Raw genomic sequence first — 144,179 nt, 5'->3', positions numbered from 1 at the left:
TGGGAATTAGTGGAAATGATTGTTATTGAATGTTACTGAGGTTAATAATAGCGTAGGAGTGAAAATAAACCCAAAAACTTGTTTTTAACACTTTTTTTTTTTTTTTTTTCAAAAAAAATCCGAATACAAAACCTTAAATCCGAACCAAAACCTTTCGTCAAGTGTTTTGCGAAAACAAATCCGAACCCAAAACCTCAAGCAAATCCGAATCCAAAACACAAAACACGAGACACCAAAAGTGGCCAGTGCACATCCCTACTATAAATGACTTGAAATTAGTGCTACTGGGGTTAATAATAAATGTAGGGGAATAAAAGCAACATTATGTTATTTTCGCAAAAAAATAGGGAGTTTAGAAAAAAATAGGGATCCAAAACACGCAAGGGTATTTTTGCCAAAACCAAAGCCAAAACCAAAACACGAAGTTAATCAAGATCCAAAACCAAAACCAGAACACAGGGGTTAGTAAACATCTCTAGAACATACACTATGGGGTATATTTACTAAACTGCGGGGTTGAAAAAGTGGAAATGTTGCCTGTAGCAACCAATTAGATTCTAGCTGTCATTTTGTAGAGTGCACTAAATAAATGACAGTTAGAATCTGATTGGCTGCTATAGGAAACCTCTCCACCTTTTCAAACCCGCAGTTTAGTAAATCTAGCCCCATGTCTCCTTCATTAAAACACTTTGTCTCCCCCAAAGCACACTCTTTTCCCTTTTCTGCACTCTGTCCCCAAAGAACACACTCTGTCCCCCTTCAAAACACACATGCTCTACACCATGCTTGCCAACTCTCCCGGAATGTCCGGGAGACTCCCGCATTTTGCGAGAGTCTCCCGGACTCCCGGGCGAGTGTGGCAATCTCCCGAATTCTGCTCACTTCACGCTCTCCTCCACTGGCTGGCTCCCGAAAGGGAGCTGAAGAAAGTAGGTAAGTATGCTCTACACCCCTTCAACATACTCAGTCCCCCTCAAAACACACTTAGTCCCCGTTTCTGTATGCTGTCCTCCACAGAACACTCTCTGTCCACCTTTCTGCACACTCTGTCCCCCTCGAAACATACTGTCTCCCCCTTTCTGCACACACTCTGTCCCCCTATCTACATGCTGTCCCCCAGAACACACTCTGTCCCCCTTAGAATACACACTATGTCCCTCTTCAAAACACACACTCTGTCCCCCTTCAAAACAGGCACTCTTTTCCCCTTTCTGCATGCTGTCCACTCAGGACATGCTCTCTGCATGCTGTCTGTCCAGAACACACTCAGTCCCCCTCAAAGCACACACTTTGTCATCCTTTAACACACATACTCTATGCCCCTTTCAAAACACACTCTCATTCACCCTTCAAAACACAATCTGTCCCCTTTCTGCATGCTGTCCCCTCAGAACAATCTCTGTCCCCCTTTCAAAACACACACTCTGTTCCCCTCAAAACATATGCTTCCCCCCTTTCTGCGCACACTCTGTCCCCCTTTCTGCATGCTGTCCACCAGAACATACTCTATCCCACTTAGAACACACACTATGGGCTAGATTTACTAAGCTGCGGGTTTGAAAAAGTGGGGATGTTGCCTATAGCAACCAATCAGATTCTAGCTTTCATTTATTTAGTACCTTCTACAAAATGATAGCTAGAATCTGATTGGTTGCTATAGGCAACATCCCCACTTTTTCAAACCCGCAGCTTAGTAAATCTAGCCCTATGTCCCTCTTCAAAACACACACTCTGTCCCCCTTCAAAACAGGCACTCTGTCCCCCTTTCTGCATGCTGTCCCCTCAGGACATGCTCTGTCCCCATCAGAAAACACTATGGGCCTGAGTCATTAAGGAGAGCAAAGCATTTTAAATGGCTAAATTTGCATCTGGGAAAAACCATGTTGCATTGGAGGGGGAAGTAAATTTAAAATGTGGGAATAGATTAATAGTTGGGGTAGTGCATGTCCTAGATCAACTTTAAATTTCAGTGTAAAAATAAAGCTATCAAGTATTTGTGTGCTAGATGAGAAAGCAGACAGTATTTGTCTTATTTGCAAAATAATAAACTAATTTGCACCCCTTCCATTGTAACATGGTTTGTCCTGGAGAACATTTACTCCTTTTTTTGGCTTACTTTCCTTAATGACTCAGACCCTATGTCTCCCCAGAACACACTCTGTCCCTCTTTCTGCATGCTGTCCGTCCAGAACACACTCTGTCCCAATTTCAGCACGCTGTCCGTCCAGAACACATTTTGTCCCCCTTTCTGCATGCTAGCCCACAGAACACACTCTGTCCCCTTTTCTGTAAGCTGTCCCCCTCAGAACACACTCTGTCCACCTTTCTGCCCACACTCTGTCCCTCTCCAAAACACACAATCTGTCCCCCTCAAAGCAAACACTTTGTCCTCCTCAAAACACACACTCTGTCCCCCTTTCTGCACACTGTCCCCCAGAACACACTCTGTCCCCCTTTTTCAATGCTGTCCCCCAGAACACACTATGTCCCCCTTTCTGCATGCTGCTTCCTTCAGAACACTCTCTGTCCAACTTTCTGCACACTCAGTTCCCCTTTCAAAACTATTTGCACTCCTTGCATTGTAACATGGTTTGTCCTGGAGAACATTTACTCCTTTTTTTGCCTTACTTTCCTTAATGACTCGGGCCCTATGTCACCCCAGAACACACTCTGTCCCCCTTTCTGCACGTTGTCCGTCCAGAACACACTCTGTCCCCTTTTCTGCATGCTAACCCCCAGAACACATTCTTTTCCCCCTTTTCAATGCTGTTCCACCAGAACACACTGTGTCCCCCTTTCTGCATGCTGTCCCCCAGAGCACACACTTTCCCCCTTTCTGCATGCTGTACCCCCCAGGATACGCTCTGTCCCCCTTTCTGAACACTCTGTATCCTCTTTCTGCATGCTGTCCCCTCAGAACACACTCTGTTCCCCTTTCTGCATGCTCTCCCCCAGAACACACCCTTTCCCCCCTCATAACACAGTCTGTCCCACTCAGAACACACTTTGTCCCTCTCAGAACACACACTCTGTGTCCCTTGAAAGCACACACCCTGTCCTCCTTTCTGCACACTGCCCGCGAGTACAATCTCTGTCCTCCTCTTGCACACTGTCCCTCCAGAACAAACTCTGCCCTCCTCTTGCACGTTGTTCTCAGAACACACTCTGTCCCTCTTTCTGCACGCTGTCCCCTAGAGCACACTCAGTCCCCATTTTTCCACGCTGTCCCCCAGAACGCAATCTGTCCCCCTTTCTGCACGCTGTCCCCTCAGAACACACTCTAAGCCTCTCAGAACACACAATCTGTCCCTCTTCAAAACACAATCTTTATCCCCCTTTCAAAACACAATCTCTGTCCCCCTTCAAAACATACGCTGTCCCCCTTTCTGCACACACTCTGTCCCTCTTTCTGCACGCTGTCCACCCAGAACACACTCTGTCTCCCTTCAAAAAACACACTCTGTCCCCCTTTAAAACACATACCCTGTCACCCTTCAAGACACACTCTGTCCCCCTCAAAAACACACTCTTTCCCCCTTTCTGCACACACTCTGTCCCCCAGAACACACTCTCACTCCCTTTTGCATGCTGGTCCTCTAGAACAAACTCTGTCCCCCTCTTGCACGCTGTCCTCAGAACAAACTCTGTCCCCTTTTCTGCACGAAGTCCACGAGAACACACTCTGTCCCCATTTCTGCACGCTGTCCCCTCAGAACACACGCTATCCCCCTCAGAACACACACACTGTTCCCTGTTATGTATGTCTAGTCGCTATTCAATGAAGATAGGCCACTTCAATTTGTGTGGTTCCAACTCACAATGCGATTTAATAACAAAAGCAGCAGAGTAACAATTTAATAAAATAAGTACAGCTGATTACATACGCAGGCACCCTGGATCCAGAATACAGTCATTCAGTCCTGAAGTCTGTGGTTGAGAAGAGTGTCTGCTGACCTCAGAGCTCCTGCTTATATACATTTTAGTGATACAGTGAAAACAATAGAGATGATTTGGCATGTTTCCATAGGTTCAGGCTTCAGGACAGTCCAGTGAAATGCAGGTCATTGGCCAGTTCAAACAATGCCCTCTAAGGGTGGAAGGGTGGGGGTCAGCTCTCAAACAGCTGCATACTAATCTTCCCCTCGAAAGCTGGTTCAAATTGGTCTATTTGTGGTCTATTTGCATTACACTCACAATACCATTCTGATCATTTATTCACTATAATCCATATCTTGCATATGCAAGGTGTGATCTCTTAGGTGATTGAACCAGACGTCTGAGGATAAATAGGGGATTAGAATGATACTAGACATGATATGTTTCCTGTATCCTGAACCTTAGATCTCACGTGTATTTAAAATTATAATATGTAACTATAAACTCTGCTACATTTCATTATAAATAACTATGTGTTGGAACTATTTTTAAGGTGAACTAATTACAAGTTTATGTGTTTCTGTAAATGTGTGTGTCAGTGTTCGCACGTGTTGTGGTTAATTACGCTCCTTCGCTTCATAGAGTGCTATTCGCATAATTTCAGACAAAGACAATCAGATTGAAAGATATTAATTTCAAATGACCATATCCAATCTCCTTCAAAACACACTCTCTGTCCCCCTTCAAAACACAAAATGTCCCCCTCAAAACATATTTTGTCCCTATTTCTACACACACTCTGTCCATCATTTCTGCACACTGTGCACCCAGAACACACTTTGGGGTAAATGTATCAATCTCCAGTTTCTTCAGCTTGCGGGAGTTCGGCGAGATGACAGCTAAAATTTAAAGCGGCTCTGGCTTGTAAAGGCAGCACTTGCTGGAGATTGATACATTTACCCCTTTGTCTTCCTTTCTGCACACTCTATGTCCACCTTTCTGCACGCTGTCTGCCCAGAACACTCTGTCTCCCTTTTTGCATGCAGTCCCCCAGATCACACTCTGTTCCCCTTTCTGCACGCTGTCCACCCAGAACACACTCTTTCCCCCTCAGAACACATTCTGTCCCTAATTATGCACGCTGTACCCCCAGAACACACACTGTCTCCCTTTCTGCACACACTCTGTCCCCTCAGAACACACTATGTCTCCCTCAGAACACACTCTGTCCCACTTTCTGCACACTGTCCCCCCACAACACCTTATTTTTTCCCCTCAGAACATATTCTGTCCCCCTTTCTGCATGCTGTCCCCCCAGAACACACTGTGTCCCCCTTTTTGCATGCTATCCCGCCAGAACACACACTGTCCGCCTTTCTGCACACACTCTGGCCCACCATAACACACTTTGTCCACCTCAGAACACAATCTGTCCCCCTTTCTGAACACAATCTAGCCCTCCAGAACACACTTTGTCCCCCTCAGAACACTCACTCTACCCCCCTTCAAATCACACTCCCTGTCCCCCTTTTCTGCACGCTGTCCCCCAAGAACACACTCTGTCTCCCTTTCTGCACACACTCTGTCCCCCTTCAAAACACACACTGTATCTCCCTTTCAAAACACACACTCTGTCCCGCCTTCAAAACACACTCTGTCCCCCTTCAAAACACACACTGTATCTCCCTTTCAAAACACACACTCTGTCCCCCATCAAAATAAGAGATGTTCACTTACCCCTGTGTTCTGGTTTTGGTTTTGGATTAACTTCCTGTTTTGGATTTAGTTTTGGTTTTGCTTTTGGCAAAACCACTCTTACATGTTTTGGTTTTAGTTTAGGATCCCTATTTTTTTTTCTAAAATCCCTATTTTTTTGCTAAAATCACACCATTTTTTTCCCCCTACTTTATTATTAACCTCAATAACACTAGTTTCAAGTTATTTGCAGTCAATTTTGACCATCTCACAGGTCACAATATTATTTTCATACACTTTCAAACAAAGACTGCAGAGACCTGGCTGGATGCTAAGCGACAGAGCAATGACTCAAACACACGGCAGCTCATAGCACATCTAGGAAATATTGCCACACAGCAGTGGCAGAAAAGAAAAGTGGTGGAAGATGGAATTTACCTTGGATCATGAAATCAGTTATGGTTCATTTGAGCGCTCCACCTATTCCTTGGATAGCTGTGGTAATTCTACAGCTAATACATGGAGACAAGCGCTGCCCCCCCCCCATCCCGGGATGCGTGTTTTTATTAGGCCCAGACCAATCCACATAGCATTTGTGGTTAGACTCTCCTCAGGGATTTCTGTCATTTTTGAGTCTGAACATACATTTTCATCTAATGCCTTACTGTTTTCCTCCAGCTCGGCTTTTACACGTAAAAGTATTTGGACACCACTTTTGGAGTCCGAATGACAAGGTCTTGTTGGTCATGACTGACCTTACAAGAACATGCCTCAGTAACATTTGCAGAACTAGCACTCATAGAGAAAGGCGAAGACCTCATTCATTCCTTGCTACTGTGTACGTAAAATGACATCTTGGCAATTTTATTTTTTTCTGCAGGTAACTTTGCCTGGATTACAGTTATTTTTTTTTCTTGACCAAGATAAAAGGTGTTTTTTACATTTTTGTTTCCCGGACTTAAAAACACTATGCACTTTAGCATAGGTTTTAGCAGATGACGTAGAGGAATAACTATCATCATGACTGGTGCCAGCAGCTGTGAAGAGAGGAGGTGTTCGTTTCAGCTCTGACTTCCAGAAGTCTGCAGGGTAGAGTTTTTTGCCTAACCCAGCCTTGATAGAGCCTTCTGGGGTAGCTTTCCAGGAGAGTCCCCTGCATTCTCCTGGAAAGCATGAATCTGGGCCTGGCCTGGGCCTAGGCCCAGATTCATCCAGGATCCATGATAATCAGCTTCCCAGGATAAGTGGTGCTACTGCTGGTGAAAATGCAGTAAAGGCCCCGGCTTCAACATCTCCGGGTGACAAAACAGACCGTGATCAGAATAAAGCTGAAGTTAAAGCTCCTGGCTCGGTGCAGCCTGTGGAAGAAAAGAAACCTGCAGCAAAGGTAACCCCCTGTTTTTAACTTACCAAATTAGAGGGAGAAAGTGATTCAGGGGGTGGGCTGGATCCTGGGGTGGAAGCGCCTGTTTCATCCAGTCAGGGTGGTCATGAGGCTGAAGCCTTGGGGGATGCCCGGTCAGTGCCTGACTCCAGAGAGTATCTATCCTGGGGAGACAGAGTGGAAATAGAGGATCTGCAGGAAGAAGTGCAAAGGGCAGAGACCTCAGTTGCTAGATTGCAACAGAGAATTGCTTAAAAGAAGCTAAAGAAAAATAAGTTGTTTATCCGTGACAAAGTGGAAATGCAGAGGGCTATTGATGAATTGGCGGATAACCTGAAGTATAAAGAATCTCACCTGGAGGAGTTGCATAAGATATTGGCATATTACCAGCAACATACTAGCAATCCGAGGGAGAGTAGTCAGCTATTAACATCTGCTGATGCGTTTACTACTGATCCGTCCCAAGGTATGATACAGCTGACTGTGGATCCTGCATGTGAAGCTGTAAAATGTGTGGATCCTGTCTCTGTAAATACAACTTTACAATCTGCATCAGTCCCTCTACCTGCTAATAATCCTGTGGGAGAGAGTACAAGAGAGTCCCCTTTTAGACGAACGAAATTAAATAGTGACAGTGTTGCATTCGTGTTTGCACTTACCTGAAAGAGTTAACGTGGGGTGTGGGTCTGGCCAGTGATGCTGTGTGGAGGTCCTTGTGGCTTTGTAGGTGATGCAATTTCCTGGGTGAGTCACTCGGCTGGCAAAATCCCGCCCACCCACGCCATTTTTAAAGAAGTGTTTGTGTATTATGGTGGTTTAGTATATGCTGGTTAGTAGTTTACAGTTTGGTGGGGAGGAAGGCACTGCGATCAGCGGCTGATATAGATGGCTCTATCATGATTGGTTACAGGTATCTGTCCCCTTACAAGGCAATCGGTTACTCTTGTCCCTTCCATGGGGAGGGGCCTCTCCCGGCTCAGTGAGGGAGGGGGAGTGAGTACTGAGGTGTGGTGCAGTTTACTCTGACGCCAGGTTAAGGCCAGCCAAGCAGTGGGGTTATGAGAGAAGTGGGTGGACTTAAGGCTACATTGCCATGTCCACGCTTGGTTAGGTATCGCTGGAGCTGATCTTCAGTGCCCTTTTTCCGCCACCAGGTTTAATTAGGTTATAATACAAATATTTTTAGTGCCACTTACTCAAGCCTCCGTGTCTTTATTTTATATAAGCTGTTTATACTATTTAGGGTATTGTGTGGAACGAGGAGCATACACAGTGAACTATTTATGGAAAATATGGAAGGAGAAAATGCCCTTTATTCATCCATAAGGGCATTGGAAGAAATTGTGACATCGCAGAGTGTGGTCGTGAGTGCAGTAGGGTCTGTAGTGGGCCTTACAGTGTCTAAAGTAAAAGAATCACCTGAAGTCCAAGATGGTGGTTTGTCAGCGGCGGCTAACAGCACTGAAGGGTCTGTAGTTGGCCCTGTTGTACCTCAGTCAGGGGTCACTCCTCTCACTGGTGGTCCAGTGGTAAAATTCAAAACCCAAGATGGCGGCTTTGGGTCGAGTGCTGCGACCGGAAGTATGGCGCAGTCTGCAATGGACTCTGTTGATCTGTGTCAGCAGCTAACTGTGTTGTGCAGCAGGAGGAGGCTCAGATTGATCTTGCAATGAGTGAGTCTCTTGGAGAACTAATGTCTGCAGCATCCAGCGTTACCACAGGTGTAAATAAACTGAGTTCAGAGACTGAGGCACCAAGTGCTTTGGATACTGAGATAAGGGGTGAGAAACTTGCATTTGCTAGTTAAACTAGTGCTGGTACTGTGTCTGTGCAATCAGTCTTTGGGCCTGTTAGTATTGGAGAATCACCCAGTGGGGCTCAGTGTGTAAAAGATATTGCAATTAGAGTGGCTGAATCTGTTTTGGCTCCTGCTATGTCTGTGCCTGCTGCTATGCCTAGGGGTGGGGGTGGGGAGATCCCTGATCCTCCAGTTACTTCTTTAGAGCCTCAACCTGGGACTTCAGGTGCTGTGGGTAGGCCACCCTTGTGTCATATGCTGGGGTATTAACAGGGAAGCGGGTGATGAGTCCACACCCTGTCTTAGGAGGAGTGCCACCAAAACGGCAAAATGTTGTTCAATTAAATTGGATAAGTAAAGTGACCCCCCCCTTCCTCTTGGCCTGATTTTCTTAATACATGTTTTACACTGGGCTTTGTATCTAGTGATGTTTGCTTGCATACACCCTGTAGGCTCCCCTGAGTATGACATTAGTTTTTCCGCCTATGGGTGTCTTCAGGCATTCTGGAATATATGAAGTTCTGTTAAAGGGCAGAGTCCCTAGCTAAGATATAGGGCCTATGCAGTTACTAGACAAGAGCAGGTTAGGATTACAATACTAGCCCGTAACGAGTCTTTGTCAGTGGCAGATCTATCCTTTTGGGTTAAACGTTATGCAGACCTACTTTCACCCTTAAGTAAGGTGCCGGATCCAGAACACCATGTCTGGGGTGGGGCCTGGTCCACGACTGTACGGCTGCGACAGAGTGAGGGGCGTACTCTGCATCTTCCATCTGCAGCCTACATAGGTCGAGATAGGATCCAGTGTTTCTACCCTGGGCAGCTTCGTTTATGCCACCGGTGTGGGTCTTTTTGGCACCTTGGCAATAATTGTACTGAATTGAAGTGTTCTCTGTGTCAGGGGCTAAGGCACGCCACAAGGGATTGTACTGCAAGTAAGTGCAACCTTTGTGGTGAAGATGGTCACCTATATAGTAGATGCCAACTGGCAGAGCATAATAAAGTTTCTTCAGTTGTAGTTCCCACTGTTACCCCGTCAGTAGTGAGCCCTGTGGTGGAAGAGGGAATAGTCTTGCAACAAAGCATGGAGAGTACTACATGCTTTTGTGCAAGGCAGATCTCAGTATTAGGCACATGCCGCTCCCGATCACGTCTCAGAGTCCGAAATAGAGATGGAGAAAAAATAATGGACCCTAGTGGGCAAAAACAAAAAGGAGGAAGCAGGTGTCCAGCAAATCAGGGGACATTGTGGTTGTAAATCGGTTTCTGGTTATTTCCAGTGAAGAGAAGGAAGGGGGAAAAGTGTGTGGGGACATAGAAGGTGATTTGAAACTTAGGCCTAAGCATCAGAGGAAGAAGGTGAAGAAGTTACCTAGGAACCCCCCTCAGTTACAGTTGGAGGAACTCCCTGTTGGTGTAGGGGTTGGGTTAGTGGTAGGAGGAGGCAAGGGGAAAGGTAGGGGGAAGAGGCAGCCAGATTACTCAGTGGTCCCTTCGACATCTAGAATGGATCCTGTTCTTAGAGTTGTTCCAGTTCCCTTGACCCTTAACACTATAATGCCAGGGGAAGAATCCACCCATGTAGAGACTCCAGAGGTCAGTACTCATTCAGGCATTTCCTTGGGTACAATTGCTGTTCCTAAGCCCCTTAAGGGCTCTGCTGAAAAGGTAGTCATAGCTAAATCCATCCCCCATGATAAGGAAAAGTGTGATGGTGGGCCAGGTGTGGTTGACACTTCAAAAAAGAGTGTTGGAGGGAGGACTCAGGTTTCAATGTCTCCTTCAAAGGAGTTGAGGAAAAAGCTGGTCTCCTCTGTGGGACACAGCCAAAATAAGTGAAGTGGAACTAAGTGGGCCTACTTTTATAACCTAGAATGATGGCTCCCCAACCTATTCGATTTGCCACCATTAATGTGGCATCTTTAATGTCCGAATGAGCTCGCTACATGGGCTATAGTTTTTTTGACATGCTTTGACAAGTTATTTTTGCAAGAGACTAGGGTAGGTCGGCTGTCGGACCTTCATAAAGCCAAGCGTGCGTGGAGGCGGGGTCCCTCCTATTGGTCTCATGCGGCCGAGCCGTTCGGTGGGGTGGAGGTACTTTTTACCGGCATGGTAACCATTCAGTGGGTTATAGAACTTGAAGTATGTAGATGTATGATTCTGGATGTCACTCTGAAGGGGTGCAACCTCAGGTTAATTAACATCTATGCCAGTCCACAATCTAAGTGGGACAGGATGTGCCTTTTCAGAGATATAAAGCCTTACCTTTTTAGAGCCCTGCGGGTAGTTTTTGGAGGTGATTTCAACACCCTTATTAGGCCCAAAGACAGGGGAGAATCCAATTCTACGCTGGGTTACGATTCCCTTTTTCTATTTAGCATGGTTAGACAGGCAAGTCTGGAGGATGTGCACGTTTGCCATTCCCCAGACCTCAAGGGTTTCTCCTTTTTTAGAGGTAGGAGTAGGTCTAAGATAGACAGTTTTTTTGTTAAGGAAGGCTCTGCGACTTCTGCACCTGTGCTGAGGCCTGTGGAGTTCACTGATGACGTTTGTCCGTGTGTCAGCTTGAACGCCTCAAAAACTCCTCAAAAAGGCATGGGCCTGTGGCGCCTGAGCCCTGAGCTCCTAAAGGAGGATGAGATTAGACAGTCCATTAGGGACTTCTTTGAAACCCAGGAATCAGTTTTGGAGGCAGGTTGGCTTAGGTCAGAGTGGTGGGAGGTTTGCAAGAAGCGAACTCGGAGCTTCTTCAGCTGCCTTGTAAGTCACAGAAACTTGGTAAAAATTAATACCTACTCATCTTTGAGGCAGAAACTTGCTTTCCTGATCTCTGAAGAGGGAGACGGTGTGGAGATCTCCAAGGTGAAGGCTCGGTTGAAGGAGTGTCAGTATGATCGGTATGCTTCCTTAGTTCTAGAGAGGGATTATGGTCAATACCACTCGCCAGACCCCTACCAGAGCTGTAGGAACTCGATCAATGCTAAGGAGCTAAGAGGGCTGTGTGATGAGCGGAGTGTCTTTCAAAAGTCTCGGGAGGGCATTCTTGGCATCATTGGCTCTTTCTACTCTGGCCTCTTCTCTGAGAAATCACTTAACAGAGGGAAGATGGAGCAATTTCTGATGGAAACTCCTGGTGTGAATAACCTGCATGCTGCGCTTGACATCCGAGATGGTGATATAATGGTAGATGAGGTCAAGGCTGCCATAGACAGTCTGTCTATGAAGAAGGCCCCAGGACCGGATGGCCTGACATCCGAGTTTTATAAGACCTTTGTCGACATCTTGGCCCCTCGCCTTATGGAAGTGTTTAATGAGTGCCTAGGTGAGGGTTTACTCCCTCCTTCCATGAGGATATCAGCCCTTATAGTATTGTCCAAGAGATCGGACCAATCCAAGATTGAGAACTGGCGCCCCATCGCCCTTCTTAATGTTGATCGCAAGATTCTGGCAAAAGTGCTGTTTAACAGGTTGATTCAGATTACAGACCTGGTACTTTCTCCTTCTCAGCATTGCACCGTGAAGGGTCGTAGCACCTTTAGTGCTGTCCTTGGTGTCCGGGAGGCCATTGAGAGGTGTTGTGGTGGGAAGTGGGTAAATTATTTGTGACACTAGTCCAGTCGAAGGCTTTTGATTGGGTCAATCATGAGTACCTCTGGTGTCTACTTGGCAGGTATGGGCTCCTAAAGCGGGTGGTCAATTGGATTAGAGTGATCTACAGGCAAGCCGAGAGCTTCCCGCTTGTGAATGGTTGGGAAGGTCCTACTTTCTTGGTGAGTTCTGGAGTCAGACAGGTTATGTCCCCTGAGCCCCCTCTTGTACGTGTTTGCAATCGATCCCTTCATCAGGAGGATGGAAGGCAACACAGTGAGAGGGGTGCAACTGAGCCCGGGGAAGCCGTTGAAAGTGACGGTTCACGCAGATGATGTCACGATTGTAATTTCTGATGTGAATGAAGCGAAAGACGTAACAGTTGATATCTGTACATATTCTGAGGCCTCAGGGTCCAGAATCAATCAGGATAAGTGTGAAGCTTTCTGGATGGGGGAGGAGGGTGGGCATTTCGACCTTCCGGACAACCTTCCCCAGGCGAGCGAGGAGATTAAAATTCTTGGTATCCGATTTGGCCCTGGTGATAATGCCAAGTGAAATTGGGAGATTAGGCTGGGTGCAGCTTCCGCTAAAGTGGTACACTGGAAAGGATGGCATTTGTCTCTTACAGAAAGGGTGGACTTGATCAAGACTTACCTGATTCCAGTCTTTTTGTATGTCAGCTATGCAGTGTTCTTCCAGATGCTTTGGGGTAACAAGCGTTGCGTGACCTACAGATCGAGTGGGGAGGGGGCCTGGGTATGGTAAACCCAGTGCTCTTCTTTATGCTCACCTTTCTTAAATTACATCTGCACAGTCTCATCTTGGAGACTCCCCCTCGATGGGTAGAGGGCTTTCATGCCTGGGTGCATACATTCCTCAATTCCTGGGTAGAGGGATTAGCGGTAAAGAACATTTGAGTTCCACATGGTTACATCCCGGCCTACATGAAACTGGGTTTGAAGGTGACAAGGAAATGGCAACTGGAGGTGGGAGAGGTTAATAGCTCCAAAAGAAGGGAGTTGGAGAGGAGAGTCTTGCGGTCTCACTTCTGGGAGCCTCTTTCACTGAGGGACTGCCCGGGCTGTGTCTGCTCAGATGGTATAGCTCTGATCACTGATCAGAAGATACCACTGAAACTCAGGGACATTGCCTAGCACTCCTTCCACGGGAGACTCTGTGTTGGAGGAAACCTCAAGGTTTGCAGATGATCATGGCTGCCCATGGGAGGAGTGTCCAGGAGAGGAGGAGACAATGGATAATTTTTTGTTGAGTTGTCCTTTTAACATAGAGGTTTATGATGGGGTCTCATGTGTCTTGGGCACCCCTAGGCTTAGTTACCCTGAGTGGGTTTACAGGGCGCTCAAAAGGTTTAGGGCTTTTGATTTGGTCACTCTGTTTTTAGTTACATTAGTGGTTAGGTATTACACGTGGAATGCACGGTGTTTAGTGACAATCAGCAAGAAAGTCCTCCCTTGCAAAGAGATGGTGGGAGATATTCTTCACGAGGTTTGGAAGATAAGGGATATGGAGAGGCAACGGATGGATGCTGCGAGCTGGGCCAGGCTTTGGCGTGGCTTGAAACCCCCTTAGTGGGTGGCGGAAATCTGGGGCCTCTCCATCTGTTGGATTTCTATTTCTTCACCTCCCAGTAGATTTTGAATGGTTCCTTTTTTTAGTAAGTGCTTGCATATGTTTAGTCATCCTATTTAGTTCCACTATGTTTTAAGTTTTGGTACAGTTAAAGTTTGCTTTAACATTAAAGTTGTGATTTATTATGGTGCTATTATTTATGCACTTTTCTATTTCTATGGACTTTATTTATTATGAGCATGGACTTTTTTATTGGGATATGGGAGGGGTTTCGTTATTGTAAGATTGTTGAGATATGTATTTTGTTGCAAGTTTTTCTAAGTAAAAATCAGCAGCTGCTTGGTGCTCCTGCTCTTCTGTGTACTGCTGTGAATCCATTTTGATAACACAGTACAACGTGACTGCAGATTAGGAACAGCACTGCCAGCCCTACTATTTCTATTTCAGTAATGACAATTAGCAATGGAGCAATGACGCTTTCCTGATTATCACTGGAGACTTTGAAGAACACTGCTACCCCTCCTCTGGCTTTTCCTTCTATGCCGCTGCCCAACTGCACTGGAGACTGCCAAGAACTGTGCTACCCCTTCTGTGTCCCTCTGTGAAATGGCACTGGATCGTCGTGGAGGGCGACACTTATAGAATCCAAAACTTGCAAGATCCGGTGACGTAACATAGACGTTTTGCCTCGTTTTCAATTCCAAGGGCATGACAGTACTGAGCAATCTGCTAGTGTTCAGGTGTGTTCGGTTCTCAGGGAACCGAGCCTGAGCATCTCTAATCAAAACACACACTCTGTCCTTCTCAAAACACACTCTGTCTCCCTTTCTGCACGCTGTCCCCTCAGAACACACTCGGCCCCTTTCAGAACATAATCTGTCTCCCCAGAACACACTCTGTCCCACTTTCTGCACATTGTAACTCAGAACACACTCTGTCCCTCTTTTGCACGCTTTCCCAGAAAACACTCTGTCCCCCTTTCTGCACATTGTCCCACAGAAAACACTCTGTCCCCCTTTCTGCATGCTGTCCCTCTTAGAAAAACACTATGTCTATACCTTCAAAACGCACCTTCTGTTCCCTTCAAAACACACACTCTGTCCACCTTTCTGCATGCTGTTTTCCCAGAACACACTCTGTCCCCCGTTCTGCATGCTGTCCCGCATGAATACAATTTGTCAGCCTTTCTGCACGCTGTCCCACCAGAACACACTCTGTCCCAGGGCCATATTTACAACATTATTGGCCCCCGGGCAAAGCAATGCCTGGGGGCCCCTACCAACTCAACCACTCACAGAAATAAAAATGTAAATTATTGATAAAATTAAGTTTATATTTACTGTTATGTGCTTGAAAGTTCAGTTTTTAAACATTAAATAAAACATGCCATACTACAGAGATTAATTCACATAAAGGTTTTTTTCTGTTTGCCTCAAGGTTGCCATCCAGGTTCTGGTCTCCCCCTGTATCAGACACTGTGCCCTCCATTGTGCTCCTGTTTGTCCCTCTTCATCCTGGTTCTGGTCTATCCCTGTATCAGACACTGTGCCCTCCCTTATGCTCCTGTGTGTCCCCCTTCATCATTCTTCTGGTCTCCCCCTGTATCAGACACTGTGCCCTCCATTATGCTCCTGTTTCTCCTCCTTCATCCTGGTTCTGGTCTATCCCTGTATCAGACACTGTGCCCTCCCCTATGCTCCTGTTTGTCCCCCTTCATCATTTTTCTGGTCTCCCCTTGTATCACACACTGTGCCCTCCATTATGCTCCTGTTTCTCCTCCTTCATTCTGGTTATGGTCTATCCCTGTATCAGACACTGTGCACTCCATTGTGCTCCTGTTTGTTCCCCTTCATCCTGGTTCTGGTCTATCCCTGTATCAGACACTGTGCCCTCCCTTATGCTCCTGTTTGTCCCCCTTCATCATTCTTCTGGTCTCCCCCTGTATCAGACACTGTGCCCTCCATTATGCTCCTGTTTCTCCTCCTTCATTCTGGTTATGGTCTATTCCTGTATCAGACACTGTGCACTCCATTGTGCTCCTGTTTGTTCCCCTTCATCCTGGTTCTGGTCTATCCCTGTATCAGACACTGTGCCCTCCCTTATGCTCCTGTTTGCCCCCATTCATCATTCTTCTGGTCCCCCCTCTGTATCAGACACTGTGACCTCCATTATGCTCATGTTTGTCCCCCTTTCACTTACTTTTCTATTGCCTGCTTTCCTTCTTTTTGTTTTTTTTTGTTCCTCGTTTGCTTGTCTTTCGCATTGTGGTTCCTCTCAGTGCGCTCCTAACTGAAAATGTCCAGCATGATGACGCCATGGCCAACTTCAGTGCAAGAGCAGCAGGGAAGAGGGGAAGAGAGGGGAGCCAGATCACCGTTGTGTGACACCAAAAAGGTTTTTTTCCTTAATTACTTCAGAGCCCCGGCTATGGGGCCCCTATGCATGTGGGGTGCGCGGGCAGTTGACCAGCATGCCTAAAGAGAAAGATGGTCTTGCTCTGTCCCCCTCAAAGCACACACTCTATCCCCCTTTCAAAACACACACTCTTTCCCCCTCAAAACACACTCTGCCCCCTTTCTGCACAAACTCTGTCCCCCTTTCTAAACGTTGTCCCCTCAGAACACAATCTGTCCCCCTCAGAACACACACTATGTCCCCCTTGAAAACACACACTCTAACCCATTTCAAAACACACACTCTGCCCCCCTTTCTGCACACGCTATGTCCCCCTTCAAAACAGACAATCTGCCCCCTTTTCTGCACGCTGCCTCCCTAGTATTCTGTCTCCCTTCAAAACACACATTCTGTCGCCATTCAAAACACACACTCTTTCCCCCTTCAAAACACACACTCTGTCCACTTTTTTGTACACACTCTGTCCCCCTTTCTGCATGCTGTCCCCCAGAACACACTCTGTCCCCCTTTCTGCACGCTCTCCCCAGAACATACTCTGTCCCCCTTTTTGCATGCTGTTCCCCAGAACATACACTCTGTCACTCATTCTGCACACTGTCCCCCAAAACACACTATTTCCCCATCAGAACACACTCTGTCCCTCATGCTGAGGGAGCGACAGTGCGGAGGAGGGAGAAGGGGTGGCTCTGTGAGTACGAAAATCAATAGGTAAAAAAAAATCTTAAATGCAGCTGGCGCTGCACACCCCCAGGTCCCTGAACCCCAGGGTGCAGCCTGATCAGGCTATTGGTTGATCAGGCCCTGTGCTTGGGATAGTGCTACGCTGTTGCCAAGTAAGTATCAGAGCACCAGTAGCTATGACATTAGTTGCCCATAGACAGCCACTAATTTGCCTGAAAGTTCTCTAACAGCCCAAGTCATATTGTTTAGTCCAGTTTTCATTTGGATTAAGGTGGCATCTGTTCTTTCCAATGAGGTACACATCCTGTGCTGTGTGTCCTCTATAGTGCGCAAATATCTAAAACCTTTTGTAAACTGGTGCTGTATACCTGTCACGTTTCAATTCAGAAAATCACAGCTAAGGAGTCCATAATATGGTGAAATACACAATATTTATTGCAGATATGATTCAAGAAAATGCAGTATGGTACAAACCGGATGGTGTAGATAAAGAACAGGGATTGCAGGGAGATGCAGAAAGCAAATAACAGGAACACGGCTGATGCTGGTGAACAGATAGTTTGTAAACATTAAAGGGAACAGGTGAACCATGAGCACAACAAAGAACAACACAGCAACATATAACAACAATGACCAGCAAAGCAGAGGGAGAGAGGCAGGTATACATAGGGAACACCCAGGTGCAGGAGATAATTGGTGAAACAGGTTGACCCCTAGTGAAGAAAAGGAAGACACAATAGCAGCACCTCTGGTGAATAGAGGTACTGCAGATGATACAATAAACTACAAGTTCAAGGTCCTGAAGGCAGGAGCTGCCAATAAGCAACATGCAATGCAGAGGGCTTCAGGCAGATCCAGACAGTACTACCCTCCCTTTTAGGGTGGTTTCCAGATGCCAGTATTACCAAAAGTGGTTAAATTTAGCAGAAAAATAGTCCACAATGTGGGGTACTAAGGAGAAGTCCTTGTCCACGGACGGAGACTTTAAAGAAATCATACCAGATTAAAGTTGAGGCACCGCAGATCCTACTTTCTTCTTACGCCCTTTCCTTTTATGGGATTTCCTCAGAATAGCAACCTGTACCAATTGAATGGTAGTTCTTGGTCTGGGGTGATAGATGACACTGCTAGAGGCACAAAAGACTTGTAATTTGGCACTGCAGGAGATGGTGTAAACTTCCTGATAACTGCCTCAAGAAAAATTTGCAATTCAGATAGGATGGGATGGTTAGTCACAAACAAGGAATTTGCCCATTCCAAGGCCTCTCCTTTGAAATTTGCTAACAAGAACAGAACCTGCCAATTTGGGTCGCTTACAAGGCTAGGCACTGAAGGGAAATATGAAGCACAAAACCTCAGTAGAGCACTAAGTTGAGAAAGGTAAGTGACTGCTTGTACTGGACACCCTCAGCAGGAATCGGCGCAAACGGGAGACCCTCGGCAAGAAGCGGCTTGGAGAGGAGACCCTCGCCAAGTGGCGGCTTGGACAGAACGCCCTCAGCAACAGGCAGCTCAGACTGGACACCAAGGTCAAAAGACTGCCCAGACTAGGCACACTTGGAGGAGGACCCAGACTGGGCACACTTGGAGGAGGACCCAGACTGGGCACACTTGGAGGAGGACCCAGATTGGGCACACTTGGAAGTGGACTTGGACTGGACACACTCGGAAGATGACCCACACTGGGCACATTTCAACAGCACTGAGAGGTCTCGAACTGGACAGAACTGGGAGAAGCTTCGAAACAGACAGCACTGGAAGAAGCCTTGGACTGGAGAGCATTGGGAGAAGCCTCGGACAGCAATGGAAATCTATGGGAATTCCCCATAGACTATAAATAGACCTCATGGCTGGATTCTATTCATTAGTGTCTGTCTGCTTGCACACTGTGCAAGCAGTAGTTTGCGTCGTCTGCAAACTGGGTTAATTTTTTTTTTCAAACATGTTCCGGATTTGGATTACAAATATGGGGGCCCTTGTTGCCTGAAGAACAGAACAATGCAAGCAACAAGGGAGCCCTCCTGACCAAGAAGAACAGAAGATATTTACAACAGGGACATTTGGAATTACAAATTATTTATGGACATTTCAAGCATGGACATTTGGAATTACAAATTTATTTTGGACATTTCAAACAGGGACTATTGGAATTACAAATTGGGGCATGGTTTACAAGCATTTTTGGATTAAAAGCTGCTGACGAAAAAAGAATAAATCTGATTGGTAAGTGTATTGGAATTTTCCTATTTTTAATAAAAGCATGTGGTATGAATGAGGGTGTTTACTGTATTTATTAGGGTTTTATTATTTTTAATAAATGTATTTGGCTTTAGTGAGGGTGTAGTGGTTTTGTAAACATTTTGTTTTGTGGAACTACAGGTCTCAGCCAGCCGTGGGTGTCAGGGCATGATGGTACTTGTGGTTCTTCAAGTGCCAGCATGCCCTGGCTGCTATGGTTATGCTGATGCTTGTAGTTATACAAGCATCAGCATGCCCAGACTGTTTAGGGCAAAGGCAGGCTGGGACGGGGGAAGGGGGGCATCGGTCCCCGGGGCCACTCGGTCTAACCACTGTTAGGGCCGTCCGCCCAGCCCCTCTCTCCCCCGCTGATGCAATATTTTGGCGTAATAACCGGCGGCGGCAGCGCACAGGCGGCCGCATCACGTGACACGCAATGCAGCCGCATCATCAACAACGCGGCCTCATCGCGTGTCGTGATGCGGTCGTATGTGGGCCCCCCGGGCTGAAACCAGCCAGCCCGCGCCTGCTGGGACTTGTAGTCCCACAAAACAAAATGACATTTGTTTGTTTTTTAACATCATTTTTGCCATTATTACCCTAATACCCACAGCCCACGGCGGTAGGAAGAGCCCTAGTGCTTTCAGCACTGGGCTGGGTGCCCCTAGAGGGGCAGCCAGTTTGCTTTTTCGGCTCATCCCACTCCCTATGATCCAGCCCAGCACTGAACAGCCTGTGGTTGGTATGTCATTATGGCAGGAGGACCCCTGCCGCGTGTCCCCATGCTATAGTGCCACCCACCCCAGCTGATTTGCCTAGTGCTGGTTGACTGAAAATCTGGGGGACCCCACGCACATGTTTCCATGATTTTCACGTAACATTAACCCTGGTGCTGCCAGCCTGCTGGCAGCACTAGGGTTAATGGTGCTCGGACAGGGGGACCCCACACTTTTTTTTTTTTAACATTTCCCTATTTTTAGCCCTCCGGCTCTATAGGCAGACAGTGTAACAGTGATGTGTTTAGTAATGACGCAGCTAGGACACACAGTGAGAGTTAGCTAAACATGGGAGTGATTGACATCGCAGCAAATCGCTAGAGATGACCAGTGATTTTTAAGATCAGAGTAAAAATCGCAGTTTAAAACATCTGGCAACTTGGGGACTAAAATCACGGGTTATCACCTGTGATTTTCAGCAATTTTAAATCACTGAAAATATTGGACCTTGATACGTTTACCCCCTGGTGCCTCTGTCTGTGTTGTTTCCCCATTGACCTGCCTTGCATTTTGTTATGTTCCTTAGTAGATAAAAAAACAATTAATTAATAACCATTATCAGGACAAAAGCAGTAACAGGTGTTTTTGCTTACATACAAATGGCAAGTGTTTTTACCCCCTACTATAACATAGGTGGATTTAGCTTCTAAGGAGTGTCATCATCCTCCGGGCTACCTACTGCTGGAATGCATTTGAGATGACCCTGTGTGTTGAAAATTTGGATATTAAACTTTGGTGGCAGATTTCTATGAACTGTTTGATGGGGCCCACTGCATTTACCGCATCAGAAACTTGATACCATAGCTGCTTTTTGTGTGCAAAAGCTGTTTTTGCAGCTAGACTGCCCAAAATGGGCTCTTATACGGGCTTTAAACTGTATCAGTGCACAATTTTCTTAAAAAATAAAGCACACATTGCTCCTAGACATCGGCTCCTCCTCACCTCTTTGTTTCAATCTCTCATCTTTCCACTCTCCCTAGACTTCACAACTCTCCTTAATCTCCCTATCCTGAATCACAAACAAAGCACAGGGAAAATATGCAGAAAACAACAAACAAATTAGAACTGAGGGATGGCCTATGCTCAAGAGAGATTAAAAGCTGAGCTATGTGTTCATAACTATTTAGCTCACTAAAGTTTTACAAACCAAGAAAGGTGTCACGGTCGCTAGAGTTCTTAACCAAGCGTTCTGCCAGTTGTTATCACTACTCTCTAGGCGCGGAGTCTAACGTAGCAACTGGTTGTAGTAATAGTTGTAGCAGCAACTGTACAGCCAGGAGGAGAGAGGAGACAGATGCTGTGGGATAAACAAACAGAGGTAATGTTATTCCATATGAGGCTAACGGTGTCAGTCCAACAAGAGAGATATAGCACGGGCTGTAGTGGGCAGCAAGAGGTAGATTTACTACTGACAGAATGAGAGATGGCCAGCGAATAAGTAGGGAAACAATAATATAATAAAAGTCAATGAGTGATAAGTTTGCCACGGATGCAGCTGCAAGTATCTGGCTAGCAGGTGAGAAGTAGCGGTCACTACAGCATACAGCGGGAGGCAGGTTTACCACGGAGGTGGCTTAGAAATATCCGGCCAACAGGTGAGAAGTAGCGGTCACTACAGCATACAGCGGGAGGCAGGTTTACCACGGAGGTGGCTGAGAAGTATCCGGCCAACAGGTGAGAAGAAGCGGTCACTACAGCATACAGCGGAAGGCAAGTTTACCACGGAGGTGGCTGAGAAGTATCCAGCCAACAGGTGAGAAGCAGCGGTCACTACTGCATGCAACAGGAGGCAGGTTTACCACGGAGGGTAAGATAGATAGAACAGTCGAAAGACCAGTGCAATGAGGCAGAAATGCTGAGAGTAACTGCAGCCACAGGAACAGAGTACACAGCTGACACGAGGAGGTGAGAATCAAGATCAGACAATTAAGGAGAGGTCAGAGGTGCTTTAAATAGGAAAAAGGCTAATGGATAGCCAATACCAATAAGGGGAAAGTTATAAAGGCCCCTTTAGGTTTGCACATGGGCAAGATGATGGACAGCCGCGGCGCAGCACAGGCGCCGGCAGAGGGGCAATTGGCCTAACTTTAGGTCTAGAAGTCAGGTAAGTGACAGAAGGTGTGGTCATGCCTATGTAACTGTAATAAAGGGGCAGGAGCAAGGGAACAGGTTATAAAAGAACAGGGACGAGAAGTCATCCAGCTATTTTGTTCCTTAGTAAATAAAAAATAGAAATGCGTCTTTGCGGTTTCAAAATAGAAATTTAAAAGAAAAAAAAATCTATTGACAAACATAACTTTTAAACAACTAAGCATGCTTCTGATTAAATGACTTCCCCACTGGGGCAAATAATGTAGGTGTTCCTGATACATTTGGTGGGATCTAAGAGACTTCCTCTCAGGTCTTGATTTACTACAGTCCCTGACTTACCCTACAGCTTTGTCGTGAACACTTCACTGACTGCACGCAAGGCTCACAGTTTGAGAACACGGCTTTTCTCTAACATGGAAAGGTCACTCTGTTGCTTTTAAACACAACCTAATACTGCAAGGCAATGGGCATAATTTGCATCTACATCTGCTAATTTAGCGCATATTTGTGTTTGAGATGCAAATCATTCTTGGGCTCATGTGTCAATGATTGGCAACCAACTTCCCTTATAAAAAGAAGAAGAAAATGGGGGAATATAGATCCGTTACAGAAGTTCTATAGTAAAGCTAGTACAATGTATGAAAACTGCTGCAAAGAGGAAGTTTAAACAAAAGCAAATACAATAAATTCACAATCAGAGAAACTGAATAAGCTTATAGTCCAAAAATCGAAATAATGGTGATACTGTGAGATTCAAAACACTTATGGGGTTGTGCAAAGTTTTTGTTATAATTTAAAATATCAGTCATATCACTCATTCTGAATTGCTTTAAAATTGTACTCCCTGTGTGCAATGCGAATGCAATTCAACAAGAATAGTGATTGCATGTCATCGCTAATGCAGTTGCGCATTATTGGTTCATAGTGGTGAGATGTAACCGTGTTGCTTGTTGCATTAATATCACTGTTCCATCATATTCCCACAGATACTCATTTTTGGAATAGGATATGCATAGGCATTTCTAATGACAAGGATGCCAGTTATCAATGAGGTCTTAGGACAATGAGAATTGCTGTCCTGTTGAATTTGTAATTACTCAAAAACAATCAATACTAAGGCTATGCTAACTTAGACATTAGATATACTTCAGCTGTACAATTATTAATTTACTGAGTCTTTGTCCAGATTCAAAATTACCTTGGGATGTTAAACATACTCTATTGCCTCTCACTATTCTACATTTAACATTGCATTTGGTTGGTTCACAATTCTCATTATCCATGTCTGTGTTAAATTCACTAGTTCTTATCCTAAAATAAACATTGTAACAATTACCTTGTATAACCCGTGTACCTGAATTTGATTTTGGCAATAACATAATTTATGACCCTATCCCAGTGAACATATTATATTACTCTGACCATAAGCAGGCAGAGTATCTCAGTGAAACTCTTGTGCCGTGCAGGCTAGTCTTGGTGTTATATATTTTTGTTCTGTTAATTCTTCCCTTTTTCCTGCATCTGATTTTTATTGTAAAATCTATTTGTGCTTTGGAACTACAACAACAACAAAAAAAATAAAAATAGAAATGCATCCCTCCCTCCCAGTCCACTCTCCTGGATCCTGTTTTTTTTTCCTCCAAAAACATACTGGTAGGTTAATTGGTTGCTATCAAAATTGGCCCTTGTCTGCCTGTCTGTCTGTCTGTCTGTGTGTATGTTAGGAAATTTAGACTGTAAGCTCCAATGGGGCAGGACTGATGTGAATGAGTTCTCTGTACAGCACTGCAGAATCAGTGGCACTATATAAATAAATGATGATGATGATTGCTGTGTACAACTTTTCTGCCGATGTGCCCTTTGGTAGGAGTAATACTTATCGAGCCTTTGGATGGGCCACTTGGTGCGCGGGCCCGGTTCTCTACATACAGGTACTGGCCCCGAGGTACGATGGTCCACTTGGTGCGCAGACTTGATGTAGAGTATGGGTGTGCTAGTTCAGCCCTGGAGTTATGATGTTCCACTTGGTGCGTGGGCTCAATGCTGTACTTGGGTCCTGAGGCTGGTGCAGATTTTAATGTGGCAGGAGAACACTGTACAGGCATAAGCAAATATGGTGAAGCACACATTGATGGTAGTGAGGGGTTTGGAACCTGTTCCCTTTAAAGGGTAGGCATAGATTCGGTGCAAGTACAGCCCCTTTCAGCTGTTTTGTGGTGCGTTACGATTAGCCCTAAATGGTTCAGGTTCTGGAACACCTGGGGATTGTTGTCCCAGTTTATGGATAAACTACAAGGGGTGTGCTTAGGTAATACACAAGGCTGAGTACAATGTTCTCCCGTGTGATGTAAAGGGTTAACAGGATTATGCAAGCCTCTCCGATCTTTAAAGATAACATTCATACAATGATCCCTGTTAGTACAAGGACATTTCTATATGTCCAGGACTGGTTTTATCTAGTCTCTGGGGAAGAAGGGGGTTGGATTCAGAAGTTTAAGAGGCAGCTGATGGTCACATAGTGGTAGCTTCAATTGGAACATCGTCTGGAAAGCTGTGTCCAACTAATTATCCTGATTTTACTGAGTGCTATCAAAGCAAAGGGGCTCCTCAGATCAAAACATTATTCAGTAGTCAAATTGAGTTCCACAGCTAAATATCTTTTGCTTTCAAATGTATCTTTTATATTAAACATTTGCATTATTTTTTTTTACAACTGTTGCCTGTCAATCATTGTAATCTCACACCAGAACATAAGAGTTAATGTCCATCCTGTGACATCCCGCCACCATATTAGTCACCAGTTATTTCAATAAAAGAAAAGTTATTTGATAATAAGTCGGTGTTGTATCTTTTATTACACAGATAAGTGATAAGGTTAAGTCTAATGGTCTTTAGTTATGTTATCAACCATTAACCATTTTATACACTCGCAAACAAAACACAGGGGAAAATACAGAAAACATAAACAAAAAAACCATTCACCAGAAAAAAAAATTATAACACACAGACTATGAGACAAATAAGGGCAGATAAACCAGATAAGAACCCCCCCACACACACACACAATTATCACTTTCAACACTACTTTACAAATAATCACCATACTCCTGCTCTTTCCACTACTATTCATTACCCCCTGAAACAACTGAAATAGTGAAGTAGCTTTACGTTGTTGGTAAGGTGAAAATCATGTAAGTCATGCATGTAAAACTGCCAACCAATCAGAAATAAGTATTGTTTTGAAAATGCCATTTTTAAACTAAACAAGGGCAATTTAAGAGTTTGTTGATCTTGAGCAATTTGTAGCGATTTGAAATCATTGATAAAATCACAGCTTGATACATTTATCCCCTGGGTGTCTGTCTTTCAGGGAATCAATTGAAGTGAGAATCTGACCTCTGCTGTCATCCCCCTGGCATACAGATTATACTACATAAAAGTTCTATGTTCTGTCATTTCTATTATATCCAAAAACCTTGTACTATTTTATATTAAATCTAAAATGGACTAAGTTTGTGCTTGTTACCTTAATGAATCCATAAAACTATTAATAAGAGATATATTGCTTGGCTGTGTTAACCCTTCGATTCATCGGTTGTCTTAACCCTTTGATTGCTAGAATAGGGTTATAGGGTCCTATTGCCATAATTCAGTATGTGGAGGTAGTAATTAATTTGTGTATGGATGTGAAACAAAAATCCATACACAAATCCAATATGTTGTTTTATAATAATGAAACATGCTATAAAATATAAATTAGTTTTTTAAATTTTACTTATTACAATACTAGCTAAAGACTTTCAACTGTACAGTGTTACAAGATATTTCTCTATCTCTGTGCAGCATATTTAGTGCTTGGCAACACTCCCGGATCAACTCAAAAGCTCTTAATTCATTAGGGAGGTTCCTTAAACATCATTATATTGGTGAATTCATCATTTTAAAGATAAATTCATGTCTTTCTTTTACATGATGATATTCCTAATCAATTATACAACGCAACTGATAAGCAACACAATGAGGTTAGTTACATTAACTAATGTGTAGGCAATCAGCACTCCTTCATTTTGTTTTTTGCTTTTTTGAAAGAGCAAAAATATTTATTGTAGAATGCAACATACTGTAGAACTTGCCCATCTAGCTTTGCAGTTGTGATTTACTCTTTCTACTACCTCCTATGCTACTTCTAAACACGGTTTTCCATATATCTATACATATAGTTTAATTTTGGTATTTCAGCAGCAGCACTTGTACCCTGAGTTGCCTGTTGGTTTTGACTCCTGACCCCTGCTAAAAAGCTGCGATACATAAGGAACTAAGAGGGGTTGAAGATACCAATACAATGGGGTTGTTTATAATGAATAATTTAGTGGAACAATTTCATAGCCCTGGAGTGTGGTCACATTGGAGCTTATAATCCACAACTCGAGTTAAAAGAGCATTATGTAGTCCTTCATTGGAAGCAATGGAGTTGATTTCATATGTGTGCGCTCAATATCACTAAGCAGTATCTATCAATATGTAGATAATATGCACAAAACAGAGTATAATGATACTGTGTGTGTCCAGTGTCCATATGTTCTGTGCGATTTGCTTGCCCTGTGAGGCTCTCTTGTGTATGTCCAAGTTGGTTATGCTGTGCTGTATAAGCCTAACATGGGTATGCTGTGAGTGTGCTGTGTTTTTTTAAATGCTAAATTTGCCACTCATGTAGGTTAATTCTCAGCAACAGGTACTCATAATATAATTGGAAACCTGTCTGTTCATTATTGCAACTAGGTGGCACTTGCTCCACGGGAAAAAAATTATTTAAATAGAAAAAACTCTGCCCTAACCAATCACAGTCCTTTTCTATCCCACTACTTTCAATGCTGTTATTTATATCAAATTTGATATGCTTTTATTAGTGTTTGCTCAAGTGATCACCTCTTTATGCCCTCTACATTGCTCTTTTTTAATCACATAAGGAGGGGACCAGTGTGATGATGGAGGGGAACAATGTGAAGAAAGAGGGGAACAGTGTGGTAAAGGAGGGTAACAGTGGGATGAAGGAGGGGATCGTGCAGGCTAGTAGAGGTCCAGTTAGGCATTGTTAAGACCCATACAGAGCTGTTTACCCCAAAATGCTATAATATTTTCTTCTTTAACTTGGAGTTCTTTAATGTGTCTGGATTAACTAGGTCAAATTAAGCTGTTTGGGGTTTATACATCAATAAGGGTAGTAGCTTGGTCCACTTAAAACTGTACTCTTTCTGCATTCCTCTCAAATACTGACAAGCAGTGTTCAACGTCATCCGTACCTATCATTGTTTGCAAATATTTTCGCGCTACATAATGTACAGTGGGGCCTGGTATTTGAGTTTTTTGTATGTTCCTTGCCATTAATCATAAGGATTCCTGAAAATGTCACTTAATTTGTGCCTGACTGGCATTGGCCTGCATCAGCTGCTTAAACAGTTCCTCCATATGATCAGATTTTGCAGGCAGCATTGTAGCCCCTTTACCAAAGACATGTAAAAGCGCAATACCGTCCTGTTTCTAAAGTCCTGTGCAGACTTTCACTTTTCACAATTATTTTTTTTCTGCTAGACAAAGTATCCACTTGATATTGTTAAATTTACATATTTTCATTGTGGTTAAACCTTGCATCACTTTGAACTCCTCACACATGTAGCAAACATTAAGGAGATTTGTCACTCCAAATTCCTGGGTTTGTTTGGAAGTACAGGTCCATTGACAGGTGCATTCTTGATTTCTGCAATACTGCTGTGCCAAAAAAAAAATCCAAGTTTCAGTTGCTGAAATTCTCATAACATGCACAGATCTTATCTTGCTCTTTTCTTCACCAATTATTTGGTTTAACTCCTTTCCAGGTAGGCTGAGCAGATTTTAGTGGCATTAACATGCAAATAATCCACTTATACGGTTTTTAAATACAGAATGGTCGGCTTTTATTGGCATCAATACAAAAGTTGCCATGCCTCTTGTCTGTACATAGTCAAACAGTAACACAGGTCATTTCACAATTCTCTTTCACCACAGTGCTAGAGACACACCCTCCTTATAAAACATCAGACCCCTGGTGATCTCTAAGTCATACTTGCCAACTTTGAACATCTCCCCTCCGGAGATCTCCAAAGCTGCCGTGTCCTGGGGGCGTGCCAATGTGAATCACGTCATTTTGGCCCTGCCCCTTTGCCCAATTTCTGGGGTCAGAATAGTGCAATTAGCCCTACCTCCTCCCACTTCACTAAAGAAGTGTGCAGAATGTGGGAGGTATCCCTGCTCTCACAAAAATTCGGGAGTCTGCCGGGCATTTCGGGAGCATAGGCACCTATGCTCTAACTTAACTTAGAAGAGAGAGCGTGGGATGGAGGGTAGTTCCAGGGTTGTACTATGAAAATTGCATTTAGACTAGAGACTACAATGTTAGAAAGGGTGAAAAAGTGAATTTACATAGAAAGCAATACAATAGCTGTGATTATTTTAATGCAGTTTATTTATGTAGTTATAAGTCAGATACAATTGTTTGCAGATTCAATGCCATTTTGACTTGCACCAATTAACATTGTGTCTCTCATAATCTTTTAAATGTCTACTAATACCACTGTCCGCAGTTGAGATCTTGTGTCCACTCTCATCTTAATGAAGGATTTTGCCTGACATCATTGTATTTGCTTTCACCAATTTAATTAAAAAATAATTAACTAGTCTTAACGGTTCTCTAACTCCATCATATAGCGAAAATCATCAGCCGTCATATCTCCATCTATAGATTTATTCTTTGATAGTGCAAAATGTTGTCCTCTTAAATTCTCAGCATATGAACTTTCAATTGCATTGTCTTGTTCAGACAGATGTTTTTGGCAAACTAAATCTACATCAATTTCGGTCATACACTCTTACTTGTGTGGGAATTCCAACTATTGGCCTATCTGAACTGTCTACTTTAGATATTTCTGACACTTCACTAATACATACATACATTCCATATTTTTATTAGAGATGTGTGCTGACCCTCGTGTTTCGATTTTGGAAGCAGTTTCAGGTCAAAATTGCGTTTGTTTTTCAGTTTTGCTACCGCTTCTGCACAACATTTACAAAAAAGTTTTGGTCTTGCTTTTGGAGCTGGGATTAATTAAAAATTGTGAAAAATAGTTAAAATAATGTAATTTTGATCTGTTTTTGCTCCAATATTACTATTTATAACATTAACAGTATATTTTGCATAGTAACATAGTTAATGAGGTTGAAAAAAGACACCAGTCCATAAAGTTCAACCTAAAGTGATCCCTATCTTATATTTGAATTGATCCAGATGAAGCAATCACCAATCTGTTTCAATTAGGAAAAATCCATCCTGACCCAATATTGCAGTCCTATTTGTCCCTGAATCCACTACTATTCTTTATTTTAATTAATGGTCATAACCCTGGATATCCTTCTCTGCTAAATATTTGTCTAACTCTTTCTTGAGCTTATCAATTGAATCTGTCATCGTAACCTTCTCTATCAGTGAATTCCATATCTTGATTGCCCTTACTTTAAAGAACTCCTTCATTTGCTGGTTGTGAAACTTATTCTCCTCTAACCTTAGGGGGTGATCACTTGTCATGTGTACAGTCATTGGGGCAAACAGTTCCCGTGAAAGTTCTCTGTTTTGACCTTTATTGTACTTGTACATAGTAATCACATCCCCCCCTTTCTAAAGTAAACATGCCTAAACTGACTAACCTTTTCTCATAGCTTAATGACTCCATACCCTTTATCAATTTTGTCTCCCTTGTCTAAACCCTTTTCTAGTTCAAAAATGTCTTTTATATAGAGTGGTGGCCAGAACTGTACTCCGTATTCAATATGAGGTCTTACCAACAGTTAAATAGAAGCAAAATGACGTCTTCTTCCCTTGCATCTATTGCCCTTTTTATGCATGCCAATACTTTATTGGCCCTTGCAACTGCTGCTCGACATTGAGCACTATTGCTAAGTCCTCTGTCTACGAGCACTCCCAAATAATTTTCCATTATAGATTCACCCCTGTGTTTTGTTTTTGTTTTTGGTTTCGTTTGGTTTTGTTCATAAAATAACCAAATTTAGTGCTCCACCTGTTTCTTGGATAAGTAATGTAATTGTAAGGCTAATAAATTAGCAAAAAAACAGTTTAATTCCTGGTAGGTAGGTCTTCATTAATTCTACACACAAACCAGATTGTCTTCCTCTCCATCTATGCATACTGGCAATGCAGCCATCGTCTGTGGGTGTATATTACACCCTACACTTATAGTTAAATATGTAAAGAAATGGACAAAGGCAGTTTGGTTTCTGTCTCTATAGGCCCCCCTCCACTTGTAGAAAATAAAAAAAAAATCAGCCGTTATAGACTGTACAATATTATTTGAAATGGACAAAGGCAGTTTGGGGTCAGTCTGTGTATGACACCCTACCCATAATGAGAAACTGCCAAAACAGCAACCTTTCAAGATGGTACGTGATATGGAAATGCCCCAAGTCCCTTTCCTCTTTGGGGGTAGATTGCACCCTGGACTTAAATAGAAAGTTTTAAAAAGATGTTATCGTCATCATCTGGAGCTTCATCCTCACCCTCATCAGTGTGTACGTTATCATCACAGACTATCAACTCATCGCCGCTTGAATCCACCATTAGAGAACAGTCAGTGATTGGATGTCTTTGATTTTGAAGGCCTCCCTCGTGGAAGATGTAGTTCATTTTTATAAACATCATTTTCTCCACATTTTTTGGAAGTAACATTCTACGGCGATCACTGACTAAGTTCCCTGGCTGTACTGAATACTCGTTCAGAGTACACACTGGAGGGTGGGCAGCTTAGGTATTGCAAAGCAAGTTTGTACATGGGTTTCCAAATGGCCTGCTTTTCCTCCCAGTAAGGAAAGGGACTGTCTGACATTTCCATATCAATTACCTCTTGAAAATAATCCTCCACCATCCTTTCCATGTTAATACTCATATTGGATGGAGTTATGGGCAAGGTCACACATTTTTTTGAAAAATCCTTCAAAGCAGCCCAGATGTTAAACTTTTTTGGTCTGCCCTCTGCGTCTTCCCTGATTCTTTTTTGAAGATTTAATTTTTTACGAGCAGCAGCTGCTTGAGAAACTGAAGGAGGACACATCATCAAGCCAAGGCCCAGTTAAGTGGACAACTTGCTGAGCAATAGCTCCTTGCAAAAGATCACATCCTGTTCATTTTGAAGCAAAGACTCAATGTAGGTCTTAAACCTTGGATCAAGCACAGTGGCCAAAATGTACTGATCCAAATTCAAGATCTTTATAACTCGAGGATCATTGTGAAGCAAATTAAGCACTTGATCTACAAGGCCAACATACTTTTGCAGAATTGCTTGCTTTCATCTCCTCCTTCAGTTTCTCAAGCTGCTTTTCTAATAGTCTAATTAAATAATGACTTGGCTCAAACTAGCAGAATCTGCACTCACTTCACACGTCACAATTTCAAATGGTTTCAGCACCTTGCACAGCACAGAAAGGATTCCCCACTTTGCAAGAGTGAAATACATACCCCCTCCTTTCCCAATGTCATGGCTTGTGCAATACGCTTGATTGGCTTTGCGCTGTTCCTCCATCCTCTGCAGCATGTACAGGGTGGAATTCCACCTAGTTACCACCTCTTGCTTAAGTTGGTGGCAGGGCAAGTTAAACTGTTCTTGGAGCTGCTGCAATCTCCTACATGCTGTGGCAGAATGCCTGAAATGGCCTGCAATTTTACGGGCCACCGAAAGCATCTCCTGCACCTCACGAATATTTCGTAGGAAGCTCTGCCCCACCAAGTTGATGGTGTGAGCAAAACAGGGAATGTGATGGAATTCACCCAGCTGTAATACTCTCTCACTATATTGTTGGCGTTATCAGAAATTACATATCATGGGGAGAGTCCAAGTGGTATAAGCCATGTATCAATCACATCTCTTAGTTTCCGCAACAAATTGTCAGCTGTATGCCTGTTAGCGAAGCTGGTGATACAAAAAGTGGCCTGCCTGTGGCAAATGTTATGTAGTGGTGTACATGCTGCTGCTGTTCCTGCTGGTGAAGGTGAATGACCAGCCCAGTGGGCTGTCACAGTCATATAGTCTTTGGTTTGACCACTTCCACTTGTCCACATATCTGTGGTTAAGTGGACAGTGGGCAGAATGGCATTTTTCAGCGCAATCTCTACATTTGTATACACTTTTTGGTATAGTTCTGGAATAGCTTTATGGGAAAAATGATGTCGCGATGGAATTCTGTAACGCGGACACAAAACCTCAATTAACTGTGAAAAACCAGCTGCGTTTATTGTGGATATTGGACGCAGATCTAACACTAACATGGCAGCCATGGAGTCTGTGATTCGCTTGGCGACTGGGTGACTGTTGTCATATTTGCTTCCTCTAGCAAATGATTGTTTCACAGTTAATTGTTGAAATGTAGCACTGCTCTTTTTCTTGGCCTTCCTCTGGGCTGACGATTCACCCCCAACAGCAGCAACAGCAGCAGCAGTGCTTTCTTCAGAGGAATCAATTATAGTGCAGGAGTCATCCAGCCTTAATAAGTGGGATGGTGGGTGTATTTTGTAGCCGTCGGGATGACGGTGACCGGACAGTCCGAGCTGATGATGGAGAGCTTGCAATTTTTTGGGAAGAACTTTCAGCTTTTCCCAACACTTTGCCATGAACTCTCGTTAAATGGCGTAACATAGACGAGGCTCCAAGATGGTTAAGGTCCCTCCCTCGACTGACTGTGGTTTGATATACACTACATATGGCTATACAATTGTTTTGGGTAGAAATAATTCCACACATAAGAAGTGGATTTTTTTGTTTTATGGCCAGGCATGACAATGGCCTTTTTCTTGTCACGTGCCAGAACTGCTGCCACTGGTGCAGGACTTACACAAACAACCTCATCCTCATCAACATCCTCATTAGTGCCCTCGTCGCCTACATAAATCTCACCCTCACTCTCTTCTAACTCCAAAGTGGCATCCACAATTTGTGTATCACCGGCTACACTCGGGCTGTTCAGGCACACATCAGCAGAACTGCTGAAAGGGCCCTTCTTTATGGGTACATTATCAGAATGCTCACGATTAGACATACCACTGGTGGATAGACTCTCCATAGGGATTGTTGTCATTTCTGATTCAGAGCATACATTATCCTCTAATGCTTTACTGTTTTCTTGCAGCTCGGCTTTGACGCGTAACAGTAGTTGTGCACCCCTTTTAGACTCCAAATTACTTGGTCTTGCTTGGTCATGAGTGGCTGTACAAGAAGAAGGCTCGGTAACACTTTTTGATCTGCCACTAATAGAGAAAGGCGAAGGCCTCATTCTTTCTTTGCCACTGTGTGTGTAGAATGACATGCTGGCAATTTTTTTTTTATCGGCAGTTAACTTTTCCTCAGTTACGCTTCTTTTTCGCTTCAACGCGGTAAAAAATTTTTTAGTGTGTATTTTTTTCCCTGATTTAAAAAGTCTATGTACTTTCAAAAAAATGTCTTTATTTCCTTTGATACTCTTTCTAAAACTACATCTAAAAACTTTATTTCTTATTTCTGTATATTGTATGGAAATTTAAAGGTTCTATTCATTGTTACCAATAAAATCCAAAAATTTCTATAATTCTTGTAAACCTTTTCAAACCATGAGTATGTTATCAATGTACCTGCAGTACATTTTTACTAATCCAAAGAAATTCAAATTCATATCTATATATTTTGATTCCCAACCAGCCATTAATTAATTTGCAAAACAAGGTGCAACTGCTGTACTCATCACAATTCTACATGTTTGTAGATAGCGCACATCCAGAAATTTGAAAAAATTGTGTTTGATTATAAGCAATATTAATTCACAAATAAAAGCTTTATGGTAATTTGATAATCCAGTATTCATAACTATATATATATATATATATATATATATATATATATATATATATATATATATATATAACTGCTGAAGCACACGCGAACAACTTCTTCTTTTATGCAGCTTTATTTTCGGGATGAAAAAATGTATTTGACACCATGTGAATTTCACAGCAGTTCTGGAGACCTTACACACTATCTAGATATAGACCAGCTCTCTAAGGACCAGCTAGCTTACCCAGCGTTGGTCTAACTGAACAATGAAAACAAGCAGGGTTTTATACCTGACACTCCTCCCACCGGCCTAGTTTGATGGGCATGTGACACACCCACTTTCCTTTTAAGAGGAAACTCCCATCAGTGGTTCTGTTTGCACTAACAGACACACCCTGTCTGTTTGCTGAGAGGAAGGAGATTTCAAACCATGTGAGTTAACCAAACTTAAACTATTGTTTGTCACACATAAGTCTTTACCTGGTTTATCATCAATCTAGGTGCATAACTGCACCAATGTTTTACGCTGCTTGTATGCTTTTTCTGCATCTTGTCAGATAAATGCCTCCCTTTGTTACATATCCCTCCCCTTAGCGTCTCCAAGTAGGGGGACGCGGACTTTGCGAAGAGCGCATATTTGCGTGACAATGCATTTGCATTCTTGTGCAGAATCCCAGGTCTATGTTCTACTGAGAACTTGAAAGGTTGCAGTGCCAAGAACCAGCAGGTTACCTTGGCATTTACCTCCCGGTTGTTCTGCATGCATCACAGTGGTGCATGATCTGTTATTAAGGTGAACTCTCTGCCTAGGAGATAATAGCACAGAGCTTCTGTAGCCCATTTTATGGCGAGACATTCTTTCTCCCCAGTGGCATATTTTTGTTCCCTTGGAAGTAACTTACGACTTAGGTACAGGACAGGATTTTATACTCCATTCTTCTCCTGTGACAAGAATGTACCTAGGCCAACACCAGAAGCATCAGTTTGAAGGAAGAACCTCCTGGTAAAGTCCGGTGCTTGTATAACTGAAGAGGAACAAAGTGCTAACCAAAGATCAGACTAGGCGGCTTCTGCAGAGTCAGACCAGGTTAATCTATCCGGACAACTTTTTTTAACATGTCCTTTAGTGGAACAGCTCTAGTGGCGAAGTAGCTTACAAACCGCCTGTAGTAACCTACTAAGCCTAGAAAGGTTCTTAAGTGCAATTTTTTTCTGGCCTTGCCCAATTTTTGACTGCATCCCCTTTATCTAGCTGCCAACAATGTACCCCAAATATTTGGCTTCTCTCATGACTATGGCACATTTCTCTGTGTTAGCTGTTAGTCCTGCTGACCTTAATGAAGCTAAGACCGCCTCGACTTTGGTTAAATGTGATCCCCAGTCTGGGGTATAAATCACTATATCGTCCAAATAAGCGGCTGCATAAGCCTTGTGAGGTCGTACCAATTTATTCATGGCCCTTTGAAAGGTGGCAGGGGCCTTATGCAACCCAAAGGGTAGGACTTTATATTGATAGAGACCATCAGGGGTGGAAAATACAGTCTTTGGTTTGGCCGTGGAAGTCAGGGGAACTTGCCAATAACCCTTTGATAGAGCAAGAGTTGTCAAATAGTTACTACCAGCAAGATTTTCTACTAGTTCATCCACATGTGGCATCGGATAGGCATCAAACTGCGATATACTGTTTAGGCGCCTAAAGTCATTGCAGAACCTAATTGTCCCATTGGGTTTTGGGACAAGCACAATGGGACTTTTCCACTCACTAGTGGACTCTTCAATTGCATCTAACTGGAACATTTTCTCGATCTCCTTTCTCACATCCACCCGACTGGCCTCTGGAAAGCGAAAGACTTCTGTTTTACAGTGACTCCTGGCGGAATGACAATGTCTTGTTCGATTAAGGTAGTTCGCCCAGGAATGGATGAGAAGACATCCCTGTTCCAGCGAATCATTTCTTCAGTCTGTTGTCTCTGCTTGATAGACAAAGCTGGCTCTATGGGCACTTCAGACTTTCCAATGGCAGTACTCACTACCTGAGGAGAGGTTTCCTAATCATGCCAAGGTTTAAGGAGGTTAACATGGTATATTTACTCCTCCCTTCTCCTACCTAACTGGCGGACCCTGTAATTGACAGCACCAACAGCCTCTAGAACTTCATATGGACCCTGCCAATGAGTGAAAATTTGCTTTCCTGGGTAGGAACCAGGACTAGGACCTTGTCCCCAGGCTTGAAAGATCGAACAACAGCACTTTTGTCATAACTTTTCTTCTGTCGTTCCTGAGCCTCTTTTACATGTTGCTGCACAATGGGCCCTATCTTTCCTAGCCTCTTATACATTTGGGACACAAATTGTACCAGATGTGGCTCCCTGGGACCTTGCTGCTCCCACCCTTTCTTTAACATATCCAAGATATCCCTGGGCTGTCTCCCAAACAATAACTCAAAGGGACTAAACCCTGTTGAACCTTGAGGTACCTCACAGATGGCAAACATCAAATAGGGAATAAGAGTTTCCCAATATTTTTTCTCTTGAGCAATGGCTTTCCTGAGCATGTATTTTAATGAGTAGTTAAAGCGTTCCACCAAGCCCTCTGTTTGTGGATGGTACACGGAGGTGTGAAGTGCCATCACCCCTAACTGCACATGTCCTTCATTAGTTAGAATATGAATGGGATGCCCTGGTCTGTGAGTATTTCCTTGGGTATACCCAAGCGTGTAAACATCAATACAAGTTCTCTAGCTATGGTGCTGGAATTTATGTTTCGTAGGGAAATTGCCTCTGGATACCTGGTTACATAGTCAAGCACCACTAGTATATAATGGTGCCCACGTGTTGATTGTTCCAGTGGCCCCACAAGGTCCATGTCTATCCAATCAAAGGGAACTTGTACTATTGGTATTGGAATGAGAGGTGCCCTGTACATGGGTTTGGGACAGGTTCTCTGACAAATGGAACAGGACCGGCAATGCTTTTTCACTGATATGTGTACACCGGGCCAGTAAAATCTAAGCAGAACTTGTTCCCGTGTTTTATCCTCCCCTAGGTGTCCCCCAGAGACATGTGTGTGTGCTGCTTTTAACACTAAGGGTATATGGACCTGAGGAACAATTAATTGTTCCACTTTTTCACCCTGTACAATAGCAACTCTATACAGAAAATTATTTTTGACAATAAAATATGGTATACCTTCTGCAGGCTAGGCGGCTTTCGCTACCCCATTACCTCAGTCACACTTTTAAAAGCATGTTCCAAAGTGGCATCATTAAGTTGGTCCCGAGCAAAGTTCTGACTGTTGCATCAGTTGCCGGCATGTCTGGCCGGATCCGCTCACCGAGGATCTAATTAAACAGAGGAAAGTCTCGCCCCAAAATAAGTGGATATGGGAGTTTAGGTGCTATGGCAGCTACCACCATAACAGTTTTGTCTTTGAGTGTGACTGGTAGTATTGTTCTTTCATACTCCTCTGTCGTCCCATGTACGCAAAGAACCTTTACCTTGGGTAACAGAGGAGTTATAGTTTTGGGTAAGGCAGAGCTGGAAACCAATGAAAGTTCACTCCCCAAGTCAACCAAGGCCAGGACATTGTTTTGGTTGATGAGCACCATCACCCGGAACAAACAAGGACTTCCTGATGTGGGACTCATGGTAAAACAGCATGGGAAAGAAGGTCCAACATGTGTCACGGAGCAGTCCATGGGTTCCAGTAATTTAGGACACACTGCTTTAAAGTGACCTGGCTCACCACATTCGAAGCACTTCAGAATAGACAACTTTGTAACTGGCCCTCTGTTCATAGCAGTTTTGCCCTTGGGCTCTGTAGCAATGATTGTCAAACCTGGCTTTTGCCGTGGCAACGGCTTTGGCACGAATGCAGGTTCTTTAGTCATTTGCTGTAGTGCACAAAATCTCTCTACCACTGTGGCAAGCTCTTCATAAGTTTGTGGGTCTGATTGGAGCATCTACCTTTGCAAATCGCGGTTCAGCCCCCGGATGCAGTGATCTATCTCCAGAACTTCAATAATCCGATAAGGCAAATTCTCCTCAGGCTGCAGTCATTTCTTTAAAACTTTAGAAAGCTCAGCCAATTGTGCTCTTACCGGCTTATCTTTATCATAGCACCATTGGTGATAGTGCTGGGCTCGGCCTGGCCCGGAAACCCCAATGCGAGCCAATATCTCAGACTTTAGACACAAATAATCAGAGGCCCGGTCCTCATCTAGAGCCATATATGTGCGCTGAGCTTCACCAGTCAGATATGGCGCCAGCCTCTCAGCCCAGTCTTTAAGAGGCCATTTTGCCCTTTTTGCAAGTCTCACAAAGGACACCAGATATGCTTCTACGTCATCACCTGGCGACATTTTCTGCAGAGCCGGACCAGGTGGTTCATTTCTGTCATGCCTAACCTGGCTTAACGCTTCCCTTAAGAGCCCGGTGTTTTCCACCTGTGTTTCGGCACTTCATAGTATCTAAGCTTGCGGTCTTGCTGCGCAGAGGCCATATTCACGAGGGTTCTCAATACTTCCTCCATGTTGACGTCTGCGCAGATTGGGTAGCGGAAACTCGCTTCCCGGAGCATCCCACTCCTGTCACCAGTTGTGGCAAGAGCCCGTAACTGCTGAAGCACACGCGAACAACTTCTTCTTTATGCAGCTTTGTTGTCAAAATTAAAAAAATGTATTTGACACCATATGAATTTCATAGCAATTCTGGAGACCCTACACGCTAGCTAGTCATAGACCAGACAGCTTCCCCAGCGTTAGTCTCACTGTACAATCATCATCATCATCATCATTTATTTATATGGCGCCACTAATTCCACAGTGCTGTACAGAGAACTCATTCACATCAGTCCCTGCCCCATTGAAGTTTACAGTCTAAATTCTCTAATATAGACACACACTTACACTAACAGACAGACAGAGAGGGAGAGAATAGGGTCAATTTTGATAGCAGCCACTTAGCCTACCAGTATGTTTTTGGAGTGTGGGAGGAAACCGGAGCACCCGTTGGAAACCCATGCAAACATAGATAGAACATACAAACTCCACATAGATAAGGCCATGGTTGGGAATCAAACTCTTGACCCCAGTGCTGTGAGGCAGAAGTGCTAACCACTAGGCCACTGTGCTGCCCATACAATGAAAACAAGCATGATTTTATACCTGACACTCCTCCCACAGGCCTAGCTTGATGGGCAGGTGACACACCCACCTTCCCTTTAAGAGGAATCTCCCATCAGTGGTTCTGTTTGCACTAACAGACACACCGTGTCTGTTTGCTGAGAGGAAGGAGCTTTCAAACCATGTGAGTTAACCAAACTTAAACTTATGTTTGTCACACATAAGTCTTTACCTGGTTTATCATCAATCTAGGTGCATAACTGCACCAATGTTTTACTCTGCTTGTATGCTTTTTCTGCATCTTGTCAGATAAATGCCTCCCTTTGTTACAATAAATATAGCCAGATATAGTCTATACATTACTTCTTGCCTATGATGTTGCATTGAGGTGTACAACAATTGTACATATTTTGTCACCAAATAAAAACCTTCCATTCACTTAAAATCTTTTAGAACTTCCACTTCTGAAGTTGTATATTTTAAATATGAAGGTAAAGTTGTCACACATTGTTTCATGAAACTTTAGTGAGTTGATATGTGGGTGTTCTAGAGGGTTGGGTAAAGATTTATAGACATTCTGCAGGTAATAAAAGATAGGTTTGGTAGGATGTGTGTAAAATATATAGGAGTATTCATTTTGGTTAATAACTTTTTGCTTTAAATCCTTGTTTAAAACTTTAGAACTCCATTAAACTCCACTGTTTGATTTTTATCCTCCAATAAATGCAAGGCTTATTTAACGTAGTCCTCTTTGTTTAAGAGAACTATTTTCCAGCTATTATTATTAGCTGGTTTTAATTTTAATGTTTTGTTATTCATAGGATTTTTCAAAGCTACTCTTTCTTCTTTATTGAGATTATTTTTTATTTTAATCTCCACCTGTTCAGTTTTACATAAATTCCTCAATATAGCTAATTTTTCATTGTAGAGGCTAAAATTTTAAAGGGGGTCTAAGCCTAATTTAATCTAATATAATATGCTGTATTAGTTTGGTTCACTTACCCCGCATGATTTCCTCTTTATCTAAAATTGGTGTTTTAAAGGAACGACTACCATTACATTTTCTTGTAGTCAGTCTTTTTTTCTTGTTCTTTGATCTGGGGATAAAAAATCATTGTCCTCTGAGATTTAATTTAATTTAATGGAGCAAATGTATTCCTTAATGGGATATTATCCCATGATCTATTTATAAATAAAAATGAAAAACAAATTTAAAATGAGAAGTGAAAACATAAATCTAAAGTATTAATGAATAAAAAAAATTTATGAAAACATACAATTTTTTTTAATATTTATCAAAAAATACGCACCAGCACCAACGCTCACATGTTTAGCAATAATCAATAGTGTAACAAAAATAAGAAAATTCTGCTCTCATGAAAAGAATGAGGGTGCATATCCCCAGAAAAAATGAAGAAAATCATCGAAATAGTGAAAGTGCAATATAAATTTCTATATAAACAATTAAAAAAAATTATACATGGAAACTATTATTCCCAAAAAGATTACTGATAAAATAACCTTATTTATTAAATGTATGTATATAGGAATATTGCAACAAGGTATAAAACGTTAAAAAATATCAGTATAAGTTGCATGCAATTGCACAATAGAAAAACATTATATTAGTATATCATCAGAAACAGAAGGGTTTTGTATAATATCCTCAATTATGGGCTGCTCAGCCCATACACTGTCTGTCTATGAATTAACAATGTACACACACATACCATTTTTCAACTATGATCGGAACCCAGAGATTATTCTTGACTACATTGCTCACACAAGATTCCCTTCACACTTTCTAGACACAATACTTCCAGCCAAAAGGAAACCCCATGTGAATCCATATAATCATTCTATCCAGTGCTCCATAGCAAGAACAAGGTAAGCAATTCAAAAGCTTGTCATATCATATCATTATTGAAGTATCATAGAGTGGAGGGGATTTATATTGTTTTGATTGATTTTGATTTAATTTATGAAGTTAGTGTGTGTGATTAATTGATTTCTTTAAATTCATTGCTTTTCCCACTTTTCCAATAGTGGCTAAAAGTTCTTTCATTTTGGTTTTCCACTTGCATGGCACATTTCAAGGGACATCTACCATTCAATATTCAGACACCCTAACAACACACATAATATTAAAATGTATGTGCTGCCTTTCTGATCATTGTGTGATATATATGATCCATTGCACAAATACAAATAATAGGTTATATAAATAATTCAGAGTGAGTCCCTTCTAACCACATTAGCATATACTGAACCTATGTCGGTCATTTTTAAGCAGAAAGTTGCAATTGGAATCCTCTGAAAGAAAGATTTTTTTTCCCCTTAGAATTAGTCTTAGGTTCCAAGGCAGCCAAATATAGTTGTGTGTTCTCATAACTTTTTGCATAACCTTTAGTTAATTTGGATTGCAAAATGCTTCAATCAATTAAAGAAAACTGGCAAAAAAGTCTAAGCTGAAGCACATTTTTTATAATTCTTTATTTTTAACGGTCAGGCAATACAAGGCATACAAGATACAAAAACTGGAGGTTACAGTGTGTACATAAGAAAACATTTACATTGTAATGAAATCCAGGAGGAACATCCACAGGGAACTTGAGATGTAAACTGACCAGTTTTTTATGTTATTTCTTGCTTTACCTTACATAAAACAGACAATATAAAAATAGTTTTGGGGGGGTGTAAAAGGGGGGGATAAGAAGGGGGAGGGAAGAAGGAAGATCACAGAAGCTAGTCAAGAGTGCGGTCAGAAAGAAGACAATGAAAATGTGTTAGAAGGTCAAGGGCTGGTAGAGCAGGAGCAGGGTTCCACTCGCCACACATGGCGCTCCACGAGGAAATTAAGTGTCAGAGGGAAACGCGCTCTCCGCCATTTGCCATGGAGCCTAAACTTGGTTGAAAGCATAACCTCTGTCATGTAAGTGGTAAGTAATCTCTTCCATTGCTGCCACATGCCAAATTTGTTTTTTAAGGGCTGAAAAAGATGGAGAAGAACTGCGCTTCCAGTTGAGGGCAATAAGAGATTTGGCGGCTGTGAGGATGTGTGCTGTCAATTTTTTAGAGAATTTATCAAGATCCAGGGGAGGGTAACAAAGGAGGAAGATCCAAGGGTCCTTCGCAATGGGAGTCTCAAATAAGGTATTGATAAAGCCATGATTCGCATCCCAGAAGGGAGCGATAATTGGACAAGTCCACCAGATATGTATCATAGATTCCCTGTGGCCACAACCCCGCCAGCAGTCAGGCGACGAGGAGGGGAACATTGCATGAAGTCGGGTGGGGGTATAGTACCAGCGATAATAAATTTTGAAGGATGTTTCTTTTATTCTGGTCGATATAGAGCTTTTGGCTATCCCCAGTCTCATGTCCTCCCAGGCCTCCTCATCCGGCGGAGGGCCGAGTTCTCTCTCCCATTCAACCTCATGGGGGAGCTGAGGGTGAAGAGTGGAATCAAGAAAGATACTATAAAGCTGTGAAATCATGCCTTTAGACATGGGGTGGAGTTTGCATAGGTTCTCAAATTGAGTGAGGGGACGTAGTATAAATTTGGGTGGAAGGGATCGAAAAAATTTTTACTGCAATGATCTTACCCAGCCACGAGATAATAAGGCGGTTCAGAAAAGCCAAATTGGATTGAGTCTTGGAGAAGAGAGGTGGGAAGTTCTCTTGGTAAAGGAGATCGTATCAGGATGTGCGATAGACTCCCAGATATTTTCCTAGTCTGCCATTTGAATTTGAAAGAGGACCGTAAGACTTCGGCCTCTTGGGGGGATACATGGAGCAATAGGGCCTCTGATTTTGTATAATTTATTTTATAGCTAGATAAGTCACCATAGGCCTGGAGAACATTATACAGGTTAGGGAGGGAGATCGCTGGTTGGGAAAGTGAAAGCAGGACATCATCCGCAAAAAAAAAAGAGAAATTTTAGAGTCGATGTTCCCCACCTGCACACCACTAATATTAGGGTTATGACGGATTTGAGAGGCCAATGGCTCAATCACCAGAGCAAAAATAAGGGGAGAGAGGGGACATCCCTGCCTCGTGCCGTTTTGGATGGCTAGTGGGTTTGAGGGTACCCCGTTGATCAAGACTTTAGCTGAAGGTGAAGAATATAATGCCAGGACGCCAGTGAGAAAGTCGCCGGCGAAGCCAAAGGCCTCAAGAGCCACTTTTATAAAACCCTAAGAGATCCTATCAAACGCTTTTTCGGCGTCCAGAGAGAGGATTATAGTGGGAGATCTCCTGGTGTTTGCAATGTGTATAATATCAATGGCTCTTCTGGTGTTGTCCCTCGCCTGGCACCCCGGAATAAATCCCACCTGGTCGTAATGGATCAACGAGGGGAGGAATATGTTTAGACGATTTGCCAGGATCTTAGCGAAAATCTTTAGATCCAGGTTGAGGAGAGAGATGGGTCTGTAGCTGACACAATGGAGTGGATCCTTTCCGTCTTTTGGGATCACTACAATTCTAGCTTCGAGCATTTCGGGTGGGAAGGGGGTTCCTTGAAGGACACCATTGTACAGTGAGAGCAGGTGGGGGCAAGCACACTCAAATTTTTTTTATAATAAGCTGCCGTAAAGCCATCTGGGCCTGGAGATTTTCCATTTTTTTGTAATTTAATAGTGAGCTGAATTTCATCTAGTGTAATTTCCTCGTTGAGGAATTGGAGGGCCTGTGGGGACAATTTAGGAAGTTTAGATCTAGCAAGGAAATCTGATATCAACGAAGCGTTAGACTGCTGCAAGATAGAAACAGGGGGAGATAGAAGAAGATTATAAAGGGCGGAGTAATATTGTTGGAAAGCCTCTCTGAGGGCAGCAGGGTCATAGAGGAGCTGGTTATTAGAATCATGAATTGATACAATCTTTTTGTGGGTCCTTTCTGAACGAAGCCGCGCAGCGAAAATTTTATCCGCCTTATCCCCCTTTTCATAGAAGGATTGCCGGAGCCATTTAAGGCGTTTGGCTACCTGCTTGGAGAGAAGAAGATCTAATTGGGCCTTAGTCTCGCGGAGGGCTAGCAGAATGGAAGGCTCAAGAGTAGCTTTGTGTTGGGCTTCTAGTGATTGGAGTTTAAGTGATAACTTGTTGGTCAAGGTAAGAATTTTTTTTTTCCTCCTGGAAGCGATGCTAAGCAGGTGTCCCCTCAGGGCAGCCTTGTGCGCTGTCCATAAAGTGGCCCTAGAAATATCTGGGTGGTCGTTGAGCTCAAAATACTCTTTGAGGCGAGCTGGGAAATTATATCTGCATTATGGAGCAGAGAGTCATTGAGACGCCCGGTCAAGGGGCGGGGGCGGTCTGAGAGGCCACAGAGGTCTATGGATATAGGGGAGTGATCAGACCAAATCATTGGGTGATTTGGGCCGCCTGGAGGTTTAATGCAAAGTCGTGGCTGAGCAGGATCATATCAATGCGTGAATATGAATGGTGTGGTGGGGAATAGTATGTATAGTCCAGAGAGGTCGGTTCTTTCACTCGCCAGGAATCGTAAAGAAGCTGGGATTTCATAAGACTGAGGAGCGATTTAGAGAATAAAGGGTCAGAAGTAGTAGGGGGCGTGGCCACAGGGGGGGAACGATCTAAGGATTGATTCAAGACAGTATTGAAATCTCCTGCTACGATAAGGTCCCCCTTGACGGCTACGGGACAATAAAACATCTATTTTGGAAAAAAAACGATTCTGACGCTGGTTGGGAGCATAAGCATTAACTAACGTGCAGAGTTTATTATTAAGTCTACCTACCAAGATGAGGTAACGGCCCTCTTTGTCTGCAAGGGAGTCAATGAGTTCGTAGGTCAAATGGCGGGCAAATAAAATCGCTACCCCTCGATTTTTGGTTGAGTGATCGCAAGCATGGAATGAGATGGGGTATGCTTTGGAGCGGAGCTCTGGGTGGGAGTTATGTTGAAAATGTGTCTCTTGTAGAAAAATTAAATCGCCCTTATGAAGTTTTAGGGTAGCGAAAAGCTTACCTCTTTTCTGGGGGCTATTTAGCCCTTTAACATTAAAAGAAAGTACTCTAAGACCCATGTGCAGTGAGGAGAAGAGAGATCAGGAGAAGACCTAACACAGGGTGGTCAATTAAGAAAGGGGGAGGATTTAGGGGGGAGGTAAGGGGGGGAGGGGGGGGTGTATGGTCACTCGGCGAAATAGGTCGGGACCTGTGGTGCCGACAATGGGAAAGAAAACTATGCGCTGGGAAAGCACATAGGTCAGCAAAAGAGCCAAAGGCTCTAGGGAGGTGTGGCGAAGTCGCGAGAGGGTACATCACCGGAGGGCAAAGAGCTAGGCTCCAAGTGTGCACCCCTCTGGGTCACCTGAGACATTGTAAGTATAGCAAGAGTAGCAGAGATTCACGAGTGGAAAAACCCGGGTGGGTGAGCATGGGGTGGGGGCGGGGGGGAGTGAGGTAGTCCAAAAGGAAAGTAGAGGGTAGAAAATACGTTTTTGGAAATGAAGGGGGAGGGCAGCTGAGAGGGGTATATGAGATAAGAAAAAGTATGATGAATATTTAGTAAAATCAAAGATTTTTTTAAAAAAAACCACAAAAAAAAAAAAAAAAAAAGCTTAACATTGTATAACATACCCTAACATGGAATATCTTGGGGATCCCAGATGCCAGAGGATGCGCCCCCTAATAGGGGAGGCAGCCAAAAGGAGCCGGGATCCAACAACACAGTTAAATAGAGACCAAAAACATTGTGAACCGACCAACAGGTAAATAATACACATATGATAAACTGCAAAACATTGTAACTAGAGTCAGTAAGACTTTCGGATGACATAGCCACGTAGCGTTAGCATATGGGGGCTTGGAGTCAAAAACCAATAGGATATGACAGGAGTTTCACTGGGGCTATGGTCGAGGACCAACCCCCAGCGAAAGAACAATATGGGGAGAAAAGTAAAAATGGAAAAGAATCACAAAATCTAAACTTGGTGTAGCAAGTCAAGTCCGAGAAGGTTCAGAGGGTCGTGGAGAGGATGATGAGGTTGATGGGATCGTATTCCACTCGGTCCTGGGATCTTGATGCAATGACTGTTGTTTAGATGGCCTCTGAGGGAGGGGAGAGGGTTCAGGGAGAACGGGGAGTCCTGTAGTATTGCCAAGTTTGGGAAGTAGAGCTTGCGCCTCGGAAAGGGTGCTGGCCATGAGCATAGAACCTTGGTGCCAGATTAGGGAGATGGAAAGGGAAACCCCAGCGATACTTAATTTCCTTTTGACAAAGAAGTGTATTTATCGGCTTGAAGTCACTTAGTTTGGCCAGAGTGAGTGGGGAGAGGTCTTGGAAGATCTGCAGGGTGGTGTTATCATAGGTAATCGAAGGAAGTCGGCGTGCCTCCTGCATGACGGCCTCCTTTGCAGTGAAATAATGCATTCTAAGGATAACATCCCTGGGTTGAGACGGGTCCTGATTGCGAGGTCTAAGTGCGCGATGGGCACAATCCAGTAAAAGTTGATCCTCCGGGATTTGGGGGGGAACGCCGGGTGAAAAGCTTTTTAAGGTAGAGTTCCAAGTGGGCAGACTTGACATTTTCAGGTTTTTCCCGAATTCTCATATTGTTGCGTCTGGCTCTATTGTCTTGGTCTTCCTGGCCCTCCTGCAGCTGGAGGATATCTTGGCGAATTTGGTCCAGATCTGTACCATGTGTTTGCTGGTACGTCACCACCTCTTCGACACGTTGCTCGAGATGGTCTGTTCTGTTCCCAATATTCGCGATATCTGTCTTTAACGAGTGGAGGGCCTGCACCGAGGCTTTGACGTCTTTCACCTCTTTAAGGAGGGACAGGAAGTCTCGGCGGGTGATGGGAGAGCGGTCCTCTTCATCGGACCCAGAATCAGAATGTTCAGCAGATCTAGGTTGATTTTTTTGTTTAGATAGGTAAGGGAGGAGGTCCCCCCCTGTGGATTTTTTCCCTTTAGGCATTTTAGAGCAGGAGGCAAAAAGGAGAGGTAGGTGGGTAAAAGAGCTGGAGGAAACCCGGTTGTTCCACAAGGCGCAGCTCAGGGACCAGAGGGACATAGAGGCACCATTAGAACCCAGTCATGTCAGATATGAGCCCAGGGAGATAGATTCTCTGCAACAGGGACAATGGGCACACAGAACTCCTTAAAACTGCCTGCAGTCACACAATATTGTGGTAGAGTGTCAGGTCACGTCCTCCTGACAAGTGTGTGATTTGTACTGTCCCGTCGATCTCTTACCCAGCCACAGATAACTGATGAATGGACAGCCAATCTCCGCTGTCCTCCGAGCTCCAGCACCACTCCCAGCAGGCACTGCTAAAGAGAGACCACCGGAAGTGAAGGTGGTTATGGCGCCGGTGACTTCCGGTCCAGGGCACCTGGGTCTACGCTAGACAGGGGTTGCAGGGAGATTCCCTGCGAAGTGGGGTTCTACAAGCCTCCCAGAACAGTGTCTCTGCAGCCGAGACTGCCTCACTTGTGCCAGCGCCGTGCAGCAGCTGCAGCCCAAACTGCAAGGCAGAAGTGACCGGGCGGCTCCATCCCTGTAAGTCGCAGGGGGAGTCCCTGGTGCCGCGGGAGTGTGCAGCTGGTCAGCAGGGTCCAGAGAAGCTGGCGGGGAACACCATAAGCGGGATGGAGATGCCGGCGGGAGCGACACACAGGTGGGACAGAAGCAGCGCCGGTGCACAGTAAGCCCAGCCGTCCCCTCAGCCTGAATCACACTGCTGCTCTGGGATTCAAAAAGGGGGGGCCCCGGTGGGTATAATTTTGGGGTAATGGGGTTTATCTCAGGAGCTGCCCCGAGACGTGTCCTATCACTCACGTGTCCAAGCCACGCCCTTTTTATATTATGAAAATGATGCTTCAGCACTGGCTTGTTTCTATGTTTATTGCTCATATGTGAGTCTCAGAACAGTACTCAGAATAATACTCAGAAAATTGCTGCTCTTCAGGCTTCTTACCATATGTCTTGGCGCATATAGCATTCTCAGCTATAAAAGTCAACTTTGGGTTTTCATAAAGGATTAAAAAAAAAAATTGGTTAAAATTTATATTAAAATTAAAATTAAAATTTTGTTAAAATTTGGCGTATATGGCTCACCAGCACTCATTAATTAGAGTGATCAATATCACAGTGGCCTATGAGACATTCTGCTTCTTGGGCCACATTCTCAATAATGGTACAGTACTGTAGTTCTGTTTTTATTGAATATTTTCACAATTTTTTTTATTTAATTATGTTTTATAATTAAAAGTTAATTTAAATGTTGTTTTGATGGTAAAAAGAAAAGATATTTATATTGTAAACAACAATTCAAATATTTTTTTGCTTGAAAAGTACAAAATTTAGATATTTATGCTTCAAAAAATCTTAATACTGAACTGTCTTCTGTTTGTCCAGGAATGTTATGTTTCCCATATAATTATCATGAAACAGTTTTCCTTGTTAATGCATGAGACACAACCACTTTCAAGACATTTAATCCATTAAAACACAGTTGTGAACAAAAAATGAATAGGGTCATAAACTGATAGAGTAAAATCAGTGGTCTGTCTACTGTAAATGTATATTTATAACATTGAGTACTTGCCCAAAAAAGAACACAATTATTTTAAGTCTCCATGTAAGAAATGTACATGTGTCACACAATGAAGAAGTAAATATATGAAATCTGGAAAACTCTCAAACACCTTAACAGATCTCAAAAGCCATCTATTTTTATTAACCTAGGGGTGTCACGGTTCAAATACAAAGTGCAGCTCAGGAGCCAGGAATGAAGTGAAAACACGTAAAGTTTATTGCTGAATACTGAATATACAGGAACATGCAGGAATAAATACCGGGTTAGATGGCTGATGAAGGTAAGTGGTAATATGGAGAGATCCAGGCAGCATGAAACCATAAGCACAGCAGAGGAAAGGAACAACAGGATGGGACAACAATAACCAGCAACGACTGCTGGGAGAGACAGGTATAAATGGAACACACCCAGGTGCATGAGATAATGAGTGAAGCAGTGTTAACTCTTAAGGAACTAGGAGCACAACAGGCCCAATAGCAGCATCTCTGGTGATCAGAGGTACTGCTGCTAACACGTAAAATGAACACAATGATAAAGTCTGATAGTCCAGGAGGCAGGAGCTGCCAGGCAAAGCAGTATGCTGCAGGCAGATCTTGACAGTACCCCCCCCCCCTTAGGGCGGATTCCAGACGTCCGATTACCAAAAATTTCTAAATTCATCGGAATCATAGTCCACAATAGGGGGCCCGGCAGAAAAGTCCTCGTCCATGGGCGGAAAGGCAAAAGAGGCCATGCCAGTTGTCAGTGCAAGCACTGCAGAAGCACCTCTCTTCTTACGTCCTCCTCTCTTACGGGACTTCCTCTGAGTTGGGACCTGAGCCAACAGGGTGGCGCACAAAGGTAGTTCTTGGACTGTAGTGCTGGATAGTGTTGCCGAAAGCACAGGTGACCCACAAGATGGCACTGCAGGGGTTGGAGAAAACTTTTTGATTACTGCCTCAACAAACAGTTGTAAGTCCGATAGGATGGAATGATCCATTTCAATAAATGGGTTTGCCCATTCCAAAGCTTCCCCTCTAAAATATGAAATTAGGAACAGTACCTGTTTCTTAGGGTTGTTAACAAGCTCAGGTATGGAGGGAATATAAAAGGCAGCAAATCTCAAAAGAGCACCAAATTGGGAAATGTGCCCCTCAAAGAAAGGCAACGACTCAAACTTTTCACTCTCAGCAAAGGATGACTTGGACTTGGCAGCAGACCCGGACTGGGCGGCAGACTTGGCAGCAGGCTTGACAGGAGACCCGGACTGGGTGGCAGACTTGGCAGCAGGCTTGACAGGAGACCCGAACTGGGCGGCAGACTTGGCAGCAGGCTTGACAGGAGACCCGGACTGGGCGGCAGGCTTGGCAGCAGGCTTGACAGGAGACTCGGACTGGGCGGCAGGCTTGACAGCAGGCCCGGACTGGGCGGCCGACTTGGCAGCAGGTTTGACAGGAGGCCCGGGCTGGGCGGCAGGCTTGGCAGCAGGCCCGGACTGGGCGGCAGGCTTGGCAGCAGGCCCGGACTGGGTGGCAGGCTTGGCAGCAGGCCCGGACTTGGTGGCAGGCTTGGCAGGGACAGCACTGAGAGAAGCCTCTGGGCAGACAGCACTGTGAGAGGCCTCGGGGCAGACAGCACTGTGAGAAGCCTCGGGGTAGGCAGCACTGTGAGAAGCCTCAAAGCAGACAGCACCAAGTGGTAACTCGGGCTGAACTGCATAGAGTGGCAACTCGGGCTAAACCGCATGGACAGGCAACTCGGGCTGAACCGCATGGACAGGCATCTCGGGCTGAACCGCATAGACAGGCAACTCGGGCTGAACCGCATAGACAGGCAACTCGGGCTGAACCGCATAGACAGGCAACTCTTCTGGAGCAGACTGGAGAGACAGCACCCCCTCTGGAGCAGGCTTTATGGGCAGCGCCCCCTCTGGAGCAGGCTTTAAGGGCAGCACCCCCTCTGGAGCAGACTCAGGACAGGACACAGTGGCAGCAGACTCCAAGCTGGAGGCAGATGATGAACCTCAGAGCTGGAGGCAAAGGCTGGGACCTCAGGGCTGGAGGCAGATGCTGGGACCTCAGGGCTGGAGGCAAAGGCTGGTACATCAGGGCTGGAGGCAGAGGCTGGAACCTCAGAACAGGAGACAGAGGCTGTTGGCGCCTCAGGACAGGCGGCTGGAGCTGGCGCCTCAGGGCAGGCGGCTGGAGCTGGCGCCTCAGGGCAGGTGGCTGGAGCTGGCGCCTCAGGACAGGCGGCTGGAGCTGGCGCCTCAGGGCAGGCGCTGGAGCTGGCACCTCAGGACAGGCGGCTGGAGCTGGCAGATTGGATCTCTTCCCAGAGAACAGAAATGGTGGAGCATAAACTAATTTAGAATGCAGAGAGGAACCAACAGGGGATAGTTCAGTAAGCTGACGTGGTCTACGGATAGGACAGTCCGCAAGAAATGTGCATTGCTGGCACAGTAGAGACACAACTTGTTTGTTATTCTGCATTGTCGCTCCTCTTCGGTCAGATGGGAGCGTGGACCACCTGTGAACTGGGAATTAGTTACCCCATAGTTCTTGCTAAACAGCAAATTTGTAGAAGCACCATTAAGAGGTGCTGTTTGCACAGATTCAGCAGCATTAAAGGTGGATTGAGACAGACCAGCAGCTTCTGTATTAGGAGAGACATAATCAGACAGTCTCCTGAGAGTGTCCACAAGTAAAGCGGAAAATCTAGCAAGCTGAGAACGTAGCAAGATGATGTCCATCTGTAAAGTTTGTAGCAGTGGCAATTCCAAGATTGGTGAAACAGACATGTTGCAAAAAACAAATGAAAAAAGAATTGCAGAAAAAGGTCCCAGAAATAAAAAACTTTCACCTGACTCCTAAGCTGTTTTGGGCTGGTTATACTGTCACGGTTCAAATACAAAGTGCAGCTCAGGAGCCAGGAATGAAGTGAAAACACGCAAAGTTTATTGCTGAATACTGAATATACAGGAACATGCAGGAATAAATACCGGGTAGATGGCTGATGAAGGTAAGTGGTAATATGGAGAGATCCAGCCAGCATGAAACCATAAGCACAGCAGAGGAAAGGAACAACAGGATGGGACAACAATAACCAGCAATGACTGCTGGGAGAGACAGGTATAAATGGAACACACCCAGGTGCATGAGATAATGAGTGAAGCAGTGTTAACTCCTAAGGAACTAGGAGCACAACAGGCCCAATAGCAGCACCTCTGGTTATCATAGGTACTGCTGCTAACACATAAAATGAACACAATGATAAAGTCTGATAGTCCAGGAGGCAGGAGCTGCCAGGCAAAGCAGTATGCTGCAAGCAGATCGTGACAAGGGGTTGGTCAACAATATGGACCCGATTTTCACATGGGAGAACTATGTTCTTCAGGAAATTTGTCTCTGATCATCATCATTTATCATCATTTATTTCATATAGCGCCACTGATTCCGCAGCGCTGTACAGAGAATTCATTCACATCAGTCCCTGCCCCACTGGAGCTTACAGTCTAAATTTCCTAATGTACACACACAAACAGACAGAGAGAGACAGACTAGGGTCAATTTATTTTTTTGATTGCAGCCAATTAATCTCTTAGTATGTTTTTGGAGAGTGGGAGGAAACCGGAGCACCCGGAGGAAACCCACGCAGACACAGGGAGAACATAATTGATGGTAATTGAACTTATGACCCCAGCGCTGTGAGGCAGGAGTGCTAACCACTAAGCCACCGTGCTGCCCATAAATCCTGCTCCAGAGGGGGCGCTGCCCTTAAAGCCTGCTCCAGAGGGGGCGCTGCCCCTAAAGCCAGCTCCAGAGGGGGCGCTGCCCTTAAAGCCTGCTCCAGAGGGGGTCCTGTCTCTCCAGTCTGCTCCAGAAGAGTTGCCTGTCTCTGATGTTATAGTTATTTGTAATTAAGTCACCATAACTATCCCAAAACTCCTGATAGTCCCAAAATAAGCTCTCCCATTCTAGCAACATAAACATATCTTGGAAACTGCCCGATCTGCTTCAGTAGGAGTCTGAAAACTCCTATTTATCCATTAATGAGATCTTTTATAATAAAATGCTATCCGTTAAGTGATTGAATGTATCAGATATTAAATAAATTAATATGCAGTTTAATTTTGTCCTTGAATTCTACCCCTAGGATGAATATTTTTGGGCATCCCCCTCTCCCAGCCCATCTGGCATGTCTGTGGTTGATGAATAAGCTTTCTTTGCTTTTCATGTACTATCCTATGTCTACCTACTTACATTTTTCATATTATCTATCCTTATTTGTGTTTCTTGCCCAAGATAAACAGTTGTATTTATGATTGCAAACTGTTAACTTGACTATTTTATAAAATGTACATACTGCTTACAATTTGTTTGGGATTTGTCATTTGATAAATAAAGTTTTTAAAACTTCATGTAGGAAGCAAAATTTCTTACACGTGAAAATTCTAAAAAAAATATTATTTTTTTAATCAAACAAATTTTATTTAATTTTTAAGAAACAGTAACAATAATCACACAATTATTTCCCATGTATGGGTATTATATGTGTGTTACTAAGTTTAGTATTGTACATAAAAAAAATAGTACAGTTGTTTTTCACAGAGCAAAGATTATACAAAAGCAATAATATACAAGATTTATCTACATATATTGTTTTGAATAACTGGTGCCTCCCCAGACAGCACATTCTATCAGGAATAGTCCAACTCTCTTAGTTTTTAAATAACAAATGGTGATTTCCGCCAATTATACCAGATTTCATCATATTTATCTAATTTGTTACAACTTACATGTATCTTTCATAACCATCTATTTCATTGATCAGATCAATCCAATCTTCAAGGAACGGGCGTTCAGGTGCCATCTATTTTCTGACAATAATAACTCTAGCCAACATTAAGAGAGTGGATAATGATTGTTGAATTAGTTTATGTATCTTTTCAGTAAAGCCTAAACCAAATATACACATTTTGGAGTAATAAATGGAAATTCCAAATTAAGTTTCATTATACAGTCCATGACTTCTCCCCAGAACGTAGCTACATGAGAGCAATCCTACAGCATATGAAAATTCTAAATTAATATTTGTTAACCTAAATCAGTACTACCATGTCTCATTTTGCTCACTGAGAGCCCCATAGATGATGGTTTTCTATTAAAGTTACCAGTACTGTGTTGTATAAGCTGAGATGAAGAGGAAATAAACTTTTATGAGAACAAATGGCTTTTACTGAAACAAATTATACAGTAAAAGTCAGCTGTTTCATATATTACTGTTTAAAATGTATTTCTAGATTTAAGTCAGTTACTATGACTATGGGACATTATTGCAATATGCAGTGAACAGCTTTGGAAATACATTTTGAGCAAACACAATTGTTTTGAAATACACCTTAAAGGTTTATGTTTACTTTAAGAAGATTGATAAGCCAATTTCCAGTTACTGATAACAGTAATATATTTTTGTTTACACAAAATCTTTGTTTACACGAAATCTATGCTTCCAGTAGGTGGAATGTATAGTCTATTAAAATATGTATATGTATTTTTTAATTAGTAACTTCTTGTATGTAACTGCAAACATTGCAAACATTACCTAGATTATATCAGCAAAATGTACAGCTAAAGTAGAAAAGCCAGTTTGTATTTCTAGAAACTAGGGTTGACAATTTAGCTTTGACATTATTAAGTCATCAGATCTTGAATATATTATGGAAATGTGGCTAAAAAAAATGCAGACCCTTTTTTGGAAGATGGAGTCCCGATCAATTACTCCGTGTTTTTCTGATCGCAGAGTAGGTGCAGCGGCAATCTGCTTTAAATACATCTGGGAATAACTCACTTATTAGAGTGTATTGATGTCTGGAGTGCAACAGGTTTGGGTTTCAGAGACCATCTACTGCCCCACCCCAGAAAATGGGAACATATTTCCACAATCCTATAGGATTTCCGTCTGTGGGTCAATGATAAACTCTCGCACCTTGATGAAGACCTACTCCACAAAATTATTGTGCTGGACCTTTCAAGTTGTTCCTTCTGCTATGCATAATAGTAGTGACACACCTAATCTTGTTTTCCAGATTGGTCTAGAACTCTTAGGCATCATCCAATGAGGAGCATTACTTCCCAGGATCTGATAGCAAATCAGTATCTCTCTGATGTAATGGATGCCTGTGAAGATCCTTGTTCTCTTCTCCATTACAATAAAAAGGATGCAACATCTGGAAGTGCAACGGAGCTGGGTACCAGAGGAGATGGTGGTGTTGTTAACAACGATAGAGAGGTTGTGGTGGGAGGGGAGTTTGGGGGGAGGAAAGACAATGAATTCAGTTTTGGAGATGTTAATTTTGAGAAAGCGGGAGGACATCCAGGAGGAGATGGCAGAGAGGCAGTCAGATACGCGAGAGATAAGGAAGAAAGAGAGATCAGGAGAAGAGATGTAGAGTTGAATGTCGTCAGCATACAGGTGATACTGAAGACCAAAGGAGGAGATGAGCGCACCAAGGGAGGAAGTGTATAGCGAAAAGTGTAAAGGGGCGAGGAGAGAGCCCTGGGGGACGCCTACTGGGAGTGGGGAGGGGGTGGAGGAAGAGCCAGACATGGAGAAAGAGAAAGTGCGGTTAGCGAGGGAGGAGCAGAACCAGGCATGGACGGAACCGGAGAGGTCGAGAGAGATAAGAGTTTGCAGAAGGAGGGGATGGTCCACAGTGTCAAAGGCAGCGGAGAGGTCAAGGAGGATGAGTAAGGAGAAGTGACCCTTAGATTTGGCTGAAAGGAGGTCGTTGGTAACTTTGGCCAGGGCAGTTTCAGTGGAGTGGAGGGAACGGTATCCAGATTGGAGAAGGTCAAGGAGGGAATTGTCTGAGAGATATCTGGTGAGGCGACAGCAGACTATCCGCTCAAGAAGTTTGGAGGCGTAAGGGAGAAGTGAGATGGGGCGGTAGTTGGCGACAGAGGTGGGGTCAAGATTGGGTTTTTTGAGGATCGGAGAGATAAGAGCGTGTTTAAATGAGGAGGGTGGGGTTCAGGCAGAGTAAACCTAGGTCAGAGGTCACAAGCACAGGTTCGGAATCCAGGGACAAGCGAAAGGTCAGGGGCACTGGCGGAGGAGCAGAATCCGGTTTTCAGGCAAATCGTCAGAGTCAGAAGCGTAGGTTCAAGGTCCAGAAACAAGCGAGGGTCATACACGGGAAGTCAGTCACAGGTTTTAACACCTAGCAGAGAGAGAAAAAGCAGGCAGCAGAACTGTGAACAGGACGCTATAACCGGCAGTGAGGTTCAGTCCGCACTGCCTTAAATAGTAAAAGGAGCCAATCAGAATAGAGCCCTACCAGCACTCACAGGAATAGCCTAATGATAGTTGCTAATGGCCAATGAGGCTACAGGGTATCCAGCAAGGAGTAATAAGCCAGGTGGCTGCATGATAAATTACTGGCATACAGCCAGTAGAAGCAGAGCAGAGCCTCCTCAATCAGCCACTATTGGCTGAGTATTATGCCCCCTGTGCGCATGCACCCGGCTGTCTGACAGCTGGCCGGGCGCTGCGTGATGTATCCTCCGGCGTCCCGGTTGTTGCCTAGGCAACCGGGACGTCGGGACCGGAAGTGACGTCTTGGTCGCCATAGCGACGGCCGGGACAGCAGCTGGGAGACAAGGAGAGTCGCGACTACTAACATTTACTCATACAGCTGCAGGAGGTTTGTTCTGTTAAGCCTAAACATTGGAACAACCTCCTGCTCTGAGAGGAAATCCAAGGTCAAATGTGCTCTAACATCACGTGGTCTGAACAATCTAATAGGACTCTGGTGCTGGTGCTGTTGATCTTCCTCTCCTTCTCTAATCCTTAATATTAACCATCTCATTTTTAGCCAAGCAATATCGAAAAAAATTACCAATCAACTCCATTTTCATACACCCTCTGTATAATTAAGTTTTGGGGCCCTTTTCATAGGCATCATTAGCCTGCAGACACCAATGGCTGATGGTGCTTATTTCACCTATCAAAAGTTGCGTCTTTATTCCCTCCACTGGAATGACTTCACTTGTTCCCTCTGACTATCCCCCCAAATGGCATTCATCCATTCCTGGATATCAATTAGACAGTCATTGGGGATTGACATTGGGTTCTTATTACCCAGAAGAAAGGACAGATACATCCGAGTATCATGAATATAGCAGTGGTAATTCAGGCCTTGATGTCTGATTTTTTCATCCAGTGGTATTATGTATACTGCAAATAGCATTGGAAATAGGCTAGAAACACTGCATGACAGGGACATGGGTGCAGATGAGTGTGCTGCTAAAGACACTCTCAGTGAGAAATGATTTTAATCAACTGAGATCCATCCAGTCCACATCATTTCTTCAGCCACTCTTACTACCAGAAGATCATTAATTACAAGCACCAGGGCTGTTTCAGTACTGTGTCATTTCCTGAATCCTGACCTAAATGTATCAGATATATATTGGTTCGACAGACAGGTTTCCAGTTGGGTTGCAACCAATTTCTCGATAATCTTCTCTAGATATAGGTTTCATACCTGTATCTAGTTAGTAATGCAATCTGGGTCCAAAGAATATTTTTTTTAAAGATCTTTAGAAGAGGCTTCCTTTAATGTTTCAGGGAAAAAAAATGCCTATCTGGTTGTACATTTTTGGCAAATACTCTTCCATTCAGGGATGGCCACCTTCTGCGTGCTCTGCTGTGCCTAGTTGTCTAGCAAGCAGATTTTCTTCTTCCAGCCATATCTGTCCCATGTTTAGGGATTGTTAGGCAACAGGATGCTATAGAAATCACACCGTGATACATTTTGCCCCATGTGTGCAATCTTCGCTTTGTCCTTGATTGTACCTTGACATTAAACATCAGGTATCAGCCATGTTCAAATCTTCATTCTTTCATCTGAGAAACATTGCCAGAATCAAGCATTTGATTCCCACAAAAGATCTGCCTACACTCATGCATGCATTTGTGTCCTATTATTATTATTATTATTAATATTTATTTATAAGGCGCCACAAGGCATCCGCAGCGCCATACAGAGACAAACAAAATCACAATACAATGGGAGACAGCACAGTACAGTAAACACAGCAACTCCTACTGCAAAGCACACTACCTGGGTGTCCCAGAAAAATAATTAGACTACCACTTGTAGCTGGTACAAAATGAAGCAGCCAGGTTGTTTACTAGAGATGCTCACTGACCCCCGTGTTTTGACTTTGGTTTTGGTTTTGGATCTGGATTACCTTTTGTGTTTTGGTTTTGGTTTAGGTTTTGCAAAACCGCCCTTGCGTGTTTTGGTTTTGGTTTTGTTTGGTTTTGTTTTGCAATTTTGTTTAAAAATCAATGTTTTTGGGCATACAATAACCGAATTTAGTGCTCCACCTGTTTCTTGGATAAGTAAGGTAATTCTAAAGCTAATAAATTAGGAAGAAAACAGTTTAATCCCTGGTAGGCAGTCCTTAATTCTCCACACAAACCTGGTTGTCTTCCTCTTCATCTTTGCCTATTGGCAATGCAGCCATCGTCTTTGGGTGTATATTACACCCTCCACTTGTAGTTGAATAGAAAAAAGCAGCCTGCATAGACTGTGGAATTAGAAAGTAAAAATAAATGGACCACGGTAATTTGGTGGCTATCTATGCCCCCCCCCCCCCCCGGCCTCCACTTGTAGTTGAATAGAAAAAAAGCAGCCTGCATAGACTGTGGAATTAGAAAGTAAAAATAAATGGACCAAGGTAGTTTGGTATCTGTCTGCATCAGACCCCCTCTCCACCAGGAGTAAAATAGTAAACCATTCAGCCGTTATAGAGTCTAGAATATAAATAGAAATTGAGAAAGGCAATTTGGTATCTGTCTGCATCATAATCATCAACATCCTCATTAGCGCCCTCGTCATCTCCACAAATCTCCCCCTCATCCTCTTCTAATTCAAAAGTGGTATCCTCAATTGGTGTATCACCGACTACACTCGGGCTGTTAAGGCACACATCAGCAGAACAGCTGAAAGGAACCTTCTTTATGGGTACACTGTCACTAACAGAATGCTCATGATTAGACATACCACTGGTGGATGGACTCTCCACAGGGATTGGTGTCATTTCTGATTCAGAGCATACATTATCCTCTAATGCCTTACTCTTTTCTTGCAGCTCGGCTTTCACGCGTAACAGTACTTGTGCACCGTTTTAAGACTCTAAATTACTTGGTTTTGCTTTGTCACGAGTGTCCGTACAAGAAAAAGGCTCAGTAACATTTTTTGATCTGCCACTAAGGCGAAGGCCTCATTCTTTCTTTGCCACTGCGTGTGTAGAATGGCATGTTGGCATTTTTTTATCGGCAGTTAACTTTTCCTCAGTTACACTTCTTTTGCGCTTCAACACGGTAAAAAAAAAATTGGGGTGTGTTTTTTAGACTGATTTCAAAAGACTGTGTAGTTTGACATCGCCCTTCCCAGATGACGTACTGGGAACACTACCATCAGGACTGGTGATAGAACCTGGTTGCTGATTCTGCTCATATCTGGACTGCTTAGAATCCATTATGAACCCAACGCACTTGTAGTGCTACAAATTGTTTTAGATACTGCTGACAAATATGACTTTTAACAGCCACAAAAATGAATACAAAAGAATGGGGGACTACCCAAAAGCACTTGGAGTGCTAAATATTATATTTTAAATCTGCTGACAGGACTTTTGACAGCCAGAAATATTAATGCAAAAGAATGGGGGACACCCCAAAAGCATTTGGGAGTGCTAAATATTATTTTTTTAGACTGCTGAAAAATAGTACTTTTGACAGCCAGAAATATTAATGCAAAAGAATGGGGGACACCCCAAAAGCACTTGGGAGTGCTAAATATTATATTTTAAGTCTGCTGACAGATAGGACTTTTGACAGCCAGAAATAATAATGCAAAAGAATGGGGGACACCCAAAAAGCACTTGGGAGTGCTAAAAATTATTTTTCAGATTGCTGACAAACAGGACTGTTGACAGCCAGAAATATTAATGCAAAAGAATGGGGGACACCCCGAAGCACTTGTAGTGCCAAATATTGAAAAAAAAGACTCCTTTATCCTCCTCTCTTCTCTATCAATTGTTATCAGAATTAGAATCAGAATTGTATTCTCTGTCTCTGCTTTAATCAGCCTGTGACTACTCTCTCCCTCTATCAAATGGCGATGGATTGCTGTGGAGGCAGGTATTTATAATTTTCAAGTATCGTGAGAACCGAGCCCCGAGATCCGACGACGTCAAGATGACGTTCGGCCAATTTTATTTAGTACAAAATATTCTGACATTCCGTACAGCATAAATATAAAGACATGACATACACATTACATGCCCGTGGTGAAAGAAACAATACTGAAACAGTAATATTAAGGGCCCTGATTCCAAGAGTATTTGCATGCAACCTATAAAGAATGAGAACATCTACATACACATGTCAAGATTAAGGTTTATTGTATGTGAAGGCAAAATGTGTGAGCGGAATAATTTTACACTAATTGGTTTAATCGTAGGCTTCAATGAAGAAAGAGTCGACTTCAGGTTGGATTATTGGCCAGAGAGAGGTGGGGGTAAATTAAACAGAGAAGTGAATACTTTTATGACAAATATGAAACTTTAAGTATGTCTGCAAGTAAAATTTCAACTATGTACATAATTTTCCTAATTTTATTTAAGCTTGTTCCCTTCCTCTATTGTACTAAAATACAAGGGCATCAAAACATTGTTCTGCTCATTGATTTTTTGTTATTGCATTAAAAAAAAATATCTGACGTGCCAAACAATAACTGAGCAGAGTCATGAGTCACTGCGCTTCTGCAGCAGTATATACTTCCGTTCTGCTGCTGCCCCCCCTAAACTAACTAAAAGCTACTTCACTGGCAGCATAACGCTGCTGGTGAACGGAGGATCTGACCTGATTGGCTGCTGCGCATATGCGGCTAAGATCCAAAATGCGCATTGCGCTGGCAAAGCCCTGGCACTGAACGCAGTGAGGCTTTTCAAGCAGCAACTGAATTCATGGGACTCAATTAAAAAGTTGCACTAACCCTCAAGGTTGATAGTGAAAATATTTGTTTAATTGGGTCACATCACATTTCCTGTATAAATCTATGGAGACTGCAGTAACCAACGTTAAACAGATTAACGCAGAAATAATCTATGATTTATATTGCTTCAACCTCTTGCACCTATTGTTTCTCACAATACTGAAATAGTAAATGCATAATTTGTTTGCTATACTACACTTTGACAAGAGTTAAATCACAATTTCCTAGTAAATCACACTGTTATTGTTTCTATAAACTGCTCTCAGATGGGTACCAAGATATCAACATTATTATAACACAAACACATGCTGTTTTACTAGATTCATTCTGAATAAGAACTTTTCTTTAAGTTACTTAAATGATAATTATTCAGTACGTTTTGCTTCTTCTGCTAATTTGCACCTTAACAAAACTGTGAATTAAGACAAATCTCATGTTACTTATTTTTGTAAAGTGTGATAACACTAAGTCACAAGAACCATATTTTTAAGGCTATTTTGCAAACATTACATTGCTTGCCATTTATCATTAATTGCATATGAAAATGTTTTTCAGATTAATAACAATATATATCATTGTACATTCTGGGACTGATTAATTAAAGAAAGTAAAGCAAAGAAAGGAGTAACTTTATGCCTTGGCCAAACCATGTTGCATTGGAGGAGAGGTAAATTTAAAATGTGGGGGCAGATTTATAGTTGTGATAGGGCATGTCCTATATCAGCTTTAAATTGCAGTGTAATATTAAAGCTATCAAATTTTTGTGAGCTACATGGAAAATAGCTAGTAACTAACGTATGTGCAAAATAATAAACTAATTTGCACCCCTTGCATTGTAACATGGTTCGTTCCAGAGAAAATGTACTCCTTTGTTCGCCTTACTTTCCTTAATGAATCAGGACCACTATGTATAATGTAAAATATTAATGAATATTTTTTTGTAGTTTGTTAATGTCTTTATAGTCCCCAACCCACACACACAGTCACACATACTCTTCTCCCTTTTTCAGGCCTATAGTTCCTCTTTGGTGTCTGTAATCTAATTAGATAGCATATGTATGCTTCATATTAGAAACACAAGTTATGTAAAATAACATAAAAATGATGGGGCTCTACAAAATGTATAACTAAATTTTACTTGTCAAGCAGGCAACAGATGATTAATAATTCATAACAATTCATACGATATACATAATTTTCCAAACTAACATTATATACGTTGGTAACTGATCCTTAACTGATCCTTTAGGTTGGAAACAAGGGGCCTGATTCATTAAGGATCTTATATGTTGAGGTATCTTATTTCAGTCTCCTGGACAAAACAAAGTTACAATGCAAGGGGTGCAAAGTAGCTTTCTGTTTTCAACATAATTAAATACTGACTGTTTTTTCATGTAGCACACAACTACTTGATAGCTTATTTGTACACTGAAATTTAAAGTTGATATTTGTATGGAGTCATCTGAATCCCTACTGGGTCTGTTGGAAAAGCTTACATTTCTCCTAGCAGCAGTAGCCTGAGAGACTGAAGGAGTGACGCCATCGTGTCACGTACCACTTCAGCTGTCAACATCTGTAACCAGGAGCTCATTGCATCTATTGTGATCTGGGGCAGCTTGAAAGGAAGACAAGACGTAGCTCTTAAACCTAGGATCAAGCATAGTCCTCTAAATGTAGTTATGCGATTTTAATATGTTAATAACTCTTCGATCCGTGTAGCAAATAAAGTACTTGATCTACTAGTCTGAAATATTTAGCGTAATTGCATTGTTTAATCTCCTCCTTCAATTTCTCAGGCTGCTTTTCCAAAAGTCTTATTAAGGGAATCAATTTGCTCAAGCTAGCAGTGTCTGAACTCACTTCACAGGTGACTACTTTGAATCGTTTCAGCACCTTGCACCACACAGAAAAACAAGATATATAAAGCGTGGAATTCCACCTTGTTACCCCCTCTTACTTGGTGGAAGGGCAAATAAATTGTTCTTGCAGCTGCTACAATTTCCTGCATGCTATTGCAGAATGACGAAAAAGTTCCAGATTTTTTCGGGACATAGACAGTATCTCTTGCACGTCTCTGTCATTTTTCAAAGAGCTCTATACCACCAAGTTGATTGTGTGAACAAAACAGGGAATGGGATGGAATTCAGTATGTGAGCACCTGTTTTATGCCTCCACCTGCATGGCCTAAAGAAGTCCCAAATTAAGAGTTGGCATAAAACAGTCAGGTAATGTTCTTGTGGCATCTGCCAAACCCAGACCCGCCCATCTGACTGCCAAACAGAGAATATCATAGATAAAAAGAAAAGAGAAGGAATTGTGTATCATGAGGCACTCACTGGATAACTATATCTTAAATTACAATGTTAATCTTTATTAATGTACATTAGAAATATTAAGTTGATTCTTAAACTGATAGCGAAATATTAAAAGATGGTGATAAACTGAATTGGAATTTTTATTACAGTTAAAATGGCAGAAAACAACTGCCAGCCACATCTCTGCTTCAAAATATTGGTGTACCTCACTTAATTAGTGAACCAATAATTTGTCTGCTTATTTGTACTGATGTTTTAGCTCCCAATTATTATACAAAAATGCAAAAAATTATTGTATATATCTTAGATTGGTTTAATGATTTAGTATGAACAGTGGTTATATATTTAACCAACAGATTTTTTTTCTCCACTTCTTTCTCAATGGTTGTTACTATGTTAATCAGACATGTCCTTCCTATATTTATTGGTGATTCTATGCACCACTAGACATTGTTCCTACAGGGTTAATTATTGCATTATCAAAATTGATTTTCCATACATTCATATTCCCTGCCAGGAATATATTGACTATGCGATATATATTCTCCTCTGCTACTAAGTAGATGACTTAATTGTTAGCATAAACAAGCTGAAATTAGTATTAATATACAGAGTGGCAGCATGTATTTTGAGTATGCCGAACAGAGAAGCATGATTAGTCACTCCACAGAACACGTTTCCACTTCTCCACAGTCCAGTGTCAGTGTGCTTTACAACACTCCATCTGACACTTGGCATTGGTCTTGGTGATGAGAGGCATGCATGCAGCTGCTCGGCCACGGAAACCCATTCCATTAAGCTCCCACTGCATAGTTTTTGTGCTTACATTAATGCCAGTGGAAGTTCGGAACTTTTCAGCTATGGAATCAGCAGAGCGTTGGCAACTTTTATGCACCATGCGCCTTAGCAGTCGTTGGCCCCACTCTGTGATGTTACGTGGTCTTCCGCTTCCTGGCTGAGTTGCTGTTGTTCCTAAATGCTTTCTAATGATATCACTTACAGTTGACTGTGAAATATCCAGCAGGCATAAAATTTCACAAACTGTCTTATTGTGAAGGTTGCATCCTATCACAGTACCACGCTTGAAGTCACTGAGCTCTTCAGAATGACCCATTTTGTATCACAAATGTTTGCAAATGGAGATTGCATGGCTAGGTGCTTGATTTCATACACCTATGGCAACTGGTCTGATTGAAACACCTCAATTCAATAATTAACAGGTGTGGCCAAATACTTTTGTCCATAAAGTAAATATAAGTGAAAACCAAAAGTGATCCTCCAGCCCCTTAATTGCCCTACACTTTCTAAATCATCTGCCCCAGCAAACCCCACATTGCTCACATTTCTCTTAATATCACATAATTTTCTATTCACCTCATACTTCCAATTTCTCCAATCCTATCCATATTTCTCCATTATCCTCCCTCCCAGTTTCCTGGGCACTCTGCAATGTTACAAACCTGCATCTATCCATGATTGATTTCAAAATAATCATCTACTTTGGTGCTACAGAAACCTGGCTTACCTTCTCTTACGCTATGTCCACTGCCACTCTCTTCTATATGGGACTCTTCCTCAGTCATACTCCCAGACCCATGAAAGAGTAGACATCCTGATTTATCCATACTGCACCTTCAACCAACCACTCCTACAAACATCTTTCTCTCCCTTTGATGTCCACACCATCTGTCTATTGTCTCTGCTTTATCTTCTTGATGATGTCATTTATCGCCTCCAGATCTAGTTTCCAAATTCCTTGAACCAAATTTCTAGAACAATTCATTGTATGGATAACATATTTCCTACACTTTAATCTTCCTATTCTAATGTTATGTTATTTCAGCATTCCCATTGACTTACATCAGCAATTCTTTTGCTTACTTCCTCCTCTTGTGGAGTTTATCTCCCATCTATTGAGATGGACACTCCTTTGACCTTATTCTCTTTTATTTCTGCTCTATATTTAGTTTCTCTAACTTGGACTTCCTGCTCTCCAACCACACTTTCTATGCTTCTGCACTCAAACCCATACACATAGAGACATCTAAATGCTCTCAACCCATTTCATTTCTCATCTTCACTAAAACAAAGCCTCTTCTATAACTATCATCTCCTTCTCTGATCTGGCTATCTTTTTCTATAACAGCACAAGTAATCAAATCAGGACCAGCAATCTAAATCTCAACTTTGGCAAACAACACAGACCCACTATCTGCAACAGTGTATGCATTCTGCTGAGCACCACTGGTGAAAACCTTGCTCAAATACTGACATTATTCACTATCAATTCATTCTTTAATCTAATAGCACTGTCCTTTCACTTGAAGCACAAACTCACTTCACTTCTCTAATATTCACACCGTCTTCTAAGCTTACAACTTCAACTCACTTTTCTGCCAACCGTCACCACCACACATTTTATCCCTCACAGCCCATAACTTTGCCACCTAATTTAAAGTCAAAATCAGCATTATTCGAGAGTATATCTCCTCATGCCAAGCATCACAAACTCACCTTCTCCTGAACTCTCTAAAGTTCATTCTCCTGAATAAGTAAGGACAATGTATCTGCACTTATCTCATCATCTTACCCTACTACCTGCCCCATTGACTCTAATCTTCTATTCTTTATTTACTAATTCCTCTCATTTGACAACCAATATGAAATCTATGCTGACACTCCCAAAATCTATTTCTCCTCCCCTGACTTCTCTTGAACTTTTCCCTTCTATACTACCTCCTGGAACAAATATATTTGCTATGTCCCTATGTATATTAAAGCACTGCCTAAAGCTCAACATGTCCAAAACAAATTACAGGTGATCCAAAGGTTATCTCAAACCTTCAAAAAGGAATTATAACCTAAAATTTTGTCCACTGTCTGCTGACTCTATATCCTCTACTCCTAACCACAGGATGTGTGTTTTGCAAATATTGCCAAGAGGAAAAACCTAAAATGTATATTTCTGCTCTAGAAATTAATCAGACCTGCAATAGATTGTGCCCAACTTACACATAGTTAATATCTCTGTACACTTGTCAAACAGCATTAATTATTATTATTTATTCTAATATGGTACCTAACGAAATCTCTGTTTGTCCAAAAACACAATATAAAAATTTGTTTGCATAGACTAAAAAGTAAAAACGTTATTAGTTTCAAAACATAAAAATGTATCTGATCATGAGTGGCAAAAAACACCCAGTCATTAAGTAATAAAGGAAACAGATTTCTTATTTATAATGCTGATGTTACATTTCATAGTTGTTTTACTATATTCATTGCAACAAGAGAAAATCTATACACCCCCTAATTCTGAACATATTTTCATATATTATCATTACAGTGCTACCAAGTGGACAAAATATAGACAGAAACAGAATGCATATTGTTTATAAAATATAATATGTTACTGCTTAGTATCCCTTTAAAAAACTGAATAATAATTATAATTCATTGTATATTGTGGGGGAAATGAACATGAATATCTTATTTAAATAGTGTCTTAACAACAGGAAATAAACTTGTTTTATTGTTAGAGTGACAGGAAAAAAATGATTATTTTATAAATGTAGACAATAAAATAATGTCAACAATTTTTTTAAAAAAATGTGCTTATATAAATTGTTGATGCAACATATTAAACAATGGGTTTGAAAAATATTAGTAGCAACTGAAACAAAATGTGTCTCATTCTGCTTTTATATCTGCAGAAATACACTTAGGGCTTGATTTTGAGTTAGGAAAAAAGCTAAGAAAAGAAGCAAATTTGCACCTTAGCAAAACCAATTTGAGGGGGAGGTAAATTTAAAATGTAGGGACAAATTTATAGTGGAAATACAGCATGTCATTACAGCTATCAAGTTTGTGTGTGCTACATGAAAAAACAGCCAGTATTTTCCCAGTGTGCCAAAAAATAGGTTAATTTGTATTCCTTGCATTGTAACATGGGTTGTTCAAGTGCAAATTTGTTCCTTTTAATTGCTTTGCTCCTAATTCAAAATCAGGCCCTTATTTATCTACTCAAGTCTCTGGGCCTGATTCATTAAGGAAAGTTAAGCAAAAAATGTAGTACTTTCTCAAGTTTTCTGGACAAAACCATGTTGCAATGCAAGGGGTGCATATTAGTTTATTTTTTTTGCACATATGGAAAATACTGTCTGTGTTTTCATGTAAAACACAAATACTTGATAGCTTTATTTGTACACTGCAATTTAAAGTTGATCTAGGACATGCCGTATCCCAACTATATATCTCTCCCCACATTTTAAATTTACAGTACATCCGGAAAGTATTCACAGTGCTTCACTTTTTCCACATTTTGCTATGTTACAGCCTTATTCCAAAATGTAATAAATTCCTTTTATCCCTCAAAATTCTACACACAATACCCCATAAAGGCAACGCAAAAAAAGTTTTTCTTGAGATTTTTGCAAATCTAATAAAAATAAAAAACTAAGAAGTCACATGTAGATAAGTATTCACAGCCTTTGCTCAATACTTTGTTGATGCACCTTTGGCAGCAATAACAGCCTCAAGTCTTTTTGAATAGGATGCCACAAGCTTGGCACACCTATCTTTGGGCAGTTTTAGCCAGTCCTCTTTGCAGCACCTCTCAAGCTCCATCAGGTTGGATGGGAAGCGTTGGTGCACAGCCATTTTCAGATCTCTCCAGAGATGTTCAATCAGATTTAAGTCTGGGCTCTGGCTGGGCCACTCAAGGACATTCACAGAGTTGTCCTGAAGCCATTCCTTTGATATCTTGGCTGTGTGCTTAAGGTCGTTGCCCTGCTGAAAGATGTCGACCAAGTCAGGAGCTCCCTGGAGCAGGTTTTCATCCAGGATGTCTCTGTACATTGTTGCATCTTTCTTTCTATTCTGACTAGTCTCCCAGTTCCTGCCTCTGAAAAACATCCCCACCAGCATGATGTTGCCACCACCATGATTCACTGTAGGGATGGTATTGGCCTGGTGATGAGCGGTGCCTGGTTTCCTCCAAAATGACGCCTGGCATTCACGCCAAAGAGTTCAATCTTTGTCTCATAAGACCAGAGAATTTTGTTTCTTATGATCTGAGAGTCCTTTAGGTGCATTTTGGCAAACTATGGCGGCCTGTCATGTGCTTTTTACTAAGGAGTGGCTTCCGTCTGGCCACTCTACCATACAGGCCTGATTGGTGGATTGCTGCAGAGATGGTTGTCCTTCTGGAAGGATCTCCTCTCTCCACAGAGGAATGCTGTAGCTCTGACAGAGTGACCATCGGGTTCTTGGTCACCTCTCTGACTAGGGCCCTTCTCTCCTGATCGCTCAGTTAAGACGGCCAGCCAGCTCTAGGAAGAGTCCTGGTGGTTCCGAACTTCTTCTATTTAGGGAGGATGGAGGCCATTGGGACCTTCAAAGAAGCAGATATTTTTCTGTACCTTCCCCTGATTTGTGCCCCGAAACAATCCTGTTTCGGAGGTCTACAGATAATTCCTTTGACTTCATGCTTGGTTTGTGCTCTGACATGCACTGTCAAGTGTGGGACCTTATATAGACAGGTGTGTGCCTTTGCAAATCATGTCCAATTAACTGAATTTACAACAGGTGGACTCCAATAAAGCTGTAGGAACATCTCAAGGATGATCAGTGGCAACAGGATGTACCTGAGCTCAATTTTGAGCTTCATGACAATACCTGTGAATACTTATGTACATGTGATTTCTTAGTTTTTTATTTTTAATAAATTTGCAAAAACCTGAAAAAAACTTCTCATTATTGGGTATTGTGTGTAGAATTTTGAGGGGAAAAATGAATTTATTCCATTTTGGAATAAGACTGTAACATAACAAAATGTGGAAAAAGTGAAGCTCTGTGAATACTTTCCGGATGCACTGTAAAATATTGCACCTCTGTCAATGCCATTATTTGAGAGAGAGAAAGTGAGAGAATATTTGATGGATGGTAAATTAGTTGTGAGGACAGCAATGATCTTTATGATTGTCTTTAGCATTTTCAAAATGGTTTTAGTTTCTAAGCAATTCCCTCCAGAGTAGGAAACATTCGAGGGCTGATTTACAGTCAGGTGAAAATATTGCAGAATTCGCAGCTGAGAAAACCATGGGGTACAAGTTGAAATGCTTGCATGAAAAGCTCATAAGTTTAAAACTGGAAATATATAACCATCCCCCTTTCCCCAGCAGCACAAAATGATTTTTCAATGTGCAAATTTTACACCCAGTGGCTGGATTTAGCCCAACCGCTAAGTAAGGACCTTAATGTACCAAGCTATAACATATATTTTAGGATTATAATGTGCTGCATGGAATGTTCTTCTAACAGATTGTCATGGATCTGCCTGCAAATCAGTATGGTTGCTGGTGTTTCTAATGCTCTTCTCCACTTTCGCATTTATATGTCACCATTATGTTCTCTAGGATGTAATCGTCATTGCAAATAGTGGAAAGTAACACCATAATTTTTCTGCTTGCTGACAATATTAGACAACTGTCGACTGAAGTGATTGTTTTCATTGTTACAGGTGTATAGAAATATTGTATAGGAGTGTCAGATAGCCACATGACACAAAAAGTGAGCAAACCATGTCTAGTTCTTCCAATTTCTGATTTAGGCTTATTCTAGTAAGTTGTGGTAACCAATGTAATTATTTTAATTAAAATCAAAATATTTTTGTAAAAATAATTTTTGAATGGAGTGATCTTTTAAATGTGGTTACCAGATTCTTTGTTAAAGAAAATTTTATTTTGAAGACTATATAGTGTGCCACCTATTTAGTATTTCAACTGTGGCTGTTAATTACAGCCTCACTAAATAATTAATTAATTATGACAGAAGTTTTTGTTTTCTTGAAAAACATAGCAATAGCTAAAATACCTATAACAACACAAACAAACTCAGCGTTATAAATTTGTTGTATGTAGACAATGTTGAATATATTACAACATGGTTGTTTTAGGCAATATTGTCTAAGTATGATTACAAATTAACAAATTGTTTTTGCTCATAATCAAAAAAATTTGAAATACCTTGATTCTGTCAAACACTGTGTTTGAAAAAAGCAAATCCATCTCGCTCTAAGGTTAGGACTTCCTCATCATTTATATCATTTATAAGAGTTATTTATATAATTCAAAATGAGGGGGTGCTCTCACAACCGAAGTTACTATCAAGAGAGGAATGGTGAAAGAAGTCACCTAAAGAGATTGTTGATTGAGGCACTCCAGTCCCTTGGAAAATATTTAAAAACAAACTTTATTGAAAATTTATTAAAAATTGATGTGCCAGATAACATCATAGTCGGCGAATATTAAAATAGAGAGGTGATGAAAAATAAAGATAAGTGATAGAAATAATTAAAAATGCCCTTCCGGGAAGCCGGTGGTCACAAAATTGTGACACTTATGATTTACTGGGAAAAATACCCATAATTATGGACATTGTATCAGTGAGATTCAAAATAACACAATTTATTGGGATTCAATTATATTCCCTATATTTATCGATACATAGTATGTCACATATAGCCAGCAAATGTGTCCACTCTAAATTAAGTAGTGTAGTGTAAGAATGCACTTGTAGGGTTTATAATTTATCAAAACCATTCAGGTGTAATAGTCTGACATAGACATACAAAGGAACTTAAGTAAATGTATATAGTTCCAAAGACTCAGGATTGGTACTCTAATCTAGTACCCTCTCATACAGTGTGTAAAGGAGAGGGGTTAACTAGGACATGACCACAGAGGATTTCTTTCTAACACATATCTGCTACATAGGAAATTGAGTCAGTTCTGCCTATGATAATTTTGCTGGTAAGGATCTGACTAGCGATATGAAGAAACCTCAAATCTCTTCTTGTTTGTCAGACAAAATTGCCCTGGTGTTAAAGCCCTAAACAAAGCGCACTGCTAGGTTCAAAATTGTAACATTAGATAGAGTGTGACACGATCGCGGCTAACTCCGCTAACCGGCTTCACACTTCCGGGTGTGTGACGTCACGCGTCACACGTGACCCGACGTACGTTTCGCCGTAATCGGCTTAGTCATGGGAAATTACCCATCTGAGATAGAGCTATCCCTTTATACTATAAGCGTCCAATGATATTGGATGGTTGTTGATTGATGGCTATTCCAGCCAATTGTGTGTTAGATCATAAGGATCCCATCATAATGGGGACATGTATATCCGTTTCTTCAAAGAAAAATAGCAGATGACTTAGGGGTAAGGCGATTATTAATAGGATTATGTATACATTAGAAAACCACTTCATTTGGCTAATTATATGGATAAAAGGATTATGAGGTATGGATAAGGAAGAGGTGTGAGTGGCACGTGAAGGAAAATACATATTAAAATAATACTAAAGTGAGAAATAAATAATAAAGGGACTGGGATTATGGTGACAAAATAAAGTGCAAAATAAATTGCCATAAATATGAAAAACAAAACCCTAAGACTCTGAAAAAAGAGATAAATATGTGCAAGATAAAACCCCAGATTATAAGGTAAGTAATTTAAATCAGTGATTAAATTATAGTGTATTTGTTCTCTATTTTGATATCCATTCCTCATTTATTGTTTCTTGTTTATTCACTTCTCTTTAATACATTAACCATTTTATGACTTATAATTGTTATGATCTGCCCTGTTTCTTTGTGTGCATTTTGCCCTGTGTTATTATTTGCCTAGTTTCCCTGTGTGCATATTACCCTGCTGTTATGATCTGCATTGTATCGTTGTGTGCATTTTGCCCTGTGTTATTATTTGCCTAGTTTCCCTGTGTGCATATTACCCTGCAGTGCCTGTGATTCTCCTGGGGTACTGCTGTTCAGCCTTTCCGGTCAGGGGTTAACTTGCACTGCTAGTTAATCACTCCACACCTGTCTGTGGCCTATATGTGCCTGCTGATTCCTGTATCCTTTGCTGGTCATTGAAGTTTTCTTGCCTGTTCATGTCATGTTCCTAGCCTGTTCATGTGTCTCTCTGTTCCTGGATTACCTGCATGTTTCTGGCTGCTACTACAAACTGGTTTCAGTTAAGTCATCTGCTGCATTTCTTTATTATTTACTGCTTGTTTGCCAAGATCTGGAAATCCATTGTTCCATTCAGCCTGAACTGTTACTGTTTATTTTTGCCTTACCTGGACTTTACTTTACTGCAATAAACAGTTTAAACGTTTATATCACGTGTCTGGCTCCATGGCTGTAATTAAGGAAGTGGTTGTGAACAGAACCTTAACAGAATGACCAGCCAAAAAGCAAGTCTTGGAGTCCTGTGAAAAAAAAAAACCCTGCTTCAGATTTTACCTGGAACTCTCATTGCAATTGATTTCATTTTTTTCTCCCTGAAAACATGTCTGCTCTACAAATGGCTGAACAGCCTCTGCTTCAGTGTCTGCAAACTGACATAATTTTGTTACGCTCCAGCTGGCTCAATTTTCTGTTATACTTTTGGACCCATTCAGAAGACTATCAGAATCTGTTTCTCTGAAATCCAATACTGTTGATTTGCTTCAGCCAACTCTGTCTGCTGCTGAAACTGTGCTGCCAGCACATCTTAATAGTACTAGGACAAATTTGCATTTAACTAACAACTACAGTGTAACAGATGCCCGGTTCACAGGTGGTCCACGCCCCCACCTGACCGAAGCGGAGCGACGGCGCAGAATAACCAACAAACTGTGTCTCTACTGTGTCCGGTCCTGAGCCTGCTGCCACTGTGTCCGGTCCTGAGCCTGCTGCCACTGTGTCCGGTCCTGAGTCTCCTGCTGCAGTTGTTGCACCCGAGTATCCTGCCACTGTGCTGACCGGTTCCGAGTCTTCAGCCGCCGCCTCCAGTTCCGAGTCACAAGCTGCTGTCATTGTTCCTGAGCTACAGTCCGTTCCAGAGGGGGCGCTGCCCTTACAGTCCGTTCCAGAGGGGGCGCTGCCCTTACAGTCCGTTCCAGAGGGGGCGCTGCCCTTACAGTCTGTTCCAGAGGGGGCGCTGCCCTTACAGTCCGTTCCAGAGGGGGCCCTGTCCCTCCAGTCTGCTCCAGAGGGGGCCCTGTCCCTCCAGTCTGCTCCAGAGAGGGCCCTGTCCCTCCAGTCTGCTCCAGAGAGGGCCCTGTCCCTCCAGTCTGCTCCAGAGAGGGCCCTGTCCCTCCAGTCTGCTCCAGAGAGGGCCCTGTCCCTCCAGTCTGCTCCAGAGAGGGCCCTGTCCCTCCAGTCTGCTCCAGAGAGGGCCCTGTCCCATGCGGTTCAGCCCGAGTTGCCAGTGCATGCGGTTCAGCCCGAGTTGCCAGTGCATGCGGTTCAGCCCGAGTTGCCAGTGCATGCGGTTCAGCCCGAGTTGCCAGTGCATGCGGTTCAGCCCGAGTTGCCAGCGCATGCGGTTCAGCCCGAGTTACCACTTGGTGCTGTCTGCTTTGCGGCTCCTCAAAGTGCTGTCTGCTCTGCGGCTCCTCACAGTGCTTTCTGCTCTGCGGCTCCTCACAGTGCTGTCTGCTCTGTGGCTCCTCACAGTGCTGTCTGCTCTGCGGCTCCTCACAGTGCTGTCTGCTCTGTGGCTCCCCATAGTGCTGTCCAGTCCGAGTGGTGTGCTCAGTTTGGGCAATCCATCCAATGTGCCCAGCTTGCCGTCCCAGTGGGGGACTCATGCTCTGCCGTCCCAGTGGGGGACTCATGCTCTGCCGTCCCAGTGGGGGACTCCTGCTCTGACGTCCCAGTGGGGGACTCCTGCTCTGACGTCCCAGTCAGGGACTTATGCTCTGCCATCCAGTGAGGGATTCTCCAGAGACTGCTGCTCAAGTTGAAGACTCCCCAGAGTTTCCTAGTGAGCCAGAATGCCCAGATGCCTCTTCCGAGTCATCAGAGCGTCCTCCAGTCTTCTTTGATGGAGACATCAAACAGTTTAATTCGGTTCTTCAGCTTTCCATGAAACTGTTTCAAGACTCGCCAGATTACTTTGCCAGCCAATTTAACCAAGTGGGTTCTATGATCATGAATTTTAGAGGGGAGCCACAGACCTGGGCATTCTCCCTTTTAAATTCCGATAACCCCATTATCCATAATACCATGGACTTTGTTAACGCTGTGTGCAAGAAGTACTCTCCATCAACAGTTGAGTTTCCTGGTCATAGTTCTTCTGTTTCCATTCCAGCCTGTGTTTCTGCACCTAAGCTTATTCACAAGTCATCGATGTCTGTTGCTTCCATTGGTCAACCTATATCTTCAAAAAATAAAAAGAACAATCACAAACAACAAACCTTGGTTACCGGCTTCATGGGCATTTCACCATCTTCTTATAAAATTAACAGTCCTGTTCCGACTCTAGGCTGGGACTCAGACTCTGAAAGCGAATTTTTGGAGGATACTAGAGTGTTAGTGGACGAACTTGCCAATTCTTCTGCTTCTGAAGAATTGGGTCTTCTCTGTACTCCATTAGAGAAGAGCCCAATTGTGTCTCCAGGGAGATCTTATAAAAAGAAAAAGAAGAGGAGAAAAACCTGAAAGGAGCATGTATGGAGCGTCTGGAATCTGCTCCTTAAAGGGGGGGCTATGTTATGATCTGCCCTGTTTCTTTGTGTGCATTTTGCCCTGTGTTATTATTTGCCTAGTTTCCCTGTGTGCATATTACCCTGCTGTTATGATCTGCATTGTATCGTTGTGTGCATTTTGCCCTGTGTTATTATTTGCCTAGTTTCCCTGTGTGCATATTACCCTGCAGTGCCTGTGATTCTCCTGGGGTACTGCTGTTCAGCCTTTCCGGTCAGGGGTTAACTTGCACTGCTAGTTAATCACTCCACACCTGTCTGTGGCCTATATGTGCCTGCTGATTCCTGTATCCTTTGCTGGTCATTGAAGTTTTCTTGCCTGTTCATGTGATGTTCCTAGCCTGTTCATGTGTCTCTCTGTTCCTGGATTACCTGCATGTTTCTGGCTGCTACTACAAACTGGTTTCAGTTAAGTCATCTGCTGCATTTCTTTATTATTTACTGCTTGTTTGCCAAGATCTGGAAATCCATTGTTCCATTCAGCCTGAACTGTTACTGTTTATTTTTGCCTTACCTGGACTTTACTTTACTGCAATAAACAGTTTAAATGTTTATATCATGTGTCTGGCTCCATGGCTGTAATTAAGGAAGTGGTTGTGAACAGAACCCTAACAATAATTTGGTATCTACTAATCATTGTCTTTTGATTGATTTTCATGTGATGAAAATATAGATGATATACTTATTCTGTGGCAGGGAGATGAAGAATCATTTGGTCAATTTATCAATATTCTTAACAACAATGATAATAATTTGAGACTTACATATGAAATGAATAAAGATCAAATTAATTTTCTGGATATCACCATTAGGAAAACAACTAATGGCCAGATGGAAACTGACCTATATAGGAAGAAGACAGCGACCAATAGTGTATTACACAGGGATAGTTCACATTTTCCACCCGTGGTGAATAATATTCCCAAAGGAGAATTCCTTAGACTAAAAAGAAATTGCTCCAATCATGAGGATTATGACAAACTTGTAGAAGAACTAAGTGTCAGATTGTTACAATGCAGGTACAGTAGGAAATCCATTAAAAAGGCCATTTCTTCTGTAAGAACTATAGACAGAACGGATCTTATATATCCTAGAAATAAGATCAAGCCTGACAATAAAATTTGTTTTGTTGGAGATTTTTGCCAACAGTGGAAGCAAATTCAGATGATCATACAACGGCATTGGCCGATTTTGATGTCAGATGAATTACTGGCCAAATCATTGGGAGAGAAGGCCAACTTTAGTTGGAGGCGAGCACCCAACTTAAGAGATAAACTTGTACAAAGTCATTTTGTTTCCAAAAAAAGAATAGCAAATATAAAAGGATCACACAAGTGTGGGTCATGTAAAGCATGTTCAATAATGGCCAAAACCACACAAATATATGACAGATATGGACATCAACATAATATCAACAGTTTTATTAACTGCAACACGAAAGAAGTCATATACGTATTAAAATGTCCATGTGACATGGCATATGTAGGAATGACCAGCCGACCTCTAAAACAACGGATTTTAGAGCATGTAGGGAATATCAGACATGCTCACTTGGACCAACAACGTTTGAAACCACTTACCACAGTAGCACGCCATTTTTTACAAGTACATGAAGGAAAAACTGAACATCTACGTGCATTTGGCATAGAAAAAGTATCAATAGGGATAAGAGGAGGAGACATTATGAAGGAACTGCTGAAAGGAGAAAGCCAGTGGATATTTTTACTTCACTCCATTATGCCGTATGGACTCAATGAAAATATTAATTATTCTTGCTTTCTGTAGAAACACTTTCTGGAGATCTCAAAGAGAAAAGAATATTTTCCTTTAAAGAAATGAGAACTATTCTCTATATTTTTGTACAAACATGAGTCCATAGATATGTAATGGAGATATACATATGTGTAGCTATACTGTTGCATGATCACAATATACTGGGGATATTTTTCTTCACTATACATTAGAAAGGATGGGCGAATAGGATTATGTATATCCTCATTTTACCCTAACTGTTTTTGTGGGTTTATTTTTATTATTTCTTATCATTTTACTCTATCTATACCTATATAAGAATCATGTCCATGTTTGGATTTATCTAGCTAACCTTATAACATGTTCTTAAGTGTATTATTTAATAATAGGTGCATATGTATAACTATTTAGTCACAATAAGTAATTACATAATCAATAAAAGATTAAAATTATATTAAAAATTATAAAAATATTAATAAAAAACAAAAAAATTAATGAACAATATAAAACAAATAATAAAATACTAGACACTCACTTTATAATTTTTAATAAAACTCAGTTTATTTATTTTGAAAGAGTTAATATAATGACACTAACATATATCACACGTATTATAATTCATAACTTATACTTCACTTTAATAATATTTGTAACATATATAAGAATATACACATAATATTATAAGAATATATGCACAAGTAATATATAAAAATAAATAATAAACATCCAATAAAGAACAAAAAATAAATAACAAATAACAAATAAAAAACAATAAAATAAAAAATAAGAATTGAAAATAATGAAAAATTAAAAAAGAAAATAATAAACAATAAAATGATATACAATTAAATACAAAATAAACAACTTAAAAGTAAGAAGGCTAAAATAAAATAATAATGTAAAAATACTCATAAAAATAATAAATAATAAATAATAATTACAAGAATAAAACGTATAATAAATAACCAATACACATGAAAATCAATCAAAATACAATGATTAGTAAAAACCAAATTATAAGTCATAAAATGGTTAATGTATTAAAGAGAAGTGAATAAACAAGAAACAATAAATGAGGAATGGATATCAAAATAGAGAACAAATACACTATAATTTAATCACTGATTTAAATTACTTACCTTATAATCTGGGGTTTTATCTTGCACATATTTATCTCTTTTTTCAGAGTCTTAGGGTTTTGTTTTTCATATTTATGGCAATTTATTTTGCACTTTATTTTGTCACCATAATCCCAGTCCCTTTATTATTTATTTCTCACTTTAGTATTATTTTAATATATATTTCCTTCACATGGCACTCACACCTCTTCCTTATCCATACCTCATAATCCTCTTATCCATATAATTAGCCAAATGAAGTGGTTTTCTAATGTATACATAATCCTATTAATAATCGCCTTACCCCTAAGTTATCTGCTATTTTTCTTTGAAGAAACGGATATACATGTCCCCAGTATGATGGGATCCTTATGATCTAACACACAATTGGCTGGAATAGCCATCAATCAACAACCATCCAATGTCATTGGACGCTTATAGTATTAAGGGATAGCTCTATCTCAGATGGGTAATTTCCCATGACTAAGCCGATTACGGCGAAACGTACGTCGGGTCACGTGTGACGCGTGACGTCACACACCCGGAAGTGTGAAGCCGGTTAGCGGAGTTAGCCGCGATCGTGTCACACTCTATCTAATGTTACAATTTTGAACCTAGCAGTGCGCTTTGTTTAGGGCTTTAACACCAGGGCAATTTTGTCTGACAAACAAGAGGAGATTTGAGGTTTCTTCATATCGCTAGTCAGATCCTTACCAGCAAAATTATCATAGGCAGAACTGACTCAATTTCCTATGTAGCAGATATGTGTTAGAAAGAAATCCTCTGTGGTCATGTCCTAGTTAATCCCTCTCCTTTACACACTGTATGAGAGGGTACTAGATTAGAGTACCAATCCTGAGTCTTTGGAACTATATACATTTACTTAAGTTCCTTTGTATGTCTATGTCAGACTATTACACCTGAATGGTTTTGATAAATTATAAATCCTACAAGTGCATTCTTACACTACACTACTTAATTTAGAGTGGACACATTTGCTAGCTATATGTGACATACTATGTATCGATAAATATAGGGAATATAATTGAATCCCAATAAATTGTGTTATTTTGAATCTCACTGATACAATGTCCATAATTATGGGTATTTTTCCCAGTAAATCATAAGTGTCACAATTTTGTGACCACCGGCTTCCCGGAAGGGCATTTTTAATTATTTCTATCACTTATCTTTATTTTTCATCACCTCTCTATTTTAATATTCGCCGACTATGATGTTATCTGGCACATCAATTTTTAATACATTTTCAATAAAGTTTGTTTTTAAACACTGTGATTGCTAAGGGTGAGAGAAAGTTGAATACAATCAAACCTACTTTTGTTGAGAGTGTACCATAGATGCTAAAAGTATCAGCAGAAAGATCAAAGTAATTGATACAGTGCTTCATGTTTTCATAGTTTCATAGGGGCATATTTAACAAATAATGATAGTGCACAATCGTGCACTTACCATTAAAAAAAGTCCCTCTGTGTCCCTCGCATATTTAAGAAGGGTGCATCGCAGCAGATATGGTGGATATCTGCTCCTTTGCATTCCTTTTCGTTTTTGGGAGCAGTCACCATTCTACAGTATGGTGACTGCTCCCGGCCGCAATCTAACAAGTTCCGAAAAAACATTTTTTTCAGAAACTTGTCATGTTAATGTACGCCAGCTGAAGCTGGCGTACAATATCATAATTGAAAAAGTCCAATGCTGTCAGCTCTGCTCCGAAGAGCAGAGCTGGACAGCGCATGTGTGGAGGGATCACATGATCCCTCCCTGTCACTCACTGCTCGCTCTCTGCAACTATAGTTGCAGAAACAGAGCGGGGATCTTTGTGCGCATGTGGAGTTCTTCGAAATGAACATGCGCAATTGAAGGATGAAGAGGAGCGAAGAACACCTGGAGGAGATCCTGAGACAGCGCTTCCGAAGAGGGGGGTAAGTGTGATTTTTTTTTATCACAGAAACAGCAGTTTATCGGAACTGCTGTTTCTGTGTTCCGTTTTCATAAATTTGAGAAATAGTTCAATCCTTATCAATGCGATAAGGATTGAAAACTATTTTTAACTTTATGAAAAGATTGATAAATGTGCCCCATAGTGTGATATATAAAAATATTTATGCTGTACTATGCAACTATAATGATTTGGTTGTGGCAGCAACAGTTTTTTTATTTTGTAAGTTGTAAATGTAAATATTGGGTTTTTAAGTGATAACTTATAGAGCATTATCATGCTTTAAGCATTCACACGTAGATATGTGTACATGCTGATTTGCTCAGATCTTAAGATCCATGCTACTCAGCAAAAACAAGTAATTATGTGTTCTTGTGTGAACACATTTTCTTTTGTGTTTTGGATGCAAGCACATACACACTCTGCACCAGATTGTTGTTGTGTGTCATTCTTATGTGCATAAACTAGATATTTGAGTACTAAATCCTTATTGCAAAGTAGAGATTGTACAGGTTTAGTTCTACATTATTTTATTGTATCAATATTTGTTGTATTATCATAATACCAAACTTTTTGGGGTATTTATTGCAGTATACATGTTACTATATGATATGAGACTTTTTTGGTTCCTTTTTCGAAAAACTTTACTGGATTATAGGGTTAGAAATTATTATTTTCCAATGGTGTGTATAACGTATACCACTCGTATATGGCATTTTGTCTGTCATATACTAATGAGCAATCTACACTTTTATTGTGTGAGGAAGTTAAAATTACTGAGGAACTAGTGCTGCAACTGCAATTATGAACTGTCTGGAGCCAGAAACTAGCACTTTACCTGTAATTACCAACTGCCAGGAAATGTTGCTCTGTCATTGGCTATCAACTGTCTGGAACCAGAAACTAGCACAGTTGCTGTAATTATCAACTGCCCAAAGGCAGGAACAAGTGCTGTACCTGCTGTTACCAACTGCCTTTAGCCTTACATTTTGGAAAATAAAAGGTTTTCTTGAAGGTTTACTTTTTTCAAAACAATTTTCTTCTGATTGTGATGATGCAGAGTTTTGGGGGCTTGGTAGGCTATTGCTAATACATTCAGGATGCATTGGATTATGTTAACCATTGAACAAACACAGAATAAGTTTAATAGTTAATAGTCTATCCAGACTGGTCAATTGGAAAGTGATCTCAAATCGTATATGTCTATACAATATTTTGATAAATTAGTTCATGAGGAAGACAACTTGCTTGTAATCATTTAAAAAAGAGTTGTGGAGCTAAAGTGAATCAAAACTGCTATGTTGAACATGATTATGGTAATGAAACTAGAAATACCAGACCTATTCTATAACCTTTTGAATATTCATTATGAGTTTCCATTGGGGCAGAACCTAAGATAGGAGGGTTGAGAAGAGTCAGGGGCAAATGGAAACAACCAGTCAGGGAAGACTAAATCTGTCAGAAAGGATAGGTTTGGTCATAAGAACTGTATTCTCATGAGTCATTGCTACCAAAACATTTATTTCCTGTATATGTCAGCTGTGGGCAACTAGAGCTGTTAATGCAATTGGGCCTCTAAATAGAAGCCTTGGAAATTGCAGAAAATGCTTTTCTGATATTAAGAGGAAGGTGAAGGAAGAGATGGCAGAGAAGAGTAGAGTGACAAGGGTCACTTGCAGTGGGCCCCCTTCATGATCGAATATGCCTTTTATGAAGAGGACTTAAAGCTGCAGCTTCCTTGTGAGCTAATAGAAGTAGTCAACTATCATAATATGGCCAGACCTTTCTCCCAACAGCAGTGTAGTGAGTAAAATATATTATGTACCCTTAATACCATGTTAAAATGTTTGTATTTACCAAAATAAATAATGTTTTAAAAAGCATGCAAACCTGATAAGAAATGGACTTGTTTGAATATGCCATTTGTAAGCCATTTTTGATTGCAAAACATAAAAATGCTTAAAAAAATAATCAATATTTTTCTCTGCAAATGAGTTTTCCTTAAAGAGAAAACCTCTTTTCTTCTTCCCTAAAATAAGATGTAGACAATGAAGAGCAAGTAAAATAAATAGTAGACCAAGCATTCATACTTACACAGATGTTTTTCTTTTCAGGACCTTGGTAATGGTGTAGGTAATTAAGTAAAATATTCTTTAATATTAATTGCTTAATGGTTAAGAGACATTGTAATCATAATTAAATAGGAATAAATAGCTTATTGATGTATTATTTAAGTGTTGTACATGTGTGTTTGTATATATGAATATATATATCTTTATACATGTATGAATATATGTGTGTATAAATACTAGAGATGGGCGGGCTCGGTTCCCCGAGAACCGAACCCACCCGAACTTTGGGTATCCGAGTACCGAGTCGAGTAGGCTCGGTACTCTGCCGCCCGCTCGGAATCCAAATCGAGGCCAAACGTCATTGTGACGTCGTCGGATCTCGGTTCTCATGATACTTGAAGATTATAAATACCTGCCTCCACAGCAATCCATTGCCATTTGACAGAGGGAGAGAGCAGGGTGTAGTCACAGGCTGATTAGAGCAGGGACAGAGAATACAATATTCTGATTCCAATTGTGCTAACAAAAATCACTAGAGAAGAGAGGAGGGTGGAGGGTTTTTTTTTTTTTTTCAATATCTGGCACTCATATTGCTTTTTGGGTGTCCCCCATTATGGTGCATAAATATTTCTGCCTGTCAAAATTACTATCTGTCAGCAGTATCTACCAAATAATTTTTAGCACTCCCCAGTGCTTTTGGGGTGTCCCCCATAATTGTGCATAAATATTTCTGGCTGTCAAAAGTCATATTTGTCAGCAGTATCTACCAAATAACTTTGAACACTACAAGTGCTTTGGGCTCAGAATGGATTCAAAGCAGCCCACATATGAGCAAAATGAGCAACCAGGTTCTGTCACCAGTCCTGATGGTAGTGTTCCCAGTACGTCATCTGGGAAAGGCGATGTCAAACTACACCGTCTTTTGAAATCATCCAAAAAACACACACCAAAAAAAAATGTACGGTGTTGAAGCGAAAAAAAAGTCTAACTGAGGAAAAGTTAACTGCCGATAAGAAAAAAATTGCCAACATGCCATTCTACACACGCAGTGGCAAAGAGAGAATGAGGCCTTCACCTTTATCTATTAGTGGCAGATCCAAAAATGTCACCGAGCCTACAAGTGGTGCACAACTACTGTTACGCGTCAAAGCCGAGCTGCAAGATAACAGTAAGGCATTTGAGGATAATGTTTGCTCTGAATCAGAGATGACACCAATCCTTGTAAAGAGTCCATCCAACAGTAGTATGTCTAATCATGAGCATTCTGTTAGTGTACCCATAAAGAAGGGCCCTTTCAACAGTTCTGCTGATGTGTACCTGAACAGCCCGAGTGTAGCCGGTGATACACAAATTGAGGATGCCACTTTGGAAATAGAAGAGGATGAGGGGGAGATTTGTGGAGATGACAAGGGCGGTAATGAGGATGTTGATGATTATGATGCAGACAGATACTAAATTGCCTTTCTCAATTTCTATTTATATTCTAGACTCTATAACGGCTGAATAGTTTTCTATTTTACTCCTAGTGGAGAGGGGATCTGATGCAGATAGATACCAAACTGCCTTTGTCCATTTCTTTGTATATTCGAATTTCTAGTTCTACAGTCTATGCAGGCTGCTTTTTTTCTATTCAACACAAGTGGAGGGCGGGAGGGGCATAGATAGCCACCAAACTACCGTGGTCCATTAAAATTTACTTTCTAATTACACAGTCTGTGCAGGCTACTTTTTTTATATTCAACTACAAGTGGAGGGTGTAATATACACCCAAAGACGATGGCTACATTGCCAATAATCAATGATGGAGGAGGTAGACAACCAGGTTTGTCTGTATAATCTGCAGACAAGTGTTCAAATTAAGGATGGCCTACCAGGGATTAAACTGTTTTTTTCATAATTTATTAGCTTTAGAATTACCTCACTTATCTAAGAAACTGGTGGAGCACTAAATTAGTTTATTTTAGACCAAAAAAATTGTCTTTTTTTCAAAAATACCAAAACAAAACCAAACAACACCAAACCAAAATCAAAACACGCAAGGGTGGTTTTGCAAAACCAAAACCAAAACACGAAGGTAATCCAGATCCAAAACCAAAAACAAAACCAAAACATGGGGGTCAGTGAGCATCTCTAATAAATACATTTCATATACTGTATGGATAAGTTTGTGTATGTATATTTATATCGATAAATATATTGGAGTTATTTCAACTGGAGGAATGAAAATTAGACTGTCTGAATAAGGTAATTAAGTAGAGTAGTATCTAGGGGCCTGATTCTTTAAGGAAAGTAGAGCTAACCAAATGAGTAACTTATCACCTGGACAAAACCATGTTGCATTGGAAGGGGAGGTAAATTTAAAATGTGGGGACAGATTTATAGATGGGGTAGGATGTGTCCTAGATCAACTTCAAATTTCAGTGTACAAATAAAGCTATCAAGTATTTGTGTGCTACTTAAAAAATCAGACAATATTTAACTTATTTGCAAAATAAAAAAAAAATATTTGCACCCCTTGCATTGCAACATTATTTTGTCCAGGAGAAAACGTACTTTTCTTAATGAATCAGGCCCTAGGTGTAGAAGTCTGCATATATACCTATGTAAATCAGAATCTCAGGTTTACAATACCATGATAATTATAATTGGTTTTACAGTATCTAACTATAAATTCAAAGAAAAGTTTATTCTGTTGATACAAACCCTTAGTTTCATATAATTCATCAAACTGTTGTAATGCTGTGTTTCAGATGTTGCTGTGGAGAGACAAACATGTGTACTGGGAACTGATTAGCAGTTGTTTTGGTTGCAAAAGAAAGCAAAAGTTTTAAAAAACTGCTTTGGGTGTGGTCCCAAATTTGTTTCTCTGCTATTTGCCAGTGCAGTTTTCTAAAGCACATGTCAGCTTTCAAAAAACACTGTTGGAAATTGTAGTGTCACACACTGTGGGTCACTAAGTTGTGAATCGAGTGTGGTCCAGAATGTTTTGTTATTTGCCTGTGAATGCTGAGAAAAGCTAGTTTACACTTAGCAGCACAAACATCTGTGGAAATAGAAGACATATTAAGAACCATAGTTACTGTGGCAGCAGTACAGGAGAAGAATACCTGTCTTCTCTGTGAGGAAATTGCTCAGGGAAGACAGGACAGAGACGCTCCAGCTACCCCCACGTTGCAGAAATTAACTACTGATGATGATGTGGAGACATATCTGATAGCAGTTGAGCGTGCAGCCACCCAAGCCAAGTGACCACCTAGAACATGTTCATAATACCAGGCTCCCTATCTTTCAGGCCAAGCACAGCCTACATATACAGAATTGGACGAGGACCATGCTGGCGACCATCAGCGGCTGAAAACTGCCATCTTGGCGAGAGTTGGAGTCACCAAAGCAGGGGAGGCCCAACAATATCATGTCTGGAGACTCTCCAAAGATTTACCAGTTTGAGCTCAGCTTGCTGAACTTGGTAGAACATTAAAGAAATGGTTGCAGCCAGAAAAGAACAATGCAGGCAGAATGATCGAAATTTTGGCCATTGACCATTGTATCAGCAGCATGAACCAAGGGCTCCAAAGGCAGACCCTCAATCATATGAAGAATTGGCTACTGTAGTGGAGAGATGCACTGCTTTCCAGCATATGCCCAAACCTCCATTGCCTGCTTCAAAGTTTGTGCCTAAGTCAAAATCTAGCATATGGAACAGTGGACCAGACATTGGTGAGTAGAGACTGCCTGATAAAAAGGCAGCCAAACATGCATTACGTCGAATCTGCTTCAAGTACAAAGAGCCTGGAAGTTTGAGGGCACTGTGTCTAATGTTATTAGAACCTATGAATTGTTCACTAGCGCACACACAACCAACCTATCCGAGCAGCTGTACAATGAGCCTGGTTGCTGGAAAATTATGCTTTTTCCACGTGACTGTGCTTGTGAATCACCATCTGGTGCTGGCTGTGGTAGATTCAGGTAGTGATCTGTCCTTAGTTTCCAGCTCTATATTATCAGATAAACTAATACATAATCATGTCCAAATCGAAAGTACTCTGTGTCCATGGGACGGCCGAGGAGTATGATAGGACCCTTTTGCCTGTTACTGTATATGGACAGACAGTATTAGCGGTAGTTGGCCAAATTTGAAATACCCTTTAACCCTGGGCAGAGACTTCCCACTGTTCAAGCAGATATTCCAGGAGGGAATCCAGCTGGACATGTCAGCAATTGAAGCGCTGGCCAGAATTCAGCCTTGATGGAAGAGCATAAGGAAACAGGGAAAGGAAAGTGCCTTTATCTGCCATGAAACCTGAACCAGAAAGTTCGGGAAAATACACCTCCTAAGTGGTTGGAGCAAAGACAAAGGCGAGCTCCACAAGTACCAATGCAGAACCAGTTCTTGCCATCATTTGTTAGTGAGACCTCCGGTAAAGCAGCCACAGCCCATTAGTTTGGGCCCACCAAATCCATACCAGCCCAAGGGCCATCAGCCGGGGCTGACAGTTCCAGGACTGGGATGCGTTATTACCCTATTTAATGTTTGCAGTGGGGGAATTAGCTCAAGCATCTAAGAGGTTCAGCCCTTTTGAGTTGTTGTATGGCAGCCAGTCAAGGGACATTTTGGATGTTCTTAAGGAGGGCTGGGAGCAAGAGAGTCCTAAAGAACCCATTGCGATCCAAATTGTGTCCCAGTTGTATGACAGGTTGTGTAAGATCACCCTGTTGGTACAACAACATATGCATGAGGCACAGGTGAGACAAAAAATGAACTACGATAAGTCAGCTGTAATTAGGGCTTTCCAGCCAGGTGTCAAAGTTCTTGCCCTGGTACCCACACAACAAGAGAGTAAGCTCTTTACACATTGGCAGGAGTCATATGAGGTGATTGAGGTTGTGGGGTCTGTTAATTATTTAAGTCAGGCAGGAAGGCAGAAGAAAACTCATTCAGACATATCATGTCAACCTGCTGATACCATGGCATGATAGGGACAAGCCACAAGCCACGGTGGTAAACACAGTTGTGCAGGAAACCAAAGTTCCCTTAAGGGATAATCTGTCACCAGTGCAGAGACTGCAGACTAAGTAAATGGTTCAGAGAAACCTTGATGTGTTTTCTGAGGTACCTGGATGCACCACGATCATAGAACACTACATAGCTATACCTCCATGGGTGGAGGTAAGAGTAAGAAACAGGAGATTAAAAGAATGTTGGACGTCAATGTAATTGAGGAATCCTATAGCAACTGGTATAGCCCCATTTTGTTAGTGGTTATTTTTGCAACAATTTTTGGAAATTAAACAAAGTTTCCCATTTTGACATATACAGTTATGTCCATAAATATTGGGACATTGACACAATTCTCATATTTTGGGCTCTATACACCAACACAATGGATTTGAAATTAAACAAACAAGATGTGCTTTAACTGCAGACTTTCTGCTTTAATTTGAGGGTATTTACATTCAAATCAGGGGGTAAATGTATCATCCTCTGATTTTTTCAACTCGCCGGAAATCGGCGACTTTGCATTGAAAATTTAAAGCGGCGATGGCTTGTAAAGGAGGATGATACATTTACCCCCAGGTGAACGGTGTAGGGATTACAACGGTTTCTATATGTGCCTCACACTTTTAAAGGGAGCAAAAGTAATCGGACAAACAAAACAATCCTACATCAAACTTTCACTTTTTAATACTTTGTTGCAAATCCTTTGCAGTCAATTACAGCCTGAAGTCTGGAAGGCATAGACATCACCAGACGCTGGGTTTCATCCCTGGTGATGCTCTGCCAGGCCTCTACTGCAAATGTCTTCAGTTCCTGCTTGTTCTTGGGGCATTTTCCCTTCAGCTTTCTCTTCATCAAGTGAAATGCATGCTCAATCGGATTCAGGTCAGGTGATTGACTTGGTCATTGCATAACATTCCACTTGTTAGCCTTAAAAAACTCTTTGGTTGCTTTTGCAGTATGCATCGGGTCATTGTCCATCTGCATTGTGAAGCATTTGACTGAATATGAGCAGATAATATTGCCCAAAACACTTCAGAATTCATCCTGCTGTTTTTATCAGCAGTCACATCATCAATAAATACAAGGGAACCAGTTTCATTGGCAGCCATACATGCCCACGCCATGACACTACCACAACCATGCTTCACTGATGAGGTGGTATGTTTTTGATCATGAGCAGTTCCTTTCCTTCTCCATACTCTTTTCTTCTCATCACTCTGGTACAAGTTGATCTTTTCAGGGCACTCAAAGGATATTGGAATAAATTAAAAATAAAGCCAAATTTTATTAGTATACTTCATCATCATCATTTATTTATATAGCGCCACTAATTATGCAGCGCTGTACAGAGAACTCATTCACATTAGTCCCTGCCCCATTAGAGCTTACAGTCTAAATTCTCTACTATAGACACACACTCACACAGACAGAGAGGGAGAGACTAGGGTCAATTTTTTTTTTTTTTTGCAGCCAATTAACCTACCAGTATGTTTTTTTTGGAGGGCGGGAGGAAACCGGAGCACTCGGAGGAAACCCATGCAAACACAGGGAGAACATACAAACTCCACACAGATAAGGCCATGGTCAGGAATTGAACTCATGACCCCAGTGCTGTGAGGCAGATGTGCTAACCACGAACCCACTGTGCTGCCCGAATATACTTTATCCCTATATACCAAATATACTTTAAAAAAAAAATATCGCAACATATCATAATATTTAGAGCAGTGAAATATTAAAACATGTAGATGGAATAAATGACCAAAATTAGCAATAACTGTTAAGACCAGCAGAAAAAGTGCCAAAACACACCGCCCCTTTAATAAATAGAGGTTATTCATTTATTATGGGTGCTTTGTTGTGATTGTTACATTAATCATACAACTATTAAATAATGGAAGTATTAATATTCTTAGTAGATCTTAATAGAAGCAGTAATAGAAAGGGGAGGAGCTTTATAAAGAGTCTCCTATATCATTTGCAGCAGAACTATAGAGTATTAATCCGCTTAACGGGTGACATCTTGCCTTTACAGAGTTACTGACAGAGTTAATATACCACTATGAAATAAAGACACGGAGACTTTGTTTTGGCTAAATGAAAGGTCAGTAATTTATTGAAATGTTCAATATATTGAGAAGAGGTGGCCAATATAAGCATTCCAATCAGCACCTAAGCCACACCCATGCGCTATCAAATCCGCCCCACTAGATTGGGTACGGCTGGGGCGCGCCCGCCTAAGCGGAGCCCCATAGCCCCGAAGGGGTATTCTCCCCAAGTGCTAACTCCCTTTAGGGGAGAGTGCCTACTGCGTCATGAATGTGACCCAATTGTCTGCTAACTGGGCTGCTTACCGCCACAGCTGGGTCCCGTTAGGAACCCCAACCCGCCACCAACTGACCTCTCATAGCCAAAACACTGAAAATCTGCTCTACGAAACACGCCAACCCTGTCTCTGCCAAATGCACCCCATCAGGTCTATATAAATTTGTGACACCTGCTCTGATGCCCGGGAAGCTGATAAACTCGCCCCCTATTTCCGAGAATATTCTGCTCGCCGCCCTGTTAACTTTTCCACAAGCCTTTTCAATACGGGCTGGCCTGTCTGCTCCTTTCTAGATAATTCTAGGGATGATGTCCGACCATGTGAGGCGTACTGTTGGCTAATGTAGTTTAATCGCTCCAATATCCGCTTTGATCCTTACTATGAGCTCTATACCTTTCCACTTACCCCAATCATTGTCCCCGAGGTGGATTCTAATCACCGAAAGGGCGACCAAACCTGACCTCGCTATCCCTTAGAACCTTCAATGGCGACTCCCGCAAAGCCCACTGCGACCTATCCACCTCACTGAACTTGCCTGGGGGGATCTGGCCGAGTTATGAAAAAAAAAGAAAAAACCCTCCGCGCCTCCTTTCAACAAGATAAGCAACCTATGTCATGGGTCAACCTCCCAAAATAGCAACGATACGGTAAAGTTCAGTAGATGGACGAACATATTTCCTAAACCACTTTGAGTTCCACCTTCCCACCACCATAATAGACTGTTCTGAATTGCTTACTTCAGCCGCAACTGTAGCTGCTCCTATTCTGAAGGAATGAGCCCCTAACCTGCGGTATTAAGCCAAGCTTCGCAGCGCACTACTTAAAGACAGCTGAACAATAAGTACCTTGCAAGGGGATACCCATCTCGGTGTCTAAGCCAATTACCACCAGGGGAGGGAGGGGGGGCATGACCGAATACAACCTAGCAAGTTCAATTGGACAAACTACCAAACTACAGTGTTCCTGCTGCGATGCAAAGTACTCCACCGCCCTCTCCCCAGCGGATCTGTCTTTGATCTATGTATTTTACACGCCATAGTAACGCTCTTACCACAACATTCTTGTGACATAACCCTGACCCGATCGCCAGTCCGGAGGGTGCCACCAATTCACTTATTCTAAATGTTCCAAAAAAAGGCCATAGCAACAGACAGCCTAAACAAAGCAGCCTGAAAAGCATCGCTAGCTACCACCGGGATGATGTTCACAAGAACGGCCAACAATCTCTGTCAATGGGCCTACGTCTGACTTCCACCGCAGGAGTAATTCTAACTCAACCCCTAATGCCCTGCGAGCCAAAACCTGCTTGGCAACATCCTGACCACCGTGCACTGCAGAAAGAAGTAAATACCTGCCAAAGCCGACACCAAATAGGGCTTCGATTTACCCACATGAAAACAATGCCACACAAAAAACAGTATACGCTGCTGATCAGGCTTACTTTCTGTCTCCCTTGATGAACAGAACCCTCCCCAGGACTGCCAAGCCAAGTGATATTTCTACAAGGTACCCGTTGCTATCGTATGTTTTACAAAATCCACTGTACCACCTTATAATCTGCCAGACAAAACCAGGGCATAAAACACCAATCACATTAGCCCCAGGGGCTAGTGGACAGATAGCCTGCACTACCCCCAAATTATCACAACCGGAAACTGTATTCTTATCGCCGTGGCGATTACACCACGATTCCACTGTTACAACAATTGGGAACAACTTCAGAAACTAGACATTTCTCATGAAGCCTTCTTGAAGCCACGAAAGGGGCCACTCGGCCGCACGCTACTCCCTGTCCAGGTAAGCCTCAAAATCATATGAGCCAGCCGCAACCGTAAACAAGTGCAGCTCCACATTATTGGTGGCAGGCAACATCCACAAACCCCATTGAAGTTAACCAAAACAAACGCCACATGACCAGATCATCCCTAATCTCCTAGGATATCCTAGCTTAAATACCCAACTATAGCTCTCTCCAACTTCCTGCCAAAAAACCCTACCCATGGGGATAACGCAACAAACAAAGTTAAGTAGACCAAGCAAGAATGGAACGTGCTTTAACTGAGCCTTACTCTTGCCCTGCAACGAGACAATGACACCCTTCGACTTAGCCACTCTCTCCCTGGGCCACCATAAGCACCCTGCTCTAGTGTCCATTCCACTACCCAGGTATGACAATCTCTCTGACGGACCTTCCGATTCGTCCGCCGCCACAGGAACTCCTATAGTTCTAACCTTGACTGAGCGGAAAACGACAATTCTTGACACACCGTGGACCCACTTGGCCCAATGACAAGAAATCATCCAGGTAATGGGCCACCTTTTGATGCCCCATCCCCGTAACAACACGCCAATGGGGAAAATTACTGAAACACTCAAAATTTGTGCAAGACAAACATTCATCCACATAATAGCCGTCTGGCAAACGAACACCCATGTATTTACATGAAGATGCAAGCAAAGGCGGAACCTAAATGCTGGCTCATTATTTAGCTTCGCCAGCAACGCCCCGACCCCGCAGTACTGGACTATCAACAATGCGTCCTCCAAGGATTGATACACCACCGAGCACTCATATTCTGCAAACACGTCACTCAGGGACATACCATGTGGGTTAAACAGATGCTGTATCAGCCTAAACTTACCCACCTCCTTCTTTGGTATTACACCCACCGGGGGAATGACCAAGCCCTGAACCGGGGGGGGGGTTAGGAGAGGGACCGCACATTCAGCACAACTCGTCCTCTTTATTCACTTTCTCCTACCCAACCAAAGGCAACTCTAGAGCTCATTTTAGGTTCATGGTAGACCACGCATGTACACATCCACTTACCAGCAATTTATACCCATGCTTAACACCAACCCTTAAAAACTCTGAATCCGGTCTATTGGGGTAACAACCTAGCCGTTTATCCAGTTCAGACAATGCAATAGGAGAAAAGGCCTTAACTCGCAGGAGCACTTGCGGTGGGTCTATCTGTGGCACCTGGGCCGCTCCTCCTAGGACATTCCCTTCTGGGATGGCCTCCTCCATACGCGGCACAGGCATGCTTAAGCCTACAGGCCACACTGACTCTCGTTATATGCAACACATCTCCCTCGAAAGGGCTGGGCCAAACTGTTTAGGAGTTGCCATAACCTTACACCAAATCCATCATTAATAAACCATCTTGTTTCTTGTGAAATGCCCCCTCATAACGTCTCTACATGTTACCTCTGGAGCGGGTATACATCCCCTGTATCAAGAGAATGTTTTTTTATAATGTTCATGTGCTCCTCCGGCCTACTCACCGAATAACATGCTGCAGACACCAGGAAACCCTCCAAACAATTGGCAAAACTCCCATCAACCTCCTTACCCACGCCAGAGCGTGACATTGCTGCTGCCAAATCATCCTTAGCCTTGTTGGTAATGGCAAACATATATACAACCCGGCCCGTGCGTATCTGTCACGCACCCTGCTCCAAACAATTGGCAAAACTCCCATCTACCTCCTTACCCACGCCAGGGCGTGACATTGCAGCTGCCAAATCGTCCTTAGCCTTGTTGGTAATGGCAAACATCTATACAAACCGGCCCGTGCGTATCTGTCACGCACCCTGTTTCTCATGTCCCGCGGGACTGCTGTATTGGAACAGTGCACCACATCATCACCCGTCAACCTGTTACTGAGGCTGTTATTCACCACCACCGCTCCTCGGCGGGTACCACTCAACTTCCTCTCCAGCAGCCTTATCCACATTGTGTCCAAACTCCTGGACCTTGCTGGAACCTCACTCTCAGAGGAAGAAGAGCCGGACTCAGAGCTCATGCCCGACATCCCACTGGCATGCTCACCGACTTTCTCGCGGCCACCACCGTTCGCTCCTGGTGATGTTCCTGCCGCGGCCGTAGAGGCGGCTTCCGTATAAGAAGCGCGCCTGGACCCCCGTCCCGATGATGAATGCGTTTTGGAACCTGCAGAGGAGGAAACAGAAAGAGAGCTCCCTGGACCGGAAGCAGAGGACCCTGCAAGCACTGACGGTTCTGTATTATGCGCTAATAATCTGGGTTCAGGAACCGAACCCGCGCCGGCTTGCTGAGTTGGGGGAACTAAATTTAGTGCGACCGTGCAAGGGGTGACCCGAGAACCCGTCAGAGAGGACGTCTGACCCTGCCATGCGCCGGGCCCTCCGGCCACCAACTGCACGTTCTGGGAACCTGATGCCACTGAAGGGGCTAACGCAGATGTCTGCGTGCAATCTGCCCCTGAGGGGGCTGGCGCGATGGAAACTGTGGAAGCAAAGGCACCTGTGGTTAAACCGTAACTGCTGGGACAGGGAGGAACGGAAAAATTAAGGAGCGTAGGTAGAGGGGGTGGGGGGATAGCAGGTAGTAAGGCTGAGGGCTGGGTCCGCAACGGGGTAAGGAAAGGGAGGGAGCCCTTGGCTATGAGGTGCCCAGCCAGAGGTACCGCTCATCCAAGGGAAGAAGGGGTGAACGAAAGCAGGAAAAGATGTGGGATTAGCACCCTGACCCACAGGCCACAGGGGGAGTGGCTTACAAAAGACGAGCAGGATGTGGATGGGTGGCCGTGAAGCACGGCGGAGGGAAAGGAAGAGGGGACCATGCGGGGGGCCGGGGTGCCTGGGGGGGTTATCAGCCGAGGAGAAAAAACAGGATGGGCTGGGGGGGGTAAGAGGGTGGAAAGGGGGGTAGCGTACTGGGGAGGATAGAGGGGGGGGTGGGAACAACTGCGCTTGGTGGGTTGAGGCCCGAATTCTGCTGCAGCGATGGCCTGCAGGTAGAAGGGGTTGTTATGGATGAGGGGGACCTGAGAGGGGCGGAGCATGCATCACTGCCCCGTTTCCCCAAGGCTAGGGTCTGGGACACAGGGGTAAATGGGATGTTATTCAGGGAAAGTGGGGGGTGGACTGTGGCCCTGCTAATGCTGGTGGTGTTAACTGGGCCCCCGCTAGTGATGTTATCCCCCCCTCTGTTAAACAATGAAACTGGAGAACTGGGGGGGGGGCACAGCCCCGGGTGCCAGTGCCTATGTATGTGCTTGATTCGGCAGAGCCTGCAGCTGTTCCCTCCCAAACCTCCGTGATATTATTGTTTTGGGCTGGGGGGGATTGTTAACCACGTGACATTGGTGGCAGTGGTGCGGCGGCCGTCGCTCCTGGAGCGCCAGATTCCAAAATGGCTGCCGCTAATCTAGCATGTGGCCGCGCACGCCCGCGCCTGTGCACGAGCGCGGCACCGCGCATGCGCAGCCATCGACCCAGCCGCAACAAATCCTCTCTTTCTCCCCGGCCCTGGGACTAGGGGGGGGGGGGAGTAAGGCACAGCGGAGAGACCTGGGCTTGTGCTCTCCGCTGTGCGGGGAAAGGTGGCCTCTAAGAGGCGGAGGGGGGGGACCTTTGCCCGATTAGCTCTGAGCATGCTGGTGGAGGGGGGAGGGGCGGTTTCTGGGCTGATCAGTGAAAAAGGAGGGTGGGAAGAGAGGAGATGAGGGCTGGGGGAAAAAACAAGGAGGGCAGCAAATCAAGGAGTAACTGAGGGGAAAAGATGCAGGAATAAAGGGGCAAATGCGGAAAAAGGAGCAGGAAATAAAAGAGGCAGAAAGATGCAGAAATAGGGAGAGAAATGCAGCAAAGGGAGGAGAAAATGTAGATAGTAGTTGAGGAGGGAGCAGGGGGAAAAACGAGAGGGAACTAGTAATACAGTACAATACAATACAATACACCACTACAATCGCAGCAGCACTAAATAAAACAATTTTGCACGGTAATACTCACCAGGACCGCAGAGAAGGCCGAATGCTCACCCAAAAAACTCTCACCAGGACAGCAGAGCAGGGAAGACACTGGACTCACTCCTAAACTCTCCAGCAATGGAAGCAGCGAAGCTGACTGCCAGTACCTGGCCTTATTCTGCTTTCCCCCACTATAATCCTGCCCCCTACCTCCCCACTGATTGGCTGACCCCTGCCCCCTAGTGGAGTTAACTCTTGCTATACTTTACTTTTCTTTTACCTGCCCCCTCAGCGTTTATGTTACCTCGGGCGAATCCCCGCCCTCTGTTATCTATCTGTAAGATATGCTATATAACAGTTACTGCTTCCTCATTACAAGTAGTAATGTTGCTAACACAGAAGGCTATGTCTTCAGCCTCCTACTATGTTAAGATCACAAACTGAGTGTTATATGCGAGCGTTAATAAAGTGAGAACAGCTGTTACGGATAAGTTGGGCTGCCGTGTTTCCTTCCTAGAGATAGTTTTCATATGCTTGTAATAAGTCTCTAGAATTGGGATGAGCTCTATATAAAGTCGCCTATAATATTTGCAGCAGAACTCCAGAGTATATCTATAAGTTGTGCTGTATAGTAGTAACTACTTCCTCATTAAAAGTAGTACTATGTGAAACAGAGGGTTCTATCAGTTCTATCATAGCCTCCTGCTATAATAAAATATTATATACGAGCGTTAGTTGAGAACAGCTGTCACTGACAGGTTAGACTGCCGTGTTCCCTTCCTAGAGATAGTGTTTATTTACTTGTAATAAATCTCTGTTATCTCTATTAAGGGTTTCTCGCTCTAGGGGGCATATTTAACAAATAATGATAGTGCACTACCGTGCACTTACCATTAAAAAAACGTTCCTCTGTGTCCCTCGCATATTTAAGAAGGCTGCATCGCAGCAGATATGGTGGATATCTGCTGCTTTACATTCCTTTTCGTTTTTGGGAGCAGTCACCATTCTACAGTATGGTGACTGCTCCCGGCCGCAATCTAACAAGTTCCGAAAAAACATTTTTCCCGGAAACTTGTCATGATTATTCAAATATCCTTTGAGTGCCCTGTTCTTGTACATGTTCTCTGTTAATTATTATATTCAGATATTTGTGAGGGTGCACCACTTCTAGGCTGATGGAGACATAATGAAAAAATATTAATGAATATATATTCCACTACCTAGAAACCATAGGATTGTTCTAGTGCAATATAGTTATTTTCTTCTACAAGTTGATCTTTGTCTCATCTGTCCATAGGATGTTGTTCCACAACTGTTGTTTGCCAAACTCTAATCTGGTCTTCCTGTTTTTATGGCTCACAAATGGTTTACATCTTGTGGTGAACCCTCTATATTCACTCTTGTGAAGTCTTCTCTTGATTGTTGACTTTGATACATATACACCTGCCTCCTGGAGAGTGTTCTTGATTTGGCCAACTGTTGTGAAGGGGTTTTTCTTCACCAGGGAAAAAATTCTTCTGTCATCCACCACAGTTGTTTTTCGTGGTCTTCCGGGTCTTTTGGTGTTGCTAAGCTCTCCAGTGCGTTCTTTCTTTTTAAGAATGTTCCAAACAGTTGATTTGGCCACACCTAATGTTTTTGCTATCTTTCTGATGGGTTTGTTTTGATTTTTCAGCCTAATGATGGCTTGCTTCACTTAGTGACAGCTCTTTGGATCTCATATTGAGAGTCGACAGCAACAGATCCCAAATGCAAATGTCACACCTAGAATCAACTCCAGACCTTTTACCTGCCTAATTGATGATGAAATAACGAGAGAATAGCCCACACATGTCCATGAAATAGGTTTTGAGTCGATTGTCCCATTACTTTTGGTCCCTTAAAAAGTGTGAGGCACATATACAAACCATTGTAATTCCTACACCGTTCACCTGATTTGGATGTAAATACCCTCAAATTAAAGCTGAAAGTCTGCAGTTAAAGCACATCTTCTTAGTTTCATTTCAAATCCATTGTGGTGGTGTATAGAGCCCACAATATGAGAATTGTGTCAATGTCCCAATATACCCAGAATTCATGAACTAGAACCTTGGCCAACAGTCGGTACCATAACACATTAGATCTGACCAAAGGCTACTGGCAAATTCCCCTAACACCATCTGCCAAGTTAAGTCAGCCTTTTCAACCCCAGTGGGTTATTCCACTATATGTTACTGCCTTTCGGGCTACATGGGGCTCCCGCCACCTTCCAAAGGGCCATAAATCAGTTCTTAAAACTGCACAGGGAGAATGCAGCTGCATACTTAGATGACAGAGTCCTTCATTGCCAGGACTGGTAGACACATCTACCCAAAAGTGGAGGCAGTATTAGACTCACTCAGGGAGGTGGGTCTGACCGCCAATCCTGAGAAAAGCGCATAGGCCATGCATGAGGCCAAATTTTTTGGGTATGCTGTGGGACAAGATCAAGTCAAACCCCAAAATGACAAAGTAAAGGTTGTCAGAGATTGGCCCAAACCTGTGTGGAAATCCCAGCTGAGAACTTTCCTGGGTCTAGTTGGTTACTATCACCGGTTTATAGCTAATTTTGCCAATCTTATCCTCTTACTGAGCCCCTAAAAAAGACTTGTCCAGACAAGTTATTCTGTTTGGAAGCAGCGGAAGCTGCATGGTGGGATCCTCAAGTAGCTCTGTGTTCGGCACCAATACTCCAAGCATCATATGTCAGCAGGAGATTGTACTTCCAAATGTATGCCTATGGAATAAGTTTGGGCGCTGTGCTCTCACAGAGGTTTGATGGGGCAGAGAAACCCATTCTCTACTTGAACTGAAAACTTCTGCCAAGAGAGAAGAAATACTCCACGGTGGAACAACAGTACCTAGCAATCAAATGGGCACACTGAGGCTCTCAGGTACTACCTCCTGGGTAGAGAATTTACCTTGGTTACTGATCATGCACCACTGATGTGGATGGATAGGATCAAGGAGTTGAATGCTTTCTAGCCCTCCAGCCCTACCATTTCATAGTGGAACATAGACCAGGGAGTCTGTCCAAAAACGCGGATACCCTTTCTCGCTGGGTTCGCTCTCCACAGTGTCAGCGTCATTGAGGTTGGCGACGCTAAGGGAAGGGGCATGTGGAAAAGAGGCTTATTTGTCACACCTCTTCTATAGGCAAAAACCCAGCTAGTCTGCAGGAGCAGGCTGCTGATGGGGTTAAATTTTCCCTGGGCTCCTCTTTCAGCACATACACGCACACACACAGGTGTTCCACATGGGTGTAATTGATTTGTTGTTTGCTGTGATTTATTTGTAGTGCTTGGGTGGAGTTTAAAAACAATATTTGTATTTGTGGGCGGGGCAACCAATGCCAGTTAGTGGCTGTCTGGTAGTGAGGGAACTACTGTATAGCCAGACGTATTGTTGTGGGAGAATTCTGATGATTTGCTGGATATGTCTGCTGTAACCACCACTGAAACTGTTTACGCTATCCTGACAACTGCCAATAAACAGGGAAATGGTTCAGCCAAGCTAGATGAGACTCCAGTGAATGCTGTACTTTATAACAATATATACAGTGCTTTTTCTGTAAGAAAAAAGGTGCCAGAACTCATCTCTTTCTGCCCCCCCCCCCATTTTCGTGTAGCCTTCTCTTTCTGCCCCCCCCCCCTCGTTTTTCTGTAGCCCTCTCTTTCTGCCCCCTTGCTTTTCTTTAGCCCTCTCTTTCTGACCCTCATTTTTCTGTAGCCCTTTCTTTCTGCCCCCCTCGTTTTTCAGTAGCCCTTTTTCTGCTCCCTCATTTTTCTGTAGCCCACTCTTTCTGCCCCCTCATTTTTCTGTAGCACTCTTTCTGTCCCCCTCGTTTTTCTGTAGCCCATTCTTTCTGCCCCCTCATTTTTCAGTAGCCCTCTCTTTCGGCGCCCTCTCCCCAGCTTTCTGTAGTCTGTACTTACCTTCTATGCTTCTTTTCTCTCTTCTGTGCTTGATCGCGGCTCCTCTCACTGGCAGCATTGTGACATCATGATGTTGCTGGAGCCGGAAGCAGGACACACATTAAGATGCGGTGCTGCACATTAGCAGCACCGCAGAGAAAAAGAAAAATGTTAAAAAGTTAATTAAACTTCGAAAACCGATGGAAAAAAGCCGTTCTGAGCGTTCTATGTCAAAAAAGCCCTGAATATATATATATATTTTTTATGAAGTTGCTGTACTGTCTCTTTCTAAGACACCCAGGCCCTAAACTACGATAAAGCTAAACTAAGAAAATGTAATAGTACTGTATGTGTGTATTCCAGTGAACACACAAATCTGTGAATTAGCAGCTCCACCATTTTGTAAGTGACAGCAATCTCACTCTATGATAGTGCTGAATCTGCAGCTAACCGCAGGATGTGATGGCATACCATGTCTGTATTGCTCAAGGAACACGTCCATTAAGGCTTCTGCCTTAATCGTCAGAATTTCATTGCTTTTTGGAGTTTGAGTGGAAGAGTTTCAATACTTTTCCGACATGTTAAACCGTAAGATTTTTTGTCTATGGAATTTCATGGCTTTTTGTAAAGTAAAAATATTGATAATTTTCAAATTCCGTTTAACTAAATGTGAAATCACCCACCCTCTGCCCACCAACAATTCTCTATCACATGCCACCCTGCCCCCTAAATTATTACATGCCCCTCCCACTGCCAACCAGGTTCTCTCACATGACACCCACTTTTCTCACAGGCCATCTCCTGCTCATCAGTCTTTCACACATATGGGCCCTTGCTGACCAACTACTTTTTTATGTGCCACCACCTATCAACTAGATTTTTTCTCACATGCCACTCCCTCACCATAAGCTTCTAATATCAGCCTTGCACACCAGCTATTCTATCACATACCACCTCATAACCAACAGCTTTTCGCTCACGTTACCCCATGTCTACCAGCTTTTACCTTACATGCCACCCAACTCACAAGCTATTCTCTCACATTCCAACCTCTGCTCTGCCAATGACAACTTCACAACACAGAGAGCCATCTTCTGGTCCTTGCACAATACAGAGAGCCATCCTCTGGTCCCTGCACAACACAGTGAGCCATCCTCTGGTCCCTGCACAACACAGAGAGCCATCCTCTGGTCCCTGCACAATACATAGAGCTATCCTCTGACCCTTGCACATTACATAGAGCCATCCTCTGACCCCTGAACAATACATAAAGCCTTCTTCTGACCCCAGCACATTACATAGAGCCATCCTCTGACCCCTGCACAACACAGAGAGCCATCCACTGACCCTGTACAACACAGAGAGCCATCCTCTGACTCCTGCACAATACATAGAGCCATCCTCTGATCCCTCCACATTACATAGAGCCTTCCTCTGACACTTGAACATTACATAGAACCATCCTCTGACTTTTGCACAACACAGACAGCCATCCTCTGACCATGTACAACACAGAGGTCTTCCTCTGATCCCTGTACAACACATAGAGCCATCTATTGAGGCTGCACATCACAGAGAGCCTTCCTCTGACCCTGTACAACACAGAGGACATCCTCTGACACCTGCACAATACATAGAGCTATCCTCTGACCCCTGTACATTACATAGAGCCATCCTGTGACCCGTGCACAACGTAGAACCATCCTCTGACCCCTGCACAATACATAGAGATATCCTCTGACCCCTCCACATTACATAGAGCCTTCCTCTGACACTTGCACAATATATAGAGCCATCCTCTGACCCTGCACAATACATAGAGCCATCCTCTGACCCTGCACAATACATAGAGCCACCTTCTGACTCCTGCACAATACATAGAGCCATCCTCTGACCCCTGCACAATACATAGAGCCATCCTGTGACCCCTCCACATTACATAGAGCCTTCCTCTGATCCCTGCACATCACAGAGAGCCATGCACTGACCTCTGCACAATACAGAGAGCCATCCTCTGACCACTGTGCAATATATAGAGCCATCCTCTAAACCCCTGCACAATACATAAAGCCTTCTTCTGACCCCTGCACTGCACAGAGAGCCATCCTCTAACCCCTGAACAACACAGAAAGCCATCCTCTGGTCCCTGCACAACACAGAGAGCCATCCACTGATACCATCTCAACAGAGAGAGCCCTCCTCTGACCCTGCACAATAGATAGAGCCCTCCTCTGACCCCTGCACAATATATACATCTATCCTCTGACACTTGCACAATACATAGAACCATCCTCTGACCCTGCACAATACATAGAGTCATCCTCTGACCCCTGCAAAATACAAAGAGCCATCCTCTAAACCCCTGCGCAATACACATAGCCATCCTCTGACCTCTGCACAATATTTAGAGCCATCATTTGAGCCTGCACAACACAGAGAGCAATCCTCTGACCCCTGCACAACACAGAGAACCATCCTCTGATCCCTGCATAATACAGAAAGCCATCCTCTTACCCCTGCGAAATACAGAAAGCCATCCTCTGACCCCTGCACAATACATAGAGCCATCCTCTCACCCCTGCACAATACATAGAGCCATCCTCTGACTAGAAAACTATATATCAGAAATGATTTTTTTATATATATATATATATATATATATATGTGTGTGTGGGTAAAAAATAGAATGAGAACCCTATGGGGTCAAATTAATGAAATAAGCATATCAAAAGTTTTGATGTGCTTATTTCAATATTTTGAAATGAAAAGACAAAATATATATATATGCTCTTAGGGGGAATTGAACCCACAACACTATGTTATCAGAACAGTGTATTTGGGAAGTGTCTGGATCTCCCTCTGTTATTAACGTCATCCAGGACTGCTGTTGCCTTTGCCGGCTGGGATTGCTGTTCACGCTCGTGTTATGTGGATCACGTTTGATCTTAAGGAGGACAGATAAGCTGTTTTTATTTTATTTCTATCTATTTGAAGTTTCTCGGTCCTGACGTTTGAGATCATTTGGAGTTTCTTGGTGGAATCCTATCACCACATGCATCAGATAAGCTTTATTGAAATATATATTTGGTACGAGCACTACATGGATTTCTATTACCACTTGTAAAAATATTATTACACTATGTGTGGCGCCCCTGTCTTTTTGTATTTTTTTGTTATTTAGGTGTGACACTCGCAAACAGGTGTCCTTAGACGTGGGAGCTGCCTATATAAATATAAGTATTTTTTTCTGTATCACTTAGCGCAGTTTAAAGCACAATTTTTTTGGGTTAATATATATATATATATATATATATATATATATATATATATCTATATCGGAAAAGAATAAAATGAGAACTCTATGAGGATAAAAATAATGAAATAAGCATATCAAAATTTTTGATATGCTTATTTCATTATTTTGAAACGAAAGACAAAATATATATATGTGCTCTTAGGGGGAATTGAACCCACAACACTATGTTATCAGAACAGTGTATATATCTGTTGAGCCACAGCTCCTATTGCAATGAGTTAAGCTCATTGTTTATCGGACCTCCTACCTGGTAGGAGGTGTTTGCGGCAGCTGCTCCATTTATTTATTTTTCTTCAATCAAGCCAAAGATTCGTGGATCTTACAAATATGGGCCGCCCCTGGGCGAAGAACTGAAGACTTCATGCAACAATGGGCCCCCTCCCTGGGCAGAAAATGTGAACAGATTTCAAGCAGGACTTTTGGAAATATAAATTTATTTTGGACATTTTCATGCATGGACATTTGGAAGTACAAATTACTTTGGGACAGGGGCAAGCCGGACTTTGGATACAAATTTATTTATTTATTGTTTACAGCCATTTTTGGATTGAAAGCTGCAGACAAGAGAAAACTTCATTGGTGAGTAAAAATAAAATAATTGAAACATAAAAGCAGATAGCATTTAAATTTCTGAATGTGGGAAAGTGATTGGTCAATGAAGTGTCTGTGAGCACACATATCTATAATATAAATGCTTAGTGGCGTGTGTTAGTCTGTGTGTGTGTGTGTGTGTGTGTGTGTGTGTGTGTGGAAAAAATAAAACCAAGCTGCAGTGCCACCTGCTAGGCGGAGTTATACACTGACCAACTAAATTCTTAGTGTGTGTGGGAAAAAAAATTCAGAAAGGGCTGAAATTTGGTATACTAAGATGTTTTTAATTTGTTAATTTAATTTGTTAATTGTTAAAAGTGTTTATAAAGATTTAAAAATATATATATATATTTCTTGAAGGAGAAGGGACAGTTGGGAGTGGTTGGTGGTTGCCGGGGGTGAAAGTGGGGAGTGGTTGGTGGTTGCTGGGGGTGACAGAGTGAGAGGAGTGTGATACTCAGGACCGCTGAGAGAGATCCCTGTGTCTGGATAGACATCTGGATAGATGTGGCAATGAAAATGAAGGATGAGGTGATGGAGAAGAATGATGAGGTGGTGACATGTGGACAAAACCACGTTAAAAAAGGGTGCTTACGTCGGGAAGTAACGCTCTTCCCCTGAGGAGGCCTAGGCTATGGTCCAAATGCATGACAAGAACCTTTTTAACACCTTAAGTAGCTTGATTTGACTAGAATGCATGAGTATCATGCACGGGTTAACTTGTGTATATATATATATATATATATATTAGTTATCTATTAGCACTTTTGTGTAATACATTATTTATTCACAATTGGAACCTTGTCAATTGGGTCGTTGATGAAGCGGTGGTTCTTTATGTAGCTGTTCTGAATTCAATTCAGGAGATTTAATACGTTTATATTATCACATGTGCTATTGGCTTTGTTTATGTGGTCCGGACCACTGTATGGTAATAGCTAGTAAGGTATATGTAATACTGATACCGAGTGTTATAATATAATTCTATACTGACATGTCAGTGTATTAGATTTTATCTTAATCTGCCTATTCCACTTGTGATCTCATTTCCACTTTTAACCCGGGTTGTAATTCATTGTGTGGGCGATCAGCCAGCACTGGTTTTCTATGTGTCTTGCCTATAAGGCTTTTATTTGCTATACAGATTAAATTTATTACAGTTGTACCAGCGCTTCCTTATCTTTTTTATTTTTTATCATTTTGGTTAGATTCAGATATCTATCCCAAGGCAGCAGCGGTCTCCTGTTATCATATTAATATTAATAGATTATTTAGCGCCCTATAGTGTTTTATTTAATTTGGTTTCATGGTTGACAGACAGAGCACTTTCCAGATTGACAATGTATGTAGCACAGTACCAGGGCAGTGATGGTGTGTGTGTTAGTGCAGTACCAGGGCAGTGACGGTGTGTGTGTTAGAAAAAAATAAAATTAATTTAAAATACATGAGAAGAGGGACGGAGGAGAGGGGGAGCGCTTGAGAAGATGGACGGAGGAGAGGGGGAGCGATTGACAAGAGGAGAGGGGGAGCGCTTGAGAAGATGGACGGAGGAGAGGGGGAGCGATTGACAAGAGGAGAGGGGGAGCGCATGAGAAGATGGACGGAGGAGAGGGGGAGCGCATGAGAAGAGGCATGGAGGAGAGGGGGAGCGATTATAACTTACTTATAACTAATGCTGCTAATTCAGCACAATTATTATTCTTTCTCGGCTGGTGAAGCACAGAGCAGTTTTAAACTTCCCGCCTCCCCCCTCAGTGAAGTGAATAAATTATCTGACATCACTGAGGGGGCGGGAATTTTAAAAGTGCTATGTAACAGCCGAGTCTGGCACCAGCACGGACCATAGCAACATTAATTATAAACACACAGACAGGACACAAGTGTAATCAGAGTGACACAAGACTGGATTACACAAGAAAAGCAAAAAAAAGACCTGCTCTCCTCTACCATAGATCAGTATTATCTGCAGAGTCCGACACCAGACAATAAAACACTAAAGCGCAGCGCGGATCAGTAACCATAGCATAATACCAGCAGCACCTTGGTCAGCCTGGAGCGACCTCTGGCTCTCCAACCGCCACAGTTCAGAGCCCACTAGCTTCTTCTTCCTCCTATTATCCCTTACTACGCGCCGCTGCTCCTTCAACCCGCACTGGAAATGTCGTCAGATGATGCACCGCTAGCTGCGCTGGATGTGGCGTCAGCTCTCGGGTGTACCTTCTCCTGTAATCCAATGAATGGATTTTTTTTTTACTGCGCTGGATATGTTGTCAGCCGAAGATGGAGCACTGCCCGCTGCGCTATACATGGCGTCAGCTTTTTGGTGGACCTTCTCCTATGATGCAATGCCTGTTCTTCTGGCCATGCTGGAAATGGCTTCAGCCATAGAAGGTGCACCGATGGCTGCGCCGGACGTTGCGTCAGCTTTTTGTGGACCTTTTCCTGTAATCCAATAAATGACCATTTGGTCGCGCTGGAAATGGCGTCAGCCGTAGATGATGCACCACCCACTGCGTTGGACATGGTGTCAGCTTTTCGGTGGACCTACCCCTGTGAGATGATGCACAGGCCCCTGCGCTGGGCTTGGCATCATCTGTCCTGTGTGCTGGTGTTGGAATTCTGCTGGACTGGAGATAAACTGTTTAATGTCCATCAACAGCTTCTGCTGCCTTTGCTTAACACCTTGAATACAAGATCTTGGTATGAGTGTGTTGGGTGGTTCTTCAGAGATGAGATTTTAACTGTAAGGTGCAGACTTGTGTACTTTGTGTCCCGAGTTGTGCTAAACTCTCCAATCAGCAGGACTTCTGTAAAAGATACTCTAATTTTTTTCAGTTATCAAGCACCTTTAATGGTATTTAGGCAAATTTACCGACCACAGGGTCCTTGAGTAATATTACCCTATTAGTGCTATGCTATCTTTTAGCAGTGAATGTGCATATTCAGGAATAATAGCATTTGAAATTAGATGTAATATGACACCTCCCAGTACTATGTCATTATCCCCATGTGCTTGTATGGCCATAAACATCCCAGGTGAATAAACAAACATATAGCAAGTAGGGGTTTAGTTTGTATATCGTGCTTATAGGTGTGATGTGACAACCCCCTGTGCTAGCCAAGTCTGTGCTAGCCAACATATGCAAACAGATGCTATTTAATATTAATGATATGTTACATACTCTTGACCACATAGAATGAATTTGATTGAATCAATAGTAAAAATCAGAGCGATAAGGCATGTTAACTGCATTATTACATTACTACAGTTTCACCACATTAAATAATTTACAGTCTTCACTGACATACCTATTATTTAGCTACTGTCCTACATCAGTATTTTATAAATTACACAAATATATGCCTGCTATACTTAGCCTACCACCATAACATATATACATATGCATTATTATTAATGCTGATAATGAGTCTAGCTTATAAGTGATGACGTCAGTGCTGCTAATGATATATTTTAAAGGTGTCTAACCACATAATAAATTAACCTGTGCATATATATATTTTGCATTTACCTTGCAATGAAAAGGCGTTTGATTGAGGAATGTTGAATACATTTATTAGCCTAACAATATAATAATAAATAATATATGTATGCAGACCAGTACATAATGTCTGTAATATAATATTTATCGGTAAGGTATATATTAGGGATGTGCACCGGCGACTTTTGAGGTCTCGTGTTTTGTGTTTTGGATCCGGATTTTCGTTATTTTTGAGGTTCGGATTTGTCTCGCAAAACACTTGACGAAAGGTCTCGGTTCGGATTTAAGGTATTGGATTCGGATTTTTTTTGAAAAAAACATAAAAAGTTTAAAAATCAAGTTTTTGGGCTTATTTTCACTCCTAGGCTATTATTAACCTCAATAACATTCAATAACAAGCATTTCCACTAATTTACAGTGTATTCTGAACACCTCACAATATAGTTATTAGTCCAAAACGTTGCAACAAGGTATCTTTCTGGACTGCGTAGAGGAGTGGGTCACCACAATATATATTAAAAACCCTGAACTTTTATGATTCGCACCAATAATTGTACCTGGACTGCGTAGAGGAGTGGGTCACCACAATATATTAAAAACCCTGAACTTTTATGAATCGCACCAATAAATGTACCTGGACTGCGTAGAGGAGTGGGTCACCACAATATATATAATAAGAAAACCATCAACTGGTTTGATTCGCACCAATAAATGTACCTGGACTGCGTAGAGGAGTGGGTCACCACAATATATTAAAAACCCTGAACTTTTATGAATCGCACCAATAAATGTACCTGGACTGCGTAGAGGAGTGGGTCACCACAATATATATAATAAGAAAACCATCAACTTGTTTGATTCGCACCAATAAATGTACCTGGACTGCGTAGAGGAGTGGGCACTGGGCACCACAATAAAATATATAAAAAACCTTCAACAGGTCTGCATTACACTACACATACGGCTGCTCCTCCATCCTCTCCATCATATACATGTTGGAGTTTTAGCATGTGACAACCTCTTGTTTTTGATAATGTCAGTGCATTTTGAATATTTTTCAATTTGCCCCACACCACTGAATGTACTTTATCTATGATACGCATCTATCTATCTTGACTGCGTAGTGTGGTGGCCCCGGTACACAATTTGGTACCGGGGCCACAATAAAATAAATACACCCTCCACGTGTCAGAATTCCACCAAACAAGTATCTGGACTGCGTAGTGGGGTGGCCCCGGTACCCAACTTGATACCGGGGCCACAATAAAATAAATACACCCTCCACGTGTCAGAATTCCACCAAACAAGTATCTGGACTGCGTAGTGGGGTGGCCCCGGTACCCAACTTGATACCGGGGCCACAATAAAATAAATACACCCTCCACGTGTCAGAATTCCACCAAACAAGTATCTGGACTGCGTAGTGGGGTGGCCCCGGTACCCAACTTGATACCGGGGCCACAATACCTCCTCCAAACATGCTACAGACAATTCGTCATTGAGATCCCATTAAGTATGTTAAAGACAGACAGGGTCCAAGTGTTATTAGTTGACTTTGTAAAGAAAAAAACTGTCCCTGTTGCACATAGTCGTGCAATGAAGACTTACTTTTTCATTTAAAGGCACGATCTTTCAAGTGTAGTGTTTGTAAGTCTAAGTCATATTATACTTTTGGTAAAATTGGTTTTTTTGGTTCCTCTTTATGTTAATTAATTAGTAATAGAATTAAAGTAGGAAATAGAATTAAATAGAATTAAAGTAGGAAATAGAGTGGTATAGAGTTGTAGTGTGGTATAGATAGAGTGGTCCACACAATATAATAATAAAACCCTCAACTGGTCTGAATTCCACCAAACAAGTATCTTGACTGCGTAGTGTGGTGGCCCCGGTACACAATTTGGTACCGAGGCCACAATATAATTAAAAAACCCTCCACGTGTCGGAATTCCACCAAACAAGTATCTGGACTGCATAGTGGGGTGGCCCCGGTACCCAATTTGATACCGGGGCCACAATACCTCCTCAAAACATGCTCCAGACAATTCGTCATTGACAGACCCCAGACAGACAGGGTCGTAGTGTTATTGTTTGACTTTGTAAACCCAAAAAAATGTCCCTGTTGCACTTGCACATAGTCGTGCAATCAAGACTGACTTTTTCATTTAAAGGCACGATCTTTCAAGTGTAGTGTTTGTAAGTCTAAGTCATATTATACTTTTGGTAAAATTGGTTTTTTTGGTTCCTCTTTATGGTAATTAATTAGTAATAGAATTAAAGTAGGAAATAGAATTAAATAGAATTAAAGTAGGAAATAGAGTGGTATAGAGTTGTAGTGTGGTATAGATAGAGTGGTCCACACAATATAATAATAAAACCCTCAACTGGTCTGAATTCCACCAAACAAGTATCTTGACTGCGTAGTGTGGTGGCCCCGGTACACAATTTGGTACCGAGGCCACAATATAATTAAAAAACCCTCCACGTGTCGGAATTCCACCAAACAAGTATCTGGACTGCATAGTGGGGTGGCCCCGGTACCCAATTTGATACCGGGGCCACAATACCTCCTCAAAACATGCTCCAGACAATTCGTCATTGACAGACCCCAGACAGACAGGGTCGTAGTGTTACTGTTTGACTTTGTAAACCCAAAAAAATGTCCCTGTTGCACTTGCACATAGTCGTGCAATCAAGACTGACTTTTTCATTTAAAGGCACGATCTTTCAAGTGTCAGAAAGAGAGAGAAGACACAGGAGAGGAGAGTTGTAGCTGGGGACCTGGGGTGGAAGCTCCCAGGCTCCCCCAGCATTGCCTGGAAGTCTGAGCGTGGTGACTGAGCCAGGGCAAGGAATGTGTGCCCTGGATGAGGGGGAGAACTCCATGCCACTATAGTGAACCCAAGAGAGAGGGGGACACTGCACATGGAAGAGGCCCTGGAGTGAGGGCTGCTACAAGAGGCATGGTAGCTGTAGTGTCAGATCCTGAGGCTGAGAGTACACAGAGTGACGTGTCAGAGCACAGGAGACATTATCCCCGCAGAGGAGGGATGAGCTGCAGTTGAGAGGTCTGCTGTTGAAATAGGACATGCACACTTTAACAAACCAATCATTTCAGCGACAGGGCCTACCAAACAACTTTGACTGAAATGATTGGTTTGTTTGGGCCCCCACACCAAAAAAGCTATTCATCTCTCCCTGTACAGACTAAACAGGCTCTACTGAGGCAAGATGTCGTCCTCATCCTCAACCTCTGATTCCTCTCCCCCTACAGTGTCTACTTCCTCCTCATCACACATTATCAATTCGTCCCCGCTGGACTCCACAACCACAGGTCCCTCTGTAGTATCTGGAGGGCAGTGCTGTACTTCATTGAGGAATTGATTATTCATTTTTATAAACATCATTTTTTCAACGTTGTGAGGAAGCAACCTCCTTCGCCGCTCACTGACCAGGTTCCCCGCTGCACTAAAAACTCTTTCCGAGTACACACTGGAGGGGGGACAACTCAGGTAAAATAGAGCCAGTTTGTACAGGGGCTTCCAAACTGCCTTTTTTTCCTGCCAGTAACAATATGGACTGTCTGACATGTCTACTTGGATGGTGTCAGCAAAGTAATCATCCACAATTTTTTCTATTGTGACAGCATCCAATGCAGCGAGAGTAGACATGTCTGCAATGGTTGGCAGGTCCTTCAGTCCGGACCAGATGTTATCAGCATCCCCGCCAGTGCCTCTTTTGGGAAAACTGAGCTTTTTCCTCGCAGCCATAGATGTGGAAGAAAATGAGGGTGGAGCTGTTGGCATGTCACGGTCCTCTTCAGAGGACAATCTCCTGACCAGCAGGTCTTTGCACCGCTGTAGATTTGTGTCCGCCGGAAACAGAGACACAACATACGCTTTAAACCGAGGATCGAGCACGGTGGCCAGAATGTATTCCTCTGACTTTAAAAGAGTGACCACCCTCGGATCCTGGCAAAGCGTACGAAGGGCTACATCCACAAGAGCTACATGCTTGCTGTAATCGCAATGGCTTACCAGCTCCTCCCTCACTTTCTCCAGCTGCTTCTGCAACAGCCTGATCAGGGGAATGACCTGACTCAAGCTGGCAGTGTCGGAACTGACTTCTCGTGTGGCAAGTTCAAATGGCTGCAGAACCTTGCACAACACGGAAATCAGTCTCCACTGCGCTTGACTCAGGCGCATCCCCACTCCTTTGCCTATGTCGTAGGTGGCTGTGTAGGCCTGAATGGCCTTTTGCTGCTCCTCCATCCTCTGCAGCATATAGAGGGTGGAGTTCCAGCGCGTCACAACCTCTTGTTTGAGGTGATGGCAGGGCAGGTTCAAGCTTTTCTGATGTGCCTCTAGTCTGCGGTAGGCACTGGCTGAATGCCGAAAGTGTCCAGCAATTTTGCGGGCCACCGCAAGCATCTCCTGCACACCCCTGTCACTCTTGAGGTAATGCTGCACCACCAAATTAATGGTGTGGGCAAAACATGGGACGTGCTGGAAATTGCCCATATTTAATGCCCGCACAATGTTACTGGCATTGTCTGACACCACAAATCCCCATGAGAGTCTAAGTGGGGTAAGCCACTGGGAGATAATTTCCCTCATTTTCTCTAATATGTTGGCAGCGTTGTGCCTCTTATTAAAGCCTGTAATGCACAATGTTGCCTGCCTTTGCATGAGCAGCCATTTTGTAGATGCTGCTACTGATGCAGCTGTTGCTGTTGCTGCGGAAGGGGATGCATCTACCCAGTGGGCTGTCACAGTCATATAGTCCTTCGTTTGCCCAGAACCACTTGTCCACATGTCCGTGGTTAAGTGGACAGTGGGTACAACCGCATTTTTAAGAGCACTGAGGACACTTGATCGTACTTCTCTGTACATTTTTGGTATCGCCTGCCTAGTGAAGTGGAATCTCGAGGGGATTTGGTACCGGGGACACAATACCTCCATCAACCCTCTAAATCCCACTCCACTGATGGCGGACACCGGGCGCACGTCTAACACCAACATTGCAGTTACAGCCGCAGTTATACGCTTTGCAATAGGGTGACTACTATCGTATTTGGTGGTCATGGCAAACGACTGTTGGACGGTCAATTGTTTGGTGAAAGACTTAGCGGTCTTACGACTTCCCCTCTGGGAAGATGACCGACTAACAGCAGCAACAGCAGCAGTGGCAGTAGTAGGCGTACCGCTGCAGGATTCCTCGGATGAATCCCGTATTGAGGAGGACTCAGTCTGGCTGGTGACTTGGGCTGCAGGACTGAATCTGATGGAGATTGTGGAGGAAGTTGACGAGGAGGGTGTTGCTGGTGTGTATCCAACTGGACCACGGGATTTAGGTGTCCCTGTACCGATGAGGGTCCTAGCCCCAGTTCCTGAACTAACCACTGAACTATGAAGGTTATTCAGGTGACGTATAAGGGAGGATGTTCCTAGGTGGGCAAGATCCTTACCCCTGCTTATTTGAGCTTTACATAAGCTACATATTGCCATACATTGGTTGTCTGGATTTGGATAAAAATAACTCCAGACCGAAGAGGTGCATTTTTTGGTCTTCTGACCAGGCATGACGATGGGCTTTTTCATCCCATGGACATCAGCTGTTTCCCCCCCTGGTGCCTCATTTACAATAACCACATCACCATCCTCATCATCAAGTTCCTCCACAGCGCCAGCTACATCATCAATAGCCTCCTCCCGAGCCACCTCTTCCCGTACAGTGATGGGAAGGTCAGGCTTGACAACCACCAACACGCTTGGACTCGCCTTGGGGATTTGTGATAATTTCTCTTTAGAAGGCAGAGTTGTTTGCTGTTTTGTTGCTGACAGCATAACTCTCTTCAATTTTTTGTAGGGGGGGGGAGGAGGAGGAGGGCTAAGATCCGTGGGTGAAGCTGAACCACTAGTCATGAACACGGGCCAGGGCCTAAGCCGTTCCTTGCCACTCCGTGTCGTAAATGGCATATTGGCAACTTTACGTTTCTCCTCAGATGATTTTAAGTTTCTCTTTTTGCTACTTTTTCTTAACTTGGGCTTTTTGGATTTTACATGCCCGGTACTACGAGATTGGGCATCGGGCTTGGAAGACGACGTTGATGGCATTTCATCGTCTATGTCATGACTAGTGGCAGCAGCTTCAGCATTAGGAGGAAGTGGGTCTTGATCTTTCCCTACTTTATCCTCCAAATTTTTGGTCTCCATTATATGTAGCACAAGATACTGCAGAATGTGTGAACTTGGTAATATTGCAGTACCAATGGACTTATAATGCTGGATTGGTTTTGCAAATTTGGTTATAATTATTATATATATTTTTTTTTTTTTAAATTTTTTATTTTTTTTTACTTTTTTTTTATTTTTTACAAACTTGGGAATAATGGGGAAATAACTATGCCCTTAGAAGCACAGAGCACAGGACACAGCACCACTGGACTGAACAGGACACGGCACAGGACCCAGCAGCACTACGGAACTCAGCAGGACAGAGCACAGGACACAGCACCACTGGACTGATACTGCAGAATGTGTAAACTTTGTAATATTGCAGTACCACTGGACTTTTACTGCTGAATGTGTGAACTTGGTAATATTGCAGTACCAATGGACTTATAATGCTGGATTGGTTTTGCAAATTTGGTTATAATTATTATATATATTTTTTTTTTTTTTAATTTTTTATTTTTTTTTACTTTTTTTTTATTTTTTACAAACTTGGGAATAATGGGGAAATAACTATGCCCTTAGAAGCACAGAGCACAGGACACAGCACCACTGGACTGAACAGGACACGGCACAGGACCCAGCAGCACTACGGAACTCAGCAGGACAGAGCACAGGACACAGCACCACTGGACTGATACTGCAGAACACAGCACAGCACAGCACAGCACAGCACTAAACAGCACAGCACTAAACAGCACAGAACTAAACAGCACAGAACTAAACAGCACAGAGGACCACCTAACACACCCTCCCTCTACCCTGATCAATGCCCGAGTGAAGATGGCGGCGACTAGCGGGGAATTTATAGGATCCGAGTATCGCGAGATCCGACAACGGGATTATGAGTCAGAGCCTCAGTTTCACTTTTGAATTTGGCGCCAATACCCGGATCTGTCTCGGATCCGACTCGGATCCGCAACGTTCGGGTGGGCTCGGATTTCAGAAATCCGAGCGCGCTCATCCCTAGTATATATCATATAATAATATATATATAATATATATAATATAGGTATATATCATATATAATATATATCATCGCCAAGCAGTAACTTAAATTAGTGTATATATAAGACTACATCAGCACAGGACAGAAATGTGAACAGGAAGTGGAAGGAATAGATAAAGGAAAAGAACCCACAGCATGTATATATTCTGAGTGACTACAAATCTTACTACTAAGAAATAAATGTTTATAATAAAATATACATACTTGCCAACTTATGGCAAGTATGATCCGGAAGCTGCCGTGGGCTGGTGGGCATGCAGGGGGTGGGGCTCCAAAAATCGTGTCATTTTTTCCCAGCCCTGTGACGTAATGACGCAAACGCATCATTTTACAGCTATGGATTGTCGCGGCATTTTGGATTTAATTCTGCCCACTTCACTAGAAAGTGGGCAAATGAGGGAGATTGTCATGCTTTCCCGGGAGTCCGTGAGACCCATCCAGAATTCAGGAGTCTCCCGGACATTCCGGGAGAGTTGGCAAGTATGAACATACATGATAATTCTTATTGTAATTGTAACCACAGCCTGGATATATCTTTGTCCCCTCCTGGTAATCAGCCCGATCAACATACAACTTCACTCCCTGTCTCCTAAACTAATCATATCAAACAAAAGAATGTCCGGGAAAGGGGGTGACTAATTGTTAGTACCATCAGTATGCTTGTTTATGCAGGAAGTAGATTAATGTAAACATTAACTCATAAAAAACAAAAACAAAACAAACAAAAAAAAGTCCAAATTACATCCTTAAACTAAACAATTGTGCCTCTGCCTTGTCCCACCTTAAATGGTATTATTTTGCTACATACATTAACTTGCAAGTATCCTAACCCAGGCATCTCTGCTTAACAATTGATGCCTAGACATTTCTGAGTGCAGTACAATTCCACTAACATATATTCTTTAGTTCACACTTCATAGTTTTCTTATTAACTTATTTTAATGTATTTACTTTTTAGCATTAAAAAGACACACAGGGGCGTATTCAATTCTCTGAAAGTCCCGCGGCGTTAAAACTATTACCGTTAATACGGTAATAGCAAGCTGGATTTCAGCTCGCAGAGAAATCCAGCGAGAAAATGACCGTATTAACTGTTTTTCGGCCGACAACTGAATACTCCCCACAATGTTCAATTAGTCAAAATAAATTTAATGATTTTAGATTTTTTTTTAAGAGTTCATCATTTAAAATATCTTTATCTTTCTTTTGAATTTATGAATTCATATTTACCAGCCCCAGGGCTGATGCCCTAGAGCATCTTGATCTTCCTCTGTTAATTTAAAGTCCTTGGAGGTCCAGACCTCCAATATGTGGCTATGTTCAATGTTCAACCCTTTCTGAAGTACATTGTACATAGGCGCATACTCACATTACCTATTTAAGAGCAGCGTTAACAGCGTCGCCTATGTCACTGATGTCATCAAGTGGAACCGGCGTCTTCCTGCATCGGGATTGGTTGAAGTCGGTTCACAGAAGAGTCGTCATGGATCCTCGTTGGGAAGCAGCCGTCCGGACTGAAGATGTCGGGGTAAGTCTTGTCAGTCAGCACCGTTATGCTGTACCACACCCGTTTTCTCAATCAGGATTTCTGGACAATATCATGTTCCAAATGAGTTTATTATTTTGCTCATAATGAAAATACTGACTGTTTTTTCATGTAGCACACAAATACTTCATAGCTTATTTGTACACTAAAATTTAAAGTTGATCTAGGACATGCCCTACCCTAACTATAAATCTGCCCCCACATTTTAAATTTACCTCTCCCTCCAATGCAACATGGTTTTGCCTTACTTGCTTACTTTTGCTTAACTTTCCTTAATGAGTCAGTCCCACTGTGCTTACGTCTGCGTTTTCCTGCACGCTCTTTGCATGCATGGATCCTTTCTAGCCTCACCATGCAAACTGTGCATGCGCCTGTTAAATATAAGGTTCATAGCATCAACACGCATCCCCTTCAACATTAGGAAAGGAAACAAACTCAACCGTGCATGCATCCCAAACAGCACGGACAAACCCAAAGCCATAAGGCACAAAACAAAGATGCACTCTGACACATACATACTTTGCCCCTACATCCCAAAAAAATGTAGACAATCAACAGCTCTCCATACCACATATAAGTAAAGATATCAGCAACCATATTTAAATGGAGCAACATTAAACTATAGCAATCAGGGATATCAATATCCTTCAAAAATTCCAAAATGGTCACCGAAACTTTGATCGCTAGGATCAAAGAAAGCACAATGTATATAATTATAGTTATAACATTAAAAATAAATGTAACAGGGGGCGTGGCTTGGGCGCCATTGTATGCGATTGAGCTTCTGCATAGCTCCGTTCCTGAAAGCTGCAAAACCCTCTCTAAATTAGATGTTTGCCCCCAAGAGTGAACAATAAGTACCAAAGTGAAGTCCCCTCACCCCAGAGGATTGACTGATGCCGAGTGGGAGCCCCAAATAGCGAGCGCTGTGTAGATCTGGACAGGCCGTCCCCGCAACTGAGACCCACAGTGCCGTGGACCCTGCAGTCGGGCCGGATATTTCTTCTACTCACCCAGAAATTGAGTGTTCCTGGGCTCCAACGCCAGCTGGAAGCGGCGGCTGGTCCCCTATCGACACTTGTACAGTCTGGACTCGCTCTGCGGCCTGGTGTGCAAAGAAGAGCGGGCTGTTTTAATTGTTTCTATGCGGTATTTGCAGTTGTTTTGTTGTCTATTTGACTCTTTCTCTACAGCTCTTATATCGGGCCACACCCGGTGGCTTCTCATGTGGCTTCTCATGTGGCCACTACGATATGCCTCTTGTTGTTGAGTTAATTTCTACTCCATATAATATGTTTATTGCTGGTGGTTATTTCCTTGGTTTTTTCTTCCACTTTGCTTCCCCTTTTCCTTCTTTACCATAGGGTTCAGTAATTTCCTCATACCTTTTTGTCTCCCCTCCCTCTCCATAGGTCATACACAGTTGGTCACTTGGGATCTCCTCTTTGGACCCCCGACCCTCCGTTTTTTTGATTGTTCCCAGTCTACCCCCCGCCTTAGAGCCTAGGGCTCTATGCTGGTCCCCCTGATGGCTTGTCCATCATGTCCTATATTTTACCAGCATTTGCGACAAGTGGTCTTTGGTCCGCTATTTCGGTCCCTTTGTACCCTTAACCTTTGGTCCTCCTCTCCATCGCCTCACTGGTCGTCACCTACCATGTCATTCCCTGTACATTTTTCTTTATTCTCTTCCCTGACATCTCTTCCCTCTTCTGGTCTCTAGCGCTCCCCACATTGACTTACCTATGACCCTTAACCTTATCTCCTGTAATGTCAAGGGCCTCAATTTCCCTCAGAAACGGGCTAAGCTCAATTCATCTCTCAAGTCTCTTAAAGGAGACTTGATATTCCTACAAGAAAGACATTTTGTCAACTATCTCCACCCTGAGCTTCGTTCCAGAAAATTCCCCCTGACATATCATGCATGTGACCAGTGGCAGAAAAATCAGGGTGTAGTAATCTTGTTTGCGCGCCATTTAATTTTCGAACTTCGCGACTGTCAAAAGGATAAAGAAGGTAGATTCCTGATCCTCATAGGCACTTTAAATAATCTTCCCTGCACTCTAGTGAACCTCTATGCACCCAACACTGGTCAGCATAAATTCTTCAAAAAATTGGGTTCTTTGCTAGCGCGTGTTCGTCAGGGTGAACTTATTGTCGCTGGTGATTTCAATGCTGTTTTAGCACCGACTATAGATCTTTCCTTAGTCTCCTCCTCTTCTCCCCTGAGGAGAGATGTCCACAATACTGCTGCTTTACAGGCTTTTCTGAAGAAGTAACTTGTATGATTCATGGAGAGTACTAGACCCCTTGGCCAGGGACTATACCTTCTTCTCTTCTCCCCATAGTACATACACCAGGATTGACATGATCCTGCTCAGCCACGATCTGACTCTTAAACTTAGCTCTTCCCAGATCCCTAAGTCTCCCAACAACACTCGCAGTTGATTAATTTTTTTCTTTCTTCTGCCAAGCTTCCGAAACTCTCTCCACAGCTAGTACTCTTCTAGGGGATGAGATTACTAGGGATGAGATTAAACAGACCATAAAGTCCCAGAAATCAGGAAAGGCTCCGGGGCCTGACGGTTTCACTGCTGTCTAGTATAAGAGGTTTGCTGGGCTTCTGGTCCCTTGTTTGCACACTCTCTTCAACTCAATCCTGACCGGGGGTTCTTGGTCCAGGGGTTCTTTGGAGGCTTGGATCTCCTTCATTCATAAAGATGGTAAAGATGTTCATGACTGCGCTAGTTATCGCCCTATCTCCCTGCTTAATACAGATGTTAAACTATATGCTAAAATTTTGGCTAATAGATAAAAGTCGGTCCTTCCCTCTCTTGTACATTACGACCAGGTTGACTTCATACCTGGCCATCAGGCCAGAGATAATAACAGGAGAGCCGTTGTTCTGATTCATATCATTAATACCAGGAGGGCCCGGGCTATTATTCTCTCCCTTGATGCCGAGGAGGCTTTTCACAGGATCTCCTGGAGCTTTATGTCCCGAGCCTTGTCAGTGTTTGGAATCTCGGGTAGCCTCCTTACTGGTATTTAAGCCTTGTATTCTCGACCCTCTGCAAGAGTCAAGATCAACGGCTCTCTTTCTGACCTTATTACCATATCCAACGGTGCTCGCCAAGGTTGTCCTCTGTCTCCTCTCATCTTTGCCCTCGTTATAGAGCCTCTTGCTGCCTCTATCCGAGCCTGTCCAGATATATGGTGTGTGCGAACAGGGGATCTGAAGAGTAAGCTCTCTCTCTTTGCGGATGATGTCCTTTTGACTCTCCAGCAGCCAGGGAAGTCGCTTCCCGGACTCTTCAACATTTTACACCAATATGGGCGCCTTTCTGGTTATAAGATTAATATTGCAAAATCGGAAGCCCTCCTTAATATTCCCTCCCTGGTGGGACTGGCACTCATCTCCCATTTTAACTTTCGGTGGCAAAAAAAGAAAATGAAATACTTAGATATTTTTGTTACAGACTCCTACGACTCCCTGTACTGGGAGAACTACCCAGGCCTTTTTGCTAAAATCAAGTCAGAACTTTTCTCCTGGCGCTCATTGATCATCTCCTTCCTACCTAAGCTTCTTTATTACTTTCAGACCCTTCTTGTTAGAGTCCCCCTTTCGGATCTCTCATCTATTGATTTGTCTGAAATTGCCGGTCTCCCAGGATTAAGCTGTCTCTCTAAAAGAGACCCACCAGATGTGGTGGTAGGGGATTCCCGGATCTGAAAATTTACTATTGGGCGGCTCACTTGAGCCAGATTGTAACCTCATTGCCCCCTCCCCCGCGGCATTGTTGTGGGTTGACCTCGAATTCGCCTATCTTAAATTTCCAATTCTTTCCTGTATATGGGGTCTCTCAAAACAAGCTAGATCTCCCCTTACCTGCCGATGTCCCACCTTATTATTCTCAGCTGCAATCTGGGAGACCTGCCGGCCCCATCTCAATATACCAGTGTCCTCTCTTCCTGTTCTACCTCTTTGGGGTAACCCTATCTTTCCTCCTGGGCTCTCCTCTGCCTTCTATAGTGCCTGGGTCTCTGTGGGTGTTCGTTTTGCCAGAGATCTTATATTTCAAGGTGCCTTTATCTTCTGGGATGATCTGCGCTAAATATCCAAGTCTCCATCCTAAATTCTATGACTATTTTCAATTACGACAATTTGTGGGCTCTTTCCTCGGAGGGGCTCCTTCCCTCTCTCCTGATTCCCCCTTTGAAACCTTATGTCTCTCCTCACCTTTGGGTAGGTGCATGATTTTCTTTATCTATTATTATTATTATTATTATCGTTTATTTGTTAGGCGCCACAAGGTTTCCGCAGCGCCGTACACGGCACAAACAGTACACTATACAGGGTAAAACAATACAGAACAATAAACACAAAGTACCAGAACTTCAGAAACTCCAGGCAGGCAAATACTGTGAAGACGGAGCGGAAGAACAGGTGTGGAGACAGGAGGGGAGAGGGGCCCTGCTCATACAAGCTTACATCCTAAGGGAGGGTAAAGCTTAACCTGCCGGCCCCATCGACCCCATCGAGAATTAATCTACAGCTTAATTCTCAATGTATTTTACCTCCGGGTGGTAGGCATGAGAGGGAGTGGGAGAGGGATCTGGGCCTCCCCACCAGAGGAGTATTATTGGGAAATCATAAGGGAACAGGTCGCCACCAGCTCTATTTCCACTTTGGTTAAGGAGAACGCATATAAAATATACTATAATTGGTACTACACCCCTGACAAACTTACTAAAATGTTCCCTTCTAGTTCTCCATTATGTTGGCAGGGTTGTGGCCAGGTGGGATCTTTCTTACATATCTGGTGGATCTGCCCTAAAATATCCTCATTTTGTGATCGAGTTAGGGCCCTCCTCTCCTCCCTCCTTCCGTGCCCTGTCCAGAAAGACCCATGGTCTTTTCTTCTCTGTTATCCTCTGATTGATAATGGTAGACAGTGCGAAATTGGCTTCCCATATCCTTGCAGCTGCGCAATGCCTAGTGGCTAAGTCATGGAAACAAGTTGAGCCCCCCACTATGGCGGCCATACGATCCTATATTTGGTTTATTGCCCAGATGGAACAGATTACATACCATCTACATGATAAGGTTGATAAATTCCACCAGATTTGGACTCCTTGGCTTTACTTATAACCCCTTATCTACTGCACCAACTCCTTCCTGTTAAGTGAACTCCCTACATTCATAGGAGGTCTGGCTCTTGAAGCTGTTCCCCTTTCCCGAGTGTCTGGGTAGTATTCTCTTCTGCACTTTTTTTTTTTTAAAAGAGGATTAAAGGAAGAATTGTTTCTCTTTTTTCGGTGATGACCAGTGCCCCTCACCCTCCCCCCACACCATACTATTATATGAATATATAAATGTTATAGAATCTTGAGTAATCTGGGTAACAATTGTATACTTACTTGTTTGTTCAAGGACAATCTGTTGTTATCTTTGATATTTGCTATACAAATATTTTCTGTTACATTGTCATTTACCCAAGTTCTGTTTTTTTGTTTTTTTTTCTACTCCTGCAATTTAGTAACTGCAGATTCTTATCTGTATATCATTGCTATTTTTCCAAATAAATAGTTAAAAAATAAAATAATAAATGTAATAGATCAGACAGAAATCTTTATACTGCTTTACACAAGATTCTTAAAATAGGTTATTTACCTATCGAAGCATAGTAATACAAACATTGCTTTCATCAATCCAATCACCCTATGGACTTAATGAAAGATATGCATTTCTTTGTGTGTGTGTATATATATATATATATATATATATAAATATCGTTTGGCAAGAGCCCGCTACTGGTGAAGCACACGCGAACAACTTCTTCCTTTTTATGTAGTTTTATTGTCAGGATCCTAAATGTTTTGACACCGTACAGATTTCACCGCAATTCTGGAGACCCTAAACGCTAGCTAGACATAGACCAGCTCTCTCAAGACCAGCCAGCTTCCCCAGCGTTGGTCTCTCTGGATAAATGAAACAAGAAAGCTTTTATATATGGTACTCCTCCCCCAGCCTTAGCTTGATGCGCAGGTGACACACCCACTTTCCCTTTAAGAGGAAACTCCCATCAGTGATTCTGTTTGCACTAATAGACACACCCTGTCTGTTTGCTGAGAGGAAGGAGCTTTCAAACCATGTGAGTTAACCAAACTTTAAACTATTGTTTGTCAGACATAAGTCATCAATCTAGGTGCATTACTGCACAAATGTTTTACTCTACTTCCATGTTTTCTCTGCATATTGCCAGCTAAATGCCTCCCTTTGTTGCAATATATATATATATACTGTATATATATATATATATATATTGTGGCAAGAGCCCGCTACTGCAGAAGCACACGCGTACAACTTCTTCCTTTTTATGGTTCTTTATTGTCAGGATGGTAATAATGTTTTGACACTGTATACTTGCACAGCAATTATGGAGACCCTCAACGCTTACTATACATAGTCACGCTCTCTGTCCAGATCAGCCAGCTAGCCCAGCGTTGATCTCCCTTAATAATGAAACAAGCAGGGTTTTATACCTGACACTCCTCCCACAGGCCTAGCTTGATGGACAGATGACACACCCACCTTCTCTTTAAAAGAAAACGCCCATCCCTGGCTCTGTTTAGACTATCAGACCCACCCTGTCTGTTTGCTGAGAGGAAGCAGCTTTTAAATCATGTAAGTAAACCAATTTTAAACTACATATATGTTTTTACCTGGTTTAATCTCCACCTAGGTACATAACTGTGCCAATCTTTTACTCTACTTCCCTGCTTTCTCTGCATATTGCCAGCTAAATGCCTCCTTTTGTTACATATCCCTCCCCCTAGCGTCTCCAAGTAGGGGGACGCGGACTTCGCAAGGAGCGCATATTTTCGTGACAACGCATCTGCATTTTTGTGTAGAATCCCAGGCCTATGTTCTACTGAGAACTTGAAAGGTTGTAGTGCCAAAAAGCAGCGGGTTACCTTGGCATTTACCTCCCGGTTGTTCTGCATCCGTCTTAATGGTGCATGGTCTGTTATTAGGGTGAACTCTCTGCCTAGGAGATAATACCGCAGAGCTTCTGTAGCCCATTTTATGGCGAGACATTCTTTCTCCACAGTGGCATATTTTTGTTCCCTTGGAAGGAACTTACAACTTAGGTACAGAACAGGATTTTCTACTCCATTCTTCTCCTGTGACAAGACTGCACCTAAGCCAACACCAGAAACATCAGTTTGGAGGAAGAACCTCCGGGTAAAATCTGGTGCTTGTAGAACTGGAGAGGAACAAAGAGCGAACCGAAGATCAGATCAGGCGGTTTCTGCAGAGTCAGACTAGGTTAATCTATCTGGACAACTTTTTTTTAACATGTCCGTAAGTGGAGCAGCTCTAGTGGCGAAGTGGCTTACAAACCGCCTGTAGTAACCTACTAAGCCTAAAAAGGTTCTTAACTGTGACTTTTTCTCTCTTGTCCAATTTTTGACTGCCTCCACTTTGTCTAGCTGGGGTTTTACATGCCCTCAACCAACAATGTACCCCAAATATTTGGCTTCTCTTATGGCTATGGCACATTTCTCTGGGTTAGCTGTTAACCCTGCGGACCGTAATGAAGCTAAGACCGCCTCAACTTTGGCTAAATGTGATCCCCAGTCTGGGGTATAAATCACTATATCGTCCAAGTAAGCAGCTGCATAAGCTGTGTGAGGTCGTAGCAATTTATTCATAGCCCTTTGGAAGGTGGCAGGTGCCCCATGCAACCCAAAGGGTAGGATTTTATATTGATAGAGACCATCAGGGGTGGAAAATGCAGTCTTTGGCTTGGCCGTGGAAGTCAGGGGAACTTGCCAATAACCCTTTGTTAGATCAAGGGTTGTTAAATAATTGCTACCAGCAAGATTTTTCACTAGTTCATCCACACGTGGCATCGGATAGGCATCAAACTGCGACATACTGTTTAGGCGCCTAAAGTCATTGCAGAACCTAATTGTCCCAATGGGTTTCGGGACAAGCACAATGGGACTTTTCCATTCACTAGTGGACTCTTCAATTGCATCTAACTGGAGCATCTTCTCGACCTCCTTTCTCACGTCCACCCGTCTGGCTTCTGGAATACAATATGGCTTCTGCTTGACAATGACTCCTGGCGCAGTGACAATGTCGTGTTCGATTAAGGTAGTGTGCCTAGGAATGGAAGAGAAGACATCCCTGTTCCGGCGAATCATTTCTTCAGTCTGTTGTCTCTGCTGAATGGACAAGGCTGGCTCTATGGGCACTTCAGACTTTTCAATGGCAGTACTTACTACCTAAGGAGAGGTTTCCTCATCATGCAAGGGTTTAAGGAGGTTCACATGATATATTTGCTCCTCCCTTCTCCTACCTAACTGGTGGACTCTGTAATTGACAGGACTGACAGCCTCTAGATCTTCATATGGACCCTGCCAATGGGCGAAAAGTTTGCTTTCCTGGGTAGGAACCAGGACTAGGACCTTGTCCCCAGGCTTGAAAGATCGAACAACAGCACTTTTGTCATAACTTTTCTTCTGTCGTTCCTGAGCCTCTTTTACATGTTGCTGCACAATGGGCCCTATCTTTCCTAGCCTCTCATACATTTGGGACTCAAATTGTAGCAGATTTGGCTCCCTGGGACCTTGCTGCTCCCACCCTTCTTTTAACATATCCAAGATACCCCTGGGCTGTCTCCCAAACAATAACTCAAAGGGACTAAACCCTGTTGAACCTTGAGGTACCTCACGGATGGCAAACATCAAATAGGGAATAAGAGTGTCCCAATCTTTTTTTTCTTGAGCCACTGCTTTCCTGAGCATGTGCTTTATTTAATGTGCGGTTAAAGCGTTCCACCAAGCCATCTGTTTGTGGATGGTATACAGAGGTGTGAAGCGCCGCAACCCCTAGCAACTGGCACATGTCCTTCATCAGTTTGGCCATGAATGGAGTACCCTGGTCTGTGAGAATTTCTTTGGGTATTCCCAAGCGTGTAAACATCAATACCAGTTCTTTAGTTATGGTGCTTGACTTTATGTTTCGTAGGGGAATTGCCTCTGGATACCTGGTTGCATAGTCAAGCATCACTAGTATATATTGGTGCCCACGTGCAGATTTTTCCAGGGGCCCCACAAGGTCCATAGCTATCCGTTCAAAGGGAACTTGTACTATTGGTATTGGAATGAGAGGTGCCCTGTACATGGGTTTGGGACAGGTTCTCTGACAAATGGGACAGGACCGGCAATACTTTTTCACTGCAATGTGTACACTGGGCCAGTAAAACCTAAGCAGAACTCGTTCCCGTGTTTTATCCTCCCCTAGGTGTCCCCCATAGACATGAGTATGTGCTGCTTTTAACACTAGGGTTACATGGACCTGAGGAACCATTAATTGTTCTACTTTTTTCCCCTGTACATTAGCAACTCTATACAGGAAATTATTTCTAACAATAAAATATGGTATACCTTCTGCAGGCTGGGCGGCTTTCGCTACCCCATTTACCTCAGTCACACTTTTAAAGGCATGTTCCAAAGTGGCATCATTAAGTTGGTCTCGAGCAAAGTCCTGCAAAGGAAACAAAATTGGTATTGCGGAGCAGTCCGTATCCTCACTGACAGGCGGGATGGGCTCATCTGCGACATCACCGACCAATGCTAGTTTGGACTGTCCATGTTTCCCCACAGTTGGATGCTTTTGTGGAACTCTTGCTGTGACTCCCAGGATGGCATTCCGGGTTGGCGGTTCCCAAAGATCGATGTCCAGATGTTGTGGATTCTTAGGCAGTTCCTTTAAGACCGGGCTTCCGACCATTGCATCAGTTGCCGGCATGTCCAGCCAGATCCGCTCACCGAGGACATCATTAAACAGTGGGAAGTCTCGCCCCAAAATGAGTGGATATGGGAGTTTAGGTGCTATGGCAGCTACCACTATAACAGTTTTGTCTTTGAGTGTGACTGGTAGTGTTGTTCTTTCATACTCCTCTGTTGTGCCATGTACACAAAGAACTTTCACTTTGGGCAACCGAGAAGTTATGGTTTCGGGTAAAGCAGAGCTGGAAACCAATGAGAGTTCACTCCCCGAGTCAACCAAGGCCAGAACAAGGTTTTGGTTGATTAGCACATTCACCCGGAACAAACAAGGACTTCCTGATGTGGGACTCATGGTAAAACAGCTTGGAAATGCAGGTCCAATATGTGCTACAGAACAGTCCATGGGTTCCTGTAGTTTAGATCACTCTGCCTTAAAGTGGCTTAGCTAACCACATTCAAAACACTTCAGATTAGACAGCTTTGCACCTGGCCCTCTGTCCGTAGCAGTTTTGCCATTGGGCCTGTGGCAAGGATTGTCAAACCTGGCTTTTGGCGTGGCAGCGGCTTTGGCACAAATGCAGGTTCTTTAGTCATTTGCTGTAGCGCACAAAACCTTTCTGCCACGGTGGCAAGCTTTTCATAAGTTTGTGGGTCTGATTGCAGCACCCACCTTTGCAAATCGCGGTTCAGCCCCCGGATGCAGTGATCTATCGCCAGAACTTCAATAATCCGAGAAGGCGAATTCTCCTCAGTCTGCAGCCATTTCTTTAAAATTTTAGAAAGCTCAGGCACATGCGCTCTGACCGGTTTTTCTTTCTCATAGCGCCATTGGTGATAGCGCTGGGCTCGGCCTGGCCCGGAAACTCCAATACGAGCCAATATCTCAGACTTTAGACACAGATAATGAGAGGCCCGTTCCTCATCTAGATCCATATAAGCTCGCTGAGCTTCAGCAGTCAGATATGGCGCCAGTCTCTCAGCCCAATCTTTAGGAGGCAATTTTGCCCTTTTTGCAAGTCTCTCGAAAGACACCAGATATGCTTCTATGTCATCAGCTGGTGACATTTTCTGGAGAACAGGACCAGGTGGTTCATTTCTGTCATGCCTCACCTGGCTTAACTCTTCTCTTAAGAGCCTTGTGTTTTCCATCTGTGCCTTGGCGACTTGTAGCATCTGAGCTTGCTGCTGTTGCTGCGCAGCGGCCACATTCACGAGGGTTCTCAGTGCTTCCTCCATGTTGACGTCTGTGCGGGTTGGGTAGCGGAAACCTCCTTCCCGGAGCATCCCACTTCTGACACCACTTGTAGCAAAAGTCCAGGCAATAAATCAAGGGGCACAGGCAGTCAAACATAGTCAGGTATCCAGGCAAGAGTCGGCAACAATAAACAGATACAAGAGCAAGCAGGTGCAGAGAGCAGGCTAGAGCACTGAAACAGGAACTCACTGCCTTAAATACTATGATGGTCAAATCAGAAAGGAGGAGGACAGGGCTGATAATCAGCCTTAGGAGGCTGCTGATTAATTACTAGCTGGGAACTAGCATAGGTCATATCAAAACCAGGAACATGTATCAATGACAAATAGAATCATGCGAGAGCTCCCCCTGGAGTTGGAGGATGTCCCTATAACCTCCAAAAATATAACAGTGCATTGAAACTAATGTACGCGCTCGGCTGCTACCTTTCGCCAGGATGCGGCGTACCGCCGCGTCTTGTAACACACATACACCCTTCTAACAGAACATATGCAAAGGGATGCCTAAAACTAGATACATAGAACAACCCATCCCCATCAAATAGAAAGTCCATGATCCCTCTTCTAGCAGATATTAATAAATGGTCAATGAGTCGACAAACATCTTGCACCCGCTGCATGTCCTTTTCTCTGTTGGTTTAAATAGTTTCTCAAAGATGATACACCTAGATAGTCCTTCTGCAGCATCTGGAATTCACTAGTTTGTCCGGACGTCAGATCTTCAAATATATCAGTGAACATGAGAGGCTCTGGGGGTCACTTGTGCTTCCTTTTTGTCTATTCCAAGGAAAAGGTTCTTGGTTTCTGCACAGATGGCAGTAGTACTGAAAGTTCTACCAGATTCACACTCATTTTATTAGATGGAGTGTACAGTACAGCGGTTAAAACAAGTGTGGTAACTTTAATTTTTCTGGGAAAGAAACACTTAGCTTTAATACACTTGTTAATAAACCACATCATCAGCTTTATTATAATATATATATATATATATATATATATATATATATATATATATAAAATAAGAATTAGTAACAGTTCTTGAAATACAAAATATATCAGACCTGATATCTATCATTCTATACCCTTGAACCAATCGGCCATATTTAGCCATAAAAACTATCATTCAGGCAGCACCCTACAGTCTAAGCTGTCAGCTAGTCCAATATTAACCTGTTGTCTTGTGTAAATGTAAAAATGTGTTGGGCTCCGGCACCATCTGATACATCTTTCTTTAGGAGGATGTCCACAATACTTCTATGACATACAGAAAAATCACCTAGTTCATGCATTTGCTATTAGCCCATAAAGTCTAAAACACATTAGTCATTACTCAGTAGAGTCTACATCACTTAAATCCTTCACTAGTGTCTGCTTATGTTTATTGTTGCTGTGGACCAAAACATATTGCAAACTTCTATTCATTAGGAGTTGGATACATTCAATCTGAATTGCCTAAAGGGTTTTTCTCTGTAGCTGGAGACCTTTTGTGAAGAGAAAAAACTTTGTATAGAGATTAATATTTATTCATTAGGGATTACAGTGACTGTCATTAATTCACATTTCCCAATCAGTGTGTGTTGCTGTATGTAACATGCTTGTCAGTATAAGTACAACATTACCAGGTAACCAGTGAACATTTTTGTGCAGTGAACAGCTGCTAACAAGGCACTTGTTTACGTGTTTCTCTATGTACCTTAACTCTGACACAATGCGTTCCTTGTTGTGAAAATATGATTTCCACAAAGGGGCAGTCCCTAATCTCACAAACAGGGAATGTCAAAGTGACATGACCTGGGCGAATGTTCAAAGCCACTCCTTTCTCATCATCACCTAGTACAGCCCCCTTAAATGACTCTGATCTGTCTTCCTGGTTTGCAATCATTCAATAACAAACAGCCCTCTCAAAAGTTTCCAGGCATTCAGCCATTTTTGAAAACAACATTGCTCCTCTCATAAATCAGAGTACTCTCGATAGACACCTCGCATTGCATCTGGCTCCTTAGCTGTATTCCTGCATTGATTCATGACAGCTGTTGTTTGCAAACAACAACAGAATGCTGTTGAATGCTGACAGTGGGATGCTGTCTAAAGTGTTCACACATACACTCAAAATTCACTCATCTTTCAAAAATCTAATACCAATAAAATTACAGTAAACATAACTTGGTTAGTAATTACTGTATAAATCTGAGACTTACATATCTGTGTGTCTGATACCTTGGACGAACATGAGGAAGCTTTAATTAGAGGAGCCTGACGAGTAGAAAACTCTACTCACCCGGATTATAGTCAAAGTCCCGTGTCCAGAGTGACCTCCAATCTTGTCCTTGGTTCAGGTCAGCAGTCTCGGTGGTAACCTCCAATGTTGTTGGATCTAATCAGTCAGTTCATGTGTAAGGGTCAGTTTACCAGTGTATGAGCTCATCAGCCAAAAATAATAAGAGACACTGCAAGTTTGGAGTGTACAATATGCTCTGATTTATTGTTTACAAGTTCACATACTAACAGCACTCTGATTATACAAAATCACGTACTTCAGCAAACTACGCCCTAATTATCTTAACCAGTTATTGTGCATGATTCCTTTGGCCAACATTGCTAGATTCTCACAGGAATTCTCCCAAGGGGGCTGGTGGCTTATCTCCTGTCTGCCATATCCAAGGTCATGGGCGTAGCTTCTTGCAAACAACAACAGAATAATAAATAACTTCTATAAACTAACTGCATTTAAGCTGTCTTTAAACTGTGAAAGAGCAAAATGGCTGTAAGGCAACAAGATGGCGTCAGCTTAGCAAAATCACATTTCTCAATATATATATATATATATATATATATATATATATATCTGTGCTCTTTTAAAATGCACCATGGAATATAAGAATATAGTAAAGAGCTGGAAAATATATCACTACTGGAAGCTAACAATGAATGTTATAATGGTAAAATGTCATTGTCCATCTCCATGTGATAATTCATATAAAGCATATTTTGTAATTCAAACCTTATAGTCATATAGCATACATAATTCTGACAATGATTAGACATAGTCACTGTTTATGCCCCAATCTTATCATCTGGTCTCCTTGGAGGAAAGCCTGATTAACGGAAGTTATAGTCCTCTTTTTCATCACAACTAAAATCGAATAGTGAATTCCAACCTAAATCACCAGTTAAAATATAATCAGACATCAGGTTGATTCTTTACTTACCGGGCCATCATAATAACATTACTATGTGTACCAATAATTCCCTTCTTAAATATATTCAATAAACCTCTTCAATTCAAAATCATTGTTAAAACCATTAAAACAAGTATCTTTAGTAGATAGATCAACATAATTTTAGATTTCACTAATGTTGGTATCTCTACTCCTCCAGTAAACTTTGACCACAGTGATCCCCAAAAAAGTTTTTAGATATTTTTTAGAACATTCATAATGTTTTCAAAAATGTCCTTAATCAAATATATATAGTATTGTGACATCTACTATATAACCCCATTTAAAAAACTAGGTGGGTAAGTGATTGATTTGAGCACATGTTAAGATGTCTCCTCTGGTTTTGCAACTAGATTAAGGAGTCAGATTGACCATATGGTTTTCTAGATTATGGTTTCAGATTGACCATTTGTCAACTGGCTGGTCTGTTTTAATCACATTTGACATGATTTTCAAAGTATCTGAACAACTTAGATTTTATTCTAAGTGTATTATTATTTTTCTTTCTTATTTATTTAATAAAAGATGTAACACATATATTATATAACGGTTTACATGATATTATGTCTCAATTTTGTTACATTCATATGGTGCGAGTTCCTCTTTGTTAGATATCACATCACACTTGAGACTGAATTTGAATGTCTTTGAAAAGTACACTTGTTTCTCACCTAAGACTAATATTACTGGTTTAACTGACCATATAAACTACATACTTTAAACATGAATTAGAATCTAACTGCCCAATATAATAATACATGTTTTTCTGATTGTTTAGTCTGTCTCTAATAGCCCAATGTGGTATACTCATATATCAGATTTTTTATTGTATTTTAAGTGCTCTATTAACATAATTATCTATTCTTTTCAATCTAATTAATAACATTATAACTATATGCAAATACTGTTTTGTATTATAATATCTTTAATAACTGTTATACTTTAAAAGTACAGTCTCTTCATTTATGTAGATCTATGACTCTCTTAAGAGATTAGTAAATATATATTTATAGCCTGGCATGAGTTTTTTGCCGATGGCTCTGTGCTCCTACATCTATCAGTTTCTGCTGACCCTTCTCTTCCTAACATTATTGTCTTGTCTTAAGATACATAATTGCATATTTTATAATACTGTTTGTCTGTGGTCTTTTGTATGACCATATGGCTCTCTTTATGCTGGTAAGTTATGTCATCTGTCTGATTTGTCTGCTCCCCACTACTTAACCTTGCCACTCCCCTTTTACCTTAAATTGCTTTAATAAAAATAAATATATATATATATATATATATATATATATATATTTATATATATGTGATTTTGTTTAATTTTGATACTTGATACAATTGTTTTTTATGTCAAATCTTTGAATGTTCTTTAAATTCTGCCACATTATCATATATTTTTTAGTATATTATGTATTTATGAATTAGATTATTTTTACATGTTTTTTATTACACACTCATAACACTATTCTTCTGTACTCTTACTGTCTGTGTATTTGTTTTGTTTTTGGGGTCTTAATTGCTGTTTATATCTTATGATGTTGTTTTGAACTGGTTAATATGCTTACAAAATATTTACAAATTGCATATAATTCATGTCTACAACAAAGTAGGTGAGTCAAAATATAGATTTTTAAAAAAGATTGCTAAAATCAATATGTTATATCAATATCTAAATTGATGTATAGTACACAGGGCTGGCGGGAGAGCGGGTACATTTTACCCGGGCCCGGGCTTGCCAGGGGGGCCGGGCCCTCGTGTGCTAATTTGTAATTTTTATTTTAAATTTTTTTTGCTATTTGCTGATTTTTTTTTCCATTTTTTTTTTTTGCGGAGGGGGGGGAGGGGGGTCCATCGTTGGTGGGGGGAGCTGGAAAGAAAAAAAATAAATAAAAAAGATTCATACTCACGTGATCGGCGCTGCGTCCCTCCTTCCTCTCTTCTCCATTCACACTGACTGCTGGCGTGACGTCATCAAGTCACGCCCGTCAGTAACATAGTAACATAGTAACATAGTTGATGAGGTTGAAAAAAGACACCAGTCCATCAAGTTCAACCTATTTTGGATCTCCTGCGATCCTGCACTTATATTTGAAATTAATCCAGAGTAGGCAACCGCCCATCTGTTTCAATTTTGAAAATCCCCCCAGACTCAATATTGCAATCCAATTTTACCCTATATCCACTACTATCCTTTATTTTAAATTAACGGTCGTATCCCTGGATACACCTTTCCGCTAAAAATTTGTCTAACCCTTTCTTAAACATATCTATTGAATCTGCCATCACAACCTTCCCTGGCAATGAATTCCATATCTTGACTGCCCTTACTGTAAAGAACCCCTTCCTTTGCTGGTTGTGAAATTTCCTCTCCTCTAACCTTAGGGGATGACCACGTGTCCTGTGTATGGTCCTTGGGGTAAAAAGTTCCCATGAAAGCTCTCTGTATTGACCCCTAATGTATTTGTACATAGTAATCATATCTCCCCTTAGATGCCTCTTTTCTAAAGTAAACATGCCTAAACTGGCTAACCTTTCCTCATAACTTAATGAGTCCATACCCTTTATCAATTTTGTCGCCCTTCTCTGAACCCTTTCTAGTTCCAAATTATCTTTTTTATAGAGTGGTGCCCAGAACTGTACTGCATATTCAAGATGAGGTCTTACCAATGATTTATACAGTGGCAAAATTACACTGTCTTCCCTTGCATCTATGCCCCTTTTTATGCATGCCAATACTTTGTTTGCCCTTGCAGCTGGTACTTGACATTGAGCACTATTGCTAAGTCTACTGTCTACGAGCACTCCCAAATCCTTTTCCATTATAGATTCTCCCAAATTAATTCCATTTAATTTATAGATTGCGTTCTTGTTTTTGATCCCTGAATGCATAACCTTACATTTATCTGTGTTAAACCTCATATTCCATTTAGCCGCCCAATCCTCCAGTTTATTTAAGTCCCTCTGTAGAGAAGCTACATCTTGCTCTGATTTTATTACCTTACAGAGTTTAGTGTCATCTGCAAAAATAGAAACTTTACTCTCTAAACCATCACCAAGGTCATTAATAAATATATTAAAAAGGAGTGGTCCCAGCACGGAACCTTGAGGTACTCCACTTAAGACCTTTGACCAATTAGAAAATGTTCCATTTATCACAACTCTCTGTTCCCTATTCTCTAACCAGTTTTCGATCCAAGTACAAATTTTGATTTCTAGACCCAGTTCCCTTATTTTGTTAACCAACCTCTTGTGTGGCACTGTATCAAAGGCCTTTGCAAAATCTAAGTAGACCACATCTACTGTCCTGCCCTGGTCTAAGTTCCCACTAACTTCCTCGTAGAAACTAATTAGATTAGTTTGACATGACCTATCCCTCACAAATCCATGTTGATTCCCACTAATAATTTTATTGCGTACCAAGTAATCCTGAATACTGTCCCTTAAAATACCTTCCAGTAGTTTCCCCACTATTGATGTCAGGCTTACAGGTCTATAATTCTCTGGTTGTGATCTCGTCCCCTTTTTAAACAACGGCACCACATCTGCTATTCGCCAATCCCTTGGTACTGAGCCTGATGAGATTGAATCTCTGAAAATTAAGAATAGCGGTCTAGCTATTTCCGAGTTTAACTCCATAAGGACCCTTGGGTGTATGCCATCTGGACCTGGAGCTTTATTTATCTTAATATTCTTCAGTCGCCTTTGGACTTCTTCCTCTGACAACCAAGTATTAATTAATGGCATGGTTTCATTTCCATTTTTATGTATTACTCCTGCCATTTGTTCCTCTCTGGTAAATACTGAAGAAAAGAACGTGTTTAATATCTCTGCTTTTTCCTTAGTATCATTTATCAATTCACCCATCTCACTTCTTAGGGGTCCTATATTATCTTTTTTAATCCTTTTGCCATTTATATACTTAAAAAACTTTTTGGGGTTTGTCTTACTTTCTTTTGCAACGTGCCTTTCATTTTCTAATTTAGCCAATCTAATTTCCTTTTTGCATGTTTTATTACATTCCTTGTACCTATGGAAGGACTCCTCTGACTCTTCAGACTTAAACAATTTAAATGCACGCTTCTTCCTTTGCATTTCTTCCCTTACCTTTTTATTTAGCCACATTGGTTTAGACTTAATTCTTTTACATTTATTTCCCATAGGAATGAACTTATACGTGTATGTTTCCAACAACATTTTAAAGACAGCCCACATTTCTTCCGTATTTTTTCCTTCAAAGGCTTTGTTCCAGTCTATGCTCTTTATAGACTCCTTTAGCATATTAAAATTTGCCTTTTTAAAGTTTAAAGTCCTAGTTAATCCCTTATACTGTTGTTTCTGGAAACTAATTTCAAATGAGACCATATTATGATCACTGTTTCCCAAGTGCTCCTTTACTTGAATATTTGATATTACGTCTACATTGTTTGTTATTACTAGGTCCAGTATAGTCCGGTTCCTAGTTGGTTCCTCAACTAATTGGGACATGTAATGATCTTTTAGCGTGCTCAGAAACCTATTTCCCCTAGTTGTACCGCAGGTCTCAGTACTCCAATCAATGTCCGGATAATTAAAATCCCCCATAATTAAAATTTGACCTAGTTGTGTAGCCTTTTCAATTTGCTGTAGAAGTTGGGCTTCCTCAATCGTTCTAATATCTGGTGGTTTATAGCATATCTCTATTAGCACCTTCTCTTAACTTTTTCCTCCGCTGAATATTTCCACCCACAATGCCTCTATATTATCACCAATATTCTCGTATATAACTTCCTGAATACTTGGTTTTAATTCTGGCTTAATATAAAGACATACTCCTCCTCCCCTTTTATTTACCCTATCCCTCCTGAAGAGAGAATAGCCTTCCAAGTTGACTGCCCAGTCATGTGTATCATCCCACCAGGTCTCAGTAATACCTATAATATCATACTGCTCATTCATTGCTACTAGTTCTAACTCCCCCATTTTACCTGTCAGGCTTCTTGCATTTGCAAGCATACACTTAAGTCTATTGCCTCCCTTAGGTATTTCTTTTTGCTTTAAAAAGGGCCGCTCCTTATCGGCTATGCTTCCCTTTCCCCCCTCTCCACCCCCTTTACTCTTGTTAAATTCCTCCTTACTACTCTCAATGTCTATCCCATAAATACTTGCTTGCCCCTCTCCCCCGGAGCCTAGTTTAAAATCTCCTCCAACCTTCTAACCATCCTCTCCCCTAGCACTGCAGCCCCTTCCTCATTCAGGTGCAATCCATCACAACAATAAAGATGGCAACTGACCGAGAAATCAGCCCAGTGCTCTAAGAATCCAAAACCCTCCTTCCTACACCAATCTTTTAGCCACGCATTAACCTCCCTAATCTCCCGCTGCCTCCCTGGACTAGCGTGTGGCACAGGTAGTATTTCCGAAAATACTACCTTGGATGTCCTTGCCTTAAGTTTGTGACCTATGTCCCTGAAATCATTCTTTAGGACACCCCTTCTTCCTCTAACTCGGTCATTGGTGCCAACATGCACCAAAACCGCTGGGTCATTACCAGCCCCTCCCAACAATCTGTCCAGTCAGTGAGGAGTGCCAGACAAGACCAGAAGAAAGAAGAGAAGACAGAAGAGAAGAGAAGAAAAGAAAGAAGGTAAGTAAAGAAGCGGAGAGGCAAGGGGAGGGAAACAGAAAGGGACAGTGCTATAAAGAAGAGGGAGTAAAAAAAACAGGGGAGAGAGGCAGAGAGTAAAAAAAAAAAAAAAAAAGTGGAGAGAAGCACTAATTAAAAAAAAAAGGGGAGAGAAACACTAATTAAAAAAAGGAAGAGAAACACTAAAAAAAAAGGGGAGAGAAACACTAAAAGGAAGGGGAGAGAAACACTAATTAAAAAAAGGAAGAGAAACACTAAAAAAAAAGTCAAGAGAAACACTAAAAAAAAAGTCAAGAGAAACACTAATTAAAATAAAAAGGGGAGAGAAGCACTAATTAGAAAAAAAGGGGAGAGAAGCACTAATTTTTTTTAAAAAAGGGGAGAGAAGCACTAATTAATGGGCGCTATTTTGTTTGTAGGGTGATGGTGGGGCAATTTAATAGTGGGGACTATTAATTTAAGATAGGGTGGTTTGGGGGCTATTGAAAATGGGGGTGAGTTAAGGGAGAATGAGGTCTATTTATTAAATGTGACTATGAGTTATTTAATGGCAGTAATAATGGTTCTGGGAAATAGGTATTGCTGTTTGCAGGAAGAGAATAGGTTTATTTATTAAATGTGAATACTATTATTTTAATGTTGGTGCTGGAGGAAGGCTTAATTATTAATAGTGGGTGCTATTGATTTAATGCCGGGGCTGACTGTAATTTTCTAAATGTAGCCATTTCTTTCCCCCAAATAGGTCCTTCAACATTCCAGGATCCGGACAAGCCGCAACTAAAGAAAGCAGCAGTCACAGGTGGTAAAAGTGGGAAGAACAGGTAGGAGAGAGCAGCAGAGTGTGTGAAATGTTGTGATTCTAGTAGGGACAATGTCAATTTTTGGTGAGTGTTGTGCCCAATGTAAGGTGCAGGCAAAGACTGAACTCTTTGTGTACACACTGCATTCTTTAGCAAATATATAGTTCAAGAAGGGATGGATAGTGCTATTATCCCACTGCTGCTAAACACACCTAGGGAAATCACACAACTTCCCCAATATATAGCATAAATAAATCAAAATAGGAGTGTTACAGCGCTGTGGTAGTAATCACATAGGAGAAAATAACATTCCCTCCGATAATACAAATGGTACAAATATTCATAAGTAAAACTGCATTCTTTGTGTACTACACTTTGGTGCTAGATGTCTTAAAAGTCAGGAGTGCTGGGAAATATGTGACACTCTGGTGAATTCAGGACCTAGTGATTTTGATGTGCTAGCCACGCCCCAAATGTTTGACCACACCCCCGAGATTTTTTGCACCGCCGTTAGGCTAGCCACGCCCCAACGGCACATTGTCATGCCCCTGAATGTATGACCACACCCCCAAAAATTTTTGCGCCATGAATTTGTTGTACCCGGGCCCTGAATTCCTCTTGGCAGCCCTGATAATACAACCTAGGTAAATATGTTGTCGATAAACAAAATAAACAAACTATTTATGCCAAGTATTTTTTTTATCAAGCAAGACTATATGGCATATAGAAAAAGAGAGAGTTAAACTCCTACATGTTACAGAAAAGAACAGAGACTTGTTCATGAAAAATAAACAATCTTTCTGTGCAAAGCACACATGCACAACCCATGATAGAGCATCCTTGTTTCTCTCTCTCTCTCTCTCTCTCTCTCTCTCTCTCTCTCTGTCTCTCTCTCTCTCACACACACACACACACAAACGCACACACATACACACACATTATACACTAGAGAGGAGCGCACTCGGATTTATGAAATCCGAGCCCACCCGAACGTTGCCGATCCGAGTCGGATCCGAGACAGATCCGGGTATTGGCGCCAAATTCAAATCTGAAACTGAGGCTCTGACTCATAATCCCGTTGTCGGATCTCGCGATACTCGGATCCTATAAATTCCCCGCTAGTCGCCGCCATCTTCTTCGGGCATTGATCAGGGTAGAGGGAGGGTGTGTTAGGTGGTCCTCTGTCCTGCTATATCTCGTGCTGTTCAGTTAAATTCTGTGCTGTTCAGTTAAGTTCTGTGCTGTGCTGTGCTGTGCTCAGTCCAGTGGTGCTGTGTCCTGTGCTCTGTCCTTCTGAGGTCAGTGGTGCTGCTGGGTCCTGCGCTGTGTCCTGTTCAGTCCAGTGGTGCTGTGTCCTGTGCTCTGTGTTTCTAAGGGCATAGTTATTTCCCCAATATACCAAAGTGTTTCAAAAAATAAAAAAAAGTTATTTAAAAAAAATACAAAAAACTAATTACATTTTTTTTTAATTACAACAAAATTTGCACAACCAATCCTGCAGTATAAGCCCATTGGTACTGCAATATTACCAAGTTCACACATTCAGCAGTAAAAGTCCAGTGGTTCTGCAATATTACAAAGTTCACACATTCTGCAGTATCAGTCCAGTGGTGCTGTGTCCTGTGCTCTGTCCTGCTGAGTTCAGTAGTACTGCTGGGTCCTGCGCTGTGTCCTGTTCAGTCCAGTGGTGCTGTGTCCTGTGCTCTGTGCTTCTAAGGGCATAGTTATTTCCCCATTATTCCCAAGTTTTTTTAGAAAAAAAAAAAAAGTTGTAAAAAAAAAAAAAATTATAACCAAATTTGCAAAGCCAATCCAGCAGTATATAAGCCCATTGGTACTGCAATATTACCAAGTTCACACATTCAGCAGTAAAAGTCCAGTGGTACTGCTATTACAAAGTTCACTGATTCAGCAGTGTATAAGTGCAGTGGTACGGCTATTACAAAGTTCACTGATTCAGCAGTGTATAAGTCCAGTGGTACTGCTATTACACAGTTCCCTGATTCAGCAGTGTATAAGTCCAGTGGTACTGCTATTACAAAGTTCACTGATTCAGCAGTGTATAAGTTCAGTGGTACGGCTATTACAAAGTTCACTGATTCAGCAGTGTATAAGTCCAGTGGTACGGCTATTACACAGTTCCCTGATTCAGCAGTGTATAAGTCCAGTGGTACTGCTATTACAAAGTTCACTGATTCAGCAGTGTATAAGTCCAGTGGTACTGCTATTACAAAGTTCACTGATTCAGCAGTATAAGTCCAGTGCTACTCTCCTGTGCCGCATATAATTTTTAAAGGCTTTGCCAAGTGTGTGTGGCTTAGGGGTATGCTCTCTTGTGCTACATATAATGGAAAACCAAAATTTGGAGGATAAAGTAGGGAAAGATCAAGACCCACTTCCTCCTAATGCTGAAGCTGCTGCCACTAGTCATGACATAGATGATGAAATGCCATCAACGTCGTCTGGCAAGCCCGATGCCCAATCTCCTAGTACAGGGCATGTAAAATCCAAAAAGCCCAAGTTCTCCAAAAAAAGCAAAAAGAGAAACTTAAAATCATCTGAGGAGAAACGTAAAGTTGGCAATATGCCATTTACGACACGTAGTGGCAAGGAACGGCTTAGGCCCTGGCCTGTGTTCATGACTAGTGGTCCAGCTTCACCCAAGGATCTAAGCCCTCCTCTCCCCCCCCTACAAAAAATTTAAGAGAGTTATGCTGTCAGCAACAACAACAAAACAGCAAAGAACTCTGCCTTCTAAACAGATGACATCACAAATCCCCAAGGCGAGTCAAAGGGTGTTGTTGGTTGTGAACCCTGACCTTCCCATCACTGTACGGGAAGAGGTGACTCCATCCAGCATTTGCAGCACGCCCTCTGCATATGCTGGAAGGATCACCCACAGTCCAGTTACAGATTTGGCTAATGAAGGTGTGAATGTTGTACACTGGGAGGAGGATATTGATGTAGCTGGCGCTGAGGAGGATGTTGATGATTATGATGCAGACAGATACCAAATTGCCTTTCTCAATTTCTATTTATATTCTAGATTATATAACGGCTGAAAAGTTTTCTGTTTTACTCCTAGTGGAGAGGGGATCTGATGCAGACAGATACTAAACTGCCTTTGTCCATTTCTTTGTATATTTGAATTTCTAGTTCTACAGTCTATGCAGGCTGCTTTATTTATATTCAACTACAAGTATAGGGCGGGGGGGGGCATAGATAGCCACCAAAGTAACGTGGTCCATTTAATTTCACTTTCTAGCTCCACAGTCTGTGCAGCCTGCTTTTTTTATCTTCAAAGTATTTATATTTACAAGCCTTGCAATCTAAATTAACTAGAGGTAGTGACGTGCTAGAACTCCAAAAGGCAGTTTGGAAGCCCCTGTACAAACTGGCTCTATTTTTTACCTGAGTTGTCCCCCCTCCAGTGTGTACTCGGAAAGAGTTTTTAGTGCAGCGGGGAACCTGGTCAGTGATTGGCGAAGGAGGTTGCTTCCTCACAACGTTGAAAAAATGATGTTTATAAAAATGAATAATCAATTACTCAATGAAGTACAGCACTGCCCTCCAGACAGTACAGAGGGACTGTGGTTTGGAATCCAGCGGGGACGAATTGATAATGTGTGAGGAGGAGGAAGTACACACTGTAGGGGGAGAGGAATCAGAGGTTGAGGATGAGGACGACATCTTTCCTCAGTAGAGCCTGTTTAGTTTGTACAGGGAGAGATGAATTATTTTATTGGTGTGGGGGCCCAAACAAACCAATCATTTCAGCCACAGTTGTTTGGTAGGCCCTGTCGCTGAAATGATTGGTTTGTTAAAGTGTGCATGTCCTATTTCAACAACATAAGGGTGGGTGGGAGGGCCCAAGGACAATTCCATCTTGCAACTTTTTTTTTGGCATTATGTGACCATTCAACAGTCATTTGCCATGTTCAAAAAGTAAAAGAAAATGCCAACAAATTCAATAAATTAAATCAAAAGTTAAATGCCCTGTCATTATTTAAAACAAGAGGTTTTAACGTGCTAGAATTAGTGTAGTGTTAAGATGTTATAAACACTACACTTGGAAATTGGAGGAGGTATTGTGGCCCCGGTATCAAATTGTGTACCGGGGCCACCCCACTACGCAGTCCAGATACTTGTTTGGTGGAATTCAGACCAGTTGAGGGTGTATTTATTTTATTGTGGCCCCGGTATCAAATTGGGTACCGGGGCCACCCCACTACGCAGTCCAGATACTTGTTTGGTGGAATTCAGACCAGTTGAGGGTGTATTTATTTAATTGTGGCCCCGGTATCAAATTGGGTACCGGGGCCACATCACTACGCAGTCCAGATACTTGTTTGGTGGAATTCAAACCAGTTAAGGGTTATATTATTATATTGTGGGGACCACTCTATACCACACTACCACTCTATACCACTCTATTTAATACTTTAATTCTATTTAATACTTTAATTCTATTACTAATTCCCATAAAGAGGAACTTCCGCTTCTATTTAATACTTTAATTCTATTAGTAGTTACCATAAAGAGGAACAAAATAAACCAATTTTACCAAAAGTATAATATGACTTACAAACACTACACTTGAAAGATGGTGCCTTTAAGTGAAAAAGTCAGTCTTCATTGCACGACTATGTGCAACAGGGACAGTTTTTTGGTTTACAAAGTCAACCAATAACACTTCGACCCTGTCTGTCTTTAACATACTTGATGGGATCTCAATGACGAATGGTCTGTACCATGTTTGGAGGAGGTATTGTGGCCCCGGTACCAAATTAGGTACCGGGGCCACTCCACTATGCAGTCCAGATAGAGGTGTATCAGATATTAAACAACGTTGACTGTTGCTGCAAAAATTTTAAATAATATTGTGGGGAACACTACACTACGCGGTCCATAAACTTTTTGGGTGGAATTCAGACCTGTGTAGGGTTTTTTAATAATATTGTGGTGACCCACTCCTCTACGCAGTCCAGGTACATTATTCGGTGAGATTCATACCAGTTGATGGTTTTCTTATTATATATATTGTGGTGCGAATCATACAAGTACACGGTTTTTAATTTATATTGTGGTGACCCACTCCTCTACGCAGTCAAGGTACATTATTGGTGCGAATCATACAAGTTCAGGGTTTTTAATTTATATTGTGGTGACCCACTCCTCTACGCAGTCCAGGTACATTATTGGTGCGAATCATACAAGTTGATGGTTTTCTTATTATATATATTGTGGTGACCCACTCCTCTACGCAGTCCAGGTACATTATTGGTGCGAATCATACAAGTTGATGGTTTTCTTATTATATATATTGTGGTGACCCACTCCTCTACGCAGTCCAGGTACATTATTGGAGCGAATCATACAAGTTCAGGGTTTTTAATTTATATTGTGGTGACCCACTCCTCTACGCAGTCCAGGTACATTATTGGAGCGAATCATACAAGTTCAGGGTTTTTAATTTATATTGTGGTGACCCACTCCTCTACGCAGTCCAGGTACATTATTGGTGCGAATCATACAAGTTCAGGGTTTTTAATTTATATTGTGGTGACCCACTCCTCTACGCAGTCCAGGTACATTATTGGTGCGAATCATACAAGTTGATGGTTTTCTTATTATATATATTGTGGTGACCCACTCCTCTACGCAGTCCAGGTACATTATTGGAGCGAATCATACAAGTTGATGGTTTTCTTATTATATATATTGTGGTGACCCACTCCTCTACGCAGTCCAGGTACATTATTGGTGCGAATCATACAAGTTCAGGGTTTTTAATTTATATTGTGGTGACCCACTCCTCTACGCAGTCCAGGTACATTATTCGGTGCGATTCATACCAGTTGATGGTTTTCTTATTATATATATTGTGGTGACCCACTCCTCTACGCAGTCCAGGTACATTATTGGTGCGAATCATACAAGTTCAGGGTTTTTAATTTATATTGTGGTGACCCACTCCTCTACGCAGTCCAGGTACATTATTCGGTGCGATTCATACCAGTTGATGGTTTTCTTATTATATATTTTGTGGTGACCCACTCCTCTACGCAGCCCAGGTACATTATTGGTGCGAATCATACAAGTTCAGGGTTTTTAATTTATATCGTGGTGACCCACTCCTCTACACAGTCCAGGTACATGTTTTGGTGCGATTAAGACCAGTTGATGGTTTTCTTATTATATTGTGGGGACCACTCCACTACGCAGTCCAGAAAGATAGCTCGTTGCAACGTTTTGGACTAAGAACTATATTGTGAGGTGTTCAGAATACACGGTAAATTAGTGGAAATGCTTGTTATTGAATGTTATTGAGGTCAGTAATAGCGTAGGAGTGAAAATAAGCCCAAAAAATAGATTTTTTAACTTTTTATGCTTTTTTCAAAAAAAATCAGAATCCAAAACCTTAAATCCGAACCAAAACCTTTCGGCAGGTGTTTTGCGAAACAAATCCGAACCCAAAACATCGAGAAAATCCGGATCCAAAACACAAAATACGAGACCTCAAAAGTCGCCCGTGCACATCCCTAGTATACACAAGTGTATACACATACATTCATATATTCTTTGCTGAGGAACTAATGCACTGATTCAGAAATAAAGACAGTGCATTCCAAGGGTAGTTATTCAAAGTATAAGCAAACAAGATCCACTTACAGGTTTTGCAGGATACGTGTCAGCCATTAAGTTTTTCCTGATAATTCACATTATTAACAGGTCCTCAGAGTTTTTCCCTCTGCGCATACCAAAAGAAGATGAATATAATGACATAAACAACAAAATGGAGCATCTGTGTTTTGGTTTGCCAAATGTGTTGCCATCTCTTACCACGCCACAGTTTAATTGTTATAATCCAGCGCATCTTCCTCTCTTCAGGAGACACTGCATGACCCAGCTGTAATTTTTCATATTGGCCCTAATTACAGAATAAATTAAATATGAAGTATCGTAAAGAGTATGTAATTTGAAGGAAATATTTTCCACATTTATTCTCTGGAATACTATCAGTGCCATGTGCAACAAAAGCAGGACAGTGGGACTTTAGGGAGCAAGGTCTTGGTGCAAGAGTGTTTGCTCTGTAGTAAGCTGGAGAAGTATCTATACAGAGGGTAAGTTAGAAAACAGTGAAGTAAATAGGATAGGGACAGGGAACAGAAGTTAGTGGAGGATGCAGTGGGAAGAGATGGGATAAAGTTTATGACAGCTGGAGATCACTCTATTACAGTTAAATATAGAAAATAGTGACTTTTATTACATATCATTTAAGAATGAAAATCACATTATAAGGTGCAACAATATAGTAAGTGAAGTTTACTAGTTATATTAGTCAAAGTTTGAAATTTTATGGGAGACATGTGCTATGGTGTTGAGCAGAGATAGAGCTATTAGATATCAGCCACAGACACTAAACGTGGATATGTTAGTCTTCTCTATAATCTATATAAGTTATATTTTACATACTTGCTCTAAATCATTTTTGTTAAGGAGTGACTCTATAGGGTTCAGTTTGCTTGCAACATTTAGCAATTAGATACTTAACAGAATGATATACATGTAAGGCTAATTTATCTGAATATTAGTCTACTCCTGAATATGTTAACACAAAAAAAGGTGTCTGTTGTATTGTTCATTCCTAAGTTTTTTTATAAATTATATTCCATGTCCCAGTATATATGTATTCAACCATTATCTGTGGATAAATAGGGATGAAGTTGAAAAGTCAAAAGTCAAAATGTCAATAGTCAATATGTATGCACGAAAATGTAGACAGTTATAATGTCTACATTGTCATAATGTTGACACAGTTAAAATGTCAACATGTAAAATGTGAACAGGGTCTGAAATTCAGGCTGGTCAAAAAGGGGCTGGATTCCTTAAGGACAGAGTCCGCAAAAAAAAATTGCAGACCATCCTAGGATTAACCAGCCCTGTGCTGATAGCAGTAGGGCTGTTTCCACACCCCTGGGATGGTGGGTGGGGGGGGGGGGGGTAATAATACTTGTTTAATTGCAAAAATCCATTTTGTTCCTGGTTCACCACAGGTGTCAGCATGTTCGGGCTGCTTTTAAGTGTTTTTGCATACTGCGCTTGTACTACAAACATCAGCATAGCCATGGCTCCCAGTAACAATGTAAATATAACACTGACACTAGTGTAAGACTATGTTTTTTAAAATAAAAATACCCCTACACTACCCTCATTCGCCCTCTTTATTTCCCACCAAGATCTTACTAGCTTCTTAGAGCTCCTGGCACAAATGAGCTCTTACAAGGGTTCAGTCATTTATATAACATGGTGATTTCCCATGGCTTGAACTCACATATAGCTGGGTGAAGCAACATATTAGTAAAAATATATTGTACCAAAAACCACCCTTATGGGCCTGTCCTGAGTGCTTGCCCTCCGGGCTAAAGTCTCCCAAGTAGCCCCTGAACAAGGTGATATGAGCTGTATAGGGGGCTTAAAAACAAATGACATGCTCCTACAAAAGACTGAAAACTGAAATGTCTGGAGTTCATCAATGCATCCCAAGGCCATGAGTACCCAGGGATAAGTACAAATACAGAACCTGGAAAGAGAACTTGCCACCACTGTAATCCCTGTATAATGGGATCTGTGTCACTGGTACACCACTCACATGTTTATCCTTAAGTTAGTGTTTCATTTTCTTATTTATACTAAATAATTATAGCAAGCAGGGTTTTAATGAAAAGCTAGTGGAGCTTCTTCAATTTACTACAAT

This window comes from Mixophyes fleayi, chromosome 4, assembly GCF_038048845.1.
Source record: "Mixophyes fleayi isolate aMixFle1 chromosome 4, aMixFle1.hap1, whole genome shotgun sequence".
Classification (NCBI taxonomy): domain Eukaryota; kingdom Metazoa; phylum Chordata; class Amphibia; order Anura; family Limnodynastidae; genus Mixophyes; species Mixophyes fleayi.
The sequence above is the reverse complement of the archived record's forward strand: the minus strand, read 5'-3'. Positions refer to the sequence as shown.